Source organism: Pristiophorus japonicus, chromosome 16, assembly GCF_044704955.1.
Source record: "Pristiophorus japonicus isolate sPriJap1 chromosome 16, sPriJap1.hap1, whole genome shotgun sequence".
In the NCBI taxonomy this organism is placed as follows: Eukaryota; Metazoa; Chordata; class Chondrichthyes; family Pristiophoridae; genus Pristiophorus; species Pristiophorus japonicus.
The window spans coordinates 40,513,620-40,657,798 of record NC_091992.1 but is presented as its reverse complement, the minus strand read 5'-3'; the positions used below and the strand labels follow the sequence as shown (position 1 = coordinate 40,657,798).

The window sequence follows — 144,179 nt, the reverse complement described above, 5'->3', positions numbered from 1 at the left end:
CCCATTGAAACCTCTCACTGACCTTGCAAGCAAAGTGTCAGTCCATTCACCAATCCTTTTCCATGCCAATTACCCCCATTCTCATAAACGTTAATATTATATAATATCCTGTTGTGTGACATCGAATGTTTTTTGAAAAACCACATGCACTACATCCACTGGTTACCCCTTATCAATTCGCTAGTTACAACCTCAAAAAGCTCCAACAGATTTGTTGAACAAAACTTCCCTTTCATAAATCCGTGTTGACTCTGCCCAATCAAATTATGATTTTCTAAGTGCCCTGTTACCATGTCCCGAATAATTGAATCTAGCATTTTCTCTGCTATTGATGTCAGGTTAACTAGTCTATAGTTCCTTGTTTTCGCTCTCATTCCTTTCTTGAATAGCAGGATTACATTTGCTACCTTGTGACTGTTCCATAGTCTAGGGAATTCTGGAAGATCAAAAGCAATGATCTTCCAGAATTCCACTACCTCTGTAGCCATCTCTTTTAAAACCCTGTATGCTATCAGGTCCAGAGGATTTATTGGCTTTTAGTTCCATTAATTTCTCCAGTATTATTTCTTTACTAATTCTAATTTCTTTAAGTTCCTCATTCTCACTAGACCCTTGTTCCCCACTATTTTCAGAATGTTTTTTGTGATCTTCCATGAAGACGGATACAAAGTATTTGTTTAATGTCACTGCTATTTCCTTATTCCCCAAGCTGATTTCTCCTGTTTCTGCCTCTAAGGAACCCACGTTTACTTTTGCTAATATCTTTCTTTTTACATACCTATAGATGTTTTTACAATCTGTGTTCATGTCCCTTGCTAGTTTACTCTCATATTCTCTTTTATCTCTCTTTGAAAATTGAAAACAAGGGCATATAAAATGGCCAAGACTAGTTGGAGGCCAAAGGATTGGGAAACATTTAAAAGCCAGCAAAGAACAACAAAAAAAATAGAGAGGGATGATAGATTATGAAAGTAAACTAGCACGAAATATAAAAACAGATAGTAAGAGTTTCTACAGGTACATAAAATGGAAAAGAGTGGCTAAAGTAAATGTTGGTCCCTTAGTGGATGATCCTGGAGAATTAATAATGCGGAACAGGGAAATGGCAGAGACTTTGAACAAATATTTTGTATCGGTCTTCACGGTAGAAGACACTAAAAACATCCTAATTGTGGATAACAAAGGGGCTATAGGGAGGAAGAAACTTAATACAATCACTATCACTAAAGAAGTAGTACTCGGTAAAATAATGGGACTAAAGGCAGACAAGTTCCCTGTACCTGATGGCTTACATCTTATGGTCTTAAAAGCAGTGGCTGCAGAGATAATGGATGCATTGGTTGTAATCTACCAAAATTCCCTGGATTCTGGGGAGGCCCCAGCGGATTGGAAAACTGCAAATGTAACGCCCCTATTTAAAAAAGGAGGCAGACAGAAAGCAGGAAACTGCAGATCAGTTAGCATAACATCTGTCATTGGGAAAATGCTGGACTCCATTATTAAGGAAGCAGTAGCAGGACATTTGGAAAAGCATGATTCAGTCATGCAGAGTCAACATGATTTTATGAAAGAGAAATCATGTTTGCCAAATTTGTTGGAGTTCTTTGAGGATGTAAAGGGTGGATAAGGGGGAACCACTGGATGTGGTGTATTTGGATTTCTAGAAGGCATTAGATAGGTGCCACATAAAAGGTTATGGCACAAGATAAAAGTTCACGGGGTGGGGAGTAATATATTAGCATGGATAGACGATTGGCTAACTAACGTAAAACAGAGAGTCGGGATAAATGGGTCATTTTCTGATTGGCAAACAGTAACTAGTGGGGTACAGCAGGGATCGGTGCTGGAGCCTCAACTATTTACAATCTATATTAATGACTTGGATGAAGGGACCGAGTGTAATGTAGCCAAGTTTGCTGATGGGTGGGAAAGCAAATTGTGAGGAGGACACAAAGAATCTGCAAAGGTATATAGACAGGCTAAGTGAGTGGGCAAAAATTTGGCAGATGGAGTATAATGTGAGAAAAATTGCAAAGTGCTGCAGTACAAAGGGACCTGGGGATCCTTGCGCATGAAACACAAAAAGTTAGTATGCAGGAACAGCAATTAATCAGGATGGCAAATGGAATGATGGGCTTTATTGCAAGGGGGATAGAATATAAAAGCAGAGAAGTCCTGCTACAACTGTACAGGGTATTGGTGAGGCCACACCTAGAGTACTGCGTAGAGTTTTGGTCTCCGTATTTAAGGAAGGATATAATTGCATTGGAGGCTGTTCAGAAAAGGTTCACTAGTTTGATTCCAGAGATAGGTTGAGTAGGTTGGGCCTATACTCATTGGAGTTCAGAAGAATGAGATGTGATCTTATCGAAACACAAGATAATGAGGGGGCTCAATAAGGTGGATGCAGAGAGGATAATTCCACTCATAGGGTAAACTAAAACTAGGGGCTGTAATCTCAGAATAAGGGCTCGCCCATTTAAAACTGAGGTGAGGAGGAATTTCTTCTCTCAGCGGGTTGTAAATCTGTGGAATTCTCTGGCCCAGAGAGCTGTGGAGGCTGGGTTATTGAATATATTTAAGGCGGAGATAGATGGATTATTGAGCGATAAGGGAATAAAGGGTTATGGGGAGCGGGCAGGGAAGTGGAGCTGAGTCCATGATCAGATCAGCCATGATCTTATTAAATGGCGGAGCAGGCTTGCGGGGCCTAATGGCCTACTCCTGCTCCTATTTGTTATGTTCTTATGGTCTTATGTTATCAATTTCTTGGTTCTCCTTTGCTCAATTCTAAAATCCTTCCAATCCTCAGGCTTACTTTTTTTTTTAGAAACATTGTAAGCCTCTTCCTTTAATCTAATACTATCATTAATTTATTTTCTTTGCCACGGTTGGACCTATGTTCCCAAAGTCCTTTTATTCCTTAATATATGTTAACTATCCAGGAATTTCTGCTGGTAACGAGTGTCTCCAGATCATGGACTGTAGGATTTTGATTTCGCAACAGATATATTACTGGCAACAATCCTCAGTTGTTAAGTGACTTTTTAGCTGCTTGAGAAGTGCTGAAGGTTATTAATACAGATGTAGAGCGATTGTATGCTTTCATTATCCCTGCTCGACAAGTCACATTGAGAAGAATTCCAGGTCTGTAAACTGGCATTCCTGAGATTTGATGAGCGTGCCATAAATTTTATTAAAAATTATTTATATTCATCTGTTTTTCTTCAACAGAGGAAAATATGGTTGTGTAGTTTTTTGATAAATGGGACCAGTGGGTGGCAGATGCAGTTCAATCTAACTAACTGTAAAAGAGTAAAGCACTAAAGGAATAGGTATATGTTATGTGGAAGTTGCAACAGTATGTTGATCAGTGGAGAGGTCGAGGTTTTCAGTATATTCAATGGTATGGTGAGATATGGTGCTGATTAGGAAAGAGATGTTGAGGTGCAGTATGTGTTAAATAGAACAGTAGGGCAGTGTGCTGATCAGGAGAGAGATCTCGGGGTAATAGTGTGCATTAAATGCATCAATGGATTGTGGAGCAGATCAGCAGAGAATAATCAGCGTGATGAAATCAAGGGGTAGGTTTTTGCCTTCCCTGCATGGGTAGTAATCTGGTGGAGCAGATCGCAATGGAATGAAAGTTGGGCAGGTTCTGTAAAGAGGCAGATGATATGTTCCGTCAAGTTACCGTCCAGATGGTGAAGATGAAAATTCACCCGTGAGACTCATGTATCTCGTACCCTAATTCATGTTACTCCTGGACCTGAAAACCATTGAACTCCCATCTCCCTCAGTCTTTTATTCCTACAAGCTGAAAACTTTAAAAGCTCCAGCTTGTTGTCACTGAATCACTACATGGCAATTAATCGCCACTTCTCTCTTTTAAACTTCAGTGTTGTCCTGTACCATTGGCATTGGTCCCGCAACTAGTTTGTTTAGTCTAGGAAAACCCAAGATAATAAATACAGGTATTCTGTGAATAAGTTCCAATTTTGTACTGATATCTATGCATTAGTGTATATAAATATCTTCCTACCAAAAACAAAGATTTCATTAAATTGGCAAAACATGTTTACCTTGGATAACTGCCGTGTTATGCATCTAGCCAGGACCAACACTAAGCATACGTAGGCCCCTATTTTCCACCTTCACGATTTTTGGCGCCCACATAGGATAACGTACGTTTATTTCCCCCCCATTTGCGCCCTCCTAAAAAATGGTAGTTCCCACAAAGCAAAAGTTATTTTTAGCGCCGCGCTACCAGAGGACAATTCTGGGGGCGGAGCTTGTAGTGTGCGCCAAAAATTCTCTAGGCATGCGCTGGAAATTAGGACACAAATACACTGGAGTATAACACGCAGCGACCAGAACAATTTTCTCCCTCCAGGGAGTTTGACGAGGATTTTTTTTTAGAAGTGAATTCAGTAAGTATTTGTAATCCCTCATTATAATATTGCAGCTAATAACAAAAGCTTGTAGTGTGTAAAAGTGTGGGAAAGAAACATGGCCTTAGCCACACACTGATTCGTTGATAATGCCAATCAAAGCTCGTTAGTGCTTTCACTGGAATAACTGTCCGAAAAAGGACCAGAGAGGCCAGGATTTCTTGTTCGTTAACCAAGAGTGAGTGAATAAAAAAGTTTTAGTTTATAGGTTTAAGTCTGATGCCAGGATGTGAGGGGCCAATTTTGTAGAATGACCATACATAAACTGAACATGGGTTCAGTGCCAAGAATCACCCATCTCCCATTCTGCTAACAGAAAATTGATGCAGCGACACATAACGGGGAGAATTATGGAAGAAGCAGAGGTTTCTTCACACAGGCAGGGGAGCTTTTGTGGAACCTCCCCCCACACACACGCACATGTTTTTAACTTCAATCCAGGTAGTTGAATTGAAACTAGAACAATTTCTCCAGGCACCAGCTCCAAGCCTGTGCTGATAATATTTACCCTACCAGTTCCCATCGCCCTGCGAGGAGTGAAGTTACATTTTGCAGCGGGCCGGGAGCTGGGAGGCCATTCGGCCTGGGATTGCAGTGAGCCTGAGTGCTGATTTCCTTAAGTTAAGGTAGGGTTTTTTAGAACGGTTTGAAAAAAAATCGTTGTTGGGGAAACTGGCATAAATAGCCAGAAACGGCACGGACTCCCTTTTAAATGCAGACCAGTGCCAAAATATCTGGCGCCCAAAAATCTGGCACTGACTTTCGGTGCCAGCATCAAAACTTTGTGTAAAATTTCAAAATAATAATTACTCCAAAAAAATTGCCGGGCGCCAAAAAAACGATGCCCAATGGTGGCGAAAAGTGTCCCCCTACACCTTACATAATTACAGAACTGAAGCCTCTGGTGAAAAACAAATCTTAGTCTACCAAAAACAAAAGGCAGTAAGTTGCGATCAATGGATGTAAATCTGCTTGATGACCAGTTACCAGTCATATCCCACAGGATTGGTGTTAGGGCCTTTGCCCTTTAATCTCGAGATTAATGACCAAGATGAAGGTGTTGGGTGAATGATCCACTATTTTGCAGATCGTATGAAGATTTGTGCAGGTGTTCGAACTGTGGAGGAGAATAAAACGCTGCAAGCTGTTCTCGATATGTTGGGAAAATTGGCAAAAGATGTTTAACTTAGACAACTGCAATGTTATGCATGTGGGCAGCACCAACACTAAGCATACCTACATACTTACGAACTGAAGTCATTGGTGAAAATCAAATCTTGGTATCATACTACATAATTTTCTGAATGTCCATGTGAAGCTGTACCTAAAGCAAATAGGGGATTGGGCTACATTCACAGGACTATCCATTATGAAAAGAAACAACCCAATTTGTCCTTCTATAAGACCTTGGTTAGACCTCAATTAGAATACTGTGCAGTTTTGGTCCCTTTACAGGGTTGGTGATATTGAGACTTTGGAAAAGGTTCAGAAGAGGACCAGAAGAATGGCTCTCAGCTTAAAATACCCTAGTTACTCAGATAGAACTGGGTCTGTAGAGAAGGGTTTACACCAGGAGCGATTTGATTGAGGTCTATAAAATAATAAAGGACTAGTTTGTGTGCTTGCTGACAAATTATTTCAATTAGATAGGTTGGGGAGGATCAGGTGTCACACTTATAAATTACGTAAAGGAAGAAATAGGTTAGATGCAAGACGTCTTTTCTTTTCCCAGAGAATAATAGACCTATGGAACAAGTTGCTGGCTGATGCAGTAAGTGCCGATTCACTGTATACCTTCAAAAGAGAGCTCGACTGGTTCCTGGCTGGGATGGAGATTATGTCACACAGGCTAGACTTTTCCTGTCAGACATTTTTGCATGTTCGTAAACACAAATCGAAATAAATCTGTAATGTATGTACATAAGGTCTGCCCAGCAGTGTGCACTACCGTCGGTGGTCCTAGGGTCATAAGTACACTCGTGTTGGGCCCGGTATATAACCTGATCTTCACATTTGTATCTTCACTTCTGGAAGCCATTAAAGACTGACCAGGTTACACCTAGTCACTGGCTCACAGTACGAAATTCATTGTATCATTTCATACACCACAATTGGCGATGAGGAAAATACGAACCCACGCAAAAGTATGGCGAGCACAGCACGATCGAGTACTGTTGGAATTCTCGAGAGATTCAATGAGGGAGAGATTGGGGAGATTTCACGGATTGTCTTGACCAGTATTTCATGGCAAACAACCTACAGAAAAGGATTACAAAGAACTGTGTGCTCTAGTTCGGGAACACCTTAAACCCATGGAAGGAATCCACATATCCAGATATTGCTTCTATACGCACATTCGTCCAGAAGGCCAGGATGTAGCAGCATTTGTTGCCGACCTGAGACGTCTTGCAGGACCTTGCAAATTTGGGCCTGCGTTGGAATTTGCGCATGACTTTTTCATGATCAGGGTCAACCATGAGGCGATCTTAAGTAAGCTGCTGGCTGCGGAGACGCTGGACCTCAGCAAGGTCATCACCATCGCCCAGGCTTGCATGTCCACGCAGAAAAGCATGAAGCAGATATCGCGACAAAACAGGAATTCCATGGCAAGTACTATGTACAAAATTGTATCGATGGCCGGCAGAGCTGCACATGGCAGGGCATACTCAACTGCGTCTGCAAGGCCGGGAGCTGCTCAAAGTTCGCCATCGAGGGCCTACTTGACTGCGTATGCGAGAACGTGAGCCGCTCAAAGCCCGCCATCAGGCGCACATCCGAGCTCAACGTGTTGACGTTGCGGGGGCAATCACCGACCCCATCAGTGCCGCTCAGGCAGTATGTATGCAGAGGGTGTGCGAAGACGGGGCATCTTCAGCGGACGTGTCCGCAGCAGAGCAAGCGAGCTGCGACCCACCACGTGGATGATGATCAATTCAGCGTGGATCTGGCGATGCAGCCCGAGGCATTTGAGAGCTCCGAGGAGGAAGTGCATAGTGTACGTACGTTCCTAACAAAGAACCAACCGATAATGATGGAGGTAAAATTAAACGGCGTGCCGGTATCCATGGAATTAGACACGGGTGCGAGTCAATCGATAATGAGCCACAGGACTTTCGAAAAGCTGTGGGAGACTAAGGCAGAGAGACCCAAGCTGAGTCCGATAAATGCGAAGTTGCGTACCTCCACCAAAGAGCTCATACCAGTGATCGGTAGTGCAGCAGTAAGAGTGTCGTACGAGGCAACTGTTCATGATTTACCATTATGCATTATTCTGAGCAACGGCCCATCGTTATTCGGCGGGAGTTGGCTCAAGAAAATAAAATGGAAATGGTACGATATCAAAGTTTTGTCATCAGCGGATGATGATTTGTGTGCTTAAGTGCTGAGCAAATTTCCCTCACTGTTTGAACCGGGAATTGGCAGCTTCAAGGGAGCCAAGGTGCAGATTCACCTAGGCCCAGACGCAAGGCCCATCCATCATAAAGCCAGGGCGGTCCCGCATATGACGAGCTCGAATTGGACAGGCTACAACACGAGGGGGGGGTCATCTCACTGGTCGAATTTAATGAATGGGCCAGTCCCATTGTTCCGGTGTTAAAGAGTGATGGCATGGTCAGGATTTGTGGAGACTACAAGGTCACGATCAACCAAGTTTCAAAACAAGATCAGTACCCGCTACCGAAAGCTGATGATCTGTTTGTAATGCTAGCCGGGGGAAAATCTTCACCAAATTGGATCTAATGTCGGCCTACATGACACAAGAACTGGTTGAATCATCAAAGAAACTTACGTGCATCAACACGCACAAAGGACTTTATTTACAACAGGGGTGCCTTTTTGGCATTCATTCGGTGGCAGCCATATTTCAAGTATTCCAAGACGACACCCTAGTCAAAGGTCGTGACACCGCCGAGCACCTGCACAATCTGGAAGAGGTTCTGCATCGTCTGGACAGAGTGGGACTCAGGTTGAAATATTCGAAGTGCGTTTTCATGGTACCAGAGGTCGAATTTCTGCAGACAGAATCAGGCCTACAGACGCAAAAACAGAGGCCATCAAAAATGCACCCAGGCCCCAGAATGTGACGAAGCTGCGTTTGTTCCTGGGTCTTCTTAACTGCTTCAGTAACTTCTTACCCAAATTGAGCACAGTATTAGAGCCTTTGCACAAGCTGCTCAGGAAAGGAGATGACTGAGTGTGGAGTGAACTTCAACACAGAGCCTTTGAGAAGGCTAGAAATCTGTTGTGTTCCCACAAGCGTTGGTACTGCATGCCCATGCAAGTGTCTAGTTTTGACCTGTGATGCATCGTCCTATGGGGTCGGCTGCCTACTCCAGCAAGCCAATGTGTCAGGCAAACTACAACCAGTTGCATACGCGTCTCGAAGCCTGCCCAAGGCAGAAAGAGCCTACGGCATGGTAGAGAAAGAAGCTTTAGCATGTGTTTATGGGGTAAAAAAAATGTTTGGGCTTCGCTTCGAGTTGGAAACCGATCACAAGCCGCTTATATTGTTGTTCTCGGAACATAAAGGTATCAATACCAACGTGTTGTCCCGCATCCAGAGGTGGCCACTGACATTATCTGCTTATGATTATGTCATTCGCCATAGACCAGGCATCGACAACTGCACTGATGCATTGAGCTGGTTACAGTTGCCCACACCGGAAGTGGAAACGCCAATGCCCGCAGAGCTACTCATTGTCATGGATGCCTTTGAGAGTGAAGGGTCGCCTGTCGGTGCTCAACAAGTTAAGACCTGGACCAGCTAGGATCCGACCCTATCGGTTGTAAAATGTTGTGTTCTTAACGGGGACTGGTCGACCATCCCCAAGGAAATGGGTGATGAAACTAAACCGTACAGCCGTCGTAAAGATGAGCTTTCCATCCAGTCCAACTGTTTACTGTTGGGTAATCGTGTTGTGATGCCCAAGAAAGGCAGGGCGAGATTTGTACAGGAGTTACATAGTACGCATCCCGGTATTGTCATGATGAAGGCCATCGCCAGGTCCCATGTTTGGTGGCCTGGCATTGACTCGGACTTAGACTCATGCGTGCATCAGTGCAGCACTTGCATGCAGTTAAGCAATGCCCCAAAGGAAGCTCCGCTCAGTCTGTGGTCATGGTCATCCAAACCGTGGTCTAGAATCCACATCGACTTTGCAGGCCCCTTCCTTGGTAAAATGTTTTTTGTGGTGGTGGATGCATACTCCAAATGGATAGAATGTGTGATCATGTCATCCAGCACTTCCACTGCCACCATTGAGAACCTGAGAGCCATGTTTGATGAATGATTTAGACGAGGGGATTAAATGTAGCATCTCCAAATTTGCGGGTGACACGAAGTTGGGTGGCAGTGTGAGCTGCGAGGAGGATGCTATGAGGTTGCAGAGTGATTTGAATAGGTTAGGTGAGTGGGCAAATGCATGGCAGATGAAGTATAATGTGGATAAATGTGAGGTTATCCACTTTGGTGGTAAAAACAGAGAGACAGACTATTATCTGAATGGTGACAGATTAGGAAAAGGGGAGGTGCAACGAGACCTGGGTGTCATGGTACATCAGTCATTGAAAGTTGGCATGCAGGTACAGCAGGTGGTTAAGAATGCAAATGGCATGTTGGCCTTCATAGCTAGGGGATTTGAGTACAGGGGCAGGGAGGTGTTACTACAGTTGTACAGGGCCTTGGTGAGGCCACACCTGGAGTATTGTGTACAGTTTTGGTCTCCTAACTTGAGGAAGGACATTCTTGCTATTGAGGGAGTGCAGCGAAGGTTCACCAGACTGATTCCCGGGATGGCGGGACTGACATATCAAGAAAGACTGGATCAACTGGGCTTGTATTCACTGGAGTTCAGAAGAATGAGAGGGTATCTCATAGAAACGTTTAAAATTCTGATGGGTTTAGACAGGTTAGATGCAGGAAGAATGTTCCCAATCCCAGTCTAAGGATAAGGGGTAAGCCATTTAGGACCGAGATGAGGAGAAACTTCTTCACCCAGAGAGAGCTGAACCTGTGGAATTCTCTACCACAGAAAGTTGTTGAGGCCAATTCACTAAATATATTCAAAAAGGAATTAAATGTAGTCCTTACTACTGGGGGGATCAAGGGGTATGGCGAGAAAGCAGGAATGGGGTACTGAAGTTGCATGTTCAGCCATGAACTTATTGAATGGCGGTGCAGGCTCGAAGGGCCGAATGGCCTACTCCTGCACCTATTTTCTATGTTTTCCAAGTTTTCTATGTTTGCCACACATGGTCTGCCAGACATCGTTGTCAGCGACAACAGAGCGTGTTTCACGAGCCTGGAGTTTCAAGAGTTCATGAAACGCAAAGGCATAAAACACGTGAGGTCAGCCCCGTTCAAACCTGTGTCCAATGGTCAAGAGGAGTGGGCAGTTCAAACCATATAGCAGAGCCTGAAATGCGTAACTCACGGCTCCTTGCAGACGCGCCTGTCACACATACTGCTCAGTTACACAACAAGGCCACACACGATCATCGGGGTCCCACCTGCGGAACTATTAGAAACATAGAAAATAGGTGCAGGAGTAGGCCATTCGGCCCTTCGAGCCTGCACCACCATTCAATAAGATCATGGCTGATCATTCCCTCAGTACCCCTTTCCTGCTTTCACCCCATACCCCTTGGATCCCCTTAGCCATAAGGGCCATATCTAACTCCCTCTTGAATATATCCAATGAACTGGCAGGGAATTCCATAGGTTAACAACTCTCTGATTGAAGAAGTTTCTCCTCATCTCAGTCCTAAATGGCCTACCTTTTATCCTAAGACTATGTCCCCTGGTTCTGGACTTCCCCAACATCGGGAACATTCTTCCCGCATCTAACCTGTCCAGTCCTGTCAGAATTTTATACGTTTCTATGAGGTCCCCTCTCATTCTTCTAAACTCCAGTGAATAAAGGCCCAGTTGATCCAGTCTCTCCTCATATGACAGTCCAGCCATCCCTGGAATCAGTCTGGTGAACCTTCGCTGCACTCCTTCAATAGCAAAAATGTCCTTCCTCAGATTAGGAGACCAAAACTGAACACAATATTCCAGGTGAGGCCTCACTAAGGACCTGTACAATTGCAGTAAGACCTCCCTGCTCCTGTATTCAAATCCCCGAGCTAGGAAGGCCAACATAAGATTTACCTTCTTCACCACCTGCTGTACCTGCATGCTAACGTTCAATGACTGATGAACCATGACCCCCAGGTCTCGTTGCCCCTCCCCTTTTCCTAATCTGCCGCCATTCAGATAATATTCTGCCTTCGTGTTTTTGATCTCAAAGTGGATAACCTCACATTTATCCACATTATACTGCATCTGCCATGCATTTGCCCACTCGCCTAACCTGTCCAAGTCACCCTGCAGCCTCTTAGCGTCCTCCTCACAGCTCACACTGCCACCCAGTTTAGTGTCATCAGCAAACTTGGAGACATTACACTCAATTCCATCATCTAAAGCATTAATATATATTGTAAATAGCTGGGGTCCCAGCACTGAACCCTGTGGCACTCCACTAGTCACTGCCTGCCATTCTGAAAAGGACCCGTTTATCCCGACTCTCTGCTTCCTATCTGCCAACCAGTTCTCTAACCATGTCAGTACATTACCCCCAATACCATGTGCTTTAATTTTGCACACCAATCTCTTGTGTGGGACCTTGTCAAAAGCCTTTTGAAAGTCAAAATACACCACACCCACTGGTTCTCCCTTGTCCACTCTACTAGTTACATCCTCAAAAAATTCCAGAAGATTTGTCAAGCAAGATTTCCCTTTCATAAATCCATGCTGACTTGGACCAATCCTATCACTGCTTTCCAAATGCACTGCTATTTCATCCTTAATGATTGATTCCAACATTTTCCCCACTATTGATGTCAGGCTAACCGGTCTATAATTACCCGTTTTCTCTCTCCCTCCTTTTTTAAAAAGTGGTATTACATTAGCTACCCTCCAGTCCATAGGAACTGATCCTAAGTCGATAGACTGCTGGAAAATTATCACCAATTCATCCACTATTTCTAGGGCCACTTCCTGAAATACTCTGGGATGTAGACTATCAGACCCTGGGGATTTATCTGCCTTCAATCCCGTCAATTTCCCTAACACAATTTACCTCCTAATAAGGATATCCTTCAGTTCCTCCTTCTCACTAGACCCACTGTCCCCTAGTACATCCCGAAGGTTATTTGTGTCTTCCTTTGTGAAGACAGAACCGAAGTATTTGTTCAATTGGTCTACCATTTCTTTGTTCCCCATTATAAATTCACCCGAGTCCGACTGCAAGGGACCTACATTTGTCTTCACTAATCTTTTTCTCTTCACATATCTAAAGAAGCTTTTGCAGTCAGTTTTTATGTTCCCGGCAAGCTTCTTCTCATACTCTATTTTCCCCCTCTTAATTAAACCCTTTGTCCTCCTCTGTTGAATTCTAAATTTCTCCCAGTCCTCCAGTTTGCTGCTTTTTCTGGCTAATTTGTATGCCTCTTCCTTGGATTTAACACTATCCTTAATTTCCCTTGTTAGCCACAGTTGAGTCACCTTCCCTGTTTTATTTTTACTCCAGACAGGGATGTACAATTGTTGAAGTTCATCCATATGATCTTTAAATGTTTACCATTGCCTATCCACCGTCAACCCTTTAAGTATCATTTGCCAGTCTAATCTAGCCAATTCGCGTCTCATACCATCAAAGTTACCTTTCCTTAAGTTCAGGACCCTAGTTTCTGAATTAACTTTGTCACTCACCATCTTAATAAAGAATTCTACCATATTATGGTCACTCTTCCCCAAGGGGCCTCGCACAACAAGATTGCTAATTAGTCCTTTCTCATGACACATCATCCAGTCTCGGATGGCCAGCTTTCTAGTTGGTTCCTCGACATATTGGTCTAGAAAACCATCCCTAATACACTCCAGGAAATCCTCCTCCACCGCATTGCTACCAGTTTGGTTTGTCCAATCAATATGTAGATTAAAGTCGCCCATGATTACTGCTGTACCTTTATTCCACACATCCCTTATTTCTTGTTTGATGCTGTCCCCAACCTCGCTAGTACTGTTCGGTGGCCTGTACACAATTCCCACGAGCGTTTCCTTCCCTTTGGTATTCCATAGCTCCACCCATACCGATTCCACATCATCCAAGCTAATGTCCTTCCTTACAATTGCATTAATTTTCTCTTTAACCAGCAACGCCACCCTGCCTCCTTTTCCTTTCTGTCTATTCTTCCTAAATGCTGAACACCCTTGGATGTTGAGTTCCCAGCCTTGTCACCCTGGAGCCATGTTTCCGTGATGCCAATCACATCGTATCCGTTAACTGCTATCTGCGCAGTTAATTCGTCCACCTTATTCCGAATATTCCTCGCATTGAGGCACAGAGCCTTCAGACTTGTCTTTTTAACACACTTTGACCCTTTAGAATTTTGCTGTAAAGTTGGCCCCTTTTGGTTTTTGCCTTGGGTTTCTCTGCTCTCCACTTTTACTATTCTCTTTTCTATCTTTTGCTTCTGTCTCCATTTTATTTCCCTCTGTCTCCCTGCATAGGTTCCCATCCCCCTGCCATATTAGTTTAACTCCTCCCAAACAGCACCAGCAAACACTCCCCCTCGGACATTGGTTCCAGTCCTGCCCAGGTGCAGACCGTCCGGTTTGTACTGGTCCCACCTCCCCCAGAACCGGTTCCAATGCCCCAGGAATTCGAATCTCTCCCTGCTGCACCATTGCTCAAGCCACGTATTCATCTGAGCTATCCTGCGATTCCTACTCTGACTAGCACATGGCACTGATAGCAATCCTGAGATTACTACTTTTGAGGTCCTACTTTTTAATTTAACTCCTCGCTCCCTAAATTCGTCTCGCAGGACCTCATCCCGTTTTTTACCTAAATCGTTGGTACCTATATGCACTACGACAATTGGCTGTTCACCCTCCCTTTTCAGGATGTCCTGCACCCACTCTGAGACATCCTTGACCCTTGCACCAGGGAGGCAACATACCATCCTGGAGTCTCGGTTGTGGCCGCAGAAACGTCTATCTATTCCCCTTACAATTGAATCCCCTATCACTATCGCTCTCCCACTCTTTTTCCTGCCCTCCTGTGCAGCAGAGCCACCCACGGTGCCATGGACTTGGTTGCTGCTGCTCTTCTCTGATGAGTCATCCCCCTCAACAGTACCCAAAGCGATGTATCTGTTTTGCAGGTGTGAGTTGGTTGGTCGTCGAAGCTTGCGGTGTCTTCTTCCAACTGTTCCAGTTCATCAATGTGTCTTAGCTTGATTTGATCAATGTGTTTCCTGCACATCTGCCCATTCTTGAGCTTAACCATATACACCTGGTTAACCTCCTTATCTGTAACATTGCCTGGGAGCCACTTGGGCCCTTGACCATGGTTAAGTACATATACTGGGTCATTTACAGATAGGTCGTGTGACACTGCAACGCAGTCGTGATACCACTGCTGGCGTTGACGTCAGGTTTCGATATGATCATTAAGGTCAGGATGGACTAGAGAGAGCCTGGTTTTGAGGCTTCTCTTCATCAATAAGAAGTCGAGGAGAGGCGGGAGTTTTAGGGTCAGAGCGGCAGCGGCCTACAAGAGGCCCAGAGTCTGTGAGGGGCAGAGAGTCAAGGAGAGGCGGGAGTTCCAGGGTCGGAGCAGCAATGGCCTACAAGAGGCCCAGAGTCTGTGAGGTGCAGAGAGTTGAGGAGAGGCGGGAGTTCCAGGGTCGGAGCAGCAGCGGCCTACAAGAGGCCCAGAGTCTGTGAGGCGCAGAGAGTCGAGGAGAGGCGGGAGTTCCAGGGTCGGAGCGGCAGTGTGATGAGGCCTACAAGAGCCCAGCCGGTGCAGCTGCAGCAGGGAGGCAAAAAAGAAGTAGAAAGAAATCGAAAGGTGATGTCGCAGCCAGGGGGTAAGTGATTGGTTGGTGATTGGTGAGTAGTTTTTCTTTTTCTTTCTTTATCAGTAAGTAACGTTTAGCATTGTTGTTGCCAATTTAAGTTTATTTAAGGGTTAAGTCATGGCAGGATAGCTCGGACACGCGTTATGCTCCTCCTGTACTATATGGGAAGTCAGGGACGCTTCCGGTGTCCCTGATGACTACTTGTGCGGGAAGTGTATCCGCCTCCAGCTCCTGATGGACCGCATTGCGACACTGGAGCTGCGGGTGGATTCACTCTGGAGCATCCACGATGCTGAGAATGACGTGAATAGCACGTTTAGCGAGTTGGTCTTACTGCAGGAAAAGGGTACACCTCTGACCAACTTGAGCGGTTCGAATCGTTCCCACTCCCTTGGCTTCTGGACTCTGGCTTTATTTGCGGGATGTGATAAAGTGTAAAGGACAACTGGTTTGGTGCAAAAGAACTTTGATTTTGGTTGTGGTGTGCGGGGAGTCCTTCTTAAGGCTCTGGCTACTGGGGGTGCGTCCGAGTCCCAAATGATTGGGGGGACAGCTCCTCCAGTAACACAGTCCACTGCTCCTTTAGGTATAGGCTGTGGGTCTGCCACGTCCTCTGTGGGATTTCCACCATCGGGGGCTGCTGGCTGGGGGTTCCTGTCTTTAGCACGGTTTACTGTTTTTGACTGTCCCTTACGTTTAGCTTTTGCACCTGGGTTGAAAAGTTTGCACTGATTTACGTGCGGCGGGGCAGTTTTATGGCATGGACCATGGGGCTTGCCTTGTCGACAATGTGGTACGGTACCATGTACAGTGTCTCAAAGACCCGTACTCTGGTGTAGTTCCTCACCATAACTTGGTCCCCTATCTCCCACTCATGGTGCTTGCGGGGTTCCAGCAGCAGTCAGTTGTTAGCAGCCTGCCAGTGAATTTTTTTAATGTGTTCAAACAGATTCCTGACAAAGCTGTCCCGGTTCGCTTCCCTAAGCTGACCTTCTGTGAGTACCGGGGCTAACACATGGGTAGGGGTTCGCATGGCTCTGCCGGTCATCAGCTCGTACGGGGAATACCCCATGCTCTTTGACTGGCTGGCCCGGATCCCCATGAGGACCAGTGATAGGACCTCTAACCACCCTTTGGGTGAGTCCCCTGTCTCTTTGCGCAACCTTTCTTTGATAGTGCGGTTTAAACATTCCACAGGTCCGGATGACTGCGGGTTGTGGGCGACATGCCATTTCCCTTTGATGCCGAGTAACTTATGGGTCTCCTGCATCACCTGCCCGGTGAAGTGACTCCCTTGGTCGGACTCCACGTATTGTGATAGTCCCCATTGGGAGAACACTTCTCTGACCAGGATCCTGGCTGTTCCCAGCGCAGTGGCTTTTCGGCATGGGAAGGCTTCCACCCATTTGGTGAATACGTCCACCAATAATAGGCAGTATTTGTAACCTCCCTGGGCAGTGGGTAGGGACCCAATGTAACTGATTTGGATCAACTGCCAGGGTCCTTCTACCCTCCTGATATGTCCCATAGACACTTTTCTTTTCTGGGGGTCGGGGTTGTTGGCCGCGCACACCAGACAGCTAGCGCAGAACTCGCGGACATCTTCCCTGAGTCATGGCCACCACCCCGCGTGTTCCACTCGTTGCCAAGTGGTCTCAGGTCCGGGGTGTCCTGTTCCTGGGCCGTCGTGGGCCAGCTGGAGGAATTCTCTCCAGTGTTGTTGCGGTACTGCGGTGCCGTACGGGCCGTCTATCCTATCCCCTTTAGCTAACATGTTCAGGACAGATTTGAGGATGGGTCTTGGGTCTGAACCGTTTTTAGGTCCGGGGGCAAAGCTATACCTGCCTTCCCTGCCGTCCCAACCTGCCCCTGACAGCTGCGATGGGTCCTGGGTTGTACGGATCCCAGAGCTTGCCCGTGCGGGCACCTTGCTTGGCCAACATGTCAGCCTGCTGGTTTCCCTCGCTATGGGGTTCTGTGGTGGAATGTGCCTTCACCTTATGTATGTAGATATTCCCAGCCTCCCCTACGGCTTTCATGATCTTTTGCAGTCGGGGCTTAATGTGTATCCGTGGCGGGACCAGGTAGCCAGGTACTCTGTACACGAATTTCATGTGAACACACTGTCTGAGCAAATCATGTATGGGGTAGGATATTCTTCGGGATGTGTGACAGTTCAGTATGCTGGGCGCTTATAGTACTGGGGAGTTTAATCGCCAGGGCAATTCCTGCCTCGGGGTCATAAACTCCGCAGCCTGTGAGTCGTTCACCCGCAGATACCGTGCTTGAACCATCCACATAGATCTCTCGGCCTGTGGGGTGTAACCCAGCCCGAAAGCCTGTGTTAATTTCCCATACCACTTCTACGGAACACTGGTGGGCTGTCCCTGGATAAATCATGTTGGCTGCGAGTCTTGGCTTGCAGAGACCCTTTACCCTTAGGTCCATTTGAGAGAGGAGCAGGGTCCAGCGAGCAATGCAGGCACTGCTCACTGTCCCGTCCTTGATTCTCCCGTTCAGGAGCATTTGGGTGGGCTTATGGTGGGTAAGGAGTGTGATGGGGGATCCCCCGTGAAGATCAGTGATCTTTTCACAGCCCAGTGAGTGGCTAGGAGATGCCGCTCACAGTTGGAGTATCCCTTCTCCACGTCCGTGAGTATCCTAGAGGAGTCTCAGCTGGCCGTGCTGCTCTTGGAGCAGTATTGCACTCAGGCTGTCCCCACTGGCTGCTACCTCCAGGAAAAACTCTTTACCCCCATCAATGGCCCCTAGAGCTGGTGCGGTCTGCAGGTCTTTCTTGAGTTGGATAAATGCTGCCTCGCAACCTTTGTCCCATTTCCACTCCACTCCGTTGTGTAGGAGTCGGAGCAGAGGGGCTGCTGTGGCTGCATAATCCTCAATGAAATCTCTGCAGTACCCGGTTAGCCCTTGAAAAGATCTTACTCCTGTTACTGTGTTGGGGGTGAGTAACTTCTATACTACTTCCCTTCTAGCTTTGTCAATGGCTCTCTCCCCAGCGCGCACAGCCAGTCCCAGGAATTTTTCTTCCTTGAGGCCAATCTGTGCCTTCTTGGGGTTTACTTTAAATCCTTCTTCTTTCAGCAGTTCCAGCAGTTCAGCCAGCAGTGGGCCATGCTCCTCCCCCTCATCGGTGAACAGGAGCAGGTCATCTACATACTGTACTAATTGCTGGGGTCTGCTGAAGCTCTTTAAACAGTTGGCCATACACTGATAGAAAATACTGGGGCTGTGTGGAAGCCTTGAGGGAGACAGTTCCAAGTGTATTGCTGCCCTTTAAAGGTAAAAGCAAACTTGTACTGATCTTCCCTTCTTAAAGGTATGGACCAGAACTCGTTGGAAATATCCAGCACCGTGAAGGTGGTCGCGGAGGCTGGGATACTTCCAATGAGGTAGGCGACAGCAGCAACGGTGGGTGCACAGGCGGGGATGTTACGGTTGAGTACTCGATAGTCCACCGTGGCTCTCCAGGAGTTGTCCGGTTTCTTAACCGGCCACAATGGCGAGTTCACATGGGTAACTATTTGTCTCAATACCCCTTGTTTAACCAGCGAACTCGTTTATTCTCCCACAGTCATGTTTGTGAGTGGCAAAAGCTGCAAGGTTTTCCCTCACATATTCTTGGTATTCTATCGGAGTGTTACAGACCAGTGATTCAAGGTTGTAACCCTCTTTTGGTTTCATGGTGCACACCGTCCCTTTTCCCTGTTTTCCTGGGATAACCATGACCTCACTCTCCTGTCCCGTACAGACTGACCCCCAAAGACAGTGGTTTCTTAAATCCACTAGGATCCTGTGGCCTAGGATGAAGTCAGCCCCCAGGATCCCTCTCCCTTCCTGTTCCCACTTCATCAGGACACGTCCACTTAGTGTGGAGTGTACCTAAATGAATGGAGAGTGGAACGAAGAATGAGCCAGTCTGTTCAGTGCCTGTGAAACCCACCAAGCTGTAGGGGACCCCGCTAGACAGAGGTGAGGCAGCGGGGTTAGCTGCATAGGCAAGGGTGCTTGAGGCACCGGTGTCCAGCAGGTAAGTCCCTTTCACCTTTTTCACTTCCATCTGGATGGTCGGTCTCCCCCACGCATCATACTAGAGGGCACACAGGTGGACAGGCTGCACCTGTCCTAGTCACGGTTTTGGTTGGGAGGGGGCAGATGGGATTTCGGTACCTTCCCAGGGCCATCTAACATGGTTCGGAGTGCGGTTAGAAAAGTATCGAATGAGTGGGGAGGGACTGGCTTATCTGTCTCGGCCTTTTTGGCTGGGGCTGGAGAACTCTTTCCTGCGCTACTCTTCCAAGGATTTCTACAATCCTTTCTCCAGTGCCCACCTTTCCCGCATCCGAAGCAGATACGTTTTGTATTGGAGGGGTTGCCCCCCTCATGGCGCCATTCCCTCTTATCTTGGTTAGGTCGAATTTCGTGAATCCTTCCCTTTTGTGGGAACTCTTCCGTCCCTCTGCCGTTTCTGCCTAAGCACTCCCTGTTCGGTGGCTTGGGGATCTCTTGAGTCGAACTAGGCCTCAGCTTTGGTTTTATTCGGGATAAACTGTTAGCTACTAGGCTTCGGAGCCAGTGCGCTAACTCGTCCAGGCTTAAGTGATCTCTGTCCATGTCACCACTACAGGCGCTTTGGTACACAGGCCACAGTTGGTCTGCGAAAGCCTGTGGGGTTTCCCCGGAGTTGAACTGTTTTCTCCACTCTGGAGAAGGGACTCCCATCATTGCAGCCCATAGCTTCTAAAATGCCTCTGGACGGCAGCAAGTTTTCTCCGTCCCCTTTTGCTCTCAGTAGAGAGGGACTGGTACAGCTTGCTGTCCAGGAATAGGAGGAGCATCTTCGCCATTTCTGCATCATCGCACTCATTAATATCCCCTGCCTGTTCCACCTCCATAAAGTGAGCTGAGGGGTCTCCCTTTGGAGTTAGCTTTCCCAGGTGGCTTATCATAGCTCTAAGCTGTTGGGGAGTGTGGGGGACCACAAACTGACTTTCCAGGGGGCCTGGACCCCCAGCAAGGGTGGGCGGCCCAAACTTCTGTTGCCGGACTGGCACATTAGCCCTGGTTCTGGCTCTCCCTGTTCTGGCTCGCCTACCTCTCCACCCTGCTGCCAAGCCGAGCTGAAATTCGGTGCCACAGGTGGTGGTGGTTCACTATCCCTGTCCGCCCCGCAACTGATTTGCCCCTCCTGCTGCTGAACCGGTGTAGTCACCGGTGCCACAGGTGGTGGCCGGGTAGTTTCCGCCTTCTCTTCCAGGTTTACCTGGGGCGTACCCGGGCTTATTAGGCATACCATGCCTTTTGCCTTGGACAGAGCAAGGTTTAAACTTTTAATTTGTTGCTGGCAGGGACGGTGGTCTCCCGATTCAAACCCATTAGTGCGAGCTACTTTATATGCTGCCTGCACATCTTTTAATCTTTCCTGGAACTCTTTTACTTGTAGGGTGAGGCGAGTGCTTTCCTCCCGCAGTGACTTTTCATTACTTTTGACCTCGGTAACCTGACATTGAAAATAGTCCTGACTGTTTTTATATCTTTCTATTATCTGGGTCGTTTCCTGTTTTAGCTTACTGAGTTCTCCCCATAATCTTTCTTCCGACATAACCCTTTCCTGATAGTTCTCTGCGCATTCCCATAAGTCTGCCTGTAGTGTCTCATTGGTTTTGTCTTGGAGTTGGACCTGTCGCTGTAGACAGACCAACCAAATTGCCTTCTCTAGTGCTTCTTTGTGATCCTTGCTGGCTGTCCACTGGGCTGCAGCGTCAGCTGGACGCTCGGCGCGCAATAGACCAAGCACCAATTCCTTAGTGACATTGACCTTTTTATACACATTGGAGGAAATCCTCTCTTCCATCTTGGTTCTTTTCCCCAAACCAGCACTCTCTGCATCACACCCCTTGTACCAGAGTCCTGCCGCAGTCGCCATTTTGTAAGGAGGTGGTCCCGGGAGTCAGGTTCACCTCTGACCAACTTGAGCAGTTCAAATCGCTCCCACTCCTTTGGGTTCTAGACTCTGGGTTTATTTGGGGGATGTGATAAAGTGCAAAGGACAACTGGTTTGGTGCAAAAGAACTTTGATTTTATTAAAGACAAGAAAATACAATGTCAAACTTATAATCACTCTAATAAAGAACAATACATTACACATTCAAAGGGGGTCACAATAAGAATTACACCTCCCACCTCCCAATACCTCATTCTAGCTAGGTTAGACTCCAAGGCAGGCAGGGACTATGCTTACAAATCCTTTCTGGTAGTTAGTGGTAGTTCGCGATTTTATGGTTCATTGAATTCTGTAGGTTCTGCTTGCCATACTCGGAGAAGACTTTTTACTGCGCAATCTTCAGTTGGGTTGAGTCCGCTGATGTGTTAAGGGGCGTTTTGGATCTATGGGGTCAGTACCCGTTTTTTTTTCCACTAAGAATAGGTTCAAAGTCTCTTTAGGTAATGTTTTCACCTGTTGGCAGACAGGGCTTAGATTGTAGAGTGGAAACTTTTTGATTCTTCGGTTTATTCCTGTTGGAGTTTGTTTCGAGTTTGGTCGATCGCGGTGGGTTTTCGTTGGAACCACTTTGGCTGTGCTGCTGCGATCGTGATGTTCTTCCTTCCTTCACGATTTCAGGACTTCGAGGCTGGAGAAGTCAGTTTACAACTGTCGCGTTGGTTTCTTTCCCTTCTTGATTACACAAGCGTGGTCTTGGTTGTATGGCAAAGTATGTCATACCCTCTGTTAAAAGAGGGGGCCAGTTATATGGTTTGAGTTGTTCTAATCTTCACGCCAAATCAATTCAGAGTTCTTTGTTTAAATTTGGCGGGCTTGACTTCTCTTTATAATATCTTGGCGGGCTCGTTAAAAGTTAATATGTCTTGGGTGGATTGCATTTCTAAATCTATTTCCTAATGGAAATATTAGCTTGGTAATCGCAATGCCCTTTTGTGCTTAGTTTTTCGCATACAGGCTGTAGTGGGCCTCTTTGTAATGTATATGCTGAAACGGTTTTCCAGATTCAGGTTGATGGTTAGCTATCTCTGGGTTATTCGCTGTAATGTTAATGTCTCTTGTGGAAAAGGATTCTCGAATACCCATTTCTCCAGGCAAGTCACGTTCGTCCCAACACCCAGACAGCCTCAATAATCAAGTTGCCTGCTGTTAGTTCTTTAGGCCCGCCCACAGCCATGAATTTGTCTTTTAAAAGTCCAAAATTCGATTAAAGTTTGTAGTTTCTTCCATAAGCACTTTAGGGTTCCAAACCTTCTGATAGATAGTCCCAAATTAAATTTCCTTTTGAATGAGCCCAAACACTGGTGGGGGGGGGGGGTGTCTTGTGAATTTTGCATCCTTTCACATCCAGCCATCAGAAGAACCCACTGTGTTCAACGCCCAGCCCCAAGCCGGGAGAAACTCGGAAAGCACTGGGACTGTACTGAGACGGTCAGCCAGAGAGCGAAGGGCTCCGGACCGTCTGAACTTGTAATATGGACTTGTGCCAAGAACTGGGGGGGAAAGATGTAATGTATGTACATAAGGTGTGCCCGCCACCAGGGGGCACTACCATTGGAGGTCCTAGGGTCATAGGTACACTCGTACTGGGCCCGGTATATAACCTGAACTTCACCTTTGTATCTTCACTTTTGGAAGCCATTAAAGACTGACCAGGTTACACCTAGTCACTGGCTCACAGTACGGAGTTCATTGTATCATTTCATACACCACAAAATCAAATATCCAAACTAGTTAATCTGGGTTAATTTATTGCAGATTTCCATCTATATAGGGTAGGGTAAAGTAACAAGAAATGAGTGATGCCCAGGTGAGCAGCGAGAGTTCATGTTAATTTATTGTTAATTTCATACAGTCAAGATTTCAAAGAAATAAACCTTTTGAAAGGCCAGTTCTGTCTTACACTGCTGACCAGCCACTGTGTTCAGAATGGATTAATTATAATCGCTCATTCGGAATATGAATTGGATACATTTGCTAATTTAACCCATAATAATTTATTCCCATATTAATAATTGGCTCCAATCAAAACTCTAAGAACAACTGATAAATATTTCAAATCAGAAAAATTCAATGTGGATATGGAGGGAAAAAGAGAGAGTCATCAGAGCTGGCGAAGGAACTGCCTCTAAGAAACCAGCAACAAACTGCAGCCAGTGGTTCCCACAGAGTGAGGGAAGGAACTGTTTCAGTGGAGGACCTAGAGAGTATGGGGCAGGAGTTGCAGCCAGTGGCCTGGATTATAATCTCATTGTTAATACAATGATAGGGTATTTATCACACTGTAAATCTAGTCTTTGTACTTCCAATTAATAAAATCTTTAGATTATTGGTGGGCATGAAGGAGCATTCTCATTGGGCAATAGCTGTCACAGGGCATCAGCCAACCTCTGTCAAAGCAGCTGTTGTGAAGCTAGTTCAATGACAGGTCATAGCAGAACATACATAAAAATGAACAGTAAGAGATTCATAGCCCAATGAGAGTAATAAACTCAAATGAGAGTCTTTATCTTTCTAATGTTAAACTGTAGCTGGGGTGTAAACCCCTCTGATTCATTGCCTGCTCACAATGTTCAGTTACTGACAATGTAGATCTGAGGCTGGATGTCCTGTGGATTCAGAGAGTCCTGTTATAGCAGACATAATGACCACCGACCATTGTGCCATATGAATATTGGATATTTACTCCCATGAAAGTCTCCACACATGTTGAGAATTAATTATTCTGACTGACACACAATGGTTATCATTGACTGCGACAGATCAATGAAATACAAAAACATTCTTGTTTTCATTTTATAAAAACAGAACTGCCCTTCCTGTTGACAGTCTGCTCTCGAAGCAGTTTGTGATTGACAGTATTCACAGCACAGTAATTCCTGTACAGGGAGGTTATAAGACATGAATTTACACCATCCATGTCTCTGTAGAAGTGCATTCTCAAGACCATAAGGTCCCTTAGGTAACCAGCATTGAAGAGAATACAACGATTGTGTATTAATTTTCCACAGGTCAACAGTGTGCCCCACGTGTGAACCATTTGGGCAAAGTTCTCAGGAGCCAAAGTTAAAATTTTTAACTCTAAAGAAGGGGGAGCAGTTGAGACAGAGAATGCAGCAAAAGATTCAGAGATAACTGGCAGTTATGACGGATGGCAAATGAGATTTAACAGTGACAAAGTTTGCACCACAGCTAAAAAACCATAAGTATGCAGTGAATGGGACTCAATTTGCAGAAGGGGATTGAGAAAGGGAGCTGGGAAGGATGGTCAACCAATCACATCCAATGTCTCAACTATGTAGTGAAATAATTGAAAAAGAAAACACAATGCTGGAATATATAACCAGAGCAGCTGATACAGAATCGGATTAGATAAGCTTAAGCTCTGCAGTCTTGAGCGAGAATGGATATGGGGAAATCTCACTGAGAGATATAGGGAGCAAAATTGTCCTGCGCTCCATTTGGGGTGCACAATTTGATTTAAATGTCCCGAAATTGGTGTTGTTGAATCAAAAAGTCTGCGGGACAGGATGGGAGGTGTAATTCATCTCTGCGGGGCAGTAGTGGGGCAATAGAGTAATATGTTGTGCTGACATGTCACAACGTCCCTCCCCTTTTAAAGGGGATGGCTGCAGCGAACTCTGCAGGTGCCCACTAGACCACCAGGAAGGGTTTCGACTGGGCCAGCAGCCCGACACCCAAGAGGGGGTGCTGGGCCTCAGGTTGGCGGCCCGGCTGAACCAGCGGCCGACACTGTCAGGCCAACGACAAAGTTGGCCCACAAAAAAAAGATGGCAGCAGAGGCGCAAGGCCCCCTGGGGGAGTCTGGCGCCCCAGCCAGGACAGCTTTGTGATCCGCGAAGCTGTCGGTGGCATTTCCCCAGGCCAACCTTGCATCCCGCGGGGCAATTTCCCCCGCGAGACGCAAAGTGGCTGGTGCGTACGACGATTACATCATTCGGCGTATGTGTCCCCGCCCGTTTTTACACGCGATATCACAGGAGCAATTCCTGGCGAGTCGCTTCCAGCGCCTGGCCCCGGGCGATAAGTCATTAGTGCTCTGTTAGCGGAGGCAATTTTGCCCCGAAAACATTTAATATCTTGTAGATAAGATAAAGTCAGATGATATCTATTAATTAAAGACAGGAAAAGCAGTACACTTAAATACTGAGAAATAGTTTTAAGAAAAATTAGAAATAATTACCTCACTGAAAAAGAGCGATAATGATTTGGAACAATTTGCCAGGCAGGGTAGTAGGGCCAAGTTGGGAATATTCCACTTCTGTTGGGCATTATAGTGAGAGATTTACAGTGTTAAAGGAATGGGCTTCAATAGGAAAGTTAAACTATTAAAGCAAAGGGCTTCAATGGGAGTGTTAGTGTATTAATGGAATGGGCTACAATGTGCTGAGAGACCTTTGCTCAACCCTTAACATTTTGTTCGGTATGTGTAGCAGAAAGCTGCTCAGTGTCTTTCCTGGGGTGCTACTGTGGATTGTTCGTTTAATGTTCCTTCAATGGAGAAGATATTGGAGGGGGATTAAACAAACTATAAGAGAAAATGTCCAGAGAGTGAATTGAGGGAATCATGTTTGCTGTGTGGTTTGGAAATTGTTCCGAATTCAGGTCTGAAAATCTCTCTGTTAAAAATGGTAACTGTGAAAATGTAAGTCACAGAATGACTGGTAAAATCTCAACTCTGGATAAATGACCCTGATTCCCCTGGTGTAATATTTGGGGTGATGAGATTGAGACTGAGCCAGATCACGGGATCAGACCTCGCAACTGAGACTGGGTTTGCTCGACACGTTAACAGCGTCAAGTATGAAAAGCAGCTTTTGTGTTGAAAAGACTCCATCAGTGGCTCTTAGTTTCCCTGCTCAGGTTACTAAGGAAACCCAGGAGCAGATCCCTCTAACACTCTACTGGTAAAGATCACTGTGTGCATCTGGAAATAAAGAAAATGTATTAAACTGTAAAGCACATGTCCCCAGAAAATAACTGAGATTGGTTATACCATCTTTCCCAGTCTGAACCTCTAATCAAATTTAATCACCAGCAGCTAGCTGTAGGATGATGCTTCCTGATATAATAGTGAACACATTTTTGTCAGTCTGCTGTCAAGTAACCACCATAGAAGCCTTATTTAAAAAAAAAACAAAGTTGCACTTTTGCTCGCTCTATTGTGATATGAAAATTGATATACCACAGCTCTACAATAAGTGAACAGTCCTGTTAGAAAATAGCAATCTCCCTCGCTATTGTAGTTCTCATATCCACATGGATTAAGATACTTTGTTGTAAGTTGTGCAGAAAATGCTGATTTCTTCAGATCACGTTGAGACCCTAGCACGGATTATCTGTTATCTCCTCTAGGTCCTGATGTGTTTCTTCCTTCCTTTCTTTTTCCATTAGGTCCAGTTTACTTGGAATCTGAAAGAACTGCAAGAGTAGATCATCATATTTATCTGCGCATCATAAAATCTAAGACATATTCTGGAACCAAGGCTAAGATCTTTACAGGAGGAGAAGAACAATGTGAGACAAGAGGGCCGATTCTAACTCAGGGCAGGAATCGAGCAAGCGGGGGCCGAGGCGGGCGGATCATGCTGACCTTGGCAGTGTGAGAGCTGGGTGATTTTAATTCTCAGGCCTCATCTGCGTGCATCTGGTCACTTTTCTGCCCGAAACCAGCAGGAAGAAGTAGCTGGCCAATGGGACCGAATGGAATGTCGGGCGGTAGGAGAACAAATTATATACTGAGGGATAAATTGACTAAGGTCCTGTTGTGGAGCATTTCTCTGTCATATTTGGGTGTAGTAGATGTGGAGAGTAGGGTCAACTAGAATTTCATGCTGTAAAATATGATGGCAGAGTTGCAAGTCTCTGAGAAGTTGATAAAATGTTTATGGGCTAAATACAATAAAATGTTTTGGGATGGTTTTCACCCTGGGTGATAATCTGGTGGACGCATTGTTCCCCTGTTGTTGATTTCAATGGGATGAGGATTAGACGGGTGATCCGCTCTCCCAGATTAGCACTCAGACGATGAAGGTGAAAATTACCGCCTTTGTGTTTATAGTCAAACCTTTAAAGCCCGATGTCAAGCAATAGCACTCACTGAGGCTTTGGATTTCAGCTCTTACCTATACAGCTTGGCGGTACAGAGTTCCACTGTCCATTGCTCAGACATTTTATCGTATCCCCTCCTGCCAACTTGAATCCAGACTCACAGGTGTACCTGATCGAGGATTTACAGATCGAGAAATGGCCGTGAGCAATAACAGGAATGGAGCCACAGGGGGTCACTGTAAAGGGAACAAATAGACACTGATCAGGAGAGGTGAAGCCTAGAATTACTGAGAATATTTGAAGAAGTGTTGTGTATATCGCAGCACAATGCTCAGAATACTAGAAAATGAAACAAAACAATTAGTGAGAACAGAAGAGCAGAAAAATGTGAAATGAATCTCTGTGGTATGGAAGGTGTGGGATCTGGAGACAGCTCAATTCTACAGCGTATTTGGCACATGTAAGAATAGAAGTAAATGTGAAATGAGTAAAGCCCATCCAACTAATTACTCCAGAGAGTAGGATTCGTTCTGTTATGGTGCAAGCACACAGCCATTCAATTCCCTGAGTGACAACCAAACACAGGGAGGAACAGAGTGGCATTTCTTCTTGACACATGAATAAAGAAAGGAATTTTCAACCACTGAAAAGGAACTAACGGAAACTATTGCGACCAGCTTTTAGTGATTGCCTGTGTTTTGGAAATGTCTCAGTTCACCTTTTATCTGGATGGCTAATTGGTTTCATCTTTGTGAGCCAGCTGGTACAGTATGAGTTTCATAGGGTCAGAAAATTCTCGACCCCAGAGAGCTGTTGAGGCTGCATTATTGAATATATTTAAGGTAGAGATAGACCGATTTTTGAACGATAGGCGAGTCAAGGGTTATGGGGAGTGGGCAGAAAGTGGAGCTGAGATCAAGATCAGGTGTTGCACTGTGCTTTATAGTATTGTGCTGTGCTGTACTGTGCTGTACTGTGCAGTATTATGTTGTGATACACTGTCCTGTGTTGTGTTGTGCAGTATTATATTGTGATGCACTGTCCTGTGTTCTGCTGTACTGTATTATGTTGTGATACACTGTCCTGTACTGTGTTGTGCAGTATTATGTTGTGATACACTGTCCTGTGTTGTGCTGTACTGTACTGTGCACTATTATGCTGTGATAAACTGTCCTGTGTTCTGCTGTACTATGTTGTGTTGTGCCATGTGTGCGGCACTTCAACAATCTTCCTGGCCAGCAACTTGTAACAATCCGTGCCATGATATCAAACAATTGCATTAGCTGAGGGGCAGAGTACAGATGTGAAGAGGTTGTATTATTGTTTTATAAGGTGCTGGTCAGACACTATTCGGAGTACTGTGTGCAGTTCTGATCACAAAAAGGAGATTACTGCCTCTGGAGACTTTTAGAGATCTGACCCAGGGCGATTGTAACGATCAAATGCCAAAGGACACAAGCTTAAAAGTAAGAGCAAATAGACTATCAGAGTAATGGAATAAATGATCAGGAAAACAACATCAAAGTGGATGGCATAAATGGGTTTAGGAAACTTGCTCCTGGAGAAACCTAATTGAGGGATTGGGTGAGAAGATGAGTAGGTGAGGTTGAGTGATATGATGAGGAGGTGAATATGTTAACGGGTCTAAATTTCCTGCTCCTTATAATTTTGTCCTTAACCCCATTGGTTCTTCATTTTTGCGGTCCCTGGAACAGTAGAGCAGATAGAAAAAGTTGCAGCAGACAATAAACACTTCTGAATGAAAAATTTGAATCACTAAAAGAGAGAAATGTTAATGGAGTTCAGAGTCCCAGCTCTCAGATTCTCTTTGCCCGTTTCTTACACCAGCAGATTTGCTTAGGTTTTATACTCAAACATAAATGAACCTTAATGTCAGGTTTGTGGAAGCTAGGCCCAGCCCAGGAATGCCATACCTTTCACATCCTCCTTCCAGGCACTCAGGTCTACCTGTGGTATCTGGCTGCAGTTTACATATCCTTCTGGGAATTGTCTGAATCTAAATGCATCTCGAGGAAGAAATTGAATCCTGGTATTATCACAGATTATCCTGGACATGGAGATTTGGGCAAGAGCCTGACGCTGGCTGCCAGTAAAAACTCCTCCATGTTCCCACCAGAATCTGAAGAACAAAGAGAAACATCATTGTGAAGTCACTGAAACGGACAGATCTGACCTAACTTGTTGACTGCAAACAATCCATAGAGAACATCTGCATTCACTGAGCTGAGTATAGCAGCTGGATGACGGGGAATGCTGGGAAGGGACAGAACTTTCACTGATCACACAGTTAGCAGGTGTGTGATGAGGGGTTGGACTTTACATAATTTAAGGAACAGACTCAGTTTCTCAGTCTGAAGATTTAACTAGGATTATCCATTGTGTTCACTGTACAGGCCTGGACAACATTCTTGCCTCCATTTGTCTTACATCATTACCTCTTCTGTCATTTAATCATCTCCTGTCCTCCACATAATCACAGACCATTGGGGAATAAATTAGTCTTTGCCTATTTTGGTTCATCACCCGGTACAACTGGGCAGAGTGTGCACGGTGCACACGCCACTCTTGAAATTGCACCGAGGTTCTATGTACGTCCTGGGGTCCTGATTCGCACCTAGTACTGAGGCTCCCGCCTGAATCAGAGGGGTGCCTGGACTTGCCTTGGAGCGGGAACGGGATGGTGACTGCAGCACGATGGTTTTAGGGCCACTACCCTTGAGCTTCCTCAGGAGGCAGAGCAATTAATGCTGGGTTTGGCCTCAGTGAGTCTCCAATTGATTGGCACAATGGAAAGGAAAAGGCCAGTGACATAATCTTTTGCACAGAGATGGAAAACCATCACCACAATCTCAACATGCTCTACCCAGCAAGACAACAAAGGACTGACTGAACCCATCACAAACCAGGCTGGCAGATTGGAGTGTCAGGAAGCCCTGGGTCTCTGATCTGCGATCCCTTGAAATGAAGTGGAAACTTACAACTCAACGAATGTCAAAGCTTTCAGGTGTTTTTGTTCTGGTAATATTGCCCATTACCTGTCTCCATCTCTCAGGTTCTTGAATTGTTTTCCTACTAAACAGGCGAACAAAGGGCCCAACTTCCCACCTTCCACGAAGGGTTCCGAGATTCCCCCCACCCATACGTCGATGTTGTCTGGGGTTCCATACAGCCTGATCAATCTCCTTGCTAATCGCACATTTTTGAGGACTGCAGTAAGTTGAATCAGATTCTTGGGTTGCAAAAGGCCACAGAATTTCCGCCAAGCATTGTAACCTGTGACATTCAGAGAGAAAAAGTTAAAATACACCGGTCAGTGATAGTTGCACTGGAAAAAGTACAAGATAAACTCTGTTTTGTTGCTACACAACATCCCGAGCTGAGAAAGGCTGATGTGTGATCTGAGCCAGGACTCCGGCAGTGTCTTTCTGAAGCTAACCAAGCAGAGGTTTGTGGAATGATCTGGAGGGACTCTCCCTTGTTATTTTAGCTCGTGGGAGATGCGGGGGTTGGGGGGGTGGAACGGCTTCTGCTTAGTATCTCCTTCTATTGAGGGAGTGCAGCGAAGGTTCACCAGACTGATTCCCGGGATGGCGGTACTGACATATCAAGAAAGATTGGATCAACTGGGCTTGTATTCACTGGAGTTCAGAAGAATGAGAGGGGATCTCATAGAAACGATTAAAATTCCGACGGGTTTAGACAGGTTAGATGCAGGAAGAATGTTCCCAATGTTGGGGAAGTCCAGAAGCAGGGGTCACAGTCTAAGGATAAGGGGTAAGCCATTTAGGACCGAGATGAGGAGAAATTTCTTCACCCAGAGAGTGGTGAACCTGTGGAATTCTCTACCACAGAAAGTTGTTGAGGCCAATTCACTAAATATATTCAAAAAGGAGTTAGATGTAGTCCTCTACTACTCGAGGGATCAAGGGGTATGGCGAGAAAGCAGGAATGGGGTACTGAAGTTGCATGTTCAGCCATGAACTCATTGAATGGCAGTGCAGGCTTGAAGGGTCGAATGGCCTACTCCTGCACCTATTTTCTATGTTTCTATGTTTCTAGTGGCACTGCCTGAGATTAAGAACTCAACAGGTAGAGCGGATATGAACAGGAGTCTTAGTCTTAAGACTTCATGCACCAGAGATCACCTCACCACAACCCACAAATCTATTTTTCAAGTCCATTCGAACTCACATCAGCCTTTTAATCACTGTAATTTTAAACAATTGCAGGATGTTTTCTTTGTTGGGCATCCTGTGAAACATGTGATGCAAATGCTGTGCAGCAAAGTAATCACAGAACCCGTAGTAATTACTCCGCAGTCATTGCAGAATATACAAAAGCTATTCTCCAGTAATCATCAAACATATAATAATGAATCTGCAGTAATAAAAGAACATGCAGTTATTTTTCTGTAATAATGACTCCGCAGTCATTAATCTGCAGTGGTCACAGAATTTGCAATGATCATTCTGCAGCAATTATATGATAAGCGGTAATCATGATGCAGTAATCATTGTATTTGTTATGCATGTAAACATTACCAATGTGTAAGACTTGCCACCAGAGGGCTCACCTGTGGGAGACCCAAGGGTCACCTGCATGCCCTGGGCAAGCAGGTATAAAAAGCAGTCTACCATGCTGCTTCCTCACTCTGGAGTTACATTAAAGAGACCAAGGTCACAACAGTTTAAGCTTACAGTATACAGTCTTGTGGAGTTATTCTGAACATAACAATTGCCGACGAGTCACAGATCACAAACTTTCACGCGGTTATGGCTGCCATTGGTATTCTTGAGAGATTTGTTGAAGGTGATGATTGGGAGAAGTGTTGCGGGACTTTTTTGTGTTTGGAATTGGTCACAAGGTCATTCTTCGCATACTGCTGTCTGCCGAATCCCTTGATCTGAGCAAGGTCATCACGATAGACCAGGCTTTTATGTCCACGAACGATAACACTAAACAGATATCATTGCAGCATTGAAACTCACCGGCAAATATTGTGCATAAAATAACGCCTTCAGCAGGCAGAACTGTACATGGCAAGGCCTACACGCCCGCAGAGGCCAGACCTAGGATGACTCAGAGTGTGACGTGGGACATGAATGCAAATCCATTAGCACCATGTTGGCACTGCAAGGGTAATCATTGAGCCCATCAATGTCGATTCAAGCACTACTTGTGCAAGGGCTGTGGAACAACGGGGCACCTCTAGCGAATGTGCAGACATGCTGCGACTCACCACATGGCAGAGTCGGCAGAAGATGACCGATCCGGCGCAGATCATGCTGAACGAGTAAGAGAGGCAACTCAACCCGAGGATGAAGAGGAAGTGTATGGGGTACACACCTTCATCACCAAAAGCCTTCCGATAATGTTAAAAGTCATATTAAACAGCATTCCAATTTCCATGGAATTGGACACGGGGGTGAGTCAGTCAATTATGAGCCAGAAGGCTTTTGAGAAACTGTAGGGCAACAAGGCATAACTAAGTCCGATCCACACCAAGCTGCGCACTTACATCAAAGAGCTCATACCAGTCATTGGCAGTGTAGCAGTGAAGGTATCGTACGATGAAGCTGTGCATAATTTACTACTATGGATTGTACCAGGCGATGGCCCAACGCTGTTCAGTAGAAGCTGGCTAGGAAAGATCCGATGGAAATGGGACGACATCAAAGCACTGTCTTGGTTGGATGATGCCTCGTGCGCCCAAGTGCTAAACAAATTCCTGTCGTTATTCGAGCCAGGCATCGGCAACTTCACAGGCGCCAAAGTGCAGATTCATCTAGTCCCTGATGCATGAGGCCCAAGCGGTTCCATACATAATGCGAGAGAAAGTCGAGATCGAGCTGGACAGACTTCAACGAGAGGGGATCATATCGCCCATCGAGTTCAACGAGTGGGCCAGTCCAATTGTTCCGGTGTTGAAAAGCAACGGGACGGTTAGAATCTTCGGAGACGACAAGGTAACGATCAATCGAGTCTCATTACAGGACCAGTACCCACTACCCAAAGCGGATGACCTGTTTGCAACACTAGCAGGGGGAAGTCGTTCACCAAGCTGGCTGAACCTTCGAAAAAATTGACATGCATCAACACGCACAGAAGACTGTTCATATACCACAGATGCCCCTTTGGGATTCGGTCAGCTGCGGCCATCTTCTAGAGGAACATGGAAAGTCTGCTGAATCGGTTCTGCGCACCGTGGTGTTTGAGGACGACATCTTGATCATGGGCCGCAACACCACCGAATACTTGCAAAACCTGGAAGAGGTTCTCAAGCGACTGGACAGAGTGGGACTCAGGTTGAAATGCTCCAAATGTGTTTTCCTGGTGCCAGAGGTCGAATTTCTGGAGAGAAAGATTGCGGTGGACGACATCAGACCCACGGACTCCAAGACGGAGACCATCAAGAATGCATTCGGACCACAGAATGTGACAGAGCTGCGTTCGTTCCTGGGACTCCTCAACTATTTTGGTAACTTTCTACCGGGGTTGAGCACTTTGCTGGAAGCATTGCATTTATTGCTACGCAAGGGTGGCCATTGGGTTTGGGGTAAATCTCAAGAGACAGCCTTTAACAAGGCCAGAAACCTGCTATGTTTTAACAAGTTACTTGCATTGTATGACCCGTGTAAATGTTTAGTGCTAGCTTGTGATGCATCTTCGTACGGGGTCGGTTGTGTTTTACAGCAAGCCAATGGGTCAGACAAACTGCAACTGGTTGCATATGCGTCCAGAAGCTTATCTAAGGCTGAAAGAGCCTACAGTATGGTTGAGAAAGAAGCATTAGCATGCGTATACAGGGTTAAGAAAATACACCAATACCTATTTGGACTCTGGTTCGAGCTCGAAACCGACCACAAGCCACTCATTTCGTTCTCAGAAAGCAAAGGTATTAACACCAATGCTTTGTCCCGCATCCAAAGATGGGCACTAACGTTATCTGCGTACGGTTATGTAATCCGCCACAGACCAGGCACTCAGAACTGTGTGGATGCCTTCAGTCGGCTACCATTGCCCACCACCAGGGTGGAAATGGTGCAACCTGCAGACTTGCTTCTTGTAATGGATGCTTTTGAGAGCGAGGGGTCACCCATCACGGCTCGCCAGATCAGGACCTGGACTAGCCAGGACCCATTGCTATCACTAGTAAAAAGCTGCGTCCTCAATGGGAGCTGATCGGCGGTTCCAGAGGAAATGCAAGACGAAATTAAGCCACTCCACCGATGCAAGGATGAAATATCCATCCATTCGGACTGTCTCCTATGGGGGAATCATGTAATTTTGCCAAAAAAAGGCAGGGAAACATTTATACGCGACCTTCACAGTACTCACCCAGGCATAGTCATGATGAAGGCTATTGCTAGGTCGCACGTTTGGTGGCCAGGCAGTGACTCGGAATTGGAGTCATGCGTACACCAATGTAACACGTGCTCACAGTTGAGCAATGCACCAAGGGAGGCCCCTCTGAGTCTGTGGTCATGGCCCTCCAAATCATGTCCAGGGTCCACATAGATTTCGCTGGCCCCTTTCTAGGAAAGATATTCTTAGTAGCAGTGGACGCTTACTCTAAATGGATTGAATGTATAATAATGTCATCATGTATGTCCACTGCCACCATTGAAAGCCTCCGGGCCATGTTCGCCACCCATGGTTTGCCCGACGTCCTTGTTAGTGACAATGGACCATGTTTCACCAGCTCGGAATTCAACAAGTTCATGATCCGCAATGGCATCAAGCATGTCAGGTCTGCGCCGTTCAAGCCCGCATTCAATGGTCAAGCGGAACGGGCAGTCCATACCATCAAGTAGAGCTTGAAACACGTGACGGACGGTTCCCTGCAGACCCGGTTACCTCGGATTCTGCTCAGCTACTGCATGCGACCCCACTTGCTTACTGGGGTTCCCCCTGCAGAATTGCTAATGAAGAGAGCACTCAAAACCAGGCTCTCCTTAGTCCACCCAGATCTCAATGATCATGTAGAAACCCGCCGTCAACGGCATAACATGTACCACGATCGCGCGGCTGTGCCGTGTGACATTGAGGTTAATGACCCTGTGTTTGTTCTTAATTACGGTCATGGTCCCAAATGGGTTGCTGGCACTGCGTTAGCCAAGGAGGGGAATAGAGTGTTTGTTGTCAAACTTTTGAATGGACAAATGAGCAGAAAGCACTTGGATCAGACCAAACTGCGGTTCACTGACAAGCAAGAACAGTTTAAAGAGGACATTACCATCAGTGATTCACCCACACAAACCCAACCAGCAATCGAACCTGCGGTCAACCACGAGGATAAACCCACCATGCCAGACAGTGCGATCAGACCAGCCACACCGCAGTGCAGCAATGATCTGACTGACTCGCCAATGCCAGGACTTCAACTCAGGAGATCTACCTGGGAACGCAGAGCCCTGGATCGCCTCAACTTGTAAATAACTTGTATCTAAGACTTTGGGGGGGAATGATGTTATCTTGGTAAACATTACCACCAGAGGGCTCACCTGTGAGATACCTGCACACCCTGTGCAAGCAGGTATAAAAAGCAATCTACCATGCTGCTTCCTCACTCTAGAGTTACATCAAAGAGACCAAGGTCACAACAGTTTGAGCTTACAATATACAGTCTTGTGGAGTTATTCTGAACATAACAGTATTAATCACACAATTTACATTAATTATTCTGTCGTTATCATATCTATAAAGTAATCACTTTGCAGTAATTATATAACATGCAATAATTACTCTGTTGTAATAATGGTTTATGCACCTCGCCTCTGAGTTAGAAGTCTGTGGGTTCAAGCTCCACTGCAGAGATGTGAAAATATAATTTAGGCTATAGCTTCAGTGCAGTACTGAAGGAATATTGGCGGTGTCATGTTTTGGATGAGATGTTATAACGCGGAATTCTCAACTGGACGTAAAAGATCCCATGGCACTATTTGAAGAAGAGCAGAAGAGTTCTCCCCGATGTCCTGTCCAATATTTATTCCTCAACCAACATCAAAAAAATAATAATCTGGTCATTTATCTCCCTGCTGTTTGTGTGACCTTACTGTGCGCGAATCAGTTGTTGTCTTTTCCCTACGTTATAATAGCAACATTATAGTACTTCATTGGTTATAAATTGCTTTGGGGCATCCCGAGTTGTGAAAAATGGAAAAGTTTTTCCATATAAAGGTAAGAACTGTTTGGCATATATCCCCTGTTATATTCTCCTTGTTAAATGCTAACACAATACCTAGTTTTTTTTACTGCAGTTGGCCAGGATAAATGCATCCTGGTCTAATGAAGGGATTTCAACAGACTTGAAAGGATCGTCGGTTTGGCTACCGGGTGCTTGACGACCCCAGAATAGTTACGTTGGGTTCTTATTTAATCCATGTGCAAGAGATTAAACAGAAGATCTCTGGGAGATTGGGTAAGTTAGCATCTCCCATTAGCGCCTACAGAGGTTTGCAATGAGGTGCTGATTCAATAGCACGAGGGCAAGGCGAATCCAGCACCGCACGCCAAATCCGACCACCATATTGCGTTGCTGGTACCGTTGGGGACTTCAACGCCAGGCAGCTCATGATGTCAATAAATGTGCAATGCTCACTGGGCACCTGGTCTGCAAAATTCATTCTGGCCACTTATGTTTGTGCCTCGACCAGAGAGCGACAGGAAGAGCAGATGCACAGCTGCAGGAAGCCGTCTCCAGCGATGTTATTTAAAGACATGTGCATGAATCACTCACAGCTGTCTGGGCAGGTTAGTTTCAATGGTGTCTTGTCAGTTTCAGCCAGCGGATCAGTTTGTATGAGTAATTTCAAAGTTCTTTTTTTATCAGCAGTCTTCTGGCAAGTACAAAGTGGCTACATTTATTGTTCAAAGATTCAAACTGCTACACTTGGCAACATTATTGGGGGCTGTGCTGGCATGCTACCTCACCCTCCAGAATCTATGACAGAGGGAGTGAGGGCAGCCAGAAACATGGGAACATATGTGCAGAGGGATGAGGACGAATATCAGGGCTCTCACCAGGATGCCTTACCCTCCGAGGGTATTCCGACAGCACCTCCCCAACCTTCAATTAAGTGAGGAGTAGTGTATCTGACAGCTCTGCATCACCAAGGTGGTGGTCACAGATCTATGCCACCTCCTCCAAACACACCTCCAGCCTCACACCAACATAACATAAACCCTAGATCCCTTTTGCTCACCACATGGCTATCATACCATCCCAGTGTCATGACATATCACAGCATCCTCCTGGGTGCAAAGGTGAAATGAGAGAGACCACAAAATATTGCAAACTCCATAAATACATGTATGCATAAATATATCACACATCTCACATTCATTTTAATAACTAATAACCCTTGTGCCTGCCATAGTTCAATAGCTGTCACTGTGTGCAAGGCACGAGATGTGGGTGTTAGTGTTGGTTGGTAGAGATTGTTGGTAGATAAGTGATGGGGATTTGGGCAGTGTTTGAAGCTTGTGATACAGATGGTGGTATGTAGCACACGACTGAGGTGGATCTGCCATGAGCACACCTGCTTCAGTCCTCCATGTCCTTCTCCTTGTACTTATCCTTGCTGAGGCAGCTGCACAGCAAGCAATGCTGCAAATGAGGTATCAATGAACATTCCCTTTACATACTGGGAAAAACCTGTGGTAATGATGAGTTGATATTCGACTGCACCCGATATTGGTCCCCCCTTTGAGTGTAACACCACTGAGTTTGACTTTTAAGACTTGATTTAGTGTCCCAATCATTTCTTTGAGCAGTGAGAATTAATTTCGAGTGCAGTCTAAAGCATTAGCGCCTGGCGCTAATTCTCAAACTTTTCTAATGATATCGCCCATTCCTGGGCTATAATGAATTTCTAGCCCAGTGTATTTGTGTGGTTTTCTGTTAAAGGATTCAGGACTATGAAGCCCACTCTAACACCTACAATGGGAGGTATGAAAGTCATAAATAATTCCTACAGATCTAAGACAACAGATGAGATACCCAGAGGTGTGATTTTCTGCACTCTCTGTTGATTGAAAGATGATCCCAGCTCCTCAGCCACTGCCCGCCCTCTGCTGCCCTATCCTGGGTACCAATATCCACATCAGCCTTTCTACACTTTCCAGTCAGCACTGGGATGAACCAGCTGTTCTCTGTGAGTGAACCCAATACTTTCCTGCTGGCTCCATGATAATGTGACTCTGGATAATGAAATTGTTGGAGTAACTGGCATTTTAACAACATGTTTTTCCGAGATATATTCTACACTGTGTTTGCCTTCCTGTTACCTGGGATTCCATGATCTCGGGAGCGCTGCATATTCACAGATCCCAGGTCCAGCGCTATATTTCTGGTCAACTCAAACAGCCTCTCGCGCAGTTCGTCTGGCATCATTTTGTCCTGTGTCTGCAGTTTGGCGGGTGAGCCCAACAATCCTCGCATGAGGGGATCGACTCCACCTAAAACACAAACACACACACAGTGAAACACGCTTTGTTAATCCATTTCCTCATTGTTCATCCCACTTTCTAACCTGCAGCTGGTGGTAGATCTTTAACTGAGCAGCACAACAATGTCTGTGACAATGATTATTACCCAAGAAAAACAGCATTGAAACAAACTACTCAAGATGTGACATGTTCCCCAATGGATTAGTATTCCTAAAGCAACATTGATATAAGACTGAACAGCACTGCAGATCAGCCCTTCCTCTTGACAGGCAGGAGTCAGAGGATAGACCGTGGCTCGTTGCATTACAGTAAACTGTAACTGTGTGTTATCAGGTAACGTTCTGTATCAAAGCCTGAGGTGAATCTGAAATAAAGGAGCTGGGATTTCACTCAGAATGAACTCCTCAGTTCTGACTGCTGAACATTCAAAACAAACAATAACTTGCAGCGCAGTAGAATTGAGATTCGAGGCTTCTACACAATTTAACCCAGAACAGAATTCTGTCTTTATCTGTGTGAAGAAGTGAGTCATTGATGGATTTATGATGCCCAATAATTATTACAATACAAACAAAGCAGATCAAAGCCAACCCAATAGCAGTAGGAGTTTGGCCTGCTCCATGAGAAACATGAACTCAAAAACCAAACCACACTGTATGAACAGAGTGTGAGACTGGCCAAAAATTCAGATGACATGTTGAAGGTATAGTGGAGAAAACTAGATCCAACACAGCGTAAATGAAAAGCACCTGAACTTCCATAAATTAGGATTTGGGTTAAAACCTCTCGTTAATAAACATAAAAGAGTGGCCCAAATTGATGATATCCCATGGGCTGCAATGTTAAAAGTGAAACATGTAGGATCTTGCTTTGTGTTTGAGCATGGCCGGTATTTTCCTGACCTTGTTGGTAAAATGAGAAACTGTGATATCTGTCCATTTACATGATCACACCAGCACCTGATGGTGGATTTGAAAATGTATCATCAGCCAAGGCTACACTGTGTACCCCTGGTCTTCTATCAAGCCTCTTGTCACATTGGTGTCACAGTAGTGCAGCCTGAGAATAAATGCATCATTTCTATTCCAGATAGCATGCATTGACGTGCATAACTAAGAGGTGAGTATCATTCACTGCCTGGACACTGGGGGGAATGAAACCTCTTCCTGATGATGAAGCTGATGGGACTTTCAGACAGGGGCCTTTATAGCCACAGGGATGGAATCAATGAACTCCTGCATTTGCCATAAATCAACCACTTGGAAGAAGTTGACATCTCTCTTTCCCTGCTTTGCTGTGTCTCTATAGAACTGAATGAACTTAGACCTGTGCCTGGATAAGGAATTCAAGACATGTCTAATGTAAAGTCCTGTCCCCTCAGTACAGATTCACACGAGGCATGTAGTGAAGTCAAGGTCACTCTGGACCTGCACCTTTATTTCACAGCTCTGGAATGCTGCACTTGCCTGAGGCCTGTCCTTATATACCTGTCTCTTGCAAGTGCACCCCTGGTGGTAAGGTATGCTGGTGGTTACAGGTCATATCTTATTAAAGTCATCTATAGCATGTTAGGATACAGTTATATATAAGAATGTAAGATACATGACATCACCTTCCCCCAAGGTCTTATTGTCTTTATAGGTTCAGTCTCTCAGGTGGTCTACGCTCTCATGTGGAGTGTCTGAGTTGTGGTTCAGTTGTTTGCCTTGGTGTCTGTTTTTCTTTGGGTGTGGTTGCTGGTATCTCGCCTGGGCTGTCTGTTTCGATTGGTGTGATTGTTGTTGATTCGCCTGCGCTGTCTGTTGGGATTGCCCTTTCCTCAGGTTGTTCCCTCTGTCTGTCCACCAGGTGTGGTGCGAGTTCCACATTGTAGTCTTCCTCTGGTTCCGCAGTGTTGTTGGTAAATCTGCTTTTGACCTGGTCTACATGCCTCCGGCAGGTTTTGCCATTGTCCATTTGTACTACCAGTAGCCTGTTTCCTTCCTTGCCCGTTACTGTCCCTGCAAGCCATTTGGGACCCCTGCCATAGTTTAGTACAAACACTTTGTTCCCGATCTCATTCCATCTCCCCCTCGAATTTCTGTCATGGTACTCAGTCAGCTTACGACGCTTTGCCTCAACAATTTCGTGCATGTCTGGGAGGATTAATGAGAGCCTTGTCTTTAAAGTCCTTTTCATCAACAGTTGCGCGGGGGGGGATCCCAGTCAATGAGTGCGGACGAGATCTGTATGCCAGCAGCAGTCGCGACAGGCGACCCTGCAGCGTGGGACCTTGGATTTTAAGCATGCCTTGTTTAATGATTTGCACTGCTCTCTCCGCCTGGCCGTTGGAGGCCAGATTGAATGGTGCGGTCTTGACGTGATTTATGCCGTGGTCAATTCTAAAGTCTTGGAATTCTGCGCTGGTGAAACACAGACCATTGTCACTGACCAATATATCAAGGATTCCGTGCGTTGCAAACATGGTTGCGAGGCTCTCCACAGTGGTGGAGGTTGTGCTCGAGTTTAAAATGGTGCATTTGATCCACTTTGAAAATGCATCGAGAACTACGAGGAACATTTTGCCCATGAATAGGCCCACATAGTCTACGTGCACCCGCGACCACGGTTTGGTAGGCCAGGGCCAGGGGCTCAGTGGAGCCTCCCTGGGGGCATTGCTGAGTTGGGCACAAATGGTGCATCTTCGGACGCAGAGCTCCAAGTCCGCGTCAATACCAGGCCACCAGACGTGGCCAGCCAGATCTGGCTATGGCCTTCATGAGAACGATCCCCGGGTGCTCGCGGTGGAGCTCCCGGACAAATGTCTCTCTGCCTCGCAGAGGCATGACTACTCGGCTGCCCCACATCAGGCAGTCTGCTTGTAGTGATAGCTCATGCATGCGCCTGTGAAAGGGTTTTAATTCCTCGGGGCAGGCATCGTGAGCCTCTGCCCTGTCACCGGTTAGGACACATCTTTTTACGAAGGATAACGTGGGGTCACTGGCCGTCCATGCTCTGATTTGGCCAGCCGTCATGGGCGAACCTGTGGACTCAAAGGCATTGATTGCCATGACTATCTCACAGTCCAGTTCGTCAGACCCTTCCGTGGTCGCCAGGAGTAGCCTGCTGAGCGCGTCGGCACAGTTGGCTGTGCCTGGCCTGTCCCTCATGATATAGTCATAGGATGCCAGCATGAGTGCCCACCGTTGAATTTGCGCCAAGGCGTTGCCGTTTATTGCCTTGCTCTCAGATAGGAGGGACATGAGGGACTTGTGGTCGGTTTCTAATGCGAACTTGGCCCCAAAAAGGTATTCGTGCATCTTTTTGACACCGTACACGCACACGAGCGCCTCCTTCTCTATCATTCCGTACCCGTGCTCCGCCCGCGAAAGTGACCTGGAGGCATAAGCTATGGGTTGTAATTTGCCCGCACTATTGACATGTTGCAAAACGCACCTGACCCCATATGCTGACGCATCGCATGTGAGAACTAGCTTTTTACCTGGATCAAAGAAAGTCAAAACACTGTTGGAACACAGAAGGTTGCGTGCCTTATTGAAGGTGCGTTCCTGGGCGTCCCCCCAAAACCAATCGCACCCCTTCCTGAGTAGCACGTGGAGAGGCTCCAGCAGCGTGCTTAAGTTCTGCATAAAGTTCCCAAAGTAATTGAGTAGCCCGAGAAAGGCGCGCAGTTCTGAGACATTCCGTGGCCTGGGTGCTAGGCGAATTGCTTCTGTTTTGGACTCTGTTGGGCGGATTCCATCAGCGGCACTCCTTCTGCCCAAAAATTCAACCTCGGGTGCGAGAAACAGGCACTTAGATTTCTTGATTCGTAGGCCTACCCGATCCAACCGCTTTAGTACTTCCTCCAAATTACGGAGATGGGGGTCGGTGTCCCTGCCTGTGATAAGTATGTCGTCTTGAAATACAACCGTCCCCGGGATAGACTTGAGTAGACTTTCCATGTTGCGCTGGAATATGGCAGCTGCCGACCTGATGCCGAATGAGCATCGATTGTACATGAAAAGGCCTCGATGTGTGTTGATGGTGGTGAGTAGCTTGGACTCGTCGGTCAATTCTTGCGTCATATATGCAGATGTGAGGTCTAATTTTGTGAAAAGTTTACCTCCAGTCAATGTGGCAAATAAGTCCTCCGCTCTGGGCAGCGGGTACTGGTCCTGTAGGGAGACTCTGTTTATGGTAGATTTGTAGTCCCCACAGATTCGTACGGATCCATCAGGCTTCATGACTGGGACGATGGGACTTGCCCAGTCGCTAAATTCCACAGGTGATATAATGCCTTCCCGCAGAAGCCTGTCTAGTTCGTGTTCAATCTTTTCGCTCATCACATAGGGTACAGCTCTGGCCTTGTGATGGACCGGTCTAGCATCCTGTGTGATGTAGATTTTGACTTTGGCTCCTTTGAAAGTGCCCACACCTGGCTGAAAGAGATGTTCAAATCGTTTTATAACTGTTGAGCAGGAGGTCCGTTCCTCTAAAGACATGGCATGGACATTTCCAGTTTAGTTTTGCGAGCCAGCTTCTCCCCAGCAGTGCTGGGGGGTCTCCGGGGACAATCCATAGGAAAAGTCGGTTCACTGTCCCTTTGTGTGTGACAGAGAGCATGCCGCTGCCGAGGACTGATACGATTTCTTTGGTATAGGTCCTTAGTGTGGTGTCGACCCTTGTGAGTTTTGGTCTGTCTCTTTTATGCGGCCACAGTTGTTCAAATTGTTGAGCGCCCATGAGAGATTGACTCGCTCCCGTATCCAGCTCCATGTTGACAGGTATCCTGTTGAGTAGGACCCTCATCATTATAGGAGGCGTCCTGTTGTAGGAGCAGCGGCCGTTGATCGTGTTGACCCACTGTACATCAGTGTCCCGGGTACTGTCCCCACCGTCTTCTGGTCCGCTTTCCAACCTATCCGATTTGTATACCAGCCGAGCTGCCATTTTTTTGCACATGCGGGCCAAATGCCCTGTATATTCACAGTTCCTGCAAACAGCCTGCTGAAATCGACATCCCCTTGATGAGTGCCCACCCCCACACCTCCAGCACAGACTGCTTGCAAAGAATGAGCTGCGTCTGGCTGATCTCTCTTGAGCTTCTCTCAGTTTGTCGTTGATTGCTCGCATTGTGGGTTGATGAGGTGTGAACGGCCGTTCCTGTGGCCCTTGATGGCTTCTGGCACCACTGCCTGCTGTCGAGAGCCTGTTCTCCCGGTTTTGTCTGTTTGTGGGGGTAGCAGCTTGATTAAAGCTGTGAACTTCTTGTTCCGGTATTTCGTTAGTTGTCGTACCTGCATTGTAAATCAACCTCGTTTCTTCTTCCCCTACCAAGAATGTCTGTGCAACCAGTGCTGCTGCCTCTAAGGTCAGGTTCTTGGTCTCTGAGTTTTTGGAATATGCCTGCGTGGCCTATTCCTTCAATGAAAAAGACTCTCAGCATTTCTCTCCTCAGTTCATCGGAGAACTCACATAAACTAGCCAACCTCCGAAGTTCCGCCAAGAAGTCGGGTATACTCTGGCCCATACAGCATCTGTAGTTGTAGAATCTGTGTCTGGCCATGTGTCGGCTGCTCGCTGGCTTCAGGTGGTTTCTTACCAGTGTGCTCAATTCTTCAAATGACTTGCTTGCTGGTTTCTCGGGTGCCAGCAGATCCTTCATTAAAGCATATGTTTTCGAGCCACAGCTGGTCAAGAGATGGGCTCTTCTCTTGTCTGCTTTGTTGTCTCCTAACCAGTCTTTGGTTACAAAGCTTTGCTGGAGCCTTTCTATAAAGTCCTCCCAATTGTCTCCAGCATTGTACTTTTCATCTGATCCGTTGTTCGCCATTCTGTGGATCCTGTAATCCCGTAACCCGTCGCCACTGTAAAGTCCTGTCCCCTCAGTACAGATTCATACGAGGCATGTAGTGAAGTCAAGGTCACTCTGGACCTGCACCTTTATTTCACAGCTCTGGAATGCTGCACTTGCCTGAGACCTGTCCTTATATACCTGTCTCTTGCAAGCGCACCCCTGGTGGTAAGGTATGCTGGTGGTTACAGGTCATATCTTATTACAGTCATTTATAGCATGTTAGGATACAGTTAGATATAAGAATGTAAGATACATGACATCTAATGCAGTAATTAATTGCTGACTGACTAATGTAACTAATGTCACTAGCGGTCACCTGGAAACATCTGGATGTGTAAAAGTCAGTTCTGACAAAAGATCATCGACCTGAAATTTTAAACCTGTTTCTCTCTTACATTATCATCATCATCATAGGCAGTCCCTCGGAATCGAGGAAGACTTGCTTCCACTCTTAACATGAGTTCTTAGATGGCTGTACGGTCCAATACGAGAACTGCAATCTCTGTCACAGGTGGGGCAGATAGTCGTTGAGGGAAGGGGTGGGTGGGACTGGTTTGTCGCATGCTCTTTCCGCTGCTTGCGCTTGATTTCTGCATGCTCTCGGCGACAAGACTCAAGGTGCTCAGCACCCTCCTGGATGCGCTTCCTCCACTTAGCGCAGTCTTTGGCCAGGGTCTCCCAGGTGTTAGTGGGGATGTTATACTTTATCAGGGAGGCTTTGAGGGTATCCTTGTAACGTTTCTGCTGCCCACCTTTGGTTCGTTTGCCGTGAAGAAGTTCTGAGTAGAGCGCTAACTTTGGGAGTCTCGTGTCTGGTATGCGAACTATGTGGCCTGCCCAGCGGAGCTGATCAAGTGTGGTCAGTGCTTTGATGCTGGGGATGTTGGCCAAGTTGAGGACGCTAATGTTGGTGGATCTGTCCTCCCAGGGGATTTGTAGGATCTTGCAGATCTGTCTGACCATTGCTGTATTTCCAGTAATTTCTGTTTTTATCACAATTAGGGCCGAGCCACTGGTGGAAGGAGGCTGTCAGTCATGTTCCAACAGTCAGCATTAGCTTTGTTTTATGCAGACCCTGCAGTGCAAGTACTTTCAGGTCAGGTGTTGCCTGTGTGCAATATGCTGCGCTCTCCCGGCCTCCATCTTTTCCATCTTTGTGTCCTCTTCATCCTCTTCCATAAAACACAAGAACAATGGAATCCTCAGAGGGAATCTATTATTTCCCTTCAAATTCAGAGCAAGTTTCACAAAGTGCTTTAAATGCTCAGAAACTGTAGCTTAAAGTAATGGAAATGACTCCCAGTCAAAACAGCACATCGTTCACCTTCCCAATCGCTTCCGACCTGTGGGCTTTGTACAGTCACAGCACCACCCTTGTTACGGTGGTGGTGTTTATCAGGGTGGTAATTAACGGAAATATTGTGTGACACTTGGCTGCGCCCTGTGCTGTTTCCTTTAAATGTGTGGGGCATGCTCAATGGATACCAGGTGGACAGATTAAGCTCACAACAAGCTCATGAGAGGGAAACAGTGGCAGCCATTTTTAGGGGCAGAGTTTAGGTGAAGAGCCTCTTTGACCTATTTTACTTGACAAATTGCCTGAAAAATGGGTGTTTTTCTTTTGGAGTAAATCCAGGTCTGCATATCAGGTGGAATCACTTTCTACCAGCATCTTGCCCCATTTTTAGAGGGGATAACCAGCATCCCCCAATTTATTAAGCACAAATCCAAGTTCTCTAATGTCATGTGTACGGGCGAGTGAAAACTGTTCATTAAATTGATCCATGACATGTGGCTGATTGAGGCAAAGCAGTATTTATTGCTCTAGTTGCCTTGAAATGGTGGATCTGCTGGGCCTTCTTGACCCACTGCAGTGATGGTGGTCCCATAATGGCGTTAGGAATTCCAGGATAGTAATCCAGCTGTGATGGAGGATCAGTGCTGTCTGTCCCCAGTCAGGTTGGTGTGTAACTTGGTGTCTGTATGATCTTAATTATGTGCAACTTTTGGGCACCAAGAGCTTGATCTTCCTGATGTTTACCTCAGGAGAATATTTCCAGGACCTCCCTGACAGGAGGGAGGCAGAGCAGGTCCTGAGTGAACTTGTGTAAACAACGTAGGGGGTGATGTTCCTGACCTCGCATCTCACTTTAGTTATTGTCAGCCCATTGGTCGGCTAATTGGAAAGGCACCTGAAATATAAGTGTTGGGACTGGCACTGGGACCCGTTCAGATGGGAAGGTCTGCAGGGGAGTGGGAGCAGTCTAAAAAACACTAAAGAATTGTTTGCCTTCTTTCAGCTCCCCTTTCCCTCCTCATGATGATTTTATGACATTCGGACCTTCTGGGAAAACAGCAGTTAGAAGGTCCCGAGGCTGAGGCGTGCAACTGTCATACACTTTCCTCTTATTTACCAGCACTAGGCATTTCTGGAGCAGCCCTGAACTGGGATGCCTCTGGGCAATGTTGATGGCCCTTGACAAAAATTAACAGTGCCCACCCTCCACCTCCCCCATCACAAGCTATGGATGGGAACAGTGTACTTTGAGTGTGCTGCTCCTGCCTACTGCTGGGGCAGGGAGGGTCAGGAAAAATAGGCACTTCAGTATTCAGCTCTATACCGTACACCTTATTCACTCACAGCTAGAATCTAGTTACTGAAAACACCCGCTATGTGCCCATTAATGAAATCCAACAGTGCTCACAGTATCAGTCCAATGTCTCAGGTTGAGTATGCTGCAGTAGTATTAAAGGGTGCGACCTACCTTCCTTCACCAGTCTCCCGGGAGTGAAGAAAGTCAGGTGCAGGAGCAGGTTTTTGAACTCAGGGTGCTCCTGGTAGTTTTCACCAAAGCGGAACACTGTTGGCTGAATAGTGAGATGTCCGAAACGGAAAGCTGCCGTTGCGAAAACATTGGCAATACTGGGATCTACAAACTCATCGTAGTCTGCGTAATCTGGTAGAAATTTCTGTGTTGCATCTTTCCCAATTATCAGGGGAACATAGTCTCTGTAATTTATTATCTGCAGCAGTGAGAAAAGTCATTGTTCAGTGTTGTTTGATCGAAAAACAATAAACTCAAAAGGGATCAGCTAATGGCTCAGTGGGTAGCACTTTCGCATCTGAGTCAGAAGGTTGTGGGACCAAGTCCCACTCCAGGGACCTGCGCACAAAAATCTAAGCTGATGCTCCAGTGCAGTTGGAGTGCTGCACTGTTGGAGGTGCCGTCTTTTGGATGAGCCATTAATCCGAGGCCCCGTCTGCTCTCTCAGGTGGACGTAAAAGATGCCATGGCACTATTTCGAAGACCAGTTTTATCCCCAGTGTCCTGGTCAATATTTATCCCTCAATCAACATAACAAAAGCAAATTATCTGGTCATTGTCACATTGCTGTTTGTGGGGGCTTGCTTGTGCACAATTTGGCTGCAGCATTCCATACATTACAACAGTGACTACACTGTAAAAATAGTTCATTGGCTGTAAAGCACTTTGAGACGTCCGGTGGTTGTGAAAGACACGATATAAATCCAAGTCTTTCTTTCTTTTCCGATTAGAAAAAGATCTCTTCACCTTGTGCATTGGTTACAGGTGTGGCCCAGACAGAGGGCTCAAGGTTTCTGCCACTGCTGGGTCTGGGAGTGAGTGTGACAGAAAATCTCCCTTTCACCCTGGGACCTGAGCTAGTAAAGGACTTCAGAAAGAAAACACAGGTACTAGATATCACAATTAATAACTTCTCTCCATTCGTACCCCGATAAGTGGGTTTCATGTTGACCAACCTTTTACCTCAGCAAGCAGAAATCGCTTGAATACAACAGGCCACCTGACCCTAGACCAGGGGCACGCCACTGTCTGACCCCAGAACAGAGGCACTCCACTCTCTGACCCCAGGCTGTCTGACCCAAGAACAGGGGCACCCCACTGTCTGACCCCAGAACAGGGGCACCCCACTGTCTGACCCCAGAACAGGGGCACCCCACTGTCTGACCCCAGAACAGTGGCACCCCACTGTCTGACCCCAGAACAGGGGCACCCCACTGTCCGACCCCAGAACAGGGGCACCCCACTGTCCGACCCCAGAACAGGGGCACCCCACTGTCTGACCCCAGAACAGGGGCACCCCACTGTCTGACCCCAGAACAGGGGCACCCCACTCTCTGAGCCCAGGCTGTCTGACCCTAGAACAGGGGCACCCCACTGTCTGACCCCAGAACAGGGGCACCCCACTGTCTGACCCCAGAACAGGGGCACCCCACTGTCTGACCCCAGAACAGGGGCACCCCACTGTCTGACCCCAGAACAGGGGCACCCCATTGTCTGACCCCACAACAGGGGCACCCCACTGTCTGACCCCACAACAGGGGCACCCCACTGTCTGACCCCACAACAGGGTCACCCCACTGTCTGACTCCAGAACAGAGGTACTCCACTCTGACCCCAGGCTGTCTGACCCTAGAACAGGGGCACCCCACTGTCTGACCTCAGAACAGGGGCACCCCACTGTCTGACCCCAGAACAGGGGCACCCCACTGTCTGACCCCAGAACAGGGGCACCCCACTGTCTGACACCAAAACAGAGGCAGCCCTCTGTCTTACACCAGAACAGGGGCACCCCACTGTCTGACCCCAGAACAGGGGCACCCCACTGTCTGACACCAAAACAGAGGCAGCCCTCTGTCTTACACCAGAACAGGGGCACCCCACTGTCTGACCCCAGAACAGGGGCACCACACTGTCTGACCCCAGAACAGGGGCACCACACTGTCTGACCCCAGAACAGGGGTACCCCACTGTCTGACACCAAAACAGAGGCAGCCCTCTGTCTGACCCCAGAACAGGGGCACCCCACTGTCTGACCCCAGAACAGGGGCACCACACTGTCTGACCCCAGAACAGGGGCACCTCACTGTCTGACCCCAGAACAGGGGCACTCCACTGTCTGACCCCAGAACAAGAACACCTCACTGTCTGACCCCAATACAGTGGGAAACCCACTGTCTGACCCCAGAACAGGGGCACCTCACTGTCTGACCCCAGAACAGGGGCAACCCACTATCTGACCCCAGAACAGGGGCACTCCACTGTCTGACCCCAGAACAGGGGCACTCCACTGTCTGACCCCAGAACAGGAACACCTCACTGTCTGACCCCAAAACAGGGGCACCCCACTGTCTGACCCCAAAACAGGGGCACCCCACTGTCTGACCCCAAAACAGGGGCACCCCACTGTCTGACCCCAGAACAGAGACACCCCACTGTCTGACGTCAGAACAGGGGAACCCCACTGTTTGACCCCAGACTGTCTGACCCCAGAATAGGGGTAGCCAAGTGTTCACTTCAATGTCCTTCTGTAGTTGCTTATTCCACATATCCATCAATCATTTTCTAAAAATGTTTCACCTCACTCCCCTGCTTTCACTTAATTTCTTCATTTTTAACACGTGTCTCCTGGGATTGAACTTTTCAGCATAATGACCAACTTGCCTGGTTTACCAATTCCCTTCATAATTTTCATCTCAGTCGCCTTGAAATGTCTTTTTCACCAAAGAAAACAAATTTAACTTTGTTAGCCTTTCCTCAGGACACAGCCAGAATCCTCTTTATTGTTTCCTCTGTAGCTCCTTCCTATGATCAGGTGACCATAGTCCTCAATATGGAGTCAGACGAACACTTTATACAATAATATAAAGGGACGGAAAATGTAATAGGTTTGTTCCCCAAAAAAATCACAAACGCAATCCCCAGTGAAACCAATCTCAGTCGCTGTCCTTATATTTTGGTTGATTTGTTCTGGGGTATAATACTTGCAAGGCAGTATTTATTGCCTATCGCTAGTTTTCCAGTCAACCACACAATTTGGGACTGGCATCACATATCGGCCAGACCTGGTAACGGTGACTGGACCCTTTCCCGAGGGTTGGATTAAAAAAAAAATATGGTATTAGCCACAAATGACCAGATTTATTAAATTCAATTTTACAATTTGGGATTTGAACCTTAGTCGGACAGTGGCATAACCACTAGTTTACCAATGACATTTTCTCTCTACCTGTTGAAAAGCTCCCATGATTTTTCTCGCTTCCAGGTAGATCGTATCTCCACTCCAGTGCGGGTTCAGTCTCTTTAGCTCTCTCGCTAAGCGATTGTGTTCCCGTAGAAATGTTGTGTGGAATGATAACAGCCACAGCTGTTCGTTCACACGTACATCACCTGTGGTGAAGATGTTTGGTGTTGACAAGTATTACCGTCGTACTGTTAATGAAGGAGGTCAAACATACAGAGAAACACCCATAGAACAGGCACCTGAGCTTTTTTTTCCATTTATGGGATGTGGGAGTCGCTGGCAAAACTGGCATGTATTGAACTATCTTCTAGAACCGCTGCAGTCTGTATGGTGAAGGTAAATCCCAGTGCCGTTAGGGAGGATTTTGACCCAGCAACTATGAAGAAACGCCGATATATTTTCAATGCCGTTGAATATAGAAGAGCAGAATGCTCTGCACAATGTGTCTTAACCGGAGTGGACTCAAACAGTGATTTATTTGGAAATAAAAGAGTGGGAATTCAGAGAAGAGGGAGAAGGACCTAATTGGAGAAGGTATCAACGGTGGCGGATCCTTCAACTATTTCCAAAAAAACAAGGATGGCAGGTTTATGATTGGTTGGTGAGTATTAAAGTTTTTTTTCTCACTTTTCTCACTAACCTAGGACCGTGGTTTAACTGAGGTGCAAGAAACTATAAAGTACTGTATTAAACTTATAGCTTAACTAGTTAAGCTAATTAATATAACTATAAGTAATCATTGTGTAAAGACTTTAATAAATTAAATAAATTAAATAAAGCTAGACTAAGATATGGCAGAGCAGGCTGTGTGTTTGGACTGCAGCATGTGGGAGTTTGGGGGAGACTGTCCCAAATAAACACGTCTGCAGGAGATATCTCCATCTTGAATCTCTCCGGCTCAGAGACATTGAGCTAGAGTGTGTGTTGGTGAGGAAGTCCTGGACAGATTTATTCGCAATACAGCCGCACCCCAGATGAAAGTTATAGGTTCAGGAAAGGGAAGGTATGACTGATGGGGAGCCGGGTAGCAGGGATTTTGGAGAGTTTGAGAAGGAGGTCCTGCAGACACTGGTCTTGTCCAACAGATACGATATACTCGCTACCTGTGAGGACAAGGAGAAAGACTGCAGGGAGGACAACCACAATGCAGACCAAGGCACCATGGCTCAGTTGGGTGAGGCGGGGGGGGGGGGGGGGGGTGGTAGGAAGAACAGAATAGAAATGTGGTAGTGATAGGGGACTCTATAATTAGGGAGATAGATATCATCCTCTGCAGCCAAGAACGAGAATCCCAAAGGGTGTGTTGCCAGGGTAAGGGATATCTCATGGTGGCTGGAGAGGTACGTGGAAAGGGAGGTGGTAAATCCAGTTGTCGTGGTCCATGCTGGAACAAATGACATAGGTAGGAACAGGGAGGAGGCCCTACTGAAAGAGTATCAGGAGTAAGGCTCTAAATTATAAAGCAGGACCTCAAAGGTAATAATCTCTGGATTATTGTGCGAGCCATGTGCAAATTGACATAGAAACACACAGATCAGGAGAATTAACACATGGCTAAAGGGTTGGTGTGGGAAAGAGGGGTTCCTTTTCATGAGACACTAGCACCAGTTCTGGGACAGTAAGGAGCTGTACTGATGGGAGGGACTCCACCTGAACTGGGATGGGACCCTTGTCCAAGTGGAGAGGGTAAATAGTCAAGACTTTAAATTAGTAAGATGGAGGGATCTACAAGAAAGGTAACCAGCCTAAATATAAACAAAACAAGAAAAGAGAGCATAGGAAAGAATAAAGTAAGGGAGGACATTGATGGCAAGGGAATAAATGGAGTTATAGAACGGGAGTGCAAAAAGATGGTTAAACATAAAGTGAGAGGAAATTAAAAATGAGTTAAACTGTGTTCAGCAATGTACACAGTGTCTGTAATAAAACAGGGGAGCTAGAGGCAATCATGTGTTGCGAGGGACCAGACATAGTAAGGATTACTTGAGACAAGTCTAAAGAAAATTCAGGACTGCGAATTTTGTTGCTGGGTATAACATATTTAGAAGAGAGAGAGGGGGAAAAAGAAGAGGTGGAGTAGCTGTACTTATTAGGGATACAGAAACATAGAAAATAGCTGCAGGAGTAGGCCATTTGGCCCTTCGAGCCTGCACCACCATTCAATAAGATCATGGCTGATCATTCACATCAGTACCCCTTTCCTGTTTTCTCTCCACACACATAATGGCAGTAGAAAAAAGTGATGCAGCTATCAGCAAGACAAAAATAGAATCCATATGGATAGAGATAAAAGATAATAAAGGATCAATCACACTAATAGATGTAGTCTACAGACCACTTCATAGTGGAAAGGAGGTGGAGGAAGAAATATGCAGACAAATTAGGGAAATGAGTAAAAAGACGTAGAATAATAATCATAGGGGATTTCAACTACCCTGATATTAATTGGACAGAAGAGTAGGTAAATGGGATAAGGGAATGGCGTTCCTACAATGTGTACAGGACTCCTTTTTAAATCAATATGTAAAAAGCCCAACAAGGGAGGATTCACTATTGGATCTAGTAATGGGAAATGAACCAGAGCAGATCATAGAATCATAGAAAAATTATGACACTGAAGGAGGCCATTTGGCCCATCATGTCCGTGACAGAAAAGAGAAGTAAAAGTAGGGGAACATCTAGGCAATAGTGACTATAATATAATATGCTTTCAGATGATAATTGAGTAGGACATAAATATGCTGAAAACAGGATAATATATCAGAGAAAAGCGATTTTGAAGAGCTGAGAATAGAACTTGGGAAAATAAAATGTACAAAAATATTGGCAAAAATGATGTAGAGCAGCAATGGGAAACATTTAAATCGGTGTTTAACAGAGTGCAGGAACAATATATTCTGCTAAAAGGAAAGAACAAACTAAACACTAATGAGACTCCATGGATGAATAAAGCCATAAAGGAACAATTGAGGGTAAGGAAAGTGGCATACATTAAGTACATAGACAGCAGGGGAGTGCATGATAAGAGAGAATATGAAAAGATTAGGAGAGAAGTAACAAAAAAACAATTAGGAAGGTAAAGAGGAATTATGAAATTAAATCATCAAGGAACATAAAACAAAATAGTAAAATATTTTACAGGCACATCAATAAAAAAAACGAAGGTTGGGATGGAAATAGGGCCATTAATGATAGACAGGATAATACCACAGGTAACAATATAGAGATGGCAGAAATATTAAACAATTATTTTGCTTCAGTACTTACCAGGGAGACAGAACAGGTGGACATGACATTGGATGGTGAGATTAGTCATCATCATCATAGGCAGTCCCTCAAAATCGAGGAAGACTTGCTTCCACTCTAAAAGTGAGTTCTAAGGTGGCTGAACAGTCCAATACGGGAATTGCAGTCTCTGTTACAGGTGGGACAGATAGTCGTTGAAGGAAAGGGTGGGTGGGGAGTCTGGTTTGCCGCACGCTCCTTCCACTGCCTGAGCTTGCTTTCTGCATGCTCTTAGTGACGAGACTCGAGGTGCTCAGTGCCCTCCCGGATGCTCATCCTCCACTTAGGGCGGTCTTTGGCCAGGGACTCCCAGGTGTTGGTGGGGCTGTTGCATTTCAGGAGGCTTTGAGGGTGTCCTTGAAACATTTCCTCTGTCCACTTGGGGCACGTTTGCTGTACAGGAGTTCTGAGTAGAGCGTTTGCTTTGGGAGTCTTGTGTCAGGCATGCGAACAATGTGGACCACCCAATGGAGCTGGTTGAGTGTGGTCAGTGCTTTGATGCTGGGGATGTTGGCCTGACCGAGGACACTAACATTGGTGCGCCTGTCCTACCAGGGGATTTGCAGGATCCTGCGGAGACATCGTTGCTCTACCAATCTCTTCAGCTGTGACTGGCAGTTCATCAATGTATGAAAAATAGAACACTTCTTCCCTATCGTGTGTAACTTGTGATGGGGAAGGCAATCTGGACATAACAATCAGCATTACTGTGATCAGCTGATCATCTGTATTCAATATCGTATGTATTTGCTGATAAAATCAAAGCCCATCTCTGCATTTGGGCTGCAGCTAATGTTGGAACTGGGAACTTTGGATGGAGCATTTCTATCAGGGACTTATGGTCCGCAACGATGGTAAACTTATGACCATACAAGTATTTGTGGAACTTCTTTACATCAAAAATTAATGCCAAAGCTTCCCTTTCGATTTGCGCATAATTACGCTCACTGGCACTGAGAGTGCGTGAAGCAAAAGCAATTGGTCTCTCCTCCCCACTGTGTAGTACATGAGAGATCACTGCCCTAACTCCATATGGAGAGGCGTCACATGCTAGCTTGATCTCCTTCGATACGTCATAGTGAACGAACATGGTGCTCTCTACCAATTGGCTTTTGCACTCCTTGAATGCTGTGTCGCATTCTTCTCACCACTTCCAATGGACCTGTTTTTTTTCAATAGTTCATTCAGTAAATGTAACACTGTAGCCAAATTTGGTAGGAACTTCCCATAATAGTTCAAAAGACCCAAAAATGATCAAAGTTTAATGACATTTTTGGGAGTGGTTGCATTTCTGATTGCATCCAGCTTTCCCTTGGTTGGACATAAACCATCTTTATCTACTCTGTGCCCTAAGTACTCCACTGAGTTTTGAAATAACTCACACTTGCGAGCAATCACTCATACTCTGTGCTTCTCTAGCCGTTAGAAAATAGGAGCAGTATTGGCCATTCAGCCCTTCGAGTATGCACCATCATTCAATATGATCATGGCTGATCCTCTATCTCAACACCATATTCCCGCTTTTCCCCCATACCCCTTGATGCTTTTTGTTTCTAGAAATCTATCTATCTCCCTCTTAAATATATTCAGTGACTTGGCCTCCACAGCCTTCTGTGGTAGAGAATTCCACAGGTTCACCACCCTCTGAAAACATTTCTCCTCATCTCGGTCCTAAATTTCCTACCCCGTATCCTGAGACTGTGACCCCTTGTTCTAGACTTCCCAGCCAGGGGAAACATCCTCCCCGCATCCAGTCTATCCAACCCAGTCAGAATTTTATGCGTTTCAATGAGATCCCCTATCATTCTTCTAAACACTAGTGAATACAGGCCTAGTCGACCCAATTTCTCCTCATACGAAAGTCCAGCCATCCCAGGAATCAGTCTGGTTAACCTTCGCTGCACTCCCTCTATGTCAAGTATATCCTTTCTGAGGTAAGGAGACCAAAACTGCACACAATACTCCAGGTGCGGTCTCACCAAGGCCCTGTACAACTATAGTAAGACATCCTTGCTCCTGTACTCAAATCCTCTTGCAATGAAGGCCAACATACCATCTGCCTTCCTAACTGCTTGCTGCACCTGCATGTTTGCTTTCAATGACTGGTGTACAAGGACACCCAGGTCCCTCTGTACATCGACACTTCCCAAGCCATTTAAATAATACTTTGTCCTTGTGTTTTTCCAACAAAGTGGATAATTTCACATTTATCCGCGTTATATTGCATCTGCCATGTGTTTGCCCACTCACTCAACCTATCTAAATCGCCTTGCAGCATCTTTGCATCCTCCTCACAACTTACAATCCCACCTAGTTTTGTGTCATCAGCAAACTTGGAAATATTATATTTGGTTTCCTCATCCAAATCATTTATATATAATGTGACTAGCTGGGGCCCAAGCACTGATCCCTGTGGTACCCCACTAGTCACTGCCCGCCACCCCGAAAAAGACCCGTTTATTCCTACTCTCTGTTTCCTGTCAGTTAACTAATTTTCAATCCATGCCAATACATTACCCCCAATCCTATGTGCTTTAATTTTGCACACTAACTTCTTATGTGGAACTTTATCAAAGACCTTCTGAAAATCCAAATGCACTACATTCACTGGTTCTCCTTTATCTATTCTATCAGTTACATCCTCAAAAAACTCCAGTAGATTTGTCAAACATGATTTTCCTTTCATAAATCCATATTGACTTTGTTTAATCCCGTTGATATTATCTAAGTGTGCTGTTATCACATCCTTTAAAATAGACTTCAGCATTTTCCCTACTACTGATGTTAGGCTAACCGGTCTGTAGTTCCCCATTTTCTCTCTCCCTCCTTTTTTAAATAGTGGGGTTACATTTGCCACCCTCCAATCTGCAGGAACTGTTCCATAATCTATAGAATTTTGGATGACGACAACCAATGCATCTACTATTTCCATGGCTACCTCTTTTAGTACTCTGGGATGCAGATCATCAGGCCCTGGGGATTTATCGACCTTCAGTCCCATTAGTTTCTCCAGCACTATTTTCTTACAAATTATCATTTCCTTTAATTCTTCTTGCTCACTGGACCCTTGGTTCCCTAGCATTTCTGGGACGTTATTTACCTTTTCCGTGAAGACAGAATCGAAGTATTTATTTAATTGTTCTACCATTTCCTTGTTCCTCATTACAAATTCTCCCATTTCTGTCTGTAAAGGACCTACAATTGTTTCTTTTCTTTTTATGTACTTGTAGAAATTTTTGTTAAGTATGCAATAAAAGGTTCAAACTGAGTACTGTTTAACTAAGCAATATACAACCTTGGCTCTGCTTTATTTAGGCCCAAAGTGCCTGACTCTCAAAATGGCTGGCTTTTTATACCTGAGCAGCACTATGTGCGTGCTGCTCAGTAGCCTCCAACAATGATGCCATCTGGTGGCTACAAACAGAATGTCCATACATGACAATACCCCGCTCTGAGATCTTATCACAGTCTTTCACAGGTTGAGACCGTCCGGTGCTTTGCGCTCCCAGTTGACCGTCTCAGTTTGATTCCAGCCTTGGGTGAGTGTGCGGGGTCTGTTGTGGTTGATGGCTGGATGACTGACTTGTTAGGGGTGGTAGTGGCCATGTCAGGAATAGCAAGTCCATGTTTATTGAACAGGTCCTTGATAGAAATTCAGGGTTCACTGATGACCCTTGAGTCCTCTGAAGACTGCTGGTAGGTTGGTTGGTCGTCGATGGTTTCTTCGTCCAACTGTTCTGGCTCGTCTGTGTGCCTCAGCTTTGTCTGATCCATGTGTTTCCTGCAAGTTTGCCTATTCTTGAGCTTAATAACTAATACTCTGTTACCCTCCTTGGCCATGACTGTACCAGCGATCCATTTGGGACTCTGACCATTGTTCAACACCTATACAGGATCATTAACAGAAATCTCGCGTGACACAGTTACGCGATCATGATACCCTTGTTGACTTTGTCTTCTTTATTTACTGGAATTCTTTGAGGATATAACGAGCATGGTGGATAGAGGTGTACCGATGGATGTGGTGTATTTAGATTTCCAAAAGGCATTCGATAAGGTGCCACACAAAAGGTTACTGCAGAAGATAAAGGTACGCGGAGTCAGGGGAAATGTATTAGCATGGATCGAGAATTGGCTGGCTAACAGAAAGCAGAGAGTTGGGATAAATGGGTCCTTTTTGGGTTGGAAATCGGTGGTTAGTGGTGTGCCACAGGGATAGGTGCTGAGACCACAGCTGTTTACAATCTACATAGATGACCTGGAAGAGGGGACAGAGGGTAGTGTAACAAAATTTGCAGATGACACAAAGATTAGTGGGAAAGCGGGTTGTGTAGAGGACACAGAGAGGCTGCAAAGAGATTTAGATAGGTTAAGCGAATGGGCTAAGGTTTGGCAGATGGAATACAATGTCGGAAAATGTGAGGTCATCCATCTTGGGAAAAAAAACAGTAAAAGGGAATATTATTTGAATGGGGAGAAATTACAACATGCTGCGGAGCAGAGGGACCTGGGGGGTCCTTGTGCATGAATCCCAAAAAGTTAGTTTGCAGGTGCAGCAGGTAATCAGGAAGGCGAATGGAATGTTGGCCTTCATTGCGAGAGGGATGGAGTACAAAAGCAGGGAGGTCCTGCTGCAACTGTACAGGGTATTGGTGAGGCCGCACCTGGAGTACTGCGTGCAGTTTTGGTCACCTTACTTAAGGAAGGATATACTAGCTTTGGAGGGGGTACAGAGACGATTCACTAGGCTGATTCCGGAGATGAGGGGGTTACATTATGATGATAGATTGAGTAGACTGGGTCTTTACTCGAGTTCAGAAGGATGAGGGGTGATCTTATAGAAACATTTAAAATAATGAAAGGGATAGACAAGATAGAGGCAGAGAGGTTGTTTCCACTGGGCGGGGAGACTAGAACTAGGGGGCACAGCCTCAAAATACGGGGGAGCCAATTTAAAGCTGAGTTGAGAAGGAATTTCTTCTCCCAGAGGGTTGTGAATCTCTGGAATTCTCTGCCCAAGGAAGCAGTTGAGGCTAGCTCATTGAATGTATTCAAATCACAGATAGATAGATTTTTAACCAATAAGGGAATTAAGGGTTATGGGGAGCGGGTGGGTAAGTGGAGCTGAGTCCACGGCCAGATCAGCCATGATCTTTTTGAATGGTGGAGCAGGCTCGAGGGGCTAGATGGCCTACTCCTATTCCTAATTCTTATGTTCTTGTGTTCTTATGTATTCAACATGATTAGTTAAATCCGGGTGTACCAGAGATAGTGTTATGTAATGATGTGTGTATCGTCCCAGTACCATAAATGTAATGTAAGCACTATGCCGCACAACAGAGGGTGCTGTGGTGGGAAACCTGGTAGTACCTGCAACAAGGGCTATATAAGGCTGACCACCACACCTGAGAGGCACTCTGGAGCTGAACAATAAAGGACGAAGGTCACAGAAGTTAGATTTACACCAGACCGTGTGGAGTCAGTGATTTGTGTGCTACATACACATTGGCGACGAGGAAGCGGACGAACTCCACGCAACCATGGCTACTCTGGGCTCGCTAAAGGACTTTACCGTGGGTAATGATTGGGAGGCCTTTACGGAAAGGCTCGAGTACTACTTCATAGCAAACGACCTGACGGAGGACACATACGCAATGAGAGAGAAGCGTAAGGCTTCAGTTGTGGAGATGAGGTTTACTGTCTCGTCAGAGATTTGCTGACACCTGGGAGCGCCAGGGACAAGTCATACGAGGAGCTGACTGAACTCATTCGTGACCAGTTGAAACCGAAGGAGAGCATCCTCACGGCCAGATACAAATTTTACCATCACTGCAGACCTGAGGGCCAGGATGTCACCAAATATGCTGCGGACCTCAGGAGACTCGCGGCGCCGTGTGATTTTGGCGCACACCTTGACGAGGCTTTGCGGGACGTTTTCGTTATGGGGATTGGCCACGAGGGCCTCCTTCACAAGCTGCTGGCCACGGAACCCACAGTCACTCTGACAAAGGCCATCACCATCAGCCGGGCATATATGACCTCGACTTGCAGCACCAAGCAAATAATCCACACAGTCTCGAACCCGGCAGGCACTGTCCACAGGATAGCGCCCACCACGAACAAAACTGCAGAATGTGGCTCTGCCCGGGGCAGAGAACATGGACCTTGGGATCCTGGAACTCAGAGTCCGCTGAGGGGGGCCAATCAAGCAGCAACATGCTGGCGTTGTGGAGGAAGCCATGGGGCTCACCGGTGCAGGTTTGCGGAGTATACGTGCAATACCTGCCACGTTAAAGGCCACCTTCAGCGTATGTGTAAAAGAAATCAGACTCACCATGTGGCTGAGGAGATGGGGGATGATCTACTGTTCAGCGAGGAGCAGGTAGAAGAAGATGAGGTGCTTGGACTGTATACATGCACTGACGATTCGCCCCCAGTGATAAGGGAAGTAAAAATCAACAGAGTCCCTGTGAGTATGGAAGTGGACACGGGCTCGGGTCCGTCATTAATGAGTCGGAGAACTTTTGATAAACTGTGGATTAACCCAGCTGCACGACCCAAGCTGGTCCCGGTCACGGCGAAGCTGCGTACCTACACCAGGGAACTAATACCTGTTCTTGGCAGAGCGATGGTGCAGGTATCCCACGGGGACGAGACGCACGGTTTACCTTTGTGGGCCGTTGTAGGCAATGGGCCGACACTCCTCGGCCAGAGGTGGATGGGGACGGTCCGTGGGAGCTGGGAAGACTTCATCACTTCACAGGCTGCTGCCCCCCCGGGGTGCTGCCATGCCCCGGGTCCCCAGAGAGCAGCGCCGACCAAGTTGGAGCTGCAGCCTCAATCCATCCACAGGCAAGCCCCAGGCCCAGATCTCACACAGAGATCCTGCAGCCTCAGCCCCCACAGGCAAGCAGCCCTGCAGAGAGGGGCCTAGTGGGGGGGGTGAGCCGGCTGGGTGCGAGGAATCCAGGATGGCCGGCGGTTCGGAAGAGCCCCGCCGAGGAGCTGATAGCATCGGGCGGCGGCAGCAGTAGTTAATGTACCAGATAATATGTACCATACTAACGCACTGTCTATGCCTACCTGCCTTTCGTTGGACAAGTGTGAGCAATGGCAACCGGCTCAAAGCATTGGCACAATTCTCTGTGCCAGGTCTATGGCGATTGACATAATCATAGGCAGATAATGTCAGCGCCCACCTTTGGATGCGGGATGAAGCGTTGGTATTGCTACCATTGCTCTCAGAAAATGAAATGAGTGGCTTGTGATCAGTCTCTAATTCGAACCACAGACCGAACAGGTATTGATGCATCTTTTTAACACCGTACATACACGCTAAAGCTTCTTTTACTACCATGCTATAGGCTCTTTCTGCTTTAGACAAACTTTTGGATGCATACGCGACAGGTTGAAGTTTCCCCGACTCATTGGCTTGTTGCAGTACGCAACCACTTCCATATGACGATGCGTCACAGGCCAAAACTAAATGTTTACATGGGTCATAATGTATCAGTAGCTTGTTCGAGCAAAGCAGATTGGTAGCTTTCTCGAAAGCTCTGTCTTGCGATGCGCCCCACACCCACTTGTCGCCTTTTCTCAATAGCATGTGCAGTGGTTCTAGTCAGGTGCTCAATTTAGGTAGGAAGTTACCAAAGTAGTTGAGTAACATAGAAACATCGAAAATATGTGCAGTAGTAGGTCATTCGGCCCTTCGAGCCTGCACCACCATTCAATATGATCATGGCTGATCAGGAGTAGACCCAGGAATGAACGCAGCTCTGTCACATTCTGCAGCTTGGGTGCATTCCTGATGGCCTTGGTTTTCATGACAGTAGGTCTGATGCCGTCAGCGGCGAATTTCCTCCCAAGGATTTCGACCTCTGGTGCCATGAAGATGCACTTCGAACGTTTCAGTCTGAGTCCCACTCTATCCAAACGCAGTAGAACCTCTTCCAGGTTGTTCAGATGTTCCTTGGAGTCATGACCGGTGATCAGGATGTCATCTTGGAACACGACGGTTCGGGAACGGACTTCCGTAGACTTTCCATATTCCTCTGGAATATTGCTGCAGTCGAGCGAATTCCGAAAGGGCACCTGTGATAAATAAACAGTCCTTTGTGCGTGTTAATGCACGCAAGTCTCTTTGATGTCTCGACCAACTCCTGTGTCATATGGGCCAACATCAAGTCCAGTTTTGTGAACGACTTCCCTCCAGCTAGCGTTGCAAACAAGTCATCAGCCTTCGGTAATGGGTACTGATCTTGTTTCGAAACCCTGTTGATTGTAGCCTTGTAGTCTACGCAGATTCTGACTGTGCCATCACTTTTCAGCACAGGAACAATGGGGCTGGCCCATTCATTAAATTCGACCGGTGATATGATCCCTTCATGCTGGAGTCTGTCCAGATCAATTTCGATCTTCTCCCTCATCATATACGGCACTGCCCGAGCTTTATGATGGATGGGTCTTGCATCTGAGTACATGTGGATCTGCACTTTGGTTCCCGTCAAGTTGCCGATACCCGGTTCGAAAAGCGAGGGGAACTTGCTCAATACTTGGGCATATCTTCCTCCGATGACAATGCCTTTATGTCATTCCAGTTGCATCTGGTTTTCTCCAACCAGCTTCTGTCGAGCAGCATTGGGCCATTGCCTGGAACAATCCACAGCAGTAACTCATGAACTGCACCGGTATATGACTCATTAATTTGTGCACTGCCAATCACCTTTATTAGTTCTTTGGTGTACGTGTGCAGCTTGGCATTAACAGGGCTCAGCCTGGGCCTCACAGTCTTAGTATCCCACAGCTTATTAAATACCCTCTCGTTCATGATCGATTGACTCGCTCCCATGTCCTGTTTCATCGATACCGGTATCCCGTTAAACTTCACATTAATCAAAATTGGTTTACTCTTAGTTATGAAGGAGTACGCTCTATACACTTCCTCCTCTGGCATCTCGGATTGCGTATCCGGATCCGCGCTAGTCTGACTCTCATCCTCCACGTGGTGTGTCGCAGCTCGCTTGCTCATCTGCGGACACTTGTGCTGGACATGCCCCACTCTCAGACAGCCTTTGCAATTATATTGCTTAAATCAGCACTGCTAGTGCTGATGATTTCCCCCACAATGCCAACATTGGATACATTCGGATACATTCCCGCTGGCAGACTTTGTGCAGCCACAGATTTCGCGAACGCAGCCAGATAGGCCCTGCCATGTGCCGCTCTGCCGAATCAATCGCATTTACAGTACTTGCAGAGGTTTGGTTCTTCACCGCTATTTGCTTTAGACACCTGTCCGTCGTCATACATGATTGAGCGATCTGGATGACCCTTTTTAAATCCAACTCCTCCACCGCCAGAAGTTTGCGCAGGATCACCTTGTGGTTGATACCGATAACAAAGAAGTCCCACAGCATGTCTGCCGAACTTGCACAGTCCCGCTAGACGTCTCAGGTTGGCAACAAATTCCGCCGCGCTCTGGCCCTCCGATTGAACGTGTGTATAAAACCTGTATCTCGAGATGATGATGCCATCGTCTGGCTTGAGGTGTTTCCGTATCAATGTACACAACTCCTTGTACTTTTTCTCTGTTGGATCACTAGGCATGAGTAGATTCTTTATTAGACCGTAGATCTTTGAATCGCACACGCGGTGAGGAACACGGCCTGGCGCCGATCTGCATCGTCGACTCCTTTCATTTTGTTAGCCACGAAGTACTGGTTCAAACGGCTCACAAAATCTGCCCAATCTTCTCCCTGCACAAATCGCTCTAAAAATCCAATCGTGTTTATTTTGCAAACAAAGGTATTCTTGTCGCCAAATGTTAAGTATGCAATAAAGGTTCAAACTGAGTACTGTTTAACTAAGCAAGGTACAACCTCGGCTCTGCTTTATTTAGGCCCAACGTGCCTGACTCTCAAAATAGTACTCAGCCTCGTGGAGTTCTTCTATACACAACAATTGGCGACGAGTAACAGAATACGAACCTTCACTGAACCATGGCTGCCATTGGAATATTAGAGAGATTCATAGAGGGTGATGATTGGGAAGCCTTCATCGAGCGTCTCGACCAGTACTTCATGGCCAACGAGCTGGAAGGAGACACTAACGTGGCCAAGCACAGGGCGGTTCTCCTCACCGTCTGTGGGCCTACAATATACGACATCATCAAGAATCTGCTCGCACTGACAAAACCAATGGAGAAGGAACATAGAGTTGTGCACGCTGGTTCGGGACCACCTCAAGCCGAAGGAGAGTATCCTCATGGCCAGATATCGTTTTTATACGCACCATCGCTCCGGGGGCCAGGACGTGGTGGATTATGTCGCTGACCTGAGACGCCTTACGGGACTGTGCGATTTTGGAGCTGCATTGGTGCATATGCTGCGGAACTTTTTTGTGCTGGGCATCAGCCACAAGATCATTCTTCAAAAGCTGCTGGCTACAGAAACCCTAGACCTGAGCAGGGCCATTGCGATCGCCCAGGCATGCATGGCCACGGACGATAACACCAAACTGATTATCTTCTCAACATCAATGCTCACCAGCAAATACTGTGCATAAAATGACGTCGCTGGCAGGCCGAACTGCATATGACAGGGCCTATATGTCTACGGCTGCAAGACCTGTGATCACTCAGTCCGCCATCGGGGGTGAATGTGAATCCATTAGTACCGTGTTGGTGCTGCGGGGGTAATCATCGGGCCCATCAATGTTGATTCAAGCACTACGTGTGCAAAGGCTGCGCAACGATAGAGACCTCCAACGAATGTGCAAACGTGCTGCAACATACCATGTGGCAGAGGATGATCAATCCGGCGTGGATCACGCAGCACAGGCAACTCAACCCGAGGAAGAAGTATATGGGGTACATACCTTCACCACCAAGAGCCCTCCTATAATGCTGAAAGTCAAATTAAATGGAGTTCCAGTATCCATGGAGTTGGACACGGGTGCGAGTCAGTCAATAATGAGCCAGAAGGCTTTCGAGAAACTGTGGGGAAATAAAGCACAAAGGCCCAAACTGAGCCCGATTAATGCAAAGCTATGTAACTACACCAAAGAGCTCATACCAGTCATTGGAAGTGCAGCAGTGAAGGTATCGTATGATGAAGCTGTGCAAGACCTATCATTGTGGATTGTTCCAGGTAATGGCCCAACGCTGTTCGGCAGAAGATGGCTAGAAAAGATTAAATGGAATTGGTACGACATCAAAGCATTATCTTCAGTGGATGACACCTCGTGTGCTCAAGTGCTGAGCAAGTTTCCCTCGATATTCGAACCAGGCATCGGCAACTTCACAGGCGCCAAGGTACAGATCCATCTAGGCCCCGATGCACAGCCCATCCATCACAAGGCTCGGGCGGTTCTGTACATGATGAGGGAGAAAGTCGAGATCGAACTGGACAGACTCCAACGCGAAGGAATCATATCGCCAGTTGAGTTCAACGAGTGGGCCAGTCCAATTGTTCAGGTTAAAAAGCGATGGCACAGTCAGAATCTGAGGAGACTACAAGGTAATGATTAATCGAGTCTTAGACGAGATTAATCAGTACCTGCTGCCCAAGGCGGATAACCTGTTCGCAACGTTACTGAGGGGGATGTCGTTCACCAAGTTGGACCTAACCTCCCCTACATGACACAGGAGCTAGCTGAATCTTCGAAAAGACTGACGTGCATCAACACACACAAAGGGCTGTTTATGTACCACAGGTGCCCTTTCGGGATTTGCTCGGCTGCAGCCATTTTCCAGAGAAACATGGAGTTTGCTGAAATCTGTTCCGCGCACCGTTGTGTTTCAAGACGACATCCTGATCACTGGTCATGACACCATCGAACATCTACACAACCTGGAAGAGGTTCTAAGTTGCCTAGACAGAGTGGGCTCAGGCGGAAATGCTCCAAGTATGTTTTCCTGGCATCATAAGTCGAATCTTTGGGGAGAAAGATTGCAGCAGATGGCAACAAACCCGCGGACTCAAAGACAGAGGCCATCAAGAATGCACCCAGACCACAGAATGTGACGGAGCTGCGTTCGTTCCTGGGACTCCTCAACTATTTCGGTAACTTTCTACCCGGGTTGAACATGTTGTTAGAGCCTTTGCACTTGTTGCTATGTAAGGGTGGTTACTGGGTTTGGGGCAAATCTCAAGACACAGCCTTTGAGAAGGCCAGGAACCTGCTATATTCAAATAAGCTACGTACACTATGACCCATGTAAAAGTTTAGTGCTAGCTTGTGACGCCTCATCATACAGGGTCGGCTGTGTGTTACAGCAAGCCAATGTATCGGCCAAACTCCAACCGGCTGCATTCGTGTCTAGAAGTCTGTCTAAGGCTGAGAGAGTCTATAGTATGGTCGAGAATGAGGCATTAGCATGTGTATATGGGTTAAGAAAATGCACCAATGCCTATTGGATTTCGGTTTGAGCTTGAAATTGACCACAAGCCGCTCATTTCATTGTTTTCAGAGAACAAAGTTATAAATACCAATGCTTTGTCCTGCATCCAACGATGGGCACTAACATTATCCGCTTATGACTATGTTATCCGCCACAGACCAGGCACTGAAAACTGTGCTGATGCTCTCAGCCGGCTACCATTACCCACCACTGGGGTTGAAATGGCGCAGCCCGCAGACTTGCTACTGGTCATGGATGCTTTTGAGAGTGAGGGGTCACCTGTCACAATTCGCCAGATCCTGTGCTATCATTAGTAAAGAGTTGCGTCCTAAATGGGAACTGGTCGGCCGTTCCCAGGGAAATGCAAGATGAAATTAAGCCGTTTCACCGATGCAAAGATGAAATGTCCATCCAGTCGGATTGTCTCTTATGGGGTAATCGCGTGGTTTTGCCAAAAAAAGGCAGGGAAACGTTTATACGCGACCTACGCAATACCTACCCAAGCATTGTCAGGTCACATGTTTGGTGGCCCGACATTGACTCGGACTTGGAGTCATGCGTGCATCAGTTACAACACTTGCTCGCAACTGAGCAATGCACCAAGGGAGGCTCCACTGAGTCTGTGGTCATGGCCCTCCAAACCGTGGTCCAGGATCCACGTAGATTTTGCCGGCCTCTTTCTAGGAAAGATGTTTTTAGTAGTTGTGGACGCTTACTCCAAATGGATTGAATGCATAATCATGCCATCCACATCTACAGCCACCATTGAAAGCCTCCGGGTCTTGTTCGCCACCCTGGCTTGCCCGACGTCCATGTCAGCGACAATGGACCGTGTTTCACCAGCTCGGAATTCAACGAGTTTATGACCAGCAATGACATCAAGCATGTCAGGTCTGCTCCGTTTAAGCCCGCGTCTAAAGGTCAAGCGGAGCGGGCAGTCCAAACAATCAAGCAGAGCATGAAACGTGTGACGGACAGCTCCCTGCAGACCCGCTTGTCTTGCATTCTGCTCAGTTACCGGATGCGACCCCGACAGAATTGTTAATGAAGAGAATCCTCAAAATCAGGCTCTCCCTAGTCCACCTGGATCTTAATGATCACATGGAAACCCGGCGACACCGGCAGAACATGTACCACGATCACGCGGCTGTTTCACGTGACATTGATGTTAATGACCCTGTGTTTGTCCTGAATTACGGTCATGGTCCCAAGTGGGCAGCTGGCACTGTTTTTGGCCAAGGAAGGGAATAGGGCGCTTAAAATCAAACTGTTAAATGGCTAAACATGCAGAAAGCATTTAGATCAGACCAAGTTGTGATTTACTGACAACCAGGAATGACTTGAAGAGGACATCACCATCGACGATCCACCAACACACACCCAACCAGCAATCGACCTCGCTGTCAATCATGAGGATGAACCCACCGTTCCAGACAGTTCGGTCAGACCAGCCACGGTATAGTGCAGCAATGGTCCGGACAACTCACACACACCAGGGTTTGAACTTAGACGATCAACCAGGGAGCGAAGGGCTCCAGATCGCCTCAACTTGTAAATAACTTGTACTGAAGACTTTTGGGGGTGGGGGGGGGGGGGAGTGATGTTATGTATGTAACTGTGTAATACTTGCCACCAGAGGGCACGACTGTTGGAGTCCTAATGGTCACCTGCACACATGTGCAGGGTCAGTATAAAAGTTTGGCTGCCATGTTGTTTAGGCACTCTGGAGTTGTAATAAAGAAGACTAAGGTCACACTAAGTTTAGCTCATAGAACTCAGCCTCGTGGAGTTCTTCTATACACAACAAAGGGAATAGTGAGTAATGTAGATATATATAGATGATGAAAGATGGGAGGAGGCTCAAGTGGAGCATAAATGCTGGCATGGACTGGTTGGGCCGAATGGTCTGTTTCTGTGTTGTATATCCTATGTAATCCAACATAAGGTGCGGTGGTTAGACTCTCTTGTTGGAAATGGTCATTGCCTGGCCCTTCAAGGCTTGAATATTACTTGTCACTTATCAGCCCACTCAATAACATCTGTCTATTGCTTACTTTTCATTCTTTTGAAAAAGGGTACTTCTACCCTCATTTCTCCATAATACTCAGTAACATTGGGTCCATAAAAGAAGAACTATGCATTGCAGCATATACTGTATGGTGGCTCTTAGGAGGCATAATTGGATCTTGTTCCCATTTACGAGGGGTGAAAAAGAGGAGGCCAGGAGTTCAATTTCAAGAATCAAACACACACATCCAAATAGCAACAGAAACATCTCTGACACCATATTGGTTTGGGCACTGTAGAGATAATTCTGACATCAGCCTAAAATAGAATGTTAGGCTGCATAAATATCCTGATAATATTTGTCTAATATTTGTTTTAGGACCGCTTTCCATCAACTAGCAGAACTTCCCTCGCAAGCTCCGGCTCGTTGTTGCATTTCTACAGCCGCCTAATCAGCGGTCCTTAAAGGGTCAGCTTGAAGCTGCTGAAGCACAGGTAAACTTTTGGCTAAATTTTTTTTAACTTTCCTTAATGTGGAGCCAAGAGGAATAGAAATATATATGGAGCAATTTACAGTGCAGAATGAGGCCATTTCGGCCCATCGTGTCCGCGCCGGCTGACAAAGAGCCATACGTCCCTCGGTCAGCAGCCCTGAAGGTTACATATAAACCTATGAACAATGAACAATGGCGGACAGGTAAAGAATATCCGGCCCAACCAGTCCGACCCCACACAAAACGCGATACCCCATGTATCACAACATTTTAAACTCCGCCCCACCTGGAGCCATGCGATCTCCTGGGAGAGGGAAAAAAACAGATAAAAACCCAGGCCAATTGGGGAAAAAATTCTGGGAAAATTCCTCTGTGACCCATCCAGGCAATCAAAACTATTCCAGGAGATCACTCTGGCCGTATTAGATTCCCTGAAGTACTTACCATCGTGTCTGCACCAACCAACAAGAGGTTATCCAGTCTAATCCCATTTACCAGCTCCAGGTCCATAACCCTGCAGGTTACGGCACTTCAAATGCCCATCCAAGCACCTTTTAAATGTAATGAGGGCTTCCACCTCCACCACTTTTCCAGGCAGCGAGTTCCAGACTCCCACCACCAAGGGCCCTTGCTAGCCACTATATTCAGGCCCCTCATTGAGGTGTACAACATTTTGAGGTCTCCTCTCAGCCTCCTCTGTTCCAAAGAGAACAAACCCAACCTATCCAATCTGTCCTCATAGCTAAGATTCTCCATTCCAGGCAGCATCCTCGTAAATCTCCTCTGCACCCTCTCCAGTATAATCACGCCCTTCCTATAATAGTGACCAGAACTGCGTGCAGTATTCCAGCTGTGGCCTAACCACAGCAGGGAGGTTATGCTTAAATTATACAATTTAAGCATAACCTCCCTGCTCTTGTATTCTATGCCTCGGCCAATAAAGGCAAGCATTCCGTATGCCTTCTTAACCACCTGGCCTGCTACTTTCAGGGATCTGTGGTCAAGCACTCCAAGATCCCTTTGTTCATCTACACATCTAAGTGCCCTACCATTTAATGTGTATACCCTTTCCTTATTAGCCCTCCCCAAATGCATTACCTCACACTTCTCCGAATTAAATTCCATTTGCCACTGCTCTGCCCACCTAACCAGTAGATTGATATCCTCTTACAGTCCATGACTTTCCTCTTCATTATTAACCACACAGCCAATTTTAGCGTCATCTGCAAACTTCTTAATTATACCTCCTATATTCAAATCTAGATCATTGACGTATACCACAAAAAGCAAGGAACCCAGTACTGAGCCCTGCGGAACCCACTGGAAACATCTTCTCAGTCACAAAACCATCCATCAGCCATTATCCTTTGCTTCCTATCTCTAAGCCAATTTTGGATCCAACTAACCACTTTGCCCTGGATCCCATGGGCTTTTACCTTCATGGCCAGTCTGCCATGTGGGACCTTATCAAAAGCTTTGCTAATGTCCATATACATTACATTGCACGCACTATCCTCATCGACCCTCCTAGTTACATACTCGAACAATTCAATCAGGTTAGTCAAACACGATTGACCCTTAACAAATCCTTGCTGACTGTCCCTGATTAATCCTTGACTTTCTAAATGTAGATTTATCCTGTCCTTCAGGATTTTTTCCAAGAATTTTCCCACTACTGAGGTTAGGCCGATAGGCCTGTAAATACTTGGCCTATCCCTTTCTCCCTTCTTAAACAAGGGTACACATTAGCAGTCCTCCAGTCCTCCGGCACCATGCCTGAATCCAGAGGACTGGAAAATGATGGTCAAAGCCTCTGCTATTTCCTCTTTTGCTTCACTCAACAGCTTGGGATGCATTTCATCCGGGCCTGGGGACTTATCCACTTTCAAAGCTGCTAAACCTCTTAATACCTCCTCTCTCACTGTTTATTTCATCCAGTTTCACACTCCTCCTCGATAACAGTTTCCTTTGTGAAAATAAATGCAAAATATTCATTAAGAAGCATACCTACATCTTCCGCCTCCACACAAAGATTACCCTCATGGTCTTTACTAGGCTCTACCCTTTTTTTAGTTATCCTCTTGCTCTTAATATATTTATGGAACATCTTTGGGCTTTCCTTGATTTTACTTGCCAAGAATTTTTCATGCTCTCACTTAGCATTCCTAATATCCTTTTTAATTTCACTTCTAAACTTCCTATATTCCTCCAGGGATTCTACAGTATTTAGCCGTTGGTATATTACATAAGCTTCCCTTTTTTTCTTTATCCTCCCCTGTAGGTTCCTAGACATCCAGGGGGCTCTAGAGTTGTTACTCCCACTCTTTTTCGTTAAGGGCACATGTTTGGCCTGAGCCCTCCGGATCTCCTCCTTGAATGCCTCCCATTGTTCCAACACTGATTTACCTTCAAGTAGCTGTTTTCAGTCCACTGTGGCAAAATCACTTCTCAACTTAGCAAAGTTAGCTTTTCCCCAGTTTAGGACTTTTATTCCTGGTCTATACTGGTCCTTATCCATAACTACCTGGAATCTGACTGAATTATGGTCATTGGCACCCAAGTGCTCTCCCACTGATACCCCTTCCACTTGCCCAGCTTCATTTGTTAAAACTAAATCCAGAATCGCCTCCTCCCGTGTTGGGCTTGTACCAAACTGACTAAAAAAGTTCTCTTGAATGTATTTTAGGAATTCCGCATCCTCTATACCCTTCACATTATATTTGTCCCAATCAATATTAGGATAGATGAAATCCACTACTATTACGGTTTTTGGACTTCACAGAAATTTGCTTACAAATTTGCTCTTCTATCTCCCTTCCACTGGTTAGTAGTCTATAATACATGTCCAGCAGTGTGATTGCCCTTTTTTATTTTTCAGTTTGACCCATATGGCCTCTAACATAAAAAAGGAGGGAGAGAGAAAACAGGGAATTATAGACCGGTCAGCCTGACATCGGTAGTGGGTAAAATGATGGAATCAATTATTAAGGATGTCATAGCAGTGCATTTGGAAAGAGGTGACATGATAGGTCCAAGTCAGCATGGATTTGTGAAAGGGAAATCATGCTTGACAAATCTTCTGGAATTTTTTGAGGATGTTTCCAGTAGAGTGGACAAGGGAGAACCAGTTGATGTGGTATATTTGGACTTTCAGAAGGCATTCGACAAGGACCCACACAAGAGATTGATGTGCAAAGTTAGAGCACATGGGATTGGGGGTAGTGTACTGAAATGGATTGAGAACTGGTTGTCAGACAGGAAGCAAAGAGTAGGAGTAAATGGGTACTTTTCAGAATGGCAGGCAGTGACTAGTGGGGTACCGCAAGGTTCTGTGCTGGGGCCCCAGCTGTTTACACTGTACATTAATGATTTAGATGAGGGGATTAAATGTAGTATCTCCAAATTTGCGGATGACACTAAGTTGGGTGGCAGTGTGAGCTGCGAGGAGGATGCTGGGAGGCTGCAGAGCGACTTGGATAGGTTAGGTGAGTGGGCAAATGCATGGCAGATGAAGTATAATGTGGATAAATGTGAGGTTATCCACTTTGGTGGTAAAAACAGAGAGACAGACTATTATCTGAATGGTGACAGATTAGGAAAAGGGGAGGTGCAATGAGACCTGGGTGTCATGGTACATCAGTCATTGAAGGTTGGCATGCAGGTGCAGCAGGCGGTTAAGAAAGCAAATGGCATGTTGGCCTTCATAGCAAGGGGATTTGAGTACAGGGGCAGGGAGGTGTTGCTACAGTTGTACAGGGCATTGGTGAGGCCACACCTGGAGTATTGTGTACAGTTTTGGTCTCCTAACCTGAGGAAGGACATTCTTGCTATTGAGGGAGTGCAGCGAAGGTTCACCAGACTGATTCCCGGGATGGCGGGACTGACCTATCAAGAAAGACTGGATCAACTGGGCTTGTATTCACTGGAGTTCAGAAGAATGAGAGGGGACCTCATAGAAACATTTAAAATTCTGACGGGGTTAGACAGGTTAGATGCAGGAAGAATGTTCCCAATTTTGGGGAAGTCCAGAACCAGAGGTCACAGTCTAAGGATAAGGGGTAAGCCATTTAGGACCGAGATGCGGAGGAACTTCTTCACCCAGAGAGTGGTGAACCTGTGGAATTCTCTACCACAGAAAGTTGTTGAGGCCAATTCACTAAATATATTCAAAAAGGAATTAGATGAGGTCCTTACTACTAGGGGGATCAAGGGGTATGGCGAGAAAGCAGGAATGGGGTACTGAAGTTGAATGTTCAGCCATGAACTCATTGAATGGCGGTGCAGGCTAGAAGGGCCGAATAGCCTACTCCTGCACCTATTTTCTATGTTTCTATCCCTCCTCACAGCTTTAATTGTTTCTTTTATCAATACCACGATCCCCACCCCCCCCACCCCCCCCCCGCACCTTTTACCCCACTCTCTGTCCTGTCTAAAAATTCTGTAACCAGGAATATTGAGTTGCCAAACCTGTCCCTCTTTCAGCCATGTCTCTGTAATGGCTATAATGTCATACTCCCAAGTGTCGACCAGTGCTCTCAGCTCATCCGTCTTATTCGCTATACTCTTTGCATTGAAGTGTATACCACTTAGCACAGGAAGACCTCCTTGATTACTACTTACTAACCTTTGTTTCCTCTGTCTTACAAATTCACTTTCTACATTCTTGCTTTGCAATTTCAGCTTTACTTCCTTCCCTGAATTTTTTCTCAGGTTCCCATCCCCCCTGCCATACTAGTTTAAACTCTCCCCAACAGCACTAGCAAAACTCCTTGCGAGGATATTGGTCTTGGCGCTGTTGAGATGCAACTCATCCGGTTTGTACAGGTCCCATCTCCCCCAGAAGCTGTCCCATAATCTCAGGAATTTAAAGCCCTCCTGCACCAACTCTCCAGTCACACATTCATCCTCTCTATCCTTCTATTCTTGTACTCATTCGCACGTGGCACCAGTAGTAACATGGAGATTAATAGAAGTGGGCTTCCTGCCTCCACAGCAATGCCACTTCCAGCTCCACTCGGATCTGCTCCCGATTGCCTCCACGACCTACCTGGGAGCCGCTGCTGGCATCGCCGATATTCATCCTCACTTCACTTGCAACTGGCCTTATTAAAATGAAGCCTGAGGCTCAATTTCGATCAGGGCTTAGCCTATCTGTTCCATCGCAAATCAATCTCCACCCCGTCGAGTTATACAACAGACAGTGACACATATACATTTTGTTTAGTTTACAGCGGAGTGATACATCCTTTCACCACTATGGCACCTGGATGGGGGTTAATCAAATATTTGAGTCAAGAATATGTAGATTCAAGGAGGTGTGGGTGAGGCTGTTTGTTGAAATTCATGAGTGAATTGGAAATTTATTTTTAATGCCTTTGCAATGTGCAAAATATTTTTGGATAGGCCAGGAACAGTCAATGAGAGTGAATTCTACAAGGAATTTCTTTAGCTAAATGTCATTTTTGTGATTGCACCTATAAGAAATGATTTTAAAGAGAAGCTCTAGGGATCAGTTTACTTTGTTGTAAAATCTGATTAGTTCCTGCTTACATGGCTCTACAATCTGAATGGTTGAAGTTTCCGACTCTGCATAATCCCAAGAAGAAATCACAGTGCAGTGCTACACAATAGCCCTGAAATTCCACAGGGGATCCTGAGAAGCAGCTTTAAACAGCTGAAAGCATGGTTTAAGTGAGAGACCGGTAGATCCACTGTGGAACTTGGGGAAAATAACCTAGAAATTGGCACGCCTCTTTTCCTGCCTTTACCAATATGGCCACTAGCACATTTCCGGCATGGGATGTGCGTTCAGCCCATGACATTGGATGCTTTGGCGTCCGTTTTAAGCCTGTCAACCAATTTCTAGGCAAATATCTCCTAACATCTTTCATTCTCAGTTCCTCGAATGTGTCTTAAACAAATCGGGGTGCAGTTGTTCATGTGAAAGGAATGACCCGTTTGAGGGTGACACGTGACAGGATTTCTTTATCCAGCCGTTACTCACCAGCTATAAAACATGGAGTTGAATTTTGACTGATGACACAGCTTTCCCCCATTCTTCCACAAAGGTTGCTTGAAATGGTGTTAAAGGGTAAATATTCTAGTCCATTGTCAGAGAATTCTTCATTGACAGCCAACAGGCCGAGTTCGTTGGTGAGGTTTCTAATTTTGTTGGCCAGACACGCTGTGCTGCCATAGACGTCATTCATATCGAGGAAAGTGGTGAGGGCATTGATCTGCTGACGAGTGTTAACATCGCCAAACAATGAGCTCAGCTCACCACTGCCACATGCAGGAGCCGATCGGAAGAAAGGCATGCACTTCTTAGTATCCTTGATCCTGGTGTCACATCGAGGTATCTGACAGTAAGGGTCCAGAACATGTTTAGAAATAGTTAGTCACAAACGGTTCTAACAGGATGAAGATAAAGAAGATTAAGGCTCAACAGGTTAGTGGTGGGTTCGCTGGTTAGACTGTAAACTGTGAGACTGTTTAGGAGTAGAACACAGAGTGTGATGGTAAATGGAAGAAGCTCTGTCTGGAGTCTATAGGTGAAAAATTAGGCTATGCAACTCCAGTTTTTCAGGTGCTAAGCCTCCAATTTGGTGAGCATGAAGCAAGTTAATTAAAACCAAGATGTGCACTGCCCGCCATATCAATCAAGATAAAAAAAGTGGTGTGCAGTGCAAAGATCCATCTAATTTTTTTGGTGCGCGGTCGCATCAAACTCGCTGCACAGTATATTTCCAATGGCAGCAGCTAATGAGTGGTCTGCGCAGGCTCTCCCAATTGGTGCATGACCGCACCCCTTTGGGGAAGCATTGGGCCGATGCCTACAACTGAAACAGGCGTTAGATCCTCTGCAAATGCAAATAAGGGGCCCGATGCCCGTTTGATGCTTCCACTGCAAAATTAGTCTGCCTTGAGGCAGCCGGCACCAGCTGCGCTCAGGAAAACCAGGCCTACATGTGGCCTATCAGACTGCGCTTATAGGGACCGACAGTTAAGCCGCAAACAAGGTAAGTTTTTTAAATATACTTAACTGAATGTGGAGCCAGGTGAAGCACAGGTGCTCCTCCCGATCCCACATTCAAGGATCGCTGCCTGCTGACGAACACCAATTTCCCCCGACCAATCACTGCTGATCCCCGCAGCTCTCCCCTCCCAATGAACCCCGATCCAATTGGAGCCCCATCTGCCAGCTCAGGTGGATGAAAAAGATTCAGTGACACTATCGTGAGAAGCTCAGGGAGTTTTCTTGCTGTCCTGAAAGGTCTTTGTAAATTAGCTCCCTCTTCCTTAACCACATGAAGAATTTTTAACCTATCCTGGGGAACACAATCCCTCAATGAACACCACCAAAAACAGATAATTTGGTCGCTTATTAAGTTATTTTTTGTTGGTCTTTTATGTACAATAGCATATAGATAGATTGATGATCCAGGATTTCTTTCGTACTATCCGGGGCAAAACATCAAAAACTCAAACATTATATCAGAATGAAACCGAATGGAGGTCTCACCTTAATTGGGAAACAAGGACTTTTCTGAACACAAGTTGTTCCACAGTTGATGCCATCATTGAAGGTTTGGAGGCTGCCAGATACAGGGCTTAAACTCGTGTCGTGAACAATCCACTGACCCCACTGCATTAAAAAATTACTTGTTTCTAAATCCAAGGGCACATTTTCATTGGGTGTTTGCAAGATTCTGTTAGACACCTCTCGGACCTGGAGTAGAAGTATAAAACATTCAATACAAAACAAGACAAGGCTTATCCATCATTGGTTCATCTTTGTTGCACTGCTCCTCTGTGACATGTTAACACTTATGGGGCATTGAGTAAAGCTGAAGACATCATAACACCATTAAGAACAGTGCAGCTCCAGAAATACCCAACAAGCGATGGAGATGTTTTTTATCCTGTCTCACCACTGGGTCATTTCATACACCAATCAACATTGCAGCCTTTCCAAGTGAGGCTGCCAACTTAAAGCCAATTACCACCATATTAAAGAGCAGTTTTGTGCTATGTATCTGCACCCACTAGGAACTGGGTTGATTCTATGCAAAGATAACTCAAAGAAATGTTGCAGGATGAAAAGAGAGCAGCGATATTCATCCTATCTGACTGGGTTTTATTTAACACTAGGTGAAAGGACACTGTACTAATGCACTTCACTGCCAGTCCCCAGTATTGTGGGGTTCAGTACAGTTGATAGCTAATCAGAAACTGCTTTTCTCACCACAGTGAATCTGATTTGTTTCTAAGAACATAAGAAGTAGGAACAGGTATCGGTCATATGGCACCTCGAGCCTGCTTTGCCATTAAATATGATCATGGCTGATCATTGACCTCAACACTTTCCCGCCCGAATCTCGTATCCCTTGATTCCTTAGAGTTCAAAAATCTATCGATCACAACCTTGAATATACTCAATGACAGAGCATCCACAGCCCTCTGTGTGAAGAATTTTCTCCTCATTTCAGTCCTAAATGGCTGACCCCTTATCCTGAGACTTTGCCCTGTAGTTCTAGACTCTCCAGCCAGGAGAAACAGCCTCTCAGCATCTACGTTGTTAAGCCCTCTCAGAATCTTATATGTTTCAATGAGATCATCTCTAATTCTTCTAAACACCAGAGAGTATAGGCCCATTCAATCTCTCCTCATAGGACAATCCTCTCATCCCAGGAATCGATTGAGTGAACTTTCGTTGCACCGCCATTAAGGCAAGTATATCCTCCCCTAGGTACAGAAACCAAAACTTGTTTCTGTCTGATGTGTGAACAGTTACCAGTGGCAGATGGAATCCAGAATATAATTTGCTTGGAGTCCAGCCCAGTGGAATTGAAACTCCATCCTCATAGCGAGCTGGGAGCCATCGGGCGAGCGGTGTGTTGGATGCTCCCAGGCGAGGCTTCCTCCTGCAAATCAGGAAAACAAAACATTGATTTATTTTCCTACAATGCACCAGTTTACTAGGACAGATGTGTCAATGGTGGATTTTTTGAGGTTGTGAGGAATGATGGCATATTTGCAAAGGTTCCCCCTCTCTTACAGAATAGCTAAATCACCTCTCCTCAAAAAACACACCGTAAACCCCTTAGTCCTTGCTAACACCCATTTCCAAAGTCTTTGAATGCACTATTGTTGTTGTTATTTGGTTTAAGAACTGTTATTACAATTATTGGTTTTAATCCAGTGTGTGTAGATTGTGTGGGTGCAAGTTTATCGCTGTTACTATTGGGTTCAGTGTGTGGATTGTTTGGGTGCAGGTTTATCACTGTTGCTATTTTTTTTATTTGTTCCTAGGATGTAGGCATTACTGGCAAGGCCAGCATTTATTTCCCATCCCTAATTGCCCTTGAGAAGGTGCTGGTGAACTGCCTTCATGAACCATTGCTGTCTGTGGGGTGAAGGTACTCCCAAAGTGCTGTTAGGGAGTCCCAGGATTTTGACCGGGCGACAATGAAGGAACGGCGATATATTTCCAAGTTAGGATGGTGTGTGACTTGGAGGGAAAATTGTGGTCCTGTGCCCCTGGTGCCCTCTCCTTCTAGGTGGTAGAGGTTGCAGGTTTGGGAGGCACTGTCAAAGAAGTAATGGTGAGTTGTTACAGTGCATCTTATAGATGGTACCCACTGCAGTCACAGTGCGCCGGTGGTGGAGGGTGTTAATGTTTAAACTGGTGGATGGGGTGCCAATCAAGCAACCTGCTTTGTCCTGCATGCTGTCGAGCTTCTTGAGTGTTGTTGGAGCTACACTCATCCAGTCAAATGGAGAGTATTCCATCACACTCCTGGCTTGTACCCTCCAGATGATGAAAAGGCTTTGGGGAGTCAGGAGGTGAGACACTTGCCGCAGAATACCCAGTCTCTGACCTGGTCTTGTAGCCACTGTATTTATGTGGCTGATCCAGTTAAATTTCTGGTCAATGGTGACCCCTAAGATATTGATGGTGGGGGATTCAGCGATGCTAATGCTTTGAATGTGAAGGGGAGGTGGTTGGACTCTCTCTTATTGGAGATGTCCATTGCCCGGCCCACTTTACCTTTAATAAATATCAGAATGAAAATAGCATTTAATGAATGGCTATATTTATTTAGCAGTTAAGCTCAGTCAATTCCTACTTGTTGTTGCACTCGGAAGTGAAGGTCCTATATCGGTTTGACCAACAGTCGTCTTTACAGACTGGGGGCTGACGTATGGCTCGACAGCCTGTGACATGTGCAATGGTGTCGAGGTCACTTGCTGTTAACAAATCTGCAAGATACATACACCCATTATCAGTTCTAATCATTGACAAATTCATGCACAAGTTGTTCAATAATCTCACAGTCTGTGATAGGAGGACCAACAACAGCTAGTTAATAAATTCCTGCCCCAACCATGTCCCCGATACTGTAGTAGTGCAGATGCTCACTACACCCCACGTTGTATGGTTGTGTGTTTGCGCTGCAGTATGGCCAGGTGTTGTGTGACTCTGGCTGGTTTGATCTTTGTTCCACCCAATTACTCACATGATACACTTTACCTGTTCTCAAACAGGCTGCTTAATTGGAAATCATGTGTCTGCACAGCTTCTCACATTGGAGAACTGGTGGAGCTGACACACACCACCTTGTCTGATAGTCAAGCCCCTCACAGGATATCCACCTTCTTTCTACTCTTGCTGCTGCTGAAAGAGATTGAATGTGACAGCTTCCATCAACAGCAGACCGACTGCAGGGCAGGTGTCTGAAACATGAAGGCAAGTCTTGAACTGAAGAAATCAATAAAATGTTGGGTGATTTGCCTGAGGTCGGGCAGAACAAGAAACTCTCGGTTATACTGAGTTCAATCACCAGCGCTATCCTATCCTGTTTCACCCCCACCCTGACCCCTGTCTGCACCAGTCCGTGCAGACACTGCTTTTGTGAATGGAACTTATCTTGACATGGCTCAGTTTGTTACACATCTGCAAATTCACAGCAATATCCGGCACCAACCCATCCGAGAAAGAGCTCGGTGGTAATGAGTCAGGGAGACTGGGCCGACAAAATCAGCAAGTTTTTCCTGTAGGTTTCCCTCATCTGTTTCTAAACTGACCTGATGCATTTAATGAGCGTTTGTGGACTCGGTGAACATTGTGTTGGATGAGGCTCAGTGCAGTTTCCATGTACTCCGCAGATCGCACTGCAATCCTGGTCTCTGCCAGAGGGTGCTTGAAGAAGCGCAGTAGGTCACTTGGAGTCAAGGATCTTTTGCTCAGCTGCTCTTTTTGGCTGGAAAAGGATAGGCTCAGATTAGATGGAGATATCAGTCAGGAATTCAGTTCATGACCCCGCTGCTGGCTTCATCCCGCTGTACAGAATGAACTTACCTTAATGGGGCCTATTAAGCCTGCCCAGCACGTTACCTAGCTCAAAGAGATGATATGGTTCTGGTGATGTAACTTCTGACACATTTTAAGCCGGGATCCTTAAAGGGACCCTGGCCACATAATTTTTTAATTCAATATAACATAGTGGATATTGAATCTTTACTGTACGTTCATAGAGTTATATATGAGTGACAAATAAATATTTAAATACAATTATCATAAAGTAATATGACTATCTACAAATACAATCAACAACAATTTAAAAAGTACATTGTGAAGTTATTGATGCTTTTGTCACAAATCTATAAACTGTGTCAGTAACTGGTACAAATAAAATATGTGCGTGTGTATAGGTATTGCATAAAATTAATCAGATTTTACATGTAATTGTAAAATGCGTGGATTTACAATCTTATGCAAGTTAAGCGGAATCCCTGATAAACAGTGTAAGTGCTGCTTACAATGTGTTTCTGGGAATTCTGCAGCTCTTCCGTTGAAGTTAACAATGAACAAATGAAAGAATCTCCACAGACATTCACCCTAAAGTCTCAGATTGAAAAATGAAAGGAGTCATATTCAGGGACTGAAAGCAAATTGAACCAGTGGAATGAATGATGAGAATGAAATTGTTATGGTTGATGAATTGATTTAATGTATAACTGGACAATCAAAGTGATAGGTCCTTACTATACAGTATAAATGCACACGAGACCCATGCTTGAGAGAAGGCCAGTCTGTGATTCCTTAGCACTCAAGTGATGAAGGTGGGTGGATCTTCCCCTTTTGTACCTGAATGTCCAAGTTAGGAGTGTCTCCCACCTAGTGGTCATTGTTCTCACAGTGTACAACTTAGATCAGATTATACATGGGTTACAATGCTGGTTGAATACATGACATCACCTCCCCCCCCAAAGTCTTATTGGGATCACAGGTTGAGTCTCTCTGGTGGTTTAAGCTCTCTTGTAGAGCGCCTGAGTTGGGGCTCCGGTTGTTGGGCGCTGGCCTGAGTGTCTGCTGTTTGCAGTGCCTCAGGCCTATCCAGACTGCCCACAGTGATTGGGCTCTCCTCTCTTTGGTTCCGGTGTGCGGTCACCTGTGGTGGAGTGAACTCTACATTGTGTTCTTCCTCTGCTTCTTCTATGGGGTTGCTGAACCTCCTTTTTGTTTGATCCACGTGTTTGCGGCAGATTTGTCCATTGGTAAGTTTAATTACCAGAATCCTCTTTCCCTCTTTGGCAAACACAGTGCCTGCGAGCCATTTGGGCCCTGCAGTGTAGTTGAGGACAAAAACAGGATCATTTTCATCAATACATCTTGCCCTCGCATTCCTGTCATGGTAGTCATATTGTGGCTGGTGCCTGCTCTCAACAATTTCTTTCATGGTGGGTGTATAAGGGATAGTCGGGTTTTGAGCGTCCTTTTCATTCGCAGCTCTGCGGGTGTGAACGAGTGTGGTCGGGATCTATAGGGCAACAGGAAGCATGACAAGCATCTTTGGAGGGAACCCCCTTGGATTCTGAGCATCCCCTGTTTGATTATCTGCACTGCTCGTTCTGCCTGGTCATTTGAGGCCGGCTTGAACGGTGCCGTTCTGACATGGTTAATTCCATTGCCTGCCATGAAGTCCTGGAATTCAGTGCTTGTGAAGCATGGGCCATTGTCGCTGACCATGATGTCCGGTAGACCGTGGGCGGCGAACATTGCCCGTAGACTTTCTACCATGGCAGAGGATGTGCTTGAATTTAAAATGTCACACTCGATCCATTTGGAGTAGGCGTCTACTACAACCAAAAACATTTTTCCCATGAAAGGACCTGCATAGTCCACATGGATGCGTGACCAATGCTTGGCGGGCCATGGTCAGGGGCTAAGGAGGGCTTCCCTGGGCGCATTGCCCAGCTGGGCACACGTGTTGCACCTGTGAACACAAAGATCCAGACCTGCGTCTATCCCTGGCCACCAAACATGTGACCTGGCAATTGCCTTCATCATGACAATGCCCGGGTGCTCATTGTGGAGTTCTCTGATGAACACCTCTCTGCCCATCTGGGGCATGACTACGCGGTTTCCCAATAGTAGGCAATCGGCCTGAATCGAGAGTTCATCCCTGCGCCTGTGAAATGGTTTAAATTCCCCAGGGCATGCCCTGTACGTGGCTGCCTAGTCCCCATTCAGGACACATTTCTTGACTAGAGACAATAGCGGGTCTCTATTTGTCCAGACTTTAATCTAACGGGCTGTCACGGGTGAGCCTTCGCTTCCGAACAGCCATGACCATCTCAGCACCATGCTCGGTAGCCCCTTCAGTGGTGGCTAGTGGGAGCCTGCTGAGTGCATCGGCGCAGTTTTCGGTGCCCGGTCTGTGCCGAATTGTATAGTCATAGGTGGCTAACGTGAGTGCCCATCTCTGTATGCGGGCCGATGCGTTTGCATTTATGGCCTTGTTGTTGGCCAAAAGGGACGTTAGGAGTTTGTGATCTGTCTCCAGCTCAAATTTCCTGCCAAACAGGTACTGGTGCATTTTCTTTACAGCATATACACATGCGAGCGCCTCCTTTTCTACCATCCCATAACCCCTTTCTGCCTGGGACAGACTCCTGGAGGCATAAGCTACCGGCTGTAACTGACCCTTGACATTGACATGCTGCAACACACACCCGACACCATAGGATGACGCATCGCACGTTAACACAAGTTTCTTACATGGGTCGTGTAACGTTAACAGAGTGTTGGAAATATAACAAATTGCGTGCTCTATTAAAAGCCCTTTCCTGGCTGTCCCCCCAGACCCATTCGCGACCTTTGCATAGGAGCACGTGTAGCGGCTCTAGCAGCGTGCTCAATTTGGGAAGAAAGTTAACAAAATAGTTCAGGAGCCCCAGGAACGAACGCAGCTCCGTCGTGTTATGGGGTCTGGGTGCTCTCTGGATCGTTTCCATCTTGGACGCAGTAGGGCTGATCCCATTTGCTGCTACCCTCATCCCCAGGAATTCTACCTCTGGAGCTAGGAAGACGCACTTCGCCTTTTTCAGTCGCAGCCCTACCCGGTCCAGTCTGCGTAGCACCTCCTCCAGGTTGTGGAGGTGTTCTTCAGTATCGTAACCCGTGATGAGGAAGTCGTCCTGAAAAACCACCATCCCTGGAATCGACTTGAGGAAGCTTTCCATATTTCTTTGGAAGATCGCGGCAGCCGAGCGAATCCCGAACGGACATCTGTTGTACTCAAACAACCCCTTGTGTGTCGTGATGGTGGTCAGCTTCTTCGACTCACTCGCCAGCTCCTGGGTCATGTAAGCTGAGGTCAGGTCCAATTTTGAAAAAAGTTTGCCACCGGATAGCGTCGCAAAGAGGTCCTCCGCTCTTGGTAGCGGGTACTGGTCTTGGAGTGACACCCGATTGATGGTGGCCTTGTAATCACCACATATCCTGACCGACTCATCCGCCTTGAACACTGGCACGATCAGGCTCGCCCAGTCACTGAATTCGACTGGCGAGATGATGCCTTCCCTCAGCAGGCTGTCCAATTCACCTTCTATCTTTTCCCGCATCACGTACGGCACCGCTCTGGCCTTGTGGTGTACTGGCCTGGCGTCCAGGTTTATGTGAATCACTACCTTGGCCCCCATGAAAGTGCAGATGCCAGGTTGAAATAATGAGTCAAATTTGTCCAGGATCTGTGAGCATGATACTCACTCCACAGAGGAAATTGCATTGACATCGCCCCATTTCCAGTTCATGACAGCAAGCCAACTCCTCCCCAGTAGTGCGGGACCGTCCCCTGGGACAATCCAGAGTGGGAACCTGTTTTCCGAATCTTTGTGGGTCATGACTACCGTGGCGCTGCCTAGCACCAGAATGATCTGCTTTGTGTAAGTCTATAACTGTGCATCAATCAGCGATAATTTTGGCCTCCTGGCCTTGGACGCCCACAACTTTTCAAACTGTTTGATACCCATCAGGGACTGGCTGGCCCCCGTGTCTAGCTCCATTGATACTGGGATGCCATTGAGGAGCACTTTCATCATTATCGGTGGCGTCCTGGTGTATGAACTGTATATGTGCTCCACATGAACTCGCTGAACTTCAGCTTCCAACGATTTCCCTCAGCGTTCATTTCTGCGGGTATTTTGCTCATCTCTGCAAACTCTGGCTGAGTGTGTGCCTCTACGCCTCCAACATGAGCTGTTGTTGGAAACAAAAGGTCTCTTGCCAGTCGATTGTCTCTGACTGCCCCTGTGACTGTCCTTGAATGCGTCATTAACAGGTGTTGATGGCCCCATTACTGGCCGCATTGTCCCTTGCAATGGCGTGAATCACCGTTCAACTTGCCATTGTCTCCGTCGAACTCTCCCTCTGGGTTCGACTACATGTTGGGACAGGCCTGACTGCCCTTGTCTGCCTGGAGAACTGTGTGCTGCTTTAACAATGTTGAATCTCTGTCCCAACCATTCCTTAACACAATACCTCTCGTCTGTTCTGCTAGTGGCCATGCTCGCGTGGTTTAAATCCCAGTTTCTCGTCGCCATTGATAGGTCCTTACTATACAGTATAAATGCACATGAGTCCCATGCTTGAGAGGTCAGTCTGTGACCTGTCCTTTATTCCTTAGCACTCAAGCGATGAAGGTGGGTGGAGTTTCCCCTTTTGTACCTGAAGGTCCAGGCTAGGAGTGTCTCCCACCTCGTGGTCATTGTTCTCACAGTGTACAACTTAGGTCAGATTATACATGGGTTACAATGCTGGCTGAATACATGACACAAAGTAAACTGTGAGGAAAAACCTGACCAGCAACAACACTAAAATGTACTTAAATTGTATATGTCATTTTTTAATAGTACAGATCAATTCACTGCAATTGCTATAAAAGCAAAATACTGCGGATGCTGGAATCTGAAATAAAAACAGACATTGCTGGAAATCTCAGCGGGTCAGGCAGCATCTGTGGAGAGAAAAACAAAGTTAACGTTTCGGGTCAACGACCCTTCGTCAAAACTGCCGAATGTTCGAAAAGACCACATTCTTCAGCACTGAAAGGGGGAGGGGAAGAAAGAACAAAAGGGAAGGAGCCTGAAATTCAGTACCGCTGGAAAACTGGTGCTCCCCCACCTTTTTGTCGCCATTAGCGCCAAAATTTTTTCGTGGCTGGGCCACCCCATATTCAGCTCCAAAAGTGAACAAATGCGTTCCAGCGCCAAAGTGGATTGTTCAGCTGTGTGGCTGTCTTAATTTTAGCGTTATCACCACTGAGAAATTCAGCATGCAGGTAAGGGTTTCTAATGAGCGGGCCAGGGTTTGCAGTAAGGCCCTGAGGGGGGGAAGTAGTTTGGAAGGATGGCTGGTGTAAGAGGTGCAAAGAGAACCAACAGGTTCACTGATATGGAGCTGGAGACACTGATGGTCGGCGTGGAGAACAGAAGAATACTGTTTCCTGATGTGGGGAGAGCTGGCAGACAGGCAGTACATAATGCACGGAGGGAGATTGCCGGGGAGGTGTCAGGCACATCCATATATGTGAGGACGCACCCTCCCAGGAGGGTGCTGGCCAGTCTGTATCCAGCCCTTCCAGGGTGGCAATGGGTCGACGCCTCCTAGCTCTGAGGTGACGGGGAACCTCCTCCCCCTGCCCCTCCTCCTCTTCCTCCTCCTCGTTCTCAGGTGATACTGCTGGCTCGACCTCCACCGGCTGTCCTCTCATGATGGCCAGGTTGCACAGCCTGCAGCAGACCACGACGATTATGGAGACCCGTTGAGGAGAGTAGTGCAAGGTACCACCAGAGCGGTCCGGGCACTGGAATCTCTGCTTAAGGATACCTACGCACTGCTTGATGATGCACCTGCTTGCTCTGGCACTGCCCTGGGGTTCAACAGAGGAGTGAGCAGCCAAGTGGACAGGGAATATCCCTTGTCTCTAAGCAGCCAACCGCAATCCTGATTCGGGCCAGTGAAGACGGTCGGCACACTGGTCTGGCACAGAATGAATGAATCATGGTAGCTGCCTCCCTTGCCCGCTGCCTGTCTGCACGGTGTTGTTGGCGACGCCTTTTCCTGCGTGCTGCCCTGCTTCTGAGCAGGTGTACCAGGTGTCGCCCTCCCAATACTCCTCCCATTCTCATGATGAACCCTGCCAAGCAGGTCTCTGCAGCCTGCAGGACTCAACTAAAGAGTCATACCTTTCAGGGGTATGTGCAAACCTCTGAGCAGCACTCAGCAGGTTTAATGGAACCAAAACAATTAATAAAATTATGTGAAAAGATAAATACTGCGGATGCTGTAAAATGAAATAAAAACACAAATAATTAATAAAACTATATCAAAAGATAAATACTGCGGATGTATGCTGGAAAATGAAAAAAAACAATAATATGTAATAAAACTATTTACCTACCAAAGGGCCCCAGCAATGTCCTGTTCGAGCATCACATCGAAAACTTCGCGTGGGCACTGCTGGGAAATGTCCTACCCTTTTCCTTGGTGAATTTCACTGTGGTAGTCCCTTTCTAGCAGCCCGCACGCTGCAGAGCTCATCGCTGGAAACCTTCCTTTACAGCGGCTTCACCGTGCCGTTTCTGGAGGAAGTGAACACTGCTGAAATCCTCCCCAAGCTGAATATGGTTCGGGGAGGGAAAAGTACCCGACCGCGGTGGCCAATCGATTTTTTTCGATCACCCGCCCAAACTCTGCGGTAGCCATTCCTTCGGGGACAGTGAATTTCGGGCTCAAGGTCTGTGATAGAGTGGGAGGCAGGAGAGATTAGTGAGACAAACGGGATGATGGGCTGAATTGAAATGGTAATGACAGATGTTAGAAAAAGGTTAAGCTGGATAGGGTGTGAATGGCGGAGTAATGACCAGCTGCCATTAGAGACAAAGAGAAAAAAAAGAGAAGCAAGAAGAAAAAAACGTAAGATGGGGAGGGGGGAAGGGTGCCAAAGATGGCCAGAGGTTACTGCAATTACTGTTCAGTTGGAAGGCAGCAGCTGAGAATGGCCAGTGAAAAATGAATATTGACCAGTAGCTTTTCAAGTAATACAGAATCTCCATCAATCTGTTAACTGATGTAATCAACATGTTTTTATTTTAGTTTGTTTTCCATGCTGTCAATGGGAGCAATGGACACAGAACTCACGCTTCAGGTTGACAGACGTGGTTCCCGAGCTGTGTGAATCCTGTGGCCATGCAGGAAAACTTAAAATGTAGGGGAGGAAAGGCTCTTAAGTGCCTGTAAAGTACCTCATAATTATTTCAATTGGATCCCCCGCTGCTGTAGGTCAGGTCGGCTCCACGCTGATGGATGCACTTATAGGAAAGGCGTGCGGAAGCAAGCTGACTGCAAGTTCCCGACTTTCTGACCCAACCCACCACCGATCGTGCCCACTGCCACCATGGAAAATTCAGCCCATGGTCAATGACTTAGATGAGGGAATCTAGTGTAACATTGCAAGTTTGCTGATAATGCAAAACTAATTGGGAAAGTAAGTTGTGAGGAGGATGCAAATAGGCTGCAAAGGGTTAAGTGATTGGGCAGGAAGGTTGCAAATAGAGAATAATGTGGTGAAGTGTGAAATTATCCAGTTTGGTAGGAAGAATGGAAAAGCAGAATATTTTTTTTAAAGTTGAGAGAGTAGAACATTTTGGTATTCAGAGGGATTTGGGTGGCTGTACACAAATCACAGAAAGTTAAGATGCAGATACAGCAAGCAATTAGGAAGGCAAAAATGGTATGTTAGCCTTTCCTGCATGGAGGTTTGAGTATAAGAGTAAAGAATTCTTGCTTCAATAATACAGGGTTTTTGTGAGACCATACCTGGAGATCTGTATACAGTTTTGGTCTCCTTACTTAACGAAGGATATACTTTCCTCAGAGGAGGTGCAACAAAGGTTCACTGGATTGATGCCTGGGATAAGAGGGCTGTCCTAGGAGGAGGAATTGAGTAGAATGGGTCTATATTCTCTAGCGTTTCGAAGAATGAGGGGTGATCTCATTGAAACATATACAATTCTTAGGGGGCTTGACAGGGTAAATGCTGAGAGTCTGTTCTGTGGAATTCTCTACCTTAGAGGGTTGTGGATGTGCAGTCGTTTATGAGATAGATAGATTGGGCACTAAGGGAATCAAGGGCTATAGGGAGAGGGCAGCAAGTGGACTTAATGCAGAAGTTCAGCCATGAGGCTATTGAATGTCAGTGCGACTCGAGGGGCCATCGGGCCTATTCCTGCTCCTATTGATGAGCAACTCCACAGCACGAAGCACATGGGGGATTGCATGGGGTTCTCCATTTACACAGTAAACAGTAAAGAGAATCTATTTAAAAAGAATCTCTACCAACCACAGCAAACAGAACTCAGATGGAAACTACAGCAAAGTCTCCCAATAAAAACAGGGTTATTTCTCCAGTAAAATGAACTGAGTGGAGGATAGTTACATAATACAAATGATGTTTGTAAAATCAATCCCAGTCACTTACAGCAGTGCGGTCTCCAGGCATGATTGACAGGGGAATTACCCAATCATCTCCATTCTACCGGGAATAGTGGTGTCACAAAATACAGCCATAAATATTTAAAGAGCACAGATATCACAGGGAGCAGTCAGAGTGGATTTAGCAGTAACTGGGTAAGTTTTGCAAGACTCCACTCGTGCTGCGGAGGCTCACCTAATGTGAACACGGATTGAGAATCTGGTGAGGTCAGTGTGTCTGATTTATCGTGCTCCATTCCTGGAAATTCAGGAATGGTGTAAATCTGGCATGCTGACCTCCTCGCATGATGCATCACCTTTTAATGCTGCAAAATCACCCAAACCACCCTACTTTATTCACCCAGCCTTCTCCACACCCTTCCACTGTTATGCTGGGGCATAATTCTGTGTCCATTATCTGATAGCTCAGAACAAGAGAGCTTTCTTATGCGAGTCTAGACAGTGAGTGTGAGCAGACTGTTCAACAATGGCAGGCATCTCTTCGGATCAGTACTGACCCAGAATTCTCACATTCCCACTTTCTGACAGGAATCACTGAGGAGTAATCAGAAGTGGGAATACTGGCTGATTTATATCCTCCCTAAATCTGGGCGACTGGGGCCTATTGTATTTCCCCCACTGCAATATCAGCGATCCATCCTGGGACCCTCCTGGTCTGGATAGTTTAGAACCACATAATGCAGGGAAAGACCCTTAGGAGCTTATTCTCTGCAATCTCCCCAACTCTGCGACAGTGCTACTTTAATTTTTTTTAACATATCAATATAAAGTGAAGGACCTTAACAATGCACCTCACCATGGGCTAGATTTTCCACGTTTTTTGCATGCTTAATGCCCACTTAACGTCCATTTTACCGCTGAAATGGCATATAATGCCCAGATATCACCCAGTTAGCCACAAAATGGAAACTGATGGGCATTTTTCGGAAACTTATCGGCGAGCGTTACTTTCCCCATGTGCGTAATGCCGGGAAAAAATACCACCCGCCCACTTTTTTTTGGGCGGTATCATCAGAATGGGCGAAATCAACGCCCATAATATTGCCCAGTGTTACTTTCCACGCGGAATTAACGCCGAGATTCAATAATACTGTCCGCCCATTTTTTTCTGTCGTAAAATGCACATTTGGTGAAACTAACGCCCAGGAGATCGCCCACTGTCACTTTCCCCATCTCGCACACATATCACCTACAATATCGCTCGCTCAAAAAACCGCCCAGATAAAGTGGAACTGTTCTGAACTAAAGCCAGCAGTGTGGCTGCCATTTTTTAAATCGCAGTTCGCTTCATTCAAAAGGCTGCTTCAACTTCAGGAGAGTTTGCATTGACTCTGGAGTTCTTCTCAGGTGAAGTGACCATCTCAACAGACATATTTTCAAACTCTGGACTATTGGGGGTTTACTCTCGGTGTATTTTAGTGAGGAATTTATTGCTTCTGATCAATTGCTATTCTACTTTAATTGCAATGGGGCCAGCCATTTTTCAGCCTGCATCAATTAATACGCAGATGCTGCAGAGTGCAGATGGCTCAATGTGTGATGCACATCACAAGGTGCCCAATTTAAGACGTGCAAAAATGAGGAGGAGGGCCAGACCATACACACCCCACACGTACAGGGAAAAGAGGTCTTACCGCGACGTGTCCGAGCACACCTGCCTTCGGAGACTGTGCTTCCACAAGGTGGTGATCAATGAAATATGTGAGCTCATCAGGCCAAATATGCAGCCTGCCATCAGGACATCAGTGTCGATCGAGGTCAAGGTCACCGCGGCACTGTCTTTCTACGCATCCGGTTCCTTTCGGGCCTTCGTGGTCATGATTTGCCCTCTGTCTCACCATGCAACCCATCGCTGCATTAGACAGGTTACAGAAGCCCTGTACACGTGAAGGATGGGCTTTATCAGCTTCCCCATGACCATGGAGGCTCAGACTGACAGGGCTGGAGCATTCTATTGCATTGCATTGCTAAGTTCACCAGGGTGCAGGGAGCAATACAGTACACTCACATCACCATGCAGCCATCTTCTGGGGATGCAGAGTTTTTCGTGACAGAAAAGGATTTCACTTCCTGAAGGTCCAACTAGTTGTCGACCAAAACCAGAGCATAATGGCAGTGAATGCCTAATGTCCGGGCAGCTTCGATGAGGCTCACATCCTGCATGAGAGCGCTGTCTCTAATATCTTTAAGAGTCAGCCACAAGGACAATGCTGGATGTTTGGTGATAACCGATATGGCCTAGCCACCTGGCTGATGACCCACCTGCATTACACCCACACCGAGGCCGAGAAGCGATACAACCAGAGACACGTGCAATGTGGTCCAGAAAACAATAACTGTACTTAAGCAGCGCTTCAGATGTCTGGACCACTCAGGAGGGGAGCTACAATATAACCCTGAGCAAGTAGGTAAATTTGTGGTCGTATGCTCCATGCTGCACAACCTGGCTGTCAAGAGGGGCCAAGAATTGCCAGAAGGGACTGATGCTCCACCTCAGGAGAGAGAGGAAAAGGAGGACGCTGACCTAGGGCCAGCCAATCGGGCTGGCTATGCAACCATGCCCACGCCCCCTTCCAGATTGCAGGAAAGGGCCCGTGGTGGCTACATAGCTGCAAGGCTCTTATATGAGGAGCGGATATCTGAACGATTTGCCTGAAAGAACGTTGCTGTGAGTGACAATGCTGACACATTGCTGTGTATATGCAGCTCAGACATCAATGGTGCCCAACAACTTGGTGGCAGTTAAAGTTTATGTTGATTGAAGTTAAGTTTTATTTAACCCTTTCATGTTAAGGAATCACCAGTGTGTAATGGTCCAGCTATCTGAGACAATGCGCAACAAGGTTATGTTCAATAAAAAAAAATCATACCGACATTGGTCTGAAATCATAAGTATCACAGCCAATAACACCCAACCCCCGCCCACACCCCACTTTTTCCACCATTGACATCAATCAAATGTTCAACATGTCCAGCAACACAGAATACAAATGCAAAGCAGGAGGGTGGTCCCCTCCCCCCATACATTACAACAAATTCCATATACCCAGATGGAGATATTAGACAGCCATCACCTGCGGACATGCACCTCACTTTCCTTCCCCCCCCTCCTTTTTCTCCCCACTTCCACCCCTTCTCGTCCTCGCTCCATGGCGCCTGGCCAAGGAGCTTCTCAGGCGGTGCCTCATTGGGGGGGATGAAGGCAGAGGCAGTGGTTACACAGGTATGGGAGTGGTTGGTGCCGAGGGGGCAACATTCTCTGATGCAGAAGCAGGATCTTGGTCCTTCCTCTCATCTATCATTCGCGGTGGTGGTGCGGAACCTAGGGGTGGAGTGCCACGCTCTAGGACCACTGGGAGGCCTGTGCCAGCAGTATTCCTGGCTATCGCATCCAGGGCCTCCGCCATCCGTGGAACGTACTCAGTCATGGTGGCCAACTGTCAGGATATGCCCCCCAATGCTCCGATGAGCTGGTCACCAATATCTACAGTCCTTCTGGACAACTGTACCATCTCTCCGCTATTATGTGGCACTCGTGGACCAGACCTGCCAATTCACGAGGCCTCCGCGGGGTCGGCGCCATCCTGGGGACAACTGGGGTGCCCTGTGGCGAGGTGCTTGGGGCTGGTAACTCCAGAGTGGAGGCGGGAATGACCGGAGGACCACTAGATGGTCTTGAGGTGGAATGGCTTCTGGAGCGTGGCGATGCAGGCTCCTCGAAGTCCGCGCTCTCATCCATGGAGATCAGACCCAATGGATTGATGGGCGAGAATCGGAGCTCCTCAACAGATGTAGGATCGTCTGAAGAGTCGGGTCCCATGCCCCCACCTTCTGGCCTCTGTGGTCTTGCCTGGGGCCGCGCTGCTGGCTCAGCTGCAAAACACAAATTAGGTTATTAGAGGAGAAGGGGGTGCTAGGGTCACAAGGTGAGTCCAGTGCTACACACAGCATATGCACGACAAAAGCAGCACCGGTCTCAAAATCATCACAGACATCACATTTCATGACCATGAACACATTTGCATTGCAATGATTTTCATTAGGCCAGCATTATTTCTAGGACAATTTTAGAAATCATCTATCATATATGATTGTTCGGATATGAGTATGTGTGGCATCTATTGACTTTATATCGCACAATGGTGTCAACTTTACTCATGTGGCATCATTTCGGGTCTGCAGATGCTTCCGTGGCTGTTCGGGTGTGCTTCCCCACGAATGTGAGCACCCGCTCCTGCATGTCAGTGATGTCGCTGGGGACAGGTGGCCCCCCACCCGTTTGCCTCTGCACGGATCTCATCGTCGATAGCTTCTTCTGTAAAAGGTGACAGGACGACATGGCATGAGCTCATTGCGTGATATCATTGCTAGGTACTGTCACAGAGACTGATACAACACATAACCGACAGATGTAATCATGATTATTATGATAATTATCATTCTTTACCTAAAAACGTGCACTGTGACCACAGGCTTTGAGTAAAACATTCCCGGTTTTGCTAATAGTCACTCATGACTTAGAAATCAAATAATATAAATACATAAGTACATGTAAATAAATGTAATACTTACTCTTGCGGATCCCACAAGGTCGTTCCATCATTTGCGGCATTGGTTGCCCTCACGCACCTCGTTGGTCTCTGACAATACCAGCTCTGCTATCTCGGTCCATATCTTCTGGTAGGCCTTTGGAGTGGGCTTTCCATGCCCTCCGTGTGTCAAATCACCCCAGCATAACTCGACCTCCTGCAGGAGGGAGGCATTTGCCTCGTCCGAGAACCTCCTCGCTCTTTTGCGCCCTCCAATGTGCTCCTCTCCCACCTCACTGCTCTCTCCAGCGTCAGTCTCCATAGCGTGCTGTGAAGTCTCCTACTCTCCCTCCATTATAGGCCAAATTCGAGCAAATATGTGGCTGGTAACAGCTAATTTTTATTTCCCTATTTGCTCTAAACTCTCCCTCCTTCCTCCCAAAACAGCCATATCACACCCACACACGCTTTCAGTCCCTCTCAGCTCCCTCTCTCTGTCTCCTCTTCTGCGCATGTCATGATGACCCTTGACCTCCTGAATTGTGGGAATCGAGTGTTGCCATGCTTTGCTAAGGGCGGCGACACTTACGGCAGAAGGTCAGCGAGATTTACCGCCATCACCCATTTCATATCGCTTGCGGTAATGCCCAATTTCAAAAATGGAGACTAGGTGCTTTGAGAATGGGCGGGAAGCTGGTGATCTGAAAACCCATTTTTACTGTCCACGCCGGAAATAACGCCCATTTTTAGGCTATACGCACAAAAGTGTAAAATCTAGCCCTGGTCTTCTAATGAACTAACACAAATGTGGTCCTCCTTAATTTATAATAATTCGATGAACTGAGCCATTTATAAAGAGCCCAGTCTGGCAATGTTCGAGACTTGGGGTCAAAATTTGGTTACGCCTATTTAGGGGCAGTAACCAAGGCGGGACTTCCTGTGCCTGGCGCGGAAGTCCTACCGCGGCCGCGAAATTCCGGTTACCGCCCCTCCGGGAAGTGGAGCGCAATGTCGCGCATGCTCCACTTCCTTGTGTGAGTTCGGGGGCGCATCCCGGGTGGACCACAGAGCGCTATGCAGCCTCTCCGCATAGTGCTGACCCGTTTCAATGCCCCTCCCATTCTGTTAAAGTGAAAGGACGATGCGAGCTCCACGGGTCATTTGATGGCCTCCACAGGGCTACAAGGGTTAAGGGGTACCATGGCCTCAGCCCGGCATCGAAACGGAGAGCCGGGTTGCACGATTGTGGCGCGAACCGAACAGTCTAACCAGTAAGGGAGGAAAATAAAAGATGGTGGTGCGCGACATGGTGCATCGCCCCGTGATGGGTTGCTGGCCCAGTTCGCGATCCGTGAGACCATGGTGGCCTCACAGGGAGCTAGCCAATTACCATAGTGGCGCGGGGCACTACCACATTCAAAGGTGCTAGTAGCACGCCACGCCCCTCCCCCCTCCGCGGCTTGGGCGAAAACTCTTTCACACCCCGTTAATGCCCCCCCCAGAGGTGCTAACGACAGGCACAGAACATGTGAATTTTGGCCCTAAAGAACCTACCAAGCTCTGGTCTCCTTATAGGCTTTGTTCACGAATTCAATGGCTTCATGTACAGCTCTTTGTACAAACGGACTGCCAAGGGGTTTCTCTTCATCTGCAACAGAAGCACATTTTTGAAATGACTTTACATTGAGACATATGGTGTAAATGGTGTCACGAGATACATAGATGGATTTCTGGAGATAGATTGGATTGAAGGATTGAATTAAAAGGTGAGTACGTGGAACTGATCTGTCAAAGAGGGACTAAAAGCCTTTTACTGAAACATTTTTACCGAAACATTTTTACCTTCTTCCTTATGTTCAGGGTTGGAAAATGAAACAATGCAACTGGGGGAACAAGCGCCATCGCTCAAGACAATGGAAGAAGACACCTTAGGTATCATAGGCCGACAGACAGGAGAGGCTGTGGGAGAGAGTTAATTAAGGTGACATTTAAAGTTTATAAAGATTGAGCAAAATCCATCATCGGCAGTCTCAGCTTCATGCACTTTCTCAAAGTATTGCCATACACTTATACTAAACAACTATTTGTTTAAGGGAAAATGACATTAATTTGCACAACTAAACAAGCTCATCTGTGTTTCACATAATAGCGGGTGCCTAGCAGGAAGATGCCAGAGACTTTAGTGACATTCAGGAACATCCAGATCCACTAGCCTTTGCCACTTGTTTACCAACTTCATCATGGCATCTTACCTGTGCAAGCATCAGCCTGGAGACACCCACTTGGGTGGAAGGAGCGACACTGCGTAAAGTACTGAGCGTTAGTTAGAATGGAGCTTGGGAATGGAGGAGTGTTGTTCCCCCAAGGAGGGTGAAACAATAACTGCCTGTGCTGTGGAGCTGCAGGACCCAGATCTCTGGCCACACACAGGCTATCAATTGCTTCCTGCAAATGTAGGAATGCTGCTAGTTTCTAGCAATAGCTTTTTTTTCTCTTTGTTTATTTGGTTCCAGTGGGAAGATACGTGTGCAGCCCTTCATATTTTCTTGATGCAATGCTGAGCAGCTGCCTGACTAATAGGGCAAATGACCAGATGCTGCCTGGAAGGATCCAGATGCAAATTAAGTCAACTGGTGACCTTGACTGGTGCAGACAGTGCTGTTCTTCGGTTTGAAATGAGATGCAGCTCTTCAGTTGTATTGCTTCTGAGGTACGTATAGGGAAGAGATGCCTCCTGTGCTGTCTCACTCTCAGATCACACAAGCTAGGGGGCGGAAATTGCCCACTGCCCGAAATGAGGTGCACCTATCGCTTTTTGGCATAATTACCGCCGCAATGGATGTGGCAGCCGTTAGAGCGGCACGGTATTGGTGGCAGGAATGGGCTCTTTGCAGCAATGTGGGGACCGAGTAGCCAATCAGGCCATGAAATTCAGCTGATGTCCATTTACTCATAATGAAGCAGCTGCACTTAAAGGGCATTGTACGATTGCTGAGCAGCAGTCCTGGGGTGGCGAAAGGGAGTCAGCAGCCAAGTGCAGAGTGGGTAGCCCTCGTCTCCAAGGAGCCAGCCGCAATCTTGGTTTGGCCCAGCAAAGACGCCTGGCACACTGGTCTGCCGCAGGATGAAAGCATCATGGCTGCTTCCAGGATATCGGGCATCAACTGGTCGCACACCAGCTGGACATTGAGGGAGTGGAATCCCTTGCAGTTATGGAAGATCTCGGGATTGTTCTATGGTGCCCTCAATGCGACGTGCCCTGAAACCTGGGGAAACCGGCTATCCTCACGAATCCGGTCTGCCGCTCCAACTGCTTGTCCCTGCTCATCGGGAAGGATATGTAGTCCCTCCTCCTCTTATTCAGAGCATCTGTCACCTGACGGATGGAGCTATGTGCAGTAAACTGGGAGATGTTCTAGATGTCTGCTGTTGCAGCTTGAAAAGATCCAGTCGCATAGAAATTGAGTGCTATGGTGACGTTTGATGTGACGGTCAGAGCTGTCCTCAACCTTGTTTGAGGTTGCAGGTCTGGCTGCAGGAGATTGCACAGCTCCATCACGATGTCCTTGCAGAATCACAGCCTCCAGTGACACTGGTCATCAGTCAGGTCCATGTAGGAGAACTGCTGTCTGTAGACTCTTTGACGATAGGGCCTTCTGCCACCATGTCTATGTAGCGTCTTCCTCTGACATTTGCCTCATTGCCTTCTCCCTCCTGCTCTTGTTGGTCCTCACTCTTTGCAGCTGCCTCCTGTCCATCTGGCCCACTGTCGTGAGGGGATGTCTGCATACTTGACCCTCCTCCTGACGCCAGGCCCTTCCTGAAGTCCTTCCTAGAGCTGGTAATTGGGATTAAACTGGATGACCTTGTGTTGGACAGCGCAGATATAATGGTAAATACTGCAGGGAATCGAATATGGCCAGGATGATCTCCTGGACTAGTTTCGATTGCCTGGATAGGCGGAGAGGAATTTTCCCAGATTTTTTTCTCCCTAAATTGGGCTGGGTTTTTATCTGATTTTTGTCTCTCCCAGGAGATCACAGGGTTCCGATTGGGGTGGAGTGTGGAATGTTTTCAGTATAAGGGGTGTCGCAGTAATGTGAGGCGGACTGGGTGCTCTTTGCCTTTCCGTCATTGTTCATAGGTTTATATGTAACCTTCAGGGCTGCTGACCAAGGGCCGTGGGGCTCTCTGTCAACCGGCGTGAAATAGCCTCCTTCGCTGTAGATTTCTATATTTCTAGTGCACCTCACTGGGTCCAGCTCTGTCACCATCTCCATGGACCTTCTGCATGTTCCTCAGCCATGTGTGCTGCGTCCCTTGCCCGCTGCCTCTCCAGCCATTGGAGCTGGCGCCGCCTTCTCATGCGTGCCTCCCTGCCACGCACAATATGCAGGAGGCGATCTGCTGCCAGCACTGACCCCACTTAGTTATCCTCCACAAACCCAGCCTCCTCAATCACGGCTCTCTATTGTAGAGTATGAAGAGCCTGGGCCACTATAACTCAATCCTGCTGTCAACAAGGCCACACGCAATTGTCGAAAAAGTCCACAAAAATCTCCACGACAAGAATGCTGCTAGACGAAACACGCCTTTAAAAGCCACTGGCGGTCTTGAGCAAGCAGTGTGTACCGATCCAAAAACCTGTCGTCAGCACCAACAGGTGGCCAGAAGCCGATTTAAGCTGAATATAGCTTCCGGGGTGGGTCCAAGGTGGTGCGCGATCTGATGACATCATTAACGATGCATCTGCAGGAGTGGGGCGGAAGTGGGGGGAGCTGGGCAGATACCCACACCGCCGGAAAAACCCATCAGGGCAATGCTGCAAACGTCGGCCACCACGACTCGGCATCCATTCTGTATTGACCCGTGGCTGGCGCTTTCAGGCTGCTAGAGGCCTTATCGAAAGGGGCAATTTCGGCCTCTAGGTACTTCCATATTCTGATCATTTTCCTCTACACAGTACAAGGACAGAAGGAATCCCATTGGGAAATTCATGTGTCCACCAGGAGAATGGTAAAAGACATAACTGCCTTGAATTTTGTTTTCAATTTCGCTTCCTCCCCTCCCCTCCCCACTGTAAATTACCCCTCCTCCCCCTCCCCACTGTAAATTACCCCTCCCCCCACTGGAAATTACCCCTCCTCCCTCCCCACTTTAAATTACCCCTCCCCCCACTGTAAATTACCCCTCCTCCCCTCCCCACTGTAAATTACCCCTCCTCCCCCCACTGTAAATTACCCCTCCTTCCCCCCCCACTGTAAATTACCCCTCCTCCCCCTCCCCACTGTAAATTACCCCTCCTCCCTCCCCACTGTAAATTACCCCTCCTCCCTCCCCACTGTAAATTACCCCTCCTCCCTCCCCACTGTAAATTACCCCTCCTCCCTCCCCACTGTACATTACCCCTCCTCCCCCTCCCCACTGTACATTACCCCTCCCCTACTGCAAATTACCTCTCCTCCCCCTCCTCATTGTAAATTGCCCCTTCTCCCTCCCCACTGTAAATTGTGACTCCGCCCCCTTCCTGTTGTAGTTACAGTGAAGCTGCTCCCTCTCCCCAGTGGCCCCCAGTTAATTGAAGCCACTGACCCAGGTCTGTTTCTCCTGCTGCAGCAATACTTTACATTCAGTTAAAATTAATTTCAATTCAGTTAATTGATCTGTCCTTGGTTTGTCGGACCTGTGACCAGCTGTCAATTGAAGCCACACAGATGTGCCCTGCTCTGCTGCAGTCATTAGTTAATTGAAGACAGAAGTGACCTGCTGTCAATTGAAACCTATTCGAAAATAAGACCAAGAGCATTAAATCAGTCAATTGATCTGCTCTGCTCTGATGCAACTCAATTAGTTTAAAGAGTTAAAGAATAGCTTTTTTCATGGTAATCCCATTGCTGCTTGCGATGCTGGAGGATACCCTATTGCAGTCACGAATCGATTGCGCTGATTCATGGTAGACTTTACGTTCAGACTTATGCTGAAGAGTTTGCATGGAAACTTCAGGTTAACTTCACCTTGGCAAAACTGGCACAATGTCCAGCCTTCCTGGGCGCAATTTGCTGACAGCACCCCTAGCAGAAACTCTACGCTTCGCTATTCTGCATTTATCTCATGATTTATTTTAATGTAGGATGTAGAGTAGCCCTGATCATAAAGAATGGCATAAGGACAGTAGTGAGAAAGGATCTTGGCTCAGATGATCAGGAAGTAGACTCAGTACGGGTGGAGATAAGAAATAACAAGAGGCAGAAAACATTGGTGGAATTAGTTTATAAACCCCCAAACATTCACTATATCATTGGATAGAGTATTAATCAACAAATAATAGCTTTTAACAAAGGTAATAGAATAATCATGGGGGACTTTAACCTTCATATAGATTGGGCAACTCAAATTGACAAAGTTAATCTGAAGGACTAGTTCATGGAATGCATTCGAGATTGATTCCGTGATGTATTGTTCCAGGAAACTATCAGGGAACAGGCTATTTTATATTTTGTATTTGGTAATGAGACAGGGTTAATTAATAATCTCATAATAAAGGATTCTCTGGGGAAAAGTGAACATAATACGATAGAATTTCACGTTAACTTTGAGCAAAATTCTTAAGTCTGAAATGTTAATTACATAGGTATGAAGGGCGAGCCGACTATTGCAGATTGGGAAATTGAATTAAATGGTATGACTCTTAAAAGGCACTGGAAAACATTTAAGAAATATTCCAAAATTATCAACAAATATACATTCCATTGAGAAATAAAAACTCCACGGGAAATGTGATCCATTCTTGGCTAACGGAAGAAGTTAAGGATATTATTGGATTAAAAGAAGCAGCTGATAATGTTGTGAAGAAAAGTAGTTGGCATGAAGATTAGGAGAGCTTTAGAAATCAGCAAAGGATAATCAAAAAATTGATAAAAAGGGAGATAATAGAATGAGAGTAAACTAGCAAGAAATATTAAAACAGATTGTAAGAGCTTCTACAAGTATGTAAAAGGAAGTGAGCAGCAAAAGTAAGCATTGGTCCATTAAAGGCTGACAGGAGAAATTATTATGGGAATAAGGAAATGGCAGGGACTTTAAACAAATATGTTGTATCTGTTTTCACAGTAGAAGACACAAAATGCATACCAAAAATAGTGGGGAACCAAGATGCTAATAAAAATGAGGAATTTAAAGTAATTAATATCAATAAAGAAAAAGTACATGAGAAACTTTAGAAAATAATAATAGGATTGAGCAGAGTCAACACAGATTTATGAAAGGGAAATCATGTTTGATAAATCTGTTAGAGGTTTTTGAAGTTGTAACTAGCAGAATAGATAAGGGGGAACCAGTGGATGTGGTGTATTTGGATTTTCAGAAAGCATTTGATAAGGTGCCACAAGAGATTATTAAAAAAAATTAGGGCTCATGGGATTGGGGGTAATATATTAGCATGGATTGGTTAACAGACAAAAAACAGAGAGTAGAAATAAACGGGTCATTTTTGGGTTAGCAGACTGTAACTAGTGGGGTACCGCAAGGATCAATGCTTGGGCCTCAGCTATTCACTATCTATATCAATTATTTAGATGAGGCGACCATATGTATTAAGTTTGCTGATAATACAAAGCTAAGTGAGAATATAAGTTGTGAGGAGGCTGTAAAGAGGCTTCAAGGGGATATAGGCAGGCTAAGTGAGTGGGCAAGACCACAGCAAATGGAATATAATGTGGAGAAATGTGAAGTTATCCACTTTGGTAGGAAAAACAGAAAATCAGAGTATTTTTTAAATGGTGAGAGATTGGGAAATGTTGGTTCAGAGGGACCTGGGTGTCCTCGTACACAAACCACTGAAAGTTAACATGCAGCTACAGCAAGAAATTAAGAAAGCAAATGGTATGTTGGCATTATTATAAGAGGATTTGAGCCTAAGAGTAAAGATGTCTTATTGCAATTATATCGGGCCCTGGTGAGACCACACCTGGAGTATTGTGTACAATTTTTAGTCTTCTCAACTAAGGAAGGATATACTTGCCATAGAGGGAATGTAACGAAGGTTCACCAGACTGATTCCTGGGATGGGAGATTTGTCCTATGAGGAGAGATTGAGTAGACTCGGCCTATATTCTCTAGAGTTTAGAAGAATAAGAGGTGATGTCATTGAAACATACAAAATTTTTATAGGGCTTGACATGGTAGATGCAGGGAGGATGTTTCCCCTGACTAGGGAGTCTAGAACCAGGGAACAGAGTCTCAGAATAAGGGGTCGGCCATTTAGGACTGAGATGAGAAGAAATTTCTTCACTCAGAGGGTGGTGAATCTTTGGAATTCTCTACCCCAGAGGGTTGTAGATGCTCTGTCATTGAATATATTCAAGAAAGGGATTGATAGATTTTTGGATATTAAGGGAATCAAGGGATATGGGATAGTGCAAGAAAGTGGAGTTGAGGTAGAAGATCAGTCATAATCTTATTGAATGGCGAAGCAGGTTCGAGAGGCCGAATGGCCTACTGCTGCTCTTATTTCTTATGTTTGTAGCTAATGGAACTAAAAGCTGACAAATCCCCTGGATCTGATGGCCTACATCCTAAGGTTCTAAAAGAGGTGGCTATACAGATTGTGGATGTATTGGTTGTGATCTTCTACAATTCCCTAGGTTTTCGTACAGCTCCAGCGGATTGGAAGGTAGCAAATGTAACTCTGCTATTCAAGAAAGGAGTGAGAGAAAAAACAGAGAACTACAGGCCAGTTAGCCTGATATCAGTTGTCGGCAAAATGCTGGAATCCATTATTAAGGAAGTGGTAACAGTCTACTTAGAAAATCATAATATGATTAGGCAGATCAAGGGAAATCAAATTTATTAGCGATTTTTGTGGATGTAAATAGCAGTGTAGATAAAGAGGATGTAGTATATTTGGATTTCCAAAAGGCATTCGATAAAGTGCCACATAAAAGGTTGCTACACAAGGTAAGGGCTCATGAGGTTAGCGGTAATATATTAGTATGGATAGAGGATTGGTTAATGGACAGAAAACAAAGAGTAGGAATAAATGGGTCATTTTCTGGTTGGCAGGCTATAACTACTGGAGTGCCGCAAGGATCAGTGCTTGGGCCTCAGCTGTTTACATTATATTAATGACTTAGATGAAGGGACCGAATATAATGTATACAAGTTTGCTGACAATACAAAGCTAGGTGGGAAAGTAAGCTGTGAGGAGGACGCAAAGAACTTGCAAAGGGATATAGACAGATTAATTGAGTGGGCAATAAGGTAGCAGATGGTGTAAAATGTGGGGAAATATGAGTTTATTCACTTTGGGAGGAAGAATTGAAAAACAAAATATTTTTAAAATGGTGAGTAACTATTAACTGTTCAGAGAGATTTAGGTGTTCTCGTACAGGAAACAGCTAGCATGCATGTACAGCAAGCAATTAGGAAGGCAAATGGTATGTTGGCTTTTATTGCAAGGGGCTGGAGTACAAGAGTAAGGAAGTCTTACTACAATTGTACAGGGCTTTGGTTAGACCACACCTGGGGTACAGTGTACAGTTTTCGTCTCCTTATCTGAGGGAGGTCATACTTACCTTACGGTGTAACGAAGGTTCACTAGATTGATTCTTGGGATGACAGGGTTGTCCTATGAGGAGAGATTGAGAAGATTGGACCTAAACTCTAGAATTTAGAAGAATGAGAAGTAATGTCATTGAAACATAAGATTCTGAGGGGGATTGACAGGGTAGATGCTGAGATGTTGTTTCCCCTGGCTGGAGTGTCTAGGGGTTATAGTCTCAGAATAAGGGGGTGGACATTTAAGACTGATGAGGAGGATTTCTCTGCCCCAGAGAGCTGTGGATGCTGAGTCATTGAGTATTATCAAGGCTGAGATTGATAGATTTTTGGACTCTATTGTGTTTGGGCTGAAAGTGGTGTTGCGGTCAAATATCAGCTATGATCGATTGAATGGTGGAGCAGACTCAATGGGCCCCATGACCTGCTCCTGCTCCTAATTCTTATGTTATTATGTAATTGATCAGATTTTATATTGCAGGCTTTAATGTGACTCATTAAACAAACTTACCAATAAAGTCAATTTATTTTTTAAAAGCAATTTAAACTGAGAAATAAATGATGAATCCGTATGAATGCCAGTGAGAGTCAGGTGAAATCCGCCGCCCGCCCGCCTGACAATTCTATAACATTAACTGCTAGCTTTGCTGATCATGACCCAGAAATTCCTCTGGGGGTCTTCCCGCAGGCAATTGCCTCCTCGCTGGATATTTTTTACGAATTTACCTGGTGGTCTAGGAGGCACCCTGATTCCCAATGGGGAGGCCTTCTCCTCCCGCGCTCCCGTGCAGAGGGTCCCAATGCAGAAGATGCAGTCACGTGTGACTGCTCAACTAATCAGGTAAGTATTTCACAGGTTCCCATTAATAGCACTGAGACTCGCGTATCTACAAGTTCTCAGTGCTATTAATGGGAACGAAAGCAATCACATAAAATAATAAAAAATAAAAAACAGACCACACATATTTAAAATTAATTGAAATTAAAGTTATTATATCTTATAAAAATAAAATATTTTCCCGATTTTTAAAAAAGTTTTTTAATTATGGTTAAAAATAAACTTACCATAGTGGGGAGGGTTTTTAAGAATAAAATGTGTTTTTATAACTTTATTTTAAAATGTTTTTGTCTATTTTAAACACTTGTGCCTGTAAAAGTAAGCTATATGCCTGCTTTTTCAGGCGCAAGATTTTTGAGGACATTTGCTGGGCAAGATATCCGTAAATATTGGAAATCTTGCCCTGCAAATGTCCTCGCTCCCGATCTGCGGATGATCTGTCAAGCTAGAAACTTGACAGATCGGAAAAGCCGGTTTTCAGCGCATGCGCATTGCGCACTGAAAACCGGCTTTTCCAATGTCTTCCCGGATCTGTCGAAACTTCGTACAGACCCGGGACATCGGAATTCCAGCACCACTGTCTTTGCTTAAAACTTACTCAGCACCTGACTGTTAGCAATTTTATTTTGCATACCCAGTTGAGCAAAATTATGCATGTTGCTTAATATTGGCCTTTAAGAAGCTCGTCATTGTCATGAACAAGCTTTCTTTCTCTTTTAGTTTATCATCTGTCTCTGCACTCATCCTGCATCATGATCAAATCTAAGACAAGTGGGGAAAATGGAAGGAAAGTCCAATATCGCTTTTTTTCATCAGTTAACCAGGTCTACTTTTCTTTTGCCATTAACACTTGTGTATATCATGTCACAGAAAGTCTGCCCTGTATCTGAATGAGATCGACCACAGGAGCCAGGCTTAGGATATTCTACTCTTAAGATGAAGTGAAACAGATCTGAAGAGTCGGGCTCAAATCTCTCCTACTTCGTGAGATTACATGAGAGAGGTTTGAATTGTTGGGCTCAGTGTCTCCTGCTCGGTGAAATTACGTATTACAGATCTGAGGTTAGCTTCAGTCTCTTGCCTGCATGAACTCCTCCAGTCTGAAGCAGGAACAGTCCAGCGAGGAACATGCCCAGGGAGAACACATGCTCCATTCTGAAAAGACACATTTAGTACATGAGTCAGGGACTGAGCTGAGATGTCAGAGATATGTTAAAGTTAGAAGACTTAAACAACTAAGTATCACAGGCGTATACACCTACAAGAACACATAAACAGATACAGAGACAGACAGCCTTACATAGGGACGTACATTAACAAACACTGACACTCACATGCATGGAGACATGAACAGTCAGGAACAAAGAAACATGTGTATAAATAGAGACACATGCACAACATTAGCTTTCATCTTTCTCTATTAATCTCCAGAAATAGAAAATGGAATGTTCCTATTGCAGGATTTAACCTGACTCTTTAGACAAGCTTATCAATAAAGTCAATTTATTTTTTATAAAACCCTTTAATTAATGATGAATCTGTCCGAATGCCAGTGGGAGGCAGTTGAAATCCCCGCTGATATCCCCCAGCGATAGAGAATGCAGTTTAATAAACTAATCAAATTTTAAAGATAATGGTAACAATGAGATTTAGATAAACAGTCATGGGACTCTCGTCAGAATTAAAGGACATGGACCAAATGCAAAACCCAGCCAATTAATGAAGAAAAATACATCAAAATTGAACTGTACAATGAGACTTTTATAGACTACTGTGCTAATAGAGACTGTGATTTATATCCAAACTCTGATAACAGACACAGTGTGATTTATATACAAACTGTGCAAATAGAGATAATGGGCCCAAAATTGATGTATTCACCGCCCACTGCCGCCGACTGCCACCAACATTCCTCCTCAGGTTCTGCCCAGTGCCAGTTTCGATCTGGTTTGGAGCAGGCGGGAGGGGAGAGCCGCCGGGAACCGCCCGCTGACATCAGCGGACGGCCGAGTGGCGTAAGTTGACTCACGCCCTCTGAAATGCCAGATTGGTGCAGGTGGGAGTCAGTGGGAATCGGCGCCAGAACGGGGGTTGACCGCTGCGAGGAGGCTGGTCCGTACCCGACAGTCGGTCTGAAGAGCTGAAAAAAAAGGTGAGTAAACATTTTGTAATTTTTTTTCTTCAAGGCGACTAACGTGGATGGGGTCCCCTGCAGGTGCTCTGATGCTTTTTTTTTTCTTTTGATGCATTTTCTTTGCAGGGCTTTGCCCCTCTGTGGGCCTGACTCCATCCTCGGTGGCACTTGGGCGGCAAGCGCCTTTGCCGCCGAGATTGGGAGCTCCCGCTGGTTACTGCCCAGATTGGCGGCATAAGTCCCTCATTTGCCACCCACCGCCCTTAGAAGAACTTTTTTGACGAAAACCCCGCCCAAGGTACGGTCAGGTACCTCGGCGGCGATCGGCGGTCCTTTGGGCGGAATTTGGGCAGCCGGGGACCTTCACCAAATTCGGGCCCAGTGTGATTTATATACAAACTACTAATAGAGACAGTGTGATTTATATACAAACTGCTAATAGAGTCTGGCACCATTAGTACTAATTCTCAGGGATGCTCATACTGGCATCATGTAGGATCTGGGCTCTACCTTCTCCTCCACTTTGAACAACCTGGAAGACCGAATGAACAGAGGTTTCAATCACCTCACCGGCCTCCTGTGTGTGGGACTACCTTCGGGAGCAGAGGTCGGCACCGGGAGAGGCAGAGGTAGGGTCTGGAGGGAAACGGAGATCGAAACCGGAGTTCGGCATCGGAGGTCAGCACTGGAAAGGAACGGAAGTCAGAAGCGGAGGCCTGGTGAAGTGCTCCTATCCCGGGCTGAAAGGACCCCGCACCGCCCCGCTTCTATCCTGGATCGACACCGGCCCACTTCTATCCCGGGCCAAAAGGACTCCTGTTCAGGGCCTGTGGCCTACACCGGGACATCATCCAAGGTAGAGAAGTTTGGTTGATTAGTGTTCCTGCCACTACAGGACACCGGGAGTCCGACACACCAGGAACCAAACACCGGGAGTCCGACACACTGGGAACCAAACACTGGGAGTCCGACACACCGGGAACCAAACACCTAAGGCTAGAACCTCCACTTTTTTTGCCTGCTTAACGCCCACTTAATGCCCATTTAACTGCTGAAATGATGTATAATTCCCAGATATTGTCCATTTTGGTACAAAATGGAAACTGTCGGGCTTTTTTAGGAGACTTATCACCGAGCGTTATTTTCTCCATGTGCTTAACGGTGAGAAAAAATATACCGCCTGCCCACTTTTTTTGGCCGGAATCAGCAGAATGAGCGATTTCAACACCTATATTATTGCCCAGCATTACTTTCCACACAGACTTAATGCCAAGATTCAATAATAATGTCCAGCGACTGTTTTTTGTCATAAAGAGCATATTTACCCAAACTAGCGGCCATAGAGATCGCCCACCATCAATTTCACCACCTCGCACACATATCGCCCAGAACATCGCCCGCTCATAAAACCGCCCACAAAAAGTGGAACTATCCGTGACGGATGCCAGCGGTGTGGCTGGCATTTGTTAAATCCCACTCTTACGTGAGGAGCTGATATCGGAAAGATTTGTCTGGAAGAGCGCTGATGTGAGTGACAACGCTGACATACCACACCTTGATGCCAGTTAAAGTTTACGTTGATTGATAACTTGTATTTAACCCTTTCACAGTAAGGAATCACCAATGTGTAATGGTCTAGCTATCTGAAACAATGCGCAACAAGGTTATATTCAATAACAAAAGTTTAATACCAACATTGGTCTGAAATCATAAGTATCAAAGCGAATAACACACAACCCCAGCCCACATCCCACTTTTTCCACCATTGACATAAATCACATGGTCAACATGTCCAGCAACACAGAATACAAAGGCAAAGCAGGAGTGTGGTCACCAGCCCCCATACATTGCAATAAATTGCATACACCCAGATGGAGATATAACACAGCCATCACCTGCGCACATGCACCTCACTTTCCTTCCCCCCTCTTTCTTCTCCCCACCTCTATCCCTTGCCCTCCTTGCTCCACAGCGCCTGGCTGAGGAGCTCCTCAGGCGGTGCCTCATTGGGGGGGGATGAAGGTAGATGCATTGGTTGGATGGGTACAGGATTGGGGGTGCCAAGGGGACAACATTCTCTGATGCAGAAGCAGGATCTTGGTCCTTGCCCGCATCTGTCATTCGCAGTGCTGGTGCGGAACCTAGCGGTGGAATGGTGCGCTGTGGGACCACTGGGAGGGCTGTGGCAGCAGTGTTCCTGGCTATCGCATCCAGGGACTCGGCTATGCGCGGAATTTGCTTGGACATGGTGGCCAGGTTTTGGGATATGCCCTCTAAAGCTTTGAGGAACTGGTCACCAATGTCTACAGTCCTCCTGGACAACTGAACTATCTCTCCGCTGTCATGTCGTGCTCGTGCAACAGACCTGCCGTGTCCACGAGGCTTCCGGGGGGTCGACGCCATTGTGGGGACAAATGGGGTGCCCTGTGGAGAGGTGCTTGGGGCCGGCATCTCCAGAGTGGAGGTGGGAATGACCGGAGGATCAATAGATGGCCTTGGGGCGGAATGGCTTCTGGAGCGTGGCGATGCAGGTTCTTCGAAGTCCGCGCTCTCATCCATCGAGAACAGACGCAGCGGATTGACGGGTGACAATTGGAGCTCTTCAGCACTAGATGTAATAGGATCGTCCGCCGCCTCCTGACCCGTGTCCCTACGTTCTGACCTCTGTGGCCATGCCTGGGGCCACGCTGCTGGCTGAGCTGCAAGACACAAATGAGGTTGTTAGAGGAGAAGGGGGTGCTAGGGTGACAAGATGAGTCCAGCGCTACACACAGCATATGCACGACAAAAGCACCACCACTCTCAAAATCATCGCAGACATCACATTTCATGACCATCAACACATTGTGCATTGCAATGATTTTCATTAGACCAGCATTATTTCTACGACAGTTTTAGAAACCATCTATCATATATGATTGTTTGGATATGAGTTGGTGTGGCATCTATTGACTTTACATCATGCAATGGTGTAAGCTTTACACACGTGGCCTCACTTCAGGGTCTGCAGATGCGTCCGTGGCTGTCCGGGGGTGCTTCCCCATGAGTGCGAGCACTCACTGCTCCATCTCAGTAATGTCGCTGGCGACTGGTGGCCCCTCACCCGTTCGCCTCTGCACGGACCTTATCGTCGATAGCTTCTTCTGTAAAAGGTGACAGGACAACATGGCATGAGATCATTGCGTGATATCATTCCTAGGTACTGTCACAGACACTGATACAACACATAACTGACAGATGTAATCATGATTATTATCATTCTTTAAATAAAGATATACACCGTGACCGCAGGCTTTGAGTAAAACTTTACTGGTAAAAGTGCATGACATCACATCTGCTGCTACTGTTACAAATCAAATTATATAAATACATAAGTACATGTAAATAAATGTCATACTTACTCTTGCGGATCCCACAAGGTCGTTCTATCGTTTGTGGCACCGGTTGCCCTCACGCACCTCGTTGGTCGCCGACGAGACCACCTCTGCTAACTCGGTCCATATTCTCTGGTAGGCCTTTGGGGTGGGCTTCCCACGCCCTCCCTGTGTCAAATCACCCCAGTGTCACTCGACTTCCTGCAGGAGGGAGGCATTTGACTTGTCCAAGAACCTCCTGGCTCTTTTGCGGCCTCCGACGTGCTCCTCTCCCACCTCACTGCTCTCTCCAGCGTCAGTCTCCACAGCGTGCTGTGATGCCTCCTCCTCCTCCCTCCATTATAGGGCACATTCAATCAAATATGTGGCTGGTAACAGCTAATTTTTGTTTGCCTACTTGCTGTGAAGCTTGAAAGTCTTCCTCCTTCCTCCCAAAGCAGGCACACCACACCTAGCCACGCCTTCAGTCCCTCTCAGCTCCCTCTCTCTCTGTCTCCTCTTCTGCGCATGTTATGGTGACCCTTGACCTCCTGAATCACGGGAATTGAGCGTTGCCATGCCGTTGCTAAGGACGGCCACACTTTACGGCAGAAGGTCAAAAAAATTTAACGCTACTGCCCTTTTGATATCGCTCACGGTAACTCCCATTTAAAAAAAATTTAAACTAGGTGTTTTGAGAATGGGCGAGAAGCAGGCGATCTGAAAACTCTTTTGTACCGTCTATGCCAGAAATAACGCTCATTTTGGGGCGATAAGCACAAAAGTGGAGGTTCTCGCCCCAGGAGCCTGACACACTGGGAACCCCCGAGAAACACCGGAATCAAACACCGGGAGTCCGACCCACCAGGTCTTTTAGTCTTTCATTTTAGTCTAACATTTTTAATGTTTTAATGTTTCCTTTTAATATTTTAATACGGACTTTTTAAACCTCATCATTTTAATACAGACTTTTTAAAGCGATGGGCCTTCTTCCCTCCAGCGACGATCAGGCCTTTCCTTGTCATGTATGTAACCTTCAAGTAACAACACTGCAATATTGTATATACTTGAGAAATGCACACCTTGACCATAGGGGGTGAACTTGTGGGAGACACTCCTCACCTGGTCATTCAGGTATATAAAAAGGGAAGTCCCACACAAGATCAGCACTTCTTGGTCCTGCGAATAAAGATGCAGGCCACAGAGTGACCTCATCCATAGAATGTGCCTCGTGTGGATTTATGGTATTGTGTAAGGACTTTACAGTGGCGACGAGAAACGGGAATCAACGATCCACGAGAATGGCCACCGGTAGCACAGAGGAACGGTACTGTGTTGATGAGGACTGGGACGATTTCATTGAGAGGCTTCAGCAGAGCTTTGTCACGAAGGACTGGCTGGGAGATGCAACGGCCAACAAGCGAAGGGCTCATCTACTGACCAGCTGTGGATCTAAGACTTACGCGCTCATGAAAGAACTGCTAGCACCCGAGAAGCCGGCGGACAAAACCTTTGAAGACCTCAGCAAGCGAATCAGTGAGCACCTCAAACTGGTGAGCAGCAGACACATGACCCGACACAGATTTTATACCCACCGACGTCAGGAAGGACAGAGCATACCGGACTTCATTGCGGACCTCCGGCATTTGGCCAGCCTCTAAGTTCACAGATGCCTGCAGTGGGGAGATGCTAAGGGATTTCTTTATTGAGGGCATCGGTCATGCCGGGATTTTCAGAAAGTTAATCGAGACCAAGGACTTGACCTTGGAAGCGGCGGCGTTGCTGGCTCAGACTTCTATGGCGGGGTAGGAGGAAACCAAGATAATATACGTGCGCAATTCTGACTCCAACGTGGCACTTCTTGGTCCTGTGACAATATCATAAACGTGACTCAGAGCCCAGCAGCCAGGCAAGGACAGTTCGACACACCCCAGGCAGCAATAGACCCAAGAGTAAGTCTCCAACAGAGACAATGGCAGGCTGAACGGACATTTACGCCATCCCAGTGGATAATGCGGTCTGGGATGGGGCCATTGACACCCACTAACAGTGTGCTCAAGAGCAGTCAAAGGGACAATCAGTGAGGAATGCCTGGTAACAGCTCTTCTGCTCACAACAATAGGAATCTCAGTTCATGCTGGTGGTATGGGGGCAGACATGCTGCTAGGAATTGTAGGTTTCAACAGTTCACTTGCAGAAATTGTAACCTCACTGCCCATTTAGCTAGAATGTGCAGAAAACCTGCGACCAGGCTAATTTACGAGGCGGATGGACCAGAAGAGGGGTCTGCGAGGCAGGATGACTCGTGGGGCAAATCAATGGACGCTGAAGTTCAGTGGGGTCATGTAGCAAACATTCACAGCTCATATACCAAAACGTCACCTATGATGATGGAAGTCCTATTAAATGGCATCCTGGTATGCATGGAGCTGGACACGGGGGCCAGCCAGTCACTCATGAACGTTCAACAATTCGAAAAACTATGGCCACTCAAAGCCAGCAGACCCAAACTAGAACGCATTGAGACTCAATTACGGACGTACACCAAAGAAATCATTCCAGTGCTAGGCAGTGCAATGTTGGCTGTCACACACAATGGATCAGTGAACCGGCTGCCGCTCTGGATTGTCCCGGGCAATGGTCCCGCACTGTTGGGGAGGAGCTGGTTAGCTGAGATGAACTGGAAATGGGGGGATGTGCACGCAGTGTCATCTGTGGAGCGAAGTTCATGCTCACAGGTCCTACAGCAATTTGAGTCGCTATTCCAACCTGGCGTCGGGACGTTCAAAGGTACCAAAGTGGTGATTCGCATCACCCTGGACGCCAGACCAGTACACCACAAAGCCAGAGCTGTGCCGTATGTGATACGGGAGAAAATTGAAAGCGAATTGGACCGTTTGCTGAGAGAGGGCATCATCTCGTCCGTTGAATTCAGCGACTGGGCGAGTCCCATTGTTCCCGTCCTAAAAGCGGATGGCTCGGTCAGGATCTGTGGCGGCTACAAGGCCACTATCAACCGGGTGTCCCTACAAGAACAACACCGCTTTCGAGAGTGGAGGATCTTTTTGCTATGCTGGCAGGCGGCAAGCTCTTCACCAAGTTGGACCTCACTTCAGCCTACATGACCCAAGAACTGGCCGACGAATCCAAACTACTGACCACAATCACCACGCACAAGGGACTGTTTGTTTACAACAGATGCCCGTTTGGCATTCGATCAGCGGCCGCTTTCAAAGAAACATGGAAAGCCTGCTCAAATCCATTCCTGGAACGATCGTATTCCAGGACGATATCCTCATCACGGGTCGGGACACGGAGGAACACCTCCACAACCTGGAAGAGGTGCTACGCCGAATGGACCGGGTAGGCCTGTGACTCAAGAAACCTAAGTGTGTGTTTTTGGCTCCCGAAGTCGAGTTTCTGGGCAGGAGGGTTGTTGCAGACGGGATTCGGCCTACCGAATCCAAAACATAGGCGATTCGACGAGCGCCCAGGCCCTGCAACACGTCGGAGTTGCGTTCATTTCTGGGACTCTTGAACTGTTTCGGGAACTTTCTGCCGAACTTAAGCACATTGTTGGAGCCGCTACACGTGCTCCTGTGTAAGGGTTGTGATTGGTTTTGGGGGGATTGTCAAGAACGGGCTTTCAATTGGGCACGTAACCTACTCTGTTCAAATAAGTTGTTGACCCTGTACAACCCCTGTAAGAAATTGGTTCTGACATGTGATGCATCGTTCTATGGGCTTAGGTGCGTGTTGCAGCAGTGCAATGCTGAGGGGCAACTCCAACCTGTGGCTTATGCCTCCAGGTCGCTCTCTCAAGCAGAACGTGGATATGGGATGGTTGAGAAGGAAGCACTCGCATGTGTCTACAGGGTGAAAAAGGTGCACCAGTACCTTTTTGGCAGGAGATTCGAATTAGAAACGGACCACAAGCCGTTAGCCTTGCTGTCTGACAACAGGGATGTTATCAATGCCAATGCGTCAGCTCGCATACAGCGATGGGCTCTCACGCTGGCTGCGTATGACTACACCATCCGGCACCAGCCCGGCACTGAAAATTGCACTGACGCGCTCAGCAGGCTTCCACTGGCCACCACCAAGGGGGCAGCGGAACAAAGTGCCGAGATGGTCATGGCTGTCGATGCGTTCGACAGCGCAGGCTCCCCCATCACAGCCCGCCAGATCAAAATCTGGACCAACAGAGATCCCCTCCTATCTTTGATTAAGAAATGTGCCCTGACTGGGGATTGGGTGCCCGCACAAGGAGCATGCCCTGAGGAGGTCAGACCGTTTCACAGGCGGATGGATGAACTCTCCATCCAAGCCGACTGCCTACTATGGTGCAGCTTGGGTAGTCATGCCCCAGAGGGGCAGGGAAGCTTTCATCAGGGAACTCCACAGCGAGCACCCAGGCATCGCGCTGATGAAGACCATTGCCCGGTCACACGTTTGGTGGCCGGGAATTGATTCAGACCTGGAACACTGTGTTCGCAGGTGCACGATGTGTGCTCAGCTGGGAAATGCCCCCAGGGAGGTCTCGCTCAGCCTGTGGCCCTGGCCCACCAGGCCATGGTCACGTATTCATGTAGACTTCGCGGGCCCGTTCATGGGGAAAATGTTTCTCATCGTGGTTGATGCGTACTCGAAATGGATCGAGTGCATCATTTTGAAATTGTGCACGACATCCACCACTGTGGAGAGTCTATGTGCGGTCTTTGCGACCATGGTTTGCCGGACATCCTTGTTAGCGATAATGGCCCATGTTTCACTAGCTACGAATTCCGGGAGTTCATGTCGGGTAATGGCATCAACCATGTCAGGACAGTGCCATTCAAGCCGGCCTCCAATGGCCAGGCAGAGCATGCGGTCCAAATCATAAAGCAAGGCATGCTCCGGATTCAAGGACCCTCCCTTCAATGCTGCCTATCGCGCCTCCTGCTGGCCTATAGGTCCCGACCGCACTCGCTCACAGGGGTCCCGCCCGCGGAGCTCCTTATGAAATATACACTCAAAACTCGGCTGTCCCTCATTCATCCTGTCTTGTCCGACATTGTTGAGGGCAAGCGCCAGTCCCAAAACGAGTACCATGACCGTAATTCAAGGGGGAGATGTATAGAAATTGGTGACCCCGTATTTGTTCTCAATCATGCTTTGGGGCCCAAATGACTTGAAGGTACTGTAATAGACAAAGAGGGGAATAGGATCATCGTGGTTAAACTTAACAATGGGCAGATATGCCGCAAGCATCTGGACCAATTAAAAAAAAGATTCAGCATGGACACTGAGGAACCTGAGGAATGTCATGAGATGATATTCACACCACCTCCAGTGAATGAGCAACAAGAACATTCAGCAGCCTGCACAGTCCCTGTGGTCAGCCCGGACAGGCTGCAATCACCACAGGGGACACACACGCAGGCCAAGGCTCAACAGCCAGAGCCCCAACTGCGGTGCTCCACGAGGGAGCACAGACCACCCAAAAGACTTAACCTATGATCCCAATAAGACGTTGGGGGGGAGGTGATGTCAAGTATGTAACCTTCATGTAACAACGCTGCAATATTGTATATACTTAAGAAATGTACACCTTGACCACAGGGTTGCACTTGTGGGAGACACTCCTCACCTGATCATCCAGGTATATAAAAAGGGAGGTCCCACACAGGATCAGCACTTCTTGGTCCTGAGAATAAAGGTGCAGGCAACAGAGTGACATTGTCCATAGAATGTGCCTCGTGTGGATTTGTGGTATTGTGCAAGGAATTTACACTCCTCCTCAATGATGTTGGACCTCAATCAAGCCTCGGACCACCTACCATCAAGGGCGCTATTCAGCGCCGAGCTTGCGGCCAACTTCTTGCCGTAGGCAACTAGGCTTATATTGCAGTGCCTGGTCTCCAGTTGTCTTGCCACTGGACCAAGACCTTGCTCAGCTAAGCCCATGTGGTAACCGGTGTGCAACGGCCACCCCATGTTAAAAGAACTCACGCACAGGCATCTTCCACTCTAACATGAAGTTCGGGACCTGGAACGTCAGGACCCTCATGGACAATTCCAACAGCGACAGGCCGGAACGCCGCACCTCCATAGTTGCCCGGGAACTTAGACGCTTCAACATCGACATCACCGCCCTAAGCGAGATGTGGCGGGCAGGTGAGGGCCAGCTCAAGGAACAAGGTGGAGATTACACCTTTTTCTGGAAAGGGAAACCAGAGGAAGAACACCGCCTTCACGGAGTCGGCTTCGTCATCAAAAATGAGCTGGTCGACTGCCTCTGCGGGGTTAACGAACGCCTCATAGCTCTTCGATTCATTTTATCCCGGAACAAATGCGCCACAGTCATCAGTGCATATGCCCCAACACTCGAAGCAACGGACGAGACCAAAGAGGGTTTTTACTCCAGCCTCGAAAAATCGCTGTCCCGGGTCCCGCGGACGACAAATTGATCCTCCTAAGTGAATTCAACGCCAGGGTCGGCAAAGACGCAACCCTCTGGGGAGGCGCGATTGGCAGAGAGGGTGTAGGGAAAGCCAACTCCAGTGGTACCCTACTCCTGACAAAATGCCTAGAACATGAACTTCTCAGTACCAACACCCTGTTCCGCCAGAGGGACAAATACAAGGCATCATGGCAACACCCTCGCTCCAAACACTGGCACCTGCTCGACTGTGTCATTGTCCAAGCTAGGGACGGCAAGGATGTGCGCATCACCCATGCCATGACAGGAGCTGACGACTGCCGGACGGACCATTGCCTAATCTGATCCATCATCGACATCAACATAGTCCCAAACCTGAGGGGGCAGCAGAAGCAGTGCCGCAAAAAAGTCAATGCCGGGGCACTTAAAAACTCAGCTATGAGAGCCCTATACAGTCAGCACCTCACAGCTAACTTGGCATGCCTTGATGACCCTGAGACACAGAATGCCCACAGCGCTTGGTCTGCCCTCCAGACCTCCATAACCAGTGCCTGTGAAGAGACCCTTGGTCACTCAACCAGAAAACACCAGGACTGGTTTGATGAGAATGATCAGGATATCCAAGAAATTATAGATCACAAGCGCAGAGCATTTCTGAGCCTCAAGCAGCAACCCAACTCGGGAGCTGCAAAGCAACATTACAGGTGGCTCAAGGCTGAGGTCTGTAGCATGTAACCACACGAGGCACATTCCAGCGACAAGGCCACTCTGTGACCTTAACTCTTTATTACAGGACTCCAGAAGTGATGACCCTGCGTGGGACCTCCCTTTATATACCTGTGTGATCAGGTAAGGAGTGACTCCCACAAGTTCACCCCATGTGCTCAAGGTGTGCATCGAAGTTGAGTGTATACAGTAACACAGTGGTGTTACATTGTAGTTACAAACATGACATCACCTTCCCCCCCTCCCCACCAAAGTCTTACGGGGATCATAGATTCAGTCTTTCAGGTAGTCTACGCTCCCTCGTGGAGCGCCGCAGTTGGGGCTTTGGTTGTTGGATGCTGATGTGAGTGTCTGTCACCTGTGGTGATTCCGACCTGTCCGGGGTGACCGCAGGGACTGTGCATTCTTCTGATTGCTCTTGTTGCACGTTCGCTGGCGGTAGTGTGAGCTCCATCTCATGGTCTTCTTCAGGTTCCTCCGTGTCGATGCTGAACCTTTTTTTTACTTGGTCCAGATGCTTACGGCATATCTGGCCATTGTTGAGTTTTACCACGATGACCCTATTCTCCTCTTTGTCAATTACAGTGCCCTCAAGCTATTTGGGCCCCATGGCGTGATTAAGGACGAACACAGGATCATTTATTTCTATACATCTCCCACTTGAATTACGGTCATGGTACTTGTTTTGTGACTTGAGCTTGCCCTTAACTATGTCGGTCAGGACTGGGTGGATGAAGGACAACCGAGTTTTGAGTGGCCATTGGAGGCCGGCTTGAATGGCGCAGTCCTGATGTGGTTGATGCCATTGCCCGACATAAGCTCCCGGAATTCATAGCTCGTGAAACACGGGCCATTGTCACTAACCAGGATGTCCGACAAGCCATGGGTTGCAAAGATCGCATGTAGGCTTTCCACGGTGGTGGATGACATGCATGAATTCAGGATGATGCACTCGATCAATTTTGAGTACGCATCTGCTACAATGAGGAACATCTTCTCCATGAACGGGCCAGCATAGTCAACATGAATGCACTACCATGACTTGGTGGGCCAAGGCCACGGGCTGAGCGGGGCCTCCCTGGGGGCATTACCCAGCTGGGCACAGGTTGTGCACCTGCGAACACAGTGTTCCAGGTCTGAATCAATTCCAGGCCACCAAATGTGTGACCGGGCAATGGCCTTCATCATCACAATACCTAGGTGCTTGCTGTGGAGTTCCCTGATGAATGCCTCCCTGCTCTTCTGGGGCATGATTACCTGACTGCCCCATAGTAGGCAATCGGCTTGGATGGAGAGCTCATCCATCCGCCTGTGGAACGGTCTGACCTCCTCAGGGCATGCTCCGTGTGCGGGCACCCAATCCCCAGTCAGGATACATTTCTTAAGCAAGGATAGGAGGGGATCTCTGTTTGTCCAGATTTTGATCTGGCAGGTTGTGATGGGGGAGCCTGCACTGTCAAAGGCATCGACAGCCATGACCATCTCAGCGCTTTGCTCAGCTGCCCCCTCGGTAGTGGCCAGCGGGAGCCTGCTTAGTGCGTCGGCGCAGTTTTCGGTGCCGGGCCGGTGCCGGATGGAGTAGTAAAGCAGCTAGCGTGAGGGCCTACTGCTGTATGCGAGCTGAAGCGTTGGCATTGACAGCCTTGTTGTCTGACAACTGGGATGTGAGTTGCTTGTGGTCCGTCTCTAATTCAAACTTCCTACCGAAGAGGTACTGATGCATTTTTTTTACACCATTGACACATGCAAGTATTTCCTTCTCAACTATACCATATCCCCGTTCTGCTTGAGAGAACGACCTGGAGGCATAAGCCACAGGTTGTAGCTGACCCTCAGCATTACCCTGCTGCAACACGGACCAACCCCATAGGATGATGCATCACAAGTCAGAACTAAACATTTACGGGGGTCGTACAGGGTCAACAATTTGTTTGAACAAAGTCCCTGATCAAAAGCCCGTTCCTGACAGTCCCCCCAAAACCAATCGTAACCCTTATGCCGGAGCACGTGTAGCGGCTCCAATAACGTGCTCAAGTTCGGCAGAAAGTTCCCGAATTAGTTCAACCGTCCCAGGAATGAACGCAGCTCCGATGTGTTGCAGGGCCTGGGTGCTTGTCGAATCACCTCTGTTTTGGATTTGGCGGGCCGAATCCCATCTGCAGCAACCCTCTTGCCCAGAAACTCAACCTGAGGAGCTAAAAACAGATATTTAGACTTCTTGAGTCGCAGGCCTACCTGGTCCAGTCGGCGTAGTACCTCCTCCAGGTTGTGGAGGTGTTCCTCGGTATCTCGTCCTGTGATGAGGATGTCGTCCTGGAATACGATCGTTCCCGGAATAGATTTAAGCAGGCTTTCCATGTTACGTTGAAAGATCGCGGCTGCTGATCAAATGCCAAATGGGCACCTGTTATACACAAATAGTCCCTTGTGCGTGGTGATGGTGGTCAGTAGTTTGGATTCGTCGACCAGTTCCTGGGTCATTTAGGCTGAAGTGAGGTCCAACTTGGTGAACAGCTTGCTGCCTGCCAGTGTGGCGAAGAGGTCCTTCGCTCTTGGGAGCGGGTATTGGTCTTGTAGAGACAGCTAATTGATAGTGGCCTTGTAGTCGCCACAGATCCTGACAGAGCCATCCGCTTTTAGTACAGGAACGATGGGGCTCGTCCATTCGTTGAATTCAACAGACGAGCTAATGCTCTCTCGCAACAGTCGGTCCAATTCACTCTCGATTTTCTCCCGCATCACATACGGCACCGCTCTGGCTTTGTGGTGCACTGGCCTAGCGTCTGGGGTGATGTGTATCACCACTTTAGTGTCTTTGAAAGTCCCGATGCCCGGTTGAAATAGTGACTCGAATTGTTGTAGGACTTGTGAGCATGAACTTTGCTCCACCGAGGACATTGCGTGAACATCCCCCCATTTCCAATTTATCTCGGCTAACCAGCTCCTCCCCAACAGAGCGGGACCATTGCCCTGGACTATCCAGAGTGGCAATCGGTTCACTAGCCCATTGTGTGTGACAGCCATCATTGCACTGCCTAGCACCGGAATGATTTCCTTGGTGTAAGTCCGTAAATGTGTCTCAAAACGTTCTAACTTGGGTTTACTGGGGCCCTTGCCTCTTCTGGGCCCCAAACTCACGCCTCTCCTGGGCCCTGATCACGTCCCTCTGCAATCTCTCGCCGCTCCTTCGCCCCGACCTCGCCGCTCCTGCAGTACCCTGCACATGCTCCAATCACCGACCTGGACCTTGGTGACGTCCCTTTTCACTGCCGTTGCTCTCCTGCTCCAGCACCTGCTGCTCGTTGGAGTGGTACACTGCCACGCTGCTCCTTCCGCTCCCCAACCTGCTCCGATCGTACTCACGGTTCGGGGGCCGCGCAGACTGCTGGGCTAGGCTGCCACGCTGCTCCTTCCGCTCCTCGTCCTGCTCCGATGGTGCTTGCAGGCCGGGGGCCGCGCAGCGACCCGCCAACACCTCAATGAAACCCCAACATTGCACGAGGGAGGAAAAGCCAGAAGACAGCTCAAAGCTACGGGAGTGGATGGAATCCCTGCTGAGGCACTAAAATATGGTGGAGAGGCACTGTTGGCGCGGATACACGACCTCATCTCGCTCATCTGGAGGGAGGAGAGCATGCCGGGAGATCTCAGAGAGGCAGTGATTGTGACCATCTTTAAAAAAGGGGACAGGTCCGACTGCGGCAACTACAGAGGAATCTCCCTGCTATCAGCCACTGGGAAAGTTGTCGCGAGAGTCCTCCTCAACCGTCTTCTCCCTGTGGCCGAGGAGCTCCTCCCGGAGTCCCAGTACAGATTCCATCCCCTGCGGGGCACAACGGACATGATTTTTGCAGCATGACAGCTGCAGGAAAAATGCAGGGAGCAGCGCCAGCCCTTATACATGGCCTTCTTCGACCTTACAAAGGCCTTTGACACTATGAACCGCGGGGGTCTATGGAGCGTCCTCCTCCATTTCGGATGCCCCCAAAAGTTCATCACCATTCTCCACCTGCTCCACGATAACATGCAGGCCATGATCCTTATCAACGGATCCATTACAGACCCAAATCGCGTCCGGACCGGTGTCAAACAGGGCTGTGTCATCACCCTAACCCACTTCTCAATCTTCTTTGCTGCCATGCTCCACCTCACAGTCAACAAGCTCCCCATTGGAGTGGAACTAAACTACAGAACCAGTGGGAACCTGTTCAACCTTCACTGTCTCTGGGCCAGGTCCAAGACCACCCCAACCTCTGTCGTCGAGCTACAGTACGCGGACAACGCCTGCATCTGCGCACACTCAGAGGCTGAACTCCAGGACATTGTCGACGTATTTACTGAGGAGTATGAAAGCATAGGCCTTACACTAAACATCCATAAGACAAAGATTCTCTACCAGCCTGTCCTCGCCGCAGAGCACTGCCGCCCAGTCATCAAGATCCACAGCGCAGCCCTGGACAACGTGGACCATTTCCCAAAACTCAGGAGCCTCTTATCAGCAAAAGCAGACATTGATGAGGGGATTCAACACCGCCTCCAGTGCTCCAGTGCAGCCTTCGGCCGCCAGAGGAAAAAAGTGTTCGAAGACGAGGCCCTCAAATTTACCACCGTGCTCATGGTCTACAGGGCTGTAGTAATACCCGCCCTCCTGTATGGCTCAGACACATGGACCATGTACAGTAGACACCTCAAGTCGCTGGAGAAATACCACCAAAGATGCCTCCGCAAGATCCTACAAATTCCCTGGAGGACAGACGCACCAACATTAGTGTCCTCGACCAGGCCAACATCCCCAGCATTGAAGCACTGACCACACTTGATCAGTTCCGTTGGGCAGACCACATTGTTCGCATGCCAGACACGAGACTCCCGAAACAAGCACTCTACTCAGAACTCCTTTATTGCTAACGAGCCAAAAGTGGACAGCGAAAACGTTACAAAGCCTCCCTGGTAAAGTGCAACATCCCCACCGACTCCTGGGAGTCCTTGGCCGAAGACCGCCCTGGGTAGAGGAGGTGGATCCGGGAGGGTGCTCAGCGCCTCGAGACTCGTCGGCGAATGCATGCAGAAGACAAGCGCAGGCTGCAGAAGGAATGTGCGGCAATCCTGTCCCACCCTCTCTTACCCTCAATGACTGTCCCACCTGTGGCAGGGACTGTGGCTCTTGCATTGGACTGTTCAGCCACCTAAAGATTCATTCTAAGATTGGAAGCAAGTCTTCCTCGATTCCGAGGGACTGCCTATGATGATGACTAATAGAGACAGTGTGATTTATATAGAAACTGTGTTAACAGAGACAGTGTGATTTATATACAAACTGTGCTAATAGAGACAGTGTGATTTATATACAAACTTTGCTAATAGAGACAGTGTGATTTAGAGACAAATTGTGCTAATAGAGACAATGTGATTTATATACAAACTTTGCGAATAGAGACAGTGTGATTTATATACACACTGTGCCAATAGAGACAGTGTGATTTAGAGACAAATTGTGCTAATAGAGACAATGTGATTTATATACACGCTGTGCCAATAGAGACAGTGCATTTGGTATACAAACTTTGCTAATAGAGACAGTGTGATTTATAGACAAACTTTGCTGATAGAGACAGTGTGATTTAGACACAAACTTTGCTAATAAAGACAGTGTGAGTTATTTAGAAACTTTGATAATAGAGACAGTGTGATTTATCGACAAACTTTGCGAATAGAGACAGTGTGATTTAGAGACAAATTGTGCAAATAGAGACAATGTGATTTATATACAAACTTTGCGAATAGAGACAGTGTGATTTATATACAAACTTTGTGAATAGAGACAGTGTAATTTATATACACGCTGTGCCAATAGAGACAGTGTGATTTATATACAAACTTTGCGAATAGAGACAGTGTGATTTATATGCAAACTTTGCTATTAGAAACAGTGTGATTTACAGACAAACTTTGCTAATACAGACAGTGTGATTTAGAGACAAATTTTGCGAATAGAGACAGTGTGATTTACAAACACACTGTGCTAATAGAGATAGTGTGATTTATATACAAACTGTGCTAATAGAGACAGTGTGATTTAGATACAAACTTTGCTAATAGGGACAGTGTGATTTATATACAAACTTTGTGAATAGAGACAGTGTGATTTAGAAACAAATTGTGCTAAAAAAGACAATGTGATTTATATACAAACTTTGCGAATAGAGACAGTGTGATTTATACACAAACTATGCGAATAGAGACAGTGCGATTTATATAAACACTGTGCCAATAGAGACAGTGTGATTTATATACAAACTTTGCTAATAGAGACAGTGTGATTTATATACACACTGTGCTAATAGAGACAGTGTGATTTATATACACACTGTGCTAATAGAGACAGTGTGATTTATATACAAACTTTGCTAATAGAGACAGTGTGATTTATATACACACTGTGCCAATAGAGACAGTGTGATTTATATACAAATTGTGCTAATAAAGATAGTGTGATTTATATACACACTGTGCTAATAGAGACAGTGTGATTTATATACACACTGTGCTAATGATTTATATACACACTGTGCCAATAGAGACAGTGTGATTTATATACAAACTGTGCTAATAGAGACAGTGTGATTTATATACACACTGTGCTAATGATTTATATACACACTGTGCTAATAGAGACAGTGTGATTTACATACACACTGTGCTAATAGAGACAGTGTGATTTATATACACACTGTGCTAATGATTTATAGACTCACTGTGCCAATACAGACAGTGTGATTTATATACAAACTGTGCTAATAGAGACTGTGTGATTTATATACAAACTGTGCTAATAGAGACAGTGTGACTGATATACACACTGTGCTAATGATTTATATACACACTGTGCCAATAGAGACAGTGTGATTTATATACAAACTGTGCTAATAGAGACAGTGTGATTTATATACAAACTTTGCTAATAGAGACAGTGTGATTTAGAGACAAATTGTGCTAATAGAGACAATGTGATTTATATACAAACTTTGCGAATAGAGACAGTGTGATTTATATACACACTGTGCCAATAGAGACAGTGTGATTTAGAGACAAATTGTGCTAATAGAGACAATGTGATTTATATACACGCTGTGCCAATAGAGACAGTGCGTTTGGTATACAAACTTTGCTAATAGAGACAGTGTGATTTATAGACAAACTTTGCTGATAGAGACAGTGTGATTTATATACAAACTTTGCTAATAAAGACAGTGTGAGTTATTTAGAAACTTTGATAATAGAGACAGTGTGATTTATCTACAAACTTTGCGAATAAAGACAGTGTGATTTAGAGACAAATTGTGCTAATAGAGACAATGTGATTTATATGCAAACTTTGCGAATAGAGACATTGTGATTTATATACAAACTTTGCGAATGGAGACAGTGTAATTTCTATACACGCTGTGCCAATAGAGACAGTGTGATTGAGAGACAAATTGTGCTAATAGAGACAATGTGATTTATATACACGCTGTGCCAATAGAGACAGTGCATTTGGTATACAAACTTTGCTGATAGAGACAGTGTGATTTATATACAAACTTTGCTAATAAAGACAGTGTGAGTTATTTAGAAACTTTGATAATAGAGACAGTGTGATTTATCGACAAACTTTGCGAATAGAGACAGTGTGATTTAGAGACAAATTGTGCAAATAGAGACAATGTGATTTATATACAAACTTTGCGAATAGAGACAGTGTGATTTATATACAAACTTTGTGAATAGAGACAGTGTAATTTATATACACGCTGTGCCAATAGAGACAGTGTGATTTATATACAAACTTTGCGAATAGAGACAGTGTGATTTATATGCAAACTTTGCTATTAGAAACAGTGTGATTTACAGACAAACTTTGCTAATACAGACAGTGTGATTTAGAGACAAATTTTGCGAATAGAGACAGTGTGATTTACAAACACACTGTGCTAATAGAGATAGTGTGATTTATATACAAACTGTGCTAATAGAGACAGTGTGATTTAGAAACAAACTTTGCTAATAGGGACAGTGTGATTTATATACAAACTTTGTGAATAGAGACAGTGTGATTTAGAAACAAATTGTGCTAAAAATGACAATGTGATTTATATACAAACTTTGCGAATAGAGACAGTGTGATTTATATACAAACTTTGCTAATAGAGACAGTGTGATTTATATACACACTGTGCGAATAGAGATAGTGTGATTTATATACACACTGTGCTAATAGAGACAGTGTGATTTATATACACACTGTGCTAATAGAGACAGTGTGATTTATATACAAACTTTGCTAATAGAGACAGTGTGATTTATATACACACTGTGCCAATAGAGACAGTGTGATTTATATACAAATTGTGCTAATAAAGATAGTGTGATTTATATACACACTGTGCTAATAGAGACAGTGTGATTTATATACACACTGTGCTAATGATTTATATACACACTGTGCCAATAGAGACAGTGTGATTTATATACAAACTGTGCTAATAGAGACAGTGTGATTTATATACACACTGTGCTAATGATTTATATACACACTGTGCTAATAGAGACAGCGTGATTTACATACACACTGTGCGAATAGAGACAGTGTGATTTATATACACACTGTGCTAATGATTTATATACTCACTGTGCCAATACAGACAGTGTGATTTATATACAAACTGTGCTAATAGAGACTGTGTGATTTATATACAAACTGTGCTAATAGAGACAGTGTGACTTATATACACACTGTGCTAATGATTTATATACACACTGTGCCAATAGAGACAGTGTGATTTATATACAAACTGTGCTAATAGAGACAGTGTGATTTATATACAAACTGTGCTAATAGAGACAGTGTGATTTATATACACACTATGCTAATAGAGACAGTGTGATTTATATGCACACTGTGCTAATGGAGACAGTGTGATTTATATACAAACTGTGCTCATAGAGACAGTGTGATTTATATGCACACTGTGCTAATAGAGACAGTGTGATTTATATACACAATGTGCTTATGATTTATATACACACTGTGCCAATAGAGACAGTGTGATTTATATACAAACTGTGCTAATAGAGACACTGTGATTTATATACAAAGTTTGCTAAGATAGACAGTATGATTTATATACATACTGTGCCAATAGAGACAGTGTGATTTATATACAAACTGTGCTCATAGAGACAGTGTGATTTATATACACACTGTGCTAATAGAGACAGTGTGATTTATATACACACTGTGCTAATGATTTACATACACACTTTGCCAATAGAGACAGTGTGATTTATATACACACTGTGCTAATAGAGACAGTGTGATTTATATACAAACTGTTCTAATAGAGACAGTGTGATTTATATACAAACTGTGCTAATAGAGACAGTGTGATTTACATACACACTGTGCTAATAGAGACAGTGTGATTTATATACACACTGTGCTAATGATTTATATACACACTGTGCCAATACAGACAGTGTGAGTTATATACAAACTGTGCTTATAGAGACAGTGTGACTTATATACACACTGTGCTAATGATTTATATACACACTGTGCCAATAGAGACAGTGTGATTTATATACAAACTGTGCTAATAGAGACAGTGTGATTTATATGCAAACTTTGCTATTGGAAACAGTGTGATTTACAGACAAACTTTGCTAATACAGACAGTGTGATTTAGAGACAAATTTTGCGAACAGAGACAGTGTGATTTACAAACACACTGTGCTAATAGAGATAGTGTGATTTATATACAAACTGTGCTAATAGAGACAGTGTGATTTAGACACAAACTTTGCTAATAGGGACAGTGTGATTTATATACAAACTTTGTGAATAGAGACAGTGTGATTTAGAAACAAATTGTGCTAAAAAAGACAATGTGATTTATATACAAACTTTGCGAATAGAGACAGTGTGATTTATATACAAACTATGCGAATAGAGAGTGCGATTTATATAAACACTGTGCTAATAGAGACAGTGTGATTTATATACAAACTTTGCTAATAGAGACAGTGTGATTTATATACAAACTTTGCTAATAGAGACAGTGTGATTTATATACACACTGTGCCAATAGAGACAGTGTGATTTATATACAAATTGTGCGAATAGAGATAGTGTGATTTATATACACACTGTGCTAATAGAGACAGTGTGATTTATATACACACTGTGCTAATGATTTATATACACACTGTGCCAATAGAGACAGTGTGATTTATATACAAACTGTGCTAATAGAGACAGTGTGATTTATATACACACTGTGCTAATGATTTATATGCACACTGTGCTAATAGAGACAGTGTGATTTACATACACACTGTGCTAATAGAGACAGTTTGATTTATATACACACTGTGCTAATGATTTATATACACACTGTGCCAATACAGACAGTGTGATTTATATACAAACTGTGCTAATAGAGACAGTGTGATTTATATACAAACTGTGCTAATAGAGACAGTGTGACTTATATACACACTGTGCTAATGATTTATATACACACTGTGCCAAGAGAGACAGTGTGATTTATATACAAACTGTGCTAATAGAGACAGTGTGATTTATATACACACTGTGCTAATGATTTATATGCACACTGTGCTAATAGAGACAGTGTGATTTACATACACACTGTGCTAATAGAGACAGTGTGATTTATATACACACTGTGCTAATGATTTATATACACACTGTGCCAATACAGACAGTGTGAGTTATATACAAACTGTGCTAATAGAGACTGTGTAATTTATATACACACTGTGCTAATGATTTACATACACACTTTGCCAATAGAGACAGTGTGATTTATATACAAACTCTGCTAATAGAGACAGTGTTATTTATATACAAACTGTTCTAATAGAGACAGTGTGATTTATATACAAACTGTGCTAATAGAGACAGTGTGATTTATATACACACTGTGCTAATAGAGACAGTGTGATTTATGCAGACACTGTGCTAATAGAGACATGTGATTTATAGACAAACTGTGCTAATAGAGACAGTGTGATTTATATACACACTGTGCTAATAGAGACAGTGTGATTTATATACAAACTGTGCTAATAGAGACAGTGTGATTCATATACAAACTGTGTTAACAGAGACAGTGTGATTTATATACACACTGTGCTAATGATTTATATACACACTGTGCCAATAGAGACAGTGTGATTTATATACACACTGTGCAAATAGAGACAGTGTGATTTACATACACACTGTGCTTGTAGAGACAGTGTGATTTATATACAAACTGTGCTAATAGAGACAGTGTGATTCATATACAAACTGTGTTAACAGAGACAGTGTGATTTATATACACACTGTGCTAATGATTTATATACACACTGTGCCAATAGAGACAGTGTGATTTATATAGACACTGTGCTAATAGAGACAGTGTGATTTATATACAAACTTTGCTGATAGAGCCAGTGTGATTTTTATACAGACTGTGCAAATAGAGACAGTGTGATTTATATACAAACTTTGCGAATAGAGACAGTGTGATTTAAATACAAACTTTGCTTACAGAGACAGTGTGATTTATATACAAACTTTGCTAATAGAGACAGTGTGATTTATATACACACTGTGCTAATGATTTATATACACACTGTGCCAACAGAGACAGTGTGATTTATATACACACTGTGCTAATAGAGACAGTGTGATTTATATACTCACTGTGCTAATAGAGACAGTGTAATTTATATACACACTGTGCTAATAGAGACAGTGTGATTTATATACAAACTTTGCTAACAGAGACAGTGTGATTTATATGCACACTCTGCGAATAGAGACAGTGTGATTTATATACAAACTGTGCTAATAGAGACAGTGTGATTCATATACAAACTGTGCTAACAGAAACAGTGTGATTTATATACACAATGTGCTAATACAGACAGTGTGATTTATATGCACACTGCGCTAATAGAGACAGTGTGATTTATATACAAACTTTGCTAATAGAAACAGTGTGGTTTATATACACATTGTGCTTATGATTTATATACAGACTGTGCTTATAGAGACAGTGTGATTTATATACAAACTTTGCTAATAGAGGTAGTGTCATTTATATACACACTGTGCTAATAGAGACAGTGTGATTTATATACAAACTGTGCCAATAGAGAGAGTGTGATTTATACACAGACTGTGCTAATATAGACAGTGTGATTTATATACAAACTTTGCTAATAGAGATAGTGTCATTTATATACACACTGTGCAAATAGAGACTGTGTGATTTATATACACACTGTGCGAATGATTTATATACACACTGTGCCAATAGAGACAGTGTGATTTATATACAAACTGTGCTAATAGAGATAGTGTGATTTCTATACACACTGTGCTAATAGAGACAGTGTGATTTATATACACACTGTGCTAATGATTTATATACACACTGTGCCAATAGAGACAGTGTGAATTATATACAAACTGTGCTAATAGAGATAGTGTGTTTATATACACACTGTGCTAATAGAGACAGTGTCATTTATATACACACTGTGCTAATGATTTATATACACACTGTGCCAATAGAGACAGTGTGATTTATATACAAACTGTGCTAATAGAGACAGTGTGATTTATATACAAACTGTGCTAATAGAGACAGTGTGATTTATATGCACACTGTGGTAATACAGAGAGTGTGATTTATATACAAACTGTGCTGATGGAGACAGTGTTATTTATATACACACTGTGCTAATGATTTATATACACACTGTGCCCATAGAGACAGTGTGATTTATATACACACTGTGCTAATAGAGACAGTGTGATTTATATACTCACTGTGCTAATAGAGACAGTGTGATTTATATACAAACTGTGCTAATAGATACAGTGTGATTTATATGCACACTTTGCTAATAGAGACAGTGTGATTTATTTACAAACTGTGCTAATAGAGACAGTGTGATTTATATACACACTGTGCCAATAGAGACAGTGTGATTTATATACAAACTGTGCTAATGGAGACACTGTGATTTATATACAAAGTTTGCGAAGAGAGACAGTATGATTTATATACGTACTGTGCCAATAGAGACAGTGTGATTTATAAACAAACTTTGCTAAAAGAGACAGTGTGATTTATATACAAACTTTGCTGATAGAGCCAGTGTGATTTATATACAGACTGTGCAAATAGAGACAGTGTGATTTATATACAAACTTTGCGAATAGAGACAGTGTGATTTAAATACAAATTTTGCTTACAGAGACAGTGTGATTTATATACAAACTTTGCTAATAGAGACAGTGTGATTTATATACACACTGTGCTAATGATTTATATACACACTGTGCCAACAGAGACAGTGTGATTTATATACACACTGTGCTAATAGAGACAGAGTGATTTATATACTCACTGTGCTAATAGAGACAGTGTGATTTATATACACACTGTGCTAATAGAGACAGTGTGATTTATATACAAACTTTGCTAATAGAGACAGTGTGGTTTATATACACATTGTGCTTATGATTTATATACAGACTGTGCTTATAGAGACAGTGTGATTTATATACAAACTTTGCTAATAGAGGTAGTGTCATTTATATACACACTGTGCTAATAGAGACAGTGTGATTTATATACAAACTGTGCCAATAGAGAGAGTGTGATTTATATACAGACTGTGCTAATATAGACAGTGTGATTTATATACAAACTTTGCTAATAGAGATAGTGTCATTTATATACACACTGTGCAAATAGAGACTGTGTGATTTATATACACACTGTGCGAATGATTTATATACACACTGTGCCAATAGAGACAGTGTGATTTATATACAAACTGTGCTAATAGAGATAGTGTGATTTCTATACACACTGTGCTAATAGAGACAGTGTGATTTATATACACACTGTGCTAATGATTTATATACACACTGTGCCAATAGAGACAGTGTGAATTATATACAAACTGTGCTAATAGAGATAGTGTGTTTATATACACACTGTGCTTATCGAGACAGTGTGATTTATATACACACTGTGCTAATGATTTATATACACACTGTGCCAATAGAGACAGTGTGATTTATATACAAACTGTGCTAATAGAGACAGTGTGATTTATATACAAACTGTGCTAATAGAGACAGTGTGATTTATATGCACACTGTGGTAACACAGAGAGTGTGATTTATATACAAACTGTGCTGATAGAGACAGTGTTATTTATATACACACTGTGCTAATGATTTATATACACACTGTGCCCATAGAGACAGTGTGATTTATATACACACTGTGCTAATAGAGACAGTGTGATTTATATACTCACTGTGCTAATAGAGACAGTGTGATTTATATACAAACTGTGCTAATAGAGACAGTGTGATTTATATGCACACTTTGCTAATAGAGACAGTGTGATTTATATACAAACTGTGCTAATAGAGACAGTGTGATTTATATACACACTGTGCCAATAGAGACAGTGTGATTTATATACAAACTGTGCTAATAGGGACACTGCGATTTATATACAAAGTTTGCTCATAGAGACAGTGTGATTTATATCCACACTGTGCCAATAGAAACAGTGTGATTTATATGCAAACTGTGCTAAAAGAGATAGTGTGATTTATATACACACTATGCTAATGATTTATTTACACACTGTGCCAATAGAGACAGTGTGATTTATATACAAACTGTGCTAATAAAGACAGTGTGATTTATATACAAGCTTTGCGAATAGAGACCATGTGATTTGCATACAAACTTTGCTGATGGAGACAGTGTGACTTATATACACACTGTGCAAATAGAGACAGTGTGATTTATAGACACACTGTGCTAATAGCGACAGTGTGATTTATATACACACTGTGCGAATAGAGACAGTGTGATTTATATACAAACTTTGCGAATAGAGACAGTGTGATTTATATACAAACTTTGCGAATAGAGACAGTGTGATTTATATACAAAATTTGCTAATAGAGACAGTGTGATTTATATACACACTGTGCGAATAGAGACAGTGTGATTTATATACAAAATTTGCTAATAGAGACAGCGTGATTTATATACAAACTTTGCTAATACAGACAGTGTGATTTATATACACACTGTGCGAAAAGAGATAGTGTGATTTATATACACACTGTGCTAATAGAGACAGTGTGATTTATATACACACTGTGCGAAAAGAGATAGTGTGATTTATATACATACTGTGCTAATAGAGACAGTGTGATTTATATGCACACTGTGCTAATGATTTATATACACACTGTGCCAATAGAGACAGTGTGATTCATATACAAACTGTGCTAATACAGTGTGATTTATATGCACACTGTGCTAATAGAGACAGTGTGATTTATATACACAATGTGCTTCTGATTTATATACAGACTGTGCTTATAGAGACAGTGTGATTTATATACAAACTTTGCTAATAGAGGTAGTGTCATTTATATACACACTGTGCTAATAGAGACAGTGTGATTTATATACAAACTGTGCCAATAGAGACAGTGTGATTTATATACAAACTGTGCTAATAGAGAAAGTGTGATTTATAAACAAACTTTGCTGATAGCCAGTGTGGTTTATATACAGACTGTGCTAATATAGACAGTGTGATTTATATAAAAACTTTGCTAATAGTGATAGTGTGATTTCTATACACACTGTGCTAATAGAGACAGTGTGATTTATTTTCACACTGTGCTAATGATTTATATACACACTGTGCCAATAGAGACAGTGTGATGTATATACAAACTGTGCTAATAGAGACAGTGTGTTTATATACACACTGTGCTAATACAGACAGTGTGATTTATATGCACACTGTGCTAATACAGAGAGTGTGATTTATTTACAAACTGTGCTAATAGAGACAGTGTTATTTATATATACACTGTGCTAATGATTTATATACACACTGTGCCCATAGAGACAGTGTGATTTATGTACACACTGTGCTAATAGAGACAGTGTGATTTATATACTCACTGTGCTAATAGAGACAGTGTGATTTATATGCACACTGTGTTAATAGAGACAGTGTGATTTATATACAAACTGTGCTAATAGAGACAGTGTGATTTATATGCACACTGTGCTAATAGAGACAGTGTGATTTATATACAAACTTTGCTAATAGAGACAGTGTGATTTATATGCACACTGTGTTAATAGAGACAGTGTGATTTATATACAAACTGTGCTAATAGAGACAGTGTGATTTATATGCACACTGTGCTAATAGAGACAGTGTGATTTATATACAAACTTTGCTAATAGAGACAGTGTGATTTATATGCACACTGTGCTAATAGGGACAGTGCGATTTATATACAAACTGTGCTAATAGAGACAGTGTGATTTATATACACACTGTGCCAGTAGAGACAGTGTGATTTATATACAAACTGTGCGAATGGAGACACTGTGATTTATATACAAAGTTTGCTAAGAGAGACAATATGATTTATATACATACTGTGCCAATAGAGACAGTGTGATTTATATACAAACTGTGCTAATAGAGACAGTGTGATTTATATACAAACTTTGCTGATAGAGAAAGTGTGATTTATATACACACTGTGCTAATAGAGACAGTGTGATTTATATACACACTGTGCGAATGATTTATATACACACTGTGCGAATGATTTATATACACACTGTGCCAATAGAGACAGTGTGATATATATACAAACTTTGCTAATAGAGACAGTGTGATTTATATACAAACTTTGCGAATGGGGCAGTGTGATTTATATACACACTGTGCCAATCGAGACAGTGTGATTTATATACAAACTTTGCTAATAGAGACATTGTGAGTTATATAGAAACTTTGCTAATAGAGACAGTGTGATTTATATACAAAATTTACAAATAGTGACAGTGCGATTTAGAGGCAAATTGTGCTAATAGAGACAGTGTGATTTATATACAAACTTTGCGAATGGGGCAGTGTGATTTATATACACACTGTGCCAATCGAGACAGTGTGATTTATATACAAACTTTGCTAATAGAGACATTGTGAGTTATATAGAATCTTTGCTAATAGAGACAGTGTGATTTATATACAAAATTTACAAATAGTGACAGTGCGATTTAGAGGCAAATTGTTCTAATAGAGACAGTGTGATTTATATACACACTGTACTCATAGAGACAGTGTGATTTATGTACACACTGTGCTCATCGAGACAGTGTGATTTATATACAAACTTTGCTATTAGAGACAGTGTGATTTATATACAAACTGTGCTAATAGAGACAGTGTGATTTATATACAAAATGTGCTAATAGAGACAGTGTAATTTATATACACGCTGTGCCAATAGAGACAGTGTGATTTATATACAAACTTTGATAATAGAGACAGTGTGATTTATATACATACTGTGCTAATAGAGACAGTGTGATTGATATACAAACTGTGCTGATAGAGACAGTGTGATTGATATACAAAGTCTGCTAATAGAGACAGTGTGGTTGATGTATTATACCATCCACTTGATTTTCCTCTCCACTTTATTTAACGAACATGAAAATCGGGCCAGGTGTATATCAGGCAGCCAACGCATTTCCACTGATTTTTAGCCCTTGCCAAAGCTTAATTTAACGCCCAATATAAATTATATACAAACTGTACTAATTGTCAGAGATAGTTTGATTCATGAATAAAGTTTACAAACTGTTGGTGGCAACAATAAACATAGGGATAATATCAAATCATACCAAATTATTGAAATGAAACCTAGGCCGAGGTGCATTTTTACCGCATAGTTTGTATTTAAATCACGCTGTTTTTCACAGTTAGCATACAATTTTTGAGGTACTCCTTTGCTCCTCTGATCAACATTGAATATATTTTTGCATGTTCTTGCATCGTTCCTTCCTCAATCTATTTGCTTTTACAGGACATGGAAGTTGGAGCGACTACAGAATGATCATGTTCAACATGATTTGAAATTCAGATGTACCTCAGACCAGGGGTCAGGTTTCTATCATTAAAAGGGCTAAATTCAAAGAACTGAAAAAACCACTATGGAAAAGAGGTGGCTTAATGGTAAATGGAATAACATCAAAGATATAGCGCTAGATTTTACACTTTTGTGCAGATCGCCCAAAAATGGGTGGTATTTATGGCGAGTGGTAAAAAAATTTTTCAGATCACCGGCTTGTCGCCCATTTTCAAAGCTCCTAGTCTCCATTTTAAAAATTGGGCATTACCAAGAACAATCTGAAATAGGTGTTCACGTTAAATCTCTCTGACCTTCTGCCGTAACGTGACGCCGTCCTTAGCAATGGCATGGCAACGCTCGTTTCCCGTGATTCAGGAGGTCAGAGATCATCATTACATGAGCAGAAGAGGAGACTGTGAGAGAGGGAGCAAGAGGGACTGAAAGCTTGTGTGGGTGTGGTGTGCTTGTTTGGCTGTTGTTGGAGGCACGAGGGAGATTCACCAGCAGCAAAAAGCCTACTTAGCAACCAGAACATAGTTGGCACCGAGTTTTTGTCCAACAAATAAGATATAATGGAAGGGATGGAGGAGGCCCTGGAGCTCGTAGCCAGGAACACTGGTGGCAGAGGGCACCCAATGGTCCCGGAGCGTGGCACTGCACCCCAAGGTGTCGCACCCCGATTGCCCACCACACGAGAGCCAGGAGCAACATCTTGCTTCTAGCTCAGAGCACATCTTCACCTCAGGATCGTTCTCTCCCGTATCTGTCCAAGAGCCGTTCGGCCGTCAACCGCCTCCCCTCCCTCAATGAAGCAGCGCCTGAGGACCTCCTTGGCCAGGCGGCTTGGAGTCAGGAGGAGAAGGTGGGCATGAGAAGCGGGGTGGGGGGGTGGGGTGCGGAAGGGTTGGTTTTTACAGATATACTTATGATTTCAGACAAATGTTCGGTTTAAATGTTTTTTATTTAACATAACCTTGTTGCGTATTGGCTCAGATAGCTCCACTGTTACACACTGGTGATTCCTTAACATCAAAGGCTATAATTGCACTTAACTTCAATCAACTTAAACTTTAACTGTCAGCAAGGTGATGCCCACCATTGATGTATGACCTGCACACCCAGCAGTGTGTCAGTCTTATAAATACCACCAACGTTCTTACAGGCAAAGCGCTCAATTATGAGCTCCTGACGTAAGAGACTTGCAGCTATGTTGCCACCATGGGCCCTTTCCTGCGGTCTACAGGGGCGGGGGGGCGGGGGCATGGCTTCAGCATCAGTCTGATTATGTGGCCCGAAGTCAGCGTCCACCTCTTCGTCCTGCTCTTCCTCTCTCTCCTGAGGTGGACCATCACACCATTCTGACAAATCTTGTCCCCTCCTGAGAGTCAAGTTGTGCAGCATGGAGCACACCACCACAAATTGAGCTACCTGCTCAGGAAGGTATTGGAGCTCGCCTCCTGAGTAGTCCAGGCATCTAAAGCGCTGCTTAAGCACTCCAGTGGTTTTCTCAACGATATTGCGAGTGGCTCTGTGGCTCTCGTTGCATCGCTTCTTGGCTTCGGATGGGCGATATACTAGGCGTTAGTTTCGGCGAATATGATCTTAACGACAATAAACAGTGGCCGGGTGGTATTATTAAATCTCTCCATTAATTACATGCCGAAAGTAATGTTAGGCGATATCATGGGTATTGGGATCGCCCATTCTGATGATTCTGCCCAAAAAAAGTGGCGGGCGGTATTAGTTTTTCTCAGCGTTACGCACATGCGGAAAGTAATGCTCGGCGATAAGTGACCGAGAAATGGGCGTCAGTTTCCATTTTGTGGCTAAATGGGTGATATCTGGGCATTACACGTTATTTCAGTGTTAAAATGGACGTTAAGTGGGCATTATGCATGCAAAAATAATGGAAAATCTAGCCCCATAATGCTGGGTATACAGGATAAATATATTTCCAAACAAGTAACGTCAAACTAAACAAATGTAGTCATAAATGGATGAACAAATGAAGAGAGAAATAAAGAGCAAAATTGACCTCTACAAATCCGGGAGGAAGAAATTGGAAAGACTTATCTGGTCTGATTACAAGAGTGTACAGCAGCACATTAAATGGGTGATCAGAAGAGCAAAGCGAAACATAGAAAAATCACAACAGCAGGGACTAAACAGAAAGCACATTCTTTCAGTGCTACAACAGTAAGAGGGGAGACAATTTAAAAATTCAATCCCTAAAAGATACAAAGGGCTTGAAACTGAGATGAACAGAAAATAGTAAATATTATGAATGTTAATTCCTCCAAATATTCAAAAGCGAAGACACGAGCGACATGTCCTCCCCAAACGAAGCTAACTGAAGAAAATCAGACTGACACTCACCTTAGGATCTCCAACTCCGTCTGTAAGAATGCTTCCGAACTCGGGAATAAAAATAATTTACGTGGATAAAAATTTACATAAAATGTTGGCACTTCCCAGTTTGACTCAATTCTAAATAAATATAGAGCTGATGTCAAGTTAACAAGAAGATTACCAAACTTGTGAGGAATGAGGAAATTTGTATTTTAGGCAGTTACAATTTTCGGGAACAAATTTAATGAGGAAAATTCACGCAAGTATTCACAATAATCCTTAACAATTTCAGTACCAGAATCTGGCAACTTTCACATTTTGTTAAATGATGACTGTCTTAATATAATGGGGTTGAACATTCTTGCAATCTTGCTGGTTATGTGAGGATCATGCCCACTGGGTATCCTGCAGTGCTGCTATGGCTTGAGTTTGTGGGAGAGCATCTAATTAGCAAGGGGAAAGTGGGCACAAACAGCTTTCAACTGCACATCTGGTGCTAGGCTGCCCATTTCAGACAGAAAATCTGGCGTTCGCATATCATGGACGGGGGAGGGGGTGTCCAGGCCATCTTCCAAATCTGGAATGGTAGCATTGTGGTTATGTTACTGGACTAGTAATCCAGAGGCCTGGATGAATGATGCAGAGACGGGAGTTCAAATATGACCACGGCAGCTGGGGAATTTAAAGTTCGTAGGTGCGGGGCATACCGGCAGGATGTGCACCACCATCATGGTCTTCAGCATCCTGGCCATCGCCCTCCGCATGCGCTTCTTCAACAGAGTCCGGCCGACATTCATGGATGAAATTGATAGGACAGTGGGCGCAGGCCAGAAATATGGGACAGATTGCTTGGCCGGCAGAGGATTGAAAGGTAGTTTATTTATTATGCCAGACTGGGTTGACTGGGGCTGCGCTCTGGAGAGGAGGAAAGAGCAACACTCCAATTACCAGCAGGACCCTCACGCAGACCCACTTTGTGGCAGCTTCCTCCTCAGCCCAAGGCAAGTCACGTCCTGCTAGAGAAAGGATTGAGCAGAAGTGCTACAGGTAGAATGGAGCCAGTGGGGTTAAAGCATGTGGCCACTGAGGGAGCACGGGAGAGAAGACTCTGGGAGAGCAATGGATGAAGAATCCCATCATCATCATCACATCTTGCTCTCTCTCTTTCTCTGCCTGGGAAGTGAATTTCTCTGCAGTTTATTTCCCAAAATCTCTTTTAAAAAAAAGAATAAAACTGGACAGATCACCCGGCATCGACCTAGGCACTGGCTTCGGACATAACAGCACGCTCAGCGCAGTCGACTCTGCAAAGTCCTCTTCACTCATATCTGGGACTTGTGACCCACAGATTGGTCAAGCAACAGCCTGACATAGTAATACTCACAGAACCATGCCTTTCAGCCAATGTCCCAGACTCCTTCATCCCTGTCCCATTGGCAGGACAGACCCACCAGAGGTGGCAGCACAATAGTATACAGTCAGGAGGGAGTGGCCCTGGGAGTCCTCAACATTGACTTCAGACCCCATGAAGTCTCATGGCTTCAGATCAAGCAGCTGATAAGGGCACAGAATTTACTTTGGGCGTGGGACTTTATGTCCATCACCAAAAGTGGCTCAGTAGCACCACTACTGACCAAGCTGGCTGAGTCCTGAAGGAAATAACTACCAGAGTGGGCCTGCGGCAGGTGGTGAGAGAATCAACATGAGGGAAAAACTTACTTGGCCTCATCCTCACCAACCTACCTGTCGCAGATACATCTGTTCATGACAGTATTGGTAGCAGTGATCATCGTACAGTCCTTGTGGAGATGAAGTACCATCTTCACACTGAGGGCATCCTCCATTGTGTTGTGTGGAAAAACCATGTGCTAAATTGGATAGATTCAGAACCAATCTAGCTGCTCAAAACTGGGCATCCAAGAGGCACTGATGGCCATCAGCAGCAGCAGAATTGAATTCCACCACAATCTGCAACCACATGGCCCGGCATATCTCTCACTCTACCAATACCATTAAGCCAATGGACCAATCCTAGTTCAATGAGGAATGCAGAAGAGCATGCCAGAAGCAGCACCAGGTGTACCTAAAATTGAGGTGCGAAGCTGGGGAAGCTGCAACACAGGACTGAACACATGCTAAACAACGGACGCAAACATGCTATAGACAGAGCTAAGCGCTCCCATAATCAATGGATCAGATCAAAGCTCTACAGTCCTGTCATATCCAGCCGTGAGTGGTGATGGACAAGTAAACAACTAATGGGAGGAGTAGGCTCCATGAATATCCCCATTCTCAATGATGATGGAGCCCAGCACGTGAGTGCAAAAGACAAGGCCGAAGTGTTTGCAACCATCTTCAGCCAGAAGTGCTGAGGGGATGATCCCCACCATCACAGAGCCAGTCTTCAGCCAATTCGATTCAATCCACATGATATCAAGAAATGGCTGAGTGCACTGTATACAGCAAAGGTTATGAGCATCAACAGCATCCCGGCTTGCGTGATAAAGATGTGCTCCAGAACTCGCCATGCCTCTAGCCAAGCTACAACACTGGCATCGACCCAACAATGCGGAAAACTGCCCGAGTATGCCGGAGCTTGAGCTGCACATTTGTTTATCCACTTTCACTTATCATGGGTCAGAGACAGACCTGAAATGCAGCCAAGGAAAAACTGTAGTAATACTTCATTCAAATTAATAATTCGCAAAAGCGATTTTTCCTGGCCCGATCTTAAAAGGTTCCGTTCCGTAATTTTAGGCCCCAATGGCGGACGTCCGTACAGAATGCACGGCATACTCGAATATGCCCTATCCATTTTAGAGTGGAGTCATGGCTGCTCATCTCCACAACTCTTTTACCGAAGAAAGTGTCCGGCGCTGCATTTTTCCTCTCCCGGTATCCAGAGTATGACGGCAGAGGAGTTCTCATCTGGCACCAATTGGGACGACATTAATAATCTTTGCAACGAGACATAAGGAATACTGAGGTGGGAAATTGATGCTGACACAGGTTCTAAAGAGGGTAGAGTTCTATTTCACAACACTGATTTGCAGAGGCATAAGAACGTAAGAAATAGGAACAGGAGTAGGCCATTTGGCCCCTTGAGCCTGCTCCGCCATTTAATAAGATCATGGCTGATCTGATCATGGACTCAGCTCCATTTTCCTGTCCGTTCTCCATAACCCTTTATTCCCTTATCGCTCAAAATTCTGTCTATCTCCACCTTAAATATATTCAAGGGGGAGTTAGATATGGCCCTTACAGCTAAAGGGATCAAGGGGTATGTAGAGAAAGCAGGAAAGGGGTACTGAGGTGAATGATCAGCCATGATCTTATTGAATGGTGGTGCAGGCTACTCCTGCACCTATTTTCTATGTTTCTATGACCCAGCCTCCACAGCTCTCTGGGGCAGAGAATTCCACAGATTTACAACCCTCTGAGAGAAGAAATTCCTCCTCATCTCAGTTTTAAATGGGCATCCCCTTATTCTGAAACATTGGGCTAGACATTCTCAAAAACCCCTCAACACCCGATTGCTGCCCAGAGAAACCGCTAATGTTTTGCAACTAATGCTGGTGAGAATTTCCATAATTAAGTTAAAAAAATATCACCCGGCGAGAAAATGGATGTTGCACCAGTATTCTTGGCAGTTTCTCGGTGGTTAAAGGCGAAACTAGGTGAAATGGATGGTTCTTAACATTTTTTTAAAAATTTACTCCGAAAACTTAAAAAATAAATTTCACTAAAAAAAATAAAATGTTAAAAAATATTTCCAAGATAGTTCTAAAGTTAATCGCTGTTTTACAAATAAAAATAAATAAATATAGAACCTTTAACTTTCCTTTCTTTGCAGAGTACTCGCCTATCGCCCTGTTTCAGCTGCTTTCACAGGGCGGTTTCCTTGGCGATCTGGACAGGCTTCTGTTGAGGCCAAACTTACGCCCTGCCGATTTTCTCGGCGGTGCATGTTGGCGGTTTGCTCCCGGTGGTCGTTTCGTGATGTGGGCAGTTCCATTTAAAAAGTAAGGGACAAAATTTTGTTGGATGGTTTCTCTCAGAAAAACAGCTGTAGCTGAGAAAACCGCTGAAAATGAAGGCAAAAGTCTCCCCCTATGCCCCTTAGTTTTAGTTTTCCCCATGAGTGGAAATATTCTCTCTGCATCCACCTTGTCGAGCCCCCTCATTATCTTATATGTTTCAATAACATCACCTCTCATTCTTCTGAACTCCAATGTGTATAGGCCCAACCTACTCAACCTATCCTCATAAGTCAATCTCCTCATCTCCGGAATCAACCCAGTGAACCTTCTCTGAACAGCCTCCAATGCAAATATATCCTTCCTTAAATACGGAGACCGAAACTGTACGCAGTACTCCAGGTGTGGCTTTACCAATACTCTGTACAGTTATCGCAGAACTTCTCTGCTTTTATACTCTATCCCCCTTGCAATAAAGGCCAACATTCCATTTGCCTTCCTAATTACTTGCGGTACCTACATACTCACTTTTTGTGTTTTGTGCACAAGGACCGCCAGGTCCCTCTGTACTGCATGAGGCACTTTGCAATTTTTCTCCATTTAAATTATAATTTACTTTTCTATTTTTTCTGCCAAAGTGTATAACCTCACATTTTCCCGCATTATACTCATCTGCCAAATTTTTGCCCACTCACTTAACCTGTCTATATCCCTTTACAGATTTTGTGTATCCTCCTCATAATTTGCTTTGTCACCCATCTTTACATCATCAGCAAACTTGGCTACAATACACTCAGTCCTTTCATCTAAGTCATTAATATAGATTGTAAATAGTTGAGGATCCAGCACCGATCCCTGTGGCACCCCACTAGTCACTGTTTGCCAACCGGAAAATGACCCATTTATCTCGACTCTGTGCTTTCTGTTAGTTAGCTAATCCTCTACCAATGCTAATATATTACCCCCAACCCCGTGAGCTTTCATCTTGTGCATTAACCTCTTATGTGGCACCTTATCGAATGTCTTCTGGAAATCCAAATACACCACATCCACTGGTTCCCCCTTATCCACTCTGCTCATTACACCCTCAAAGAACTCCCGCAAATTTGCTATCCTCGAGGCACCAGCTTCCAACCGCCTTTTAGTTGCAGTGGAAAGGGATATTGGGCCAATGGCTGATGCTCTCTCATATATAGGCATTGGAGTGAGCTTTAAGGAAGCAGGCTTAATGCCATTCTCTGGAGAGACCCTTGCAACCCACTGGTGATGGGCGCAGGCTCACAGGTGCTCCTGGTCAGTGATGTTATAAACCGAATTGTTATAACCAGGTCGTGGTGTTTTACTGCTGCAGGAAGTTGCTGCTCCACCATGGTCTCCAAGGCATTCTGCAGGCCGTGAGAAACTTGCTGCAATGTGTTGCAGAAGCAGGTGCTGGATATCCAAAACCTGTCCATCACTTCAACTATGAGCCTAGAAACTGTCTCTACCTCCACACATAATATTAGTGCTCCGTCAGTGTCAGCTGTGGCTCAGTGGGCAGCACTTCCGCCTCTGAGTCAGAAGATTGAGGGTTCAAGTCCCACTTTGGGGATTTGAGCACAAAAAAAATCTAGGCTGAAACTCCAATAAGTGCTGACGGAGCACTGCACTGTCGGAGATGCTATCTTTCGGATGAGATGTTAAACCGAGGCCCCCTCAAGTGGACGTAAAAGACATGGCACTATTTTGAAGAAGAGCAGGGTAGTTATCCCCAGTGTCTTGCCCAATATTTATTCCTCAATCAACATAACAAAAAAACAGATTATCTGGTCATGATCACATTGCTGTTTGTGGTTTGCTTCTGCGCAAATTGGCTGCTGCGTTTCCCACATTACAACAGTGACTACACTTGAAAAGTACTTCTTTGGCTGTAAAGCGCTTTGAGACGTCCAGTGGTCGTGATAGGTGCTATTTAATGCAAAGTCTTTCTTTATTTCTCCCTCATCACAGCTTTTTGGAAGACTTGGGGGCCAAATTTGGTCTTGACCTCCGCCTGCCCAAGTGCCGCCCAAAGTGCCGATGGCCGCCAAGGTACCAGACGGTACTTTCGGCGGAGTTTTCATCCCCAAGATCCTTCGATGGTCGCGGTTGTGAAATGAGAGACGTACGCCGCCAATCTGGGCACCAGCCAGCGGGAGCTCTCTTTCTCGCTGGCAGAGGCGTTTGCCACCCAAGTGCTGCCGAGGATGGAGTGGGGCCCCAGAGGGTCGAAGACCTAAAAATAAAAATCATGAACAAAAAATTAAAAAACTATCGTAAGATTTTCAGGGGATCCCATCAAGGTAAGTCGCTGTGGAAAAAACAAATAAAAGATGTTCACTAACCTTTTTTCTACAATCTTCCTACTTACCGTCGGGGACAGACCAGCCCCCAGCCAGTGGTCCACCCTCCTTCTGGCGCCGACTCCTGCCCACACCAATCTGGCATCTTGGCGGGCGGGAGTCTACTTATACCACTTGGCCATCCGCTGACGTTGGCGGGTGCTTCCCGGTGGTTCTCCCCTCCCGCCCGTACCAGGCCACGTCGAAAGTGGCACTGGGCGGATGTTACAGATGAATGTCGGCAACAGTGGGCGACAGTGGATGGTGAGTTGATCAATTTCGGCCCTTGGTGTCCTGTGATATGGGTCCCTAGACCCCTCAGGTCAGGGCAGTCATTTCTCTACCCTCTGTGGAGGCATTGGACTCGTCCTCTCGACCCATCCCAACTCCTCATTCGCACTCATGATCAGTATGTCACCCAGTGACAACCCTCTTCAAAGAAAAAGAGAGCTTGTATTTATAAAGCATTTTTACAAATACATCACTTTTTCCCCTCCCCAAATGAGTTCATGCATTTCATGATAACAGGCCTCTTTAATTGATGTGGATTTGAAGACTAGCTGTAGCCTTTGTGGCAGGCAATGAGTTAGCACAGTGGTTTTGAGTAAAGATTTTGCTTGAGTGTTTGGAGAGCTTTTGCTTTGCATTAATGAGTTTCCCTGGCACCCATATGCTGAAAGAAAAGGGACCATGGGTAATGGGGGGCACTGGGGAGTGAAGGCTATGTTTGTGGTTATAGGATCTGTATTGGCAACAGTGAGTGGATTGACTTAACTTGGCAACCCTGGAGAAGACATTAAACTTCTTCCAGCACAATGTGGTACTACATGGGGTATTGGAGGTTGCTCTGACTGCTTCTGCTGATGAGGCTTCATGCCTGCAGTGCAATCTTCTTGTTCTGGCCCTCACTTTCTGCCACAAAGATGCACAGATGCATCTCATGAATTGGGAGCTCTTCAAGTTGCTGCGAACATCCCTGTGGATGCTTCTGCTTGTTACAAAGAAACTCGTGGT

The 144,179-nt window shown here is 45.7% G+C and overlaps 1 protein-coding gene across 1 annotated transcript; it reads right to left on the bottom strand.

The window, feature by feature from the left end:
• Positions 1-23,162: 23,162 nt before the first annotated feature.
• Positions 23,163-108,318, bottom strand: LOC139226155 (eosinophil peroxidase-like). The gene is made up of 16 exons (XM_070856795.1): positions 107,963-108,318; positions 104,863-104,936; positions 103,670-103,768; positions 94,943-95,036; positions 80,108-80,283; positions 79,150-79,282; positions 77,814-77,943; positions 76,542-76,748; positions 75,024-75,378; positions 50,816-50,976; positions 47,530-47,788; positions 38,764-38,934; positions 30,510-30,747; positions 29,388-29,593; positions 27,528-27,689; positions 23,163-26,823 (listed from the first exon to the last, which is right to left on the bottom strand). The coding sequence occupies exons 1-16, from the start codon at positions 108,316-108,318 to the stop codon at positions 26,804-26,806; spliced, it is 2,841 nt and encodes a 946-aa protein (XP_070712896.1). The 3' UTR covers positions 23,163-26,803.
• Positions 108,319-144,179: the final 35,861 nt, after the last annotated feature.

Excerpts from the sequence above, each read along its gene's own strand:
- LOC139226155 (XM_070856795.1), bottom strand. The coding sequence starts at position 108,318 with ATGGCGTCGACCCCCCGGAAGCCTCGTGGACACGGCAGGTCTGTTGCA. Across the intron at positions 75,379-76,541 it reads GTCCTTGTTTCCCAATTAAG|ATACCTCGATGTGACACCAG; the intron begins GTGAGACCTCCA and ends CCTTACTGTCAG. Across the intron at positions 47,789-50,815 it reads TCATGGGAGCTTTTCAACAG|ATAATAAATTACAGAGACTA; the intron begins GTAGAGAGAAAA and ends TCACTGCTGCAG.